The sequence below is a fragment of the Lutjanus erythropterus genome, chromosome 15 (genome assembly GCF_056507025.1).
Source record: "Lutjanus erythropterus isolate fLutEry1 chromosome 15, fLutEry1.hap2, whole genome shotgun sequence".
Lineage (NCBI taxonomy): Eukaryota > Metazoa > Chordata > Actinopteri > Lutjaniformes > Lutjanidae > Lutjanus > Lutjanus erythropterus.
The window spans coordinates 32,142,616-32,275,452 of record NC_139331.1 but is presented as its reverse complement, the minus strand read 5'-3'; the positions used below and the strand labels follow the sequence as shown (position 1 = coordinate 32,275,452).

Sequence of the window (132,837 nt, the reverse complement as noted above, 5' to 3'; positions counted from 1 at the left end):
ACAGCAGCTGGCTGATAGCAGCGGCTTGTTTACACAGTGATAAGTACTTTTTGAAGTATTTACATTGGGCTTATTTAAATCCTTAGACCACATTAGAGACCCACAAATAGACCCAAAATCAGGATCAAGAGCCAGACCATGTTTGCATATCTATATGATGGTTGTGGATGTATCTGAAGATGTAGACCAGCAGAGATGCTTATGAAAGAAAGCAGTTCAGTCATATTCAACTTGCCATCTCTCTGCAGTAGATGCGAAATCAAAATCTTAAAAAAAGAAGCTGTTAATCTGATCTAGAAGTGATTTTAATGACACAGAGCACTTTATATTAAACTCTGGATCAAAATCTCTCTCCATCTTGGTGAAGATTTTCTTACTGAAGTTTTAACTCTGTCACCTGTTAACCAGTCTAAGCAGAAGACGCAGTTTAAGTCTGATATAATGTTTGAAACACGCAGTTTCAGGCCTTCAACTTGTTGCACGCAGCAGAAATCTTTAATGATAAATCAGTGGGAGAAGTGGAGATTTCAGCCTGCAGAGCTGCACGTCGCCTGCTTCAACACAGACACCCATGAGTTGTTTATATTAACATGGAAATATTCCTACCTGTTGTTCCAGACGCACAAAGTTGTCGGTGTGACGTCGTCACGTGTTGGTGAAGAGTTGAATAAAAAAGTTTTCAGACTCTTATGAGCTGCAAGAAAGCTGAGCGCCGAGTAAGTTCACCCCCAGTCTGACAGCGTTCATATATCAGACTCTGATGTCGCGTTCAGACCAGCTGCGAGCAGGAAAATAAACCTGTCAAACCAGAGAGAACGAGAACAACAACATCCGGTCAGGACCTTCACAATAAAATCATCCTGCGCCTGCTGAGTTTGGACTCTCAAAAAACAACCGGAAAAACAAAAGAAAGCATCTAATCAGTTCAGTGGTGGAAGAACTACTCAGGTCTTTTACTGAGTAAGAATAGTAATACGATAGTATAGTTTTTTGCATGTGCTCTTAAATAAAAGTACAGAAGTATTGGAATCAAAATAAAGCAGAGGAGTATAACTAAGCACATTTACACAAGTACTGTACTCAAGTACATTTTTAAGCTTGAGTATTTCCATTTTTATCTCACTTAAAACTTCTAAATCACTACAATTTATAACCCAATATTGTAGTTTTTACTCCACTAAATTTATTTGACAACATTAGTTCCGACTAACTTTGCATATTCAGATTATTAATATAAATACAGACCTAAAGCAATGAATAAATTATTATGCATTATTATGGATTACACTACATGATAGTATAATAATAGTTGATATTAGTCACTATCACTATCACTAATTATAATCCAATGAACAAATCAAATGAACGTGCACGCGCAGCTGCACTTGAAGAATAGCCAGTAGGAACGCCCGGTCTCTGAGATGACCTGTGATTGGTTTAAATCTGAAAACAGAGGATTTATTATGCAATTATGATTCTGATTGATCCCGAACACAGCTTTAACGCTGCTTGTTTTATATACCGTTGTTTCAGTCGATTTCATCCCCATTTCCATTTTCTTCTGTAAAGCATGTTGTAATTTCTGTTTTGAAAAATGCTACAGCTGTATAGGGTTTGCATGCGTACTAAATGTCTTTGTTCTAGTGTGTTGAAGAGGGAGACGTTGTTTAAATGTGGGAAAACCACACTGCATGATAGGGCAACATTTCTACAGTTAAACCTGTGAGACAACATGCTCTGCACAGTTATAGACTCAAAATGTCCATAGTGTGTATATTTCTATATATGATGATCCATGATTAGCTTCTTCTAAGGTGCACATAAAACACTGGTAATGTAAAACACTACACAACAATAATTAGGAGATATTTTGGAGAAATGTTTAGAAAAAGGCAGCTCTTTTTACTTGTCAACTATGTGCTTTTATTTTGAAGGAAATCGTCTGTTGTATTATTATGTGAACTTGACGCTCCTGTGGGAAAACTGACGTCAGAGTAAAGCCACACCTTCCTGCTCAGCGTGTTATCACAGCACCAGTCACTGTCAATCAAATCCTAATTGGGGCCATTTATTCAATTTTCGTGTTCCCACTCAGTTAAGGTCAGACAGGAGCAGAGGCTGCTCGGGCTGTTCTTATAAAACACATAATGAATATAAATGTGAATATTTTCCCATCTGATTATTTGAGTCACATCTACTGAATACTACTACTCTACTGAGTTTTGGAAGCTGCAGATATTGTCACATTTAGATAACTGACAAAAAAAAATTAAAAAGAAAAAGTTTCAAAGTTTCAAAAATAACTAAAATGATCAACAGAACTTGAAGAAATAACTATTTTAATGTTATGTCAAAGATGTCTGTGTGTGTTGTGTTGCAGAGATATCTACCCAAGTAACCGACAAGTATTTTTGGTGTCGAGGATGAAGCCGTTTAATTCAGCTCCCAGTTAAATCAGCTAATAGGATGGCTAGTAGCTACACGGCTAACTGACATAAAGAGCTAATGGCCGCTTCAGCTAGCAGCAGTTAGAAGTCACTCCAGTGAAACGCTGCTCCTTATTTGTAAATTCAACAGCAATTCTTACACACTGCACCTTTAATCTGGACTACTTTTGTCTTTTAAAACACCACAGATCATTAAATGTAAGAAAAATAACAGGCGCATACATTCATTAGTAGCTTCAGAAGTACTATGACTACTGTCAACCCTTTCAAACCTTTATCATCACTTTTAACACAAACGAAAGTGTGTGTGTGTTAGTATCCCTGTGCATATGTGTGTTTAAATGGTTCATTTTGGATAAAGTCTGTCAGATAAACTGATTCTAAAATATGACACAGTGGAGCAACAAACCATTAGTCACTGAGCAAAACAACGAGTTAATGAAGGGTCAGAGCGCTTCATTAATCACCTCCTATTCCAGATGCTATAACACTTCTAATGTATTCGGTTTCCTGGAGATTTGATGTATTGCAGGCAGCTGAGAAATAAAAAGGTGCATCCCTTCCTCAGATCACACCAGGTGAGATAAATCTGGGGACAAATGCAGCCCATTAAATGTAATTTCCATTTTCATTTCAGAACATCCTGTAGCTGCACAGCATTCTCATTTATGTGGACTATTGTTGTTGGAGAATCTCTTCTGACTGCAGAGAAAAGCTCTTCATCTTTCATCTTTGGCTCTTAGAAGCTGATGTCCACTTTCTGGAGCTGAATTAAATCATATTTGAAGAACTATTCATTTTTGGTAATACGATTGTCTTAGTTATAATTTTACTCAAATCTAAATCTGTTGTTTCTTCCATGCAGCAGTGGTAGTGTTGGTGCTCACCGGGCTTTGCAGAGCTCTGGACCAGTTCAGTGTTAAAAGCAGCCAGACCGAAGCCTGACCTCTGCTTTCCACTGAGCTCATTAGCAAAGAGTCCAGAGAGGAAATTGCTTATTGCAGCCAAAGCAGCAAACAGGCTGCAAAGTGATGCGGAAAACAAACAATGCCGCACATGCATTATTATTTCAAGATGGGGTGATGAAGAGGCAAATTGTCCAGTAAACAGTGTTGCATAATCAGGCCTCTACTGGAGGCTACGTCCAGCTAAACTGCTTCCATCATCATAAATATTATCAAGCAAATTAGAGCTTGATTTAACTGCTCACACTTAACAATTTATTTATGCTTTCTTTTGTTTTTAGAGACATTATAAAGAGGCTCTTGCTCCTCAGTGTGTTGTTTTTATCCAGAAATATTGGTGGATTTATTATGATGCTATAGATATGAAAAAGAAATATTGAATTATGTTGCCATTCTAACTCATTGTACCTTAAAACGGCTCCTAAAGCACTTTAAAAATATGCAACTCAGTTGCATAGTACTTACTTACTTGCATACTACTTACTTACTTACTTACAGATAAATGTCAGTGATTTCATTTAAATCGCATTAAAAACATACTTTTATCAGAGAGCCTTTTCTGATTTTACCTGAGTTTTAACTGTTTTGAACTATTTTTATGTCTTAAAATGTTTTTATTTTCCTATTTCCCATTTTACACTTAATTATTTTATCTGTGTTTTCAAAACCTGATGACTTTCTTAATTATTATTATTATTATTAAATGTTTCAGATTCAGATTTTAGTCACATCCACACATTATCCAGTATTATATTAAAATATAAAGCTCCACCTTGAACAGATGTTAAGTCAGATTAAGTGCATTATGCTTAATTCTCTTCTCTTTAAGAAAAAAATAAGAATGCAGAACTTTTATTTTGTGATATTAATAGTTTTACTTCAGAGAAAAAAAAAAAGTTTTGAGAACTTCTTCTACCATTACCAATTCCAACACTACCAGTTTGCAAATCTGTGAAAAGTAAAGTAAGACTGTGTTTGTCTGAGGCCCCAAAACAACTAAATCCACCTCTGTGAAAATGCACCGTGTCGAACAAATCTGTTGAGTGAATTTTTTTGTAGCTCTGCAAAGCAAATGTGTTAATATTTTAAATCATGCTTTGTTTATGTCTAAGTTTACTGCCACCAACTGTCAATCAACAGAATAGCATGAAATCATTAGCAAGATATCTGTGACTCCACCTGTTCTCTCATGCACAATACAAACTAAACGAGGACTGATTTATGAAAGAACTCCTCCAGAACACTACTAGAGATCAAAACTCTACAGAGTCCCTTAATAAATTACTGTAAATCAACCAATCACAGCAACAAAAGCACCTAATTAAAGTCCCCATCCACCCAAAATTATGTTTGTCTTCTCGTTCCTCTAGTTGGATGTTTGAGCTTCACTGTGCAGAATGATGTTTGTGCAGATGTTGACACAGGAAGGCCGATTTCACCTTAATTTGCCGAAAGTTATAAGCTTCTCTGTGCTCATTGAAAATCAGGTTTGAAGGGGCGGACCTACACGCATGATTTGTGACATCACAACTAGTTTGGAAGTCAACCCTGGTCCAATTTGCAACTTGTGTAATTGAGATGGAGAAGCTTGAAGCTGCCAGTGCACACTGAGTGGACTATACTTTTTTTTGCAGAAATAAATGTCTTGAGGGGAAGTAACCTGAACTTCAACATCCACGTGTGTACATGAGGAGTTCTCTACCTGAGAATTTGTGTTTGATACGTTTGATAAACATTGTCTCTGCAAGTCAGTGTACCATCTCACCTCTACATCATCAAGTCAGTTATGTTTTGCTGATTATTCACGCTGCTAATTTTAGTGCTTCTACTGTTTATGTAATGGGCCCCTGCAAGCTGTGATGCCACAATAACGTACATGTGCACACTCATCAGTGCTGCAGATCAGATGCCCAAGGCTTAGAGGGAAAAAAAAACATGGAGGAAGAGCAGAACTGCTCTCTGTTGCAATTAGAGAAGTAATACAGAACATAATGCACCATTTATGAGCTCAAGTACCTGGAATACTTCACCAGATTCAATTCCCCCTCTACACCTGCTCTCAGGGGGCAGAAGGACTGGCTATGTGTGTCTGAAAGAGCTTTTTTCACCCTTGTAATTTTCTCTGAAAAAAAAAAAAAAAAGCTCTTCCCAGTCACCACCGCCACACCTGGAGAGATAATCATTGAGAATTACGATGCGCTCATTTCTCACCTCTTAAAATCCAATTTCAGTGATTACATTTTGTGTCTGCGCAGCCTTCAGAGGCTCATTTGACATCGGCTGGTAATGGACTACAGTCTTCATATTCTGGCCAAACCTCTGTGAGTGCACTGCAGGTTGCGAGGTGCAAATTGTGCCAGAAGATGTGAGTATGGCTTCTCCCGTCTTTCTGTCATTTGGTTTATGGGGTCCTGAAGAGCGATGTGCCCTTAAAATTGGGCTTTTAACCCTCAATTGTAATGACGGCACATAACGAATGAACATTACAGAGATTTGGACCCAGTGGTTTCATAACCTCACCACTTCATCGCTGTGGCTCAAAAGCAGCTGTCAGCAGAAATGATTTTGGGATCCAAGGTGTATTATTTCTACTCAGATATTCCTTCAATATGGGCTGCCAGATGTTTCTAGAGGAAAAAATAAAAATTTCTGAGGTAAAAATACTCTTTAAATATGCAGGATACCTAAGTGCTAATTAGTTTTCTTAATCTGGGTGACACTTTGTGCACAAAGTCAGTCAATTAATGGAATTTGGGATCCTAATATAATTTTGCATCTAACAATAAGATACAACAGATGTTGCTTTTGGCTCTTGGCCCACGATTAAGTTTAAGCTTTAGCCCTCCAAGTGAAAAATTTCGGGCCTCCCTGATTTAGTGGGTTTATTTGCCGAGTCAGTGGCTCAAGAACTAACCTCACTCTACTCATCGATCAGAGCAGAAATCCTCAGTTTGTGCCCAACAAACAAAAGAGCAGTTATAGACTTATATATCATCCCAGCTCTCTGGGTTTTCTCTCATTCCCGTCAGTTCCCATAGGAGAAGGGATGGACGATAACACTGTCACTTCATCAGTATTGACCGATAAAGGCTTCAAAATGAAATATTAGTGTCGGCCTGAAACGAAAATTTCAGACGATAAGATGATGCTTTAATTATGTGCATGTGGTGCAAGTATGTCTGCAGTGTGGAGGTTTTGTGTGTGTGTGTGTCCACAATGTATAGCAAAGTTGCTATTTGCAATGATTGCTCAGAGGGCGATCAACCTAATCATTAAAGCAAATTTGTGAAAAACAAAGAGGAACAACTGCAGGCCTAATTTTTATTTTTGCAATTTTCACTTGCTTTAACATAACATTGCAAAAAACCCTAAAACACTGCAACATGCATTGCAATTTTTTTAAAAGTCTGCAGTGAAATCAGGCATTTTAAGCTGCAAAACCCCTGGAAGGACCAATAAGAGTTTATACCTGGTGGATCACACAACTTGAATTATTAGACTGTGTGGTAAAACACCGGTCAGCCACTTTAAAAACGAGCAGGTTCAGGTCATCCTTTCGAATTTTGATGATGGAGAGAAACTACAGCTCCACAATAAACAGAGCATGGTGCACTGCACATGCACACTTACATGATTGCAGGAGGCATGTAAGAAACACAGTGCTGATGTGCATGGCATTATTTGGGAGGACAGTTTTTTGTAAGAGTGATTTTAGTCCGGAAACAGCTGGCACAGAGAAAGGAGAAGTCCTCTGTTCCTCGGGAGAGATGGATCCATCAATAAGAGGAACACAGAAGGGTCAAAATTCATAACTCCAAAGAGCTGCCCTCCATGTCAATGCCAGCTACATTTGTTTATCGCCAAGATGTTACATAAGCGTTGTTATAGTTTCTACAGCTGCTAAAAGTCCAAGGACTGATCCAGTATGAAACTTCAGGTCAACTGAACCCAAACATCCCAAGTGAAGTTTCACAGCATCTCCACAAACAACCTGTTCATAACGGTTCATAAACAAATATGTCAATCGTTGTTTACCCAAAGTCGAGCATCAAAACAAGGAATCAAAACTGCCTGACCTCCAGCGTCCAGCCAAGGTCAGCGGCTCATGTTGACCTCTGAAGGCACGGGACAGGGCACGCGTCACATGCTGGCAGCTTTGTAGAAGTGAGAGTGGGAAGTTGTTGCTCTTACTGTGGCATCCTGGCACACGAGGTGACACTGAGGGCACTGTTTTGCATTTTGGGCAGCTGTTTTCGCACACTGACCCGTGTGGGAACTGTCTGTTTGCTGCAGTCTGATCGTCGCAGGGATGAGTCAGGGCACGGATTGATTCAGCGGGTTTTAGATCCGGGGACGTTGTGTGAGCAGAGGGTTATAAATGCTGCTCATCTCACCTTTACCTCCGCAAAGTTTACTTCTGTTTGAAAACTTTGCAAACTAAAACTAAAGTTTTATTTGAAACATGAAATTGCTGCAAGTCAACTACAAAAGGAAATCTAGCAACCTTTGGTTCCAAATGTGTAAAAAATATTGTAAAACAGTCCGTGCAAATATAGTAAAAACTGCACAGTAGGGAAAAAGACACAAAAATGCAAAGTCCTGTTCTAAATCATCTGTTGTTCCCTTTCGGTCGGTACACTCGGTACAACACGAGAGTATGAGGATTGCGTCCTCGCGACACCAACCTGAAGAAATTTATCAACACGCCTGTCAAAGCCAATGAGACTGTAGCAGGCAGGGGAAGCCCCGCCTTCCCCTCGGAGAATAAAATGCCCTGCTCAGCCTCAATCTTTTTGCACTTCACCTCGCAAACCTGATGTGGAACTCCTGCTAGCAACTCAGCTGTCCTCCAGGAGGTGAGCTAGCTCCCTACCCAGGGCGTCGTTAGCAAGGTTTGTTTTCTGCCATGGTTTAGCTTGCTAACTGGCCGTGCTCTTAACCGCTTAGCCACGCTAACTAATACGCGCCGCCGTAAATACGATCAACTATGATTTTAAAAGTAACTAAGTAGATTACATCTTGTAATGCATACAAGTAAAAGTACAGACGTGAAAAGCTGCTCATAAAAGTACCAAAAAAACTACCCCCAAAACTACTTAATCACAATAATTTGAGTATTTGTAATTAGTGACTTCCAAAGCAGACAGATGTGCTAATTGTGTTTACATGTTTGAAAATGTGACTACAGATTGAAAAAGGAAAACAAAAAGGACAAGAAGAATTAAACTGTAGCTGAAATGATTTAAACTATTCACTAAATTTAAAAGTTATGGGATCATATCTTTGAGTTTGTAGCTTTGTGCAGGTTTTATTAGATTACATGCAGCCTTGATCTTCGTCCAATTTATCATCTTTTAATTAAATCACTTCTAAAAACTTTTATTAAAAGATTTTTATTTATTTGTTGGCCTTTATTCATCTATACTCTGTATATTGCCTGTAATTTATTGAGCTGCTTTTATCCCAGTGGCCAGAAGTCTTTTATCAAACCAGTTTTATTGTTCTACTTCCTTTTGATTGAGGGTGAAGCCACTGGAAATCTGCCACCTTATCCACTTTTAAAGAATGAGATAGAGGTATTCAGTAAGATGTCAAATTATGAACGGCTAACTTAGAGGGCGGCTGGGAGGAAGGATCTATCTGATGAAGTGTGGGGTCCATTTCTTACCCAGGTATAAAGGTTAGATATACTCACCTGAGCATGATCTGCAATTGAATGACGAGGGGTTGATGTTTGTGACATTCTGGTTTCCTACGGTTTCCTAGTAATCTAATACTCTAGTAATATACGTACCTTACAACTAGTCTGTTCTAAATGCAGGGATTGAGTATAGGGAGGAGAGCAAGTGACGAGCAGCTTTACAAGTTTCTGCCTGGAAGAAAACCACCCGTCTTTTGACCACGATGTGTTGATGTCGGAGCAAAACCCACAACAAGAGGAAGCTTACAGCGACAATCCCTGAACACATCTGGCCACACTTTTTATACCAAAATCCAAAAAATGTAACAGCTACATTAAGTTCTTGCTGTGCCTCTTGGAAAAAAAAAAAAAAGAAATATCCACTTTTAGAAACTCTTCTAAACACCACGTGCACGTTAAAGTAAGTCGCACATGCTGTAAGTGTAAATGCAGTTAGCTAGCTAATGTTAGCTTTGTAAAAAACTGTTAGTCTGTGCTAAACATCTGGAGAATTTTTAGGTCAGGACATCTCTGCACTACATTTCTTCATTAAAACTGTGTTTTTTCAAATGTTTTTCCGTTATACATATTTAAAAAATGCAGGGTTCTGCTGTTTGGATATTGCATTTGGCCTTTTTGCAATTTCAATAATGTTGCAATAAACTGTGCAACCCCCTCAACAGACAAATACTGTTGATACTGACAAATAAAAAGGTATGATGACGGTGATTCTTTAGCATTAAAAACAAAAAACTCCTCCTTCCATGAGGTTTTGACAAGCACCTATTTTCAAGATGACTGGACACATCTGTGAGAAATAACAGACAAAGATCCTCAACAAAAGCAGCTTCTTTCACTATTTTTTTTTTAAATGTGCCACAGTGCAGTGGCCAAATAAAGAGAAGAAAACATGTCAGTTAAACAGGAACTGTGTAGTTACTGTCTAACTGATGTGACAGTAGACATTTTTGTATTAACACGAGTATTTAAGGATCAGCTCTACTATTATACGGCAGTAGTCACAATGGCATCCAGCCGTGACGATAGTTTTTACACTTCAAGTGGAAAACAGAAAACCTTTCAACTCTCTGATTGATCAAAACCACTTAAGAAATAAGAGATAAGAAAGAAGCAGGTTCACTGAAGAGATAAATTGAAATTGCCACAGTTGCATATTGAATTTGGGCGCAGGCAGAAGAAATACTGGTGTGCGCTGCATCTTAATAACACAGAGAGATCGGGGTAAAGAGGGGAGTAATGTTAGAAGAAAATATTTGGAGAAAACTGATTTTTTTGGGAAAGATCAAGCCTGGCGACAGACTTTTGCACTGTGAATATATGTTTGTATATATATATATATATATATATATACACTTACATATATATGTGAACACACACGCATAGATAGGACTTAAAAAGGACTAAAACAAAGTAAAATCGAATATAAAAATAAGATAAATGGATTAAGAAAGATTAAACACTGAAAATTACAGAACAGCTACAACAAGACGATTAAATACTCACAAATGTAATTTACTGCAATAAATTGCTGTTTAGGTTTAAGTTTGTATGTTGTTGTCGTTGTTATTGTTATTTTTTATATAAAGTGTGATGTTTGCTTGTCACTGAAAACACAAACGTGAAATAGTTCCCACTTCAGATTTGGAGTGGACTGATTTTTCCATTTCCACGGCCGATTTTCCAAATATGTCGAGTTCTACAGTTTCTGTACAATTAGACTAAAAAAATCCCCCAAAATCTACTTTTGAACCAGGCGTCTGGAGCAGACTGTGTGACTGGACTGCAGGATGCTCCGGTGGCGAGATATAACACAGGAACAGAAGATGAAAATGACAAAGAAAGTTAATAACAGGGGAAGAAAGGTGAGAAAGTGAAGACGGAAAAGGTTGAAGAGTGTGTGTGAGAGACTGTAGGTGTGTATGTGCGTGATAAAGATAGACAGAACACAGAGAAAGATTGTGAAGTGTGTGTGTGTGTGTGTGTGTGTGTGTGTGTGTGTGTGTGTGTGTGTGTGTGTGTGTGTGTGTGTGTGTGAGTCCCTTAGATATTTTGCTGCTGGTTTCCTGTAACAGGCTGAAGAGGTTATTTATTACTGGAGAGCGCCGTGCCTGGCATTCTCTCTCGGTACACGTTGTGATATGGGAGTGATGCCGCTCTTCTGAAAAGCAATTAAAACCATCTGGGATCAAAAAAAATAAATAGCTAGCAACCCCAGAGCCCACGTCATTACTCAACTTTGATTTTAGAAAGGTGTTTTTTTTGTAGGTTGTTTTTACTCCGTATGTCGTGTGCAGAAAATGAAAATGTTCATTTTGTGTACATTTTTGTCCTTGCTTGTTCAAATTAGATCCACCCAGTCGTCCCTCAAGTGGAGCCACATCTGTCCATCTTCTTCTCTCCATTTCAAATTAAAAAGATCATTTCATTTAAGGGGGTAATTCAGATTTTTCTGAAGTGGGTTGTATGAGGTACTGTGTGTTACCTATAATAGCTGGTTGTCAGCATGTCCTCACTTTGGAGAAGCAGCAGGAGTACAGGTGTAGGACGCTAAGCAATGCACTGCTGCAAACAGCGTCAGCAACAAAATATATTTTAGCCGCCTAAAAAAACCAAACAAATCAATATCAGTTTAAGTGTATGTTATATTTAGAATATTTACCTTGCAATCAGACAGCCTTTTCTGATCAACTTTATAAGAAAAACACGGGAGGTGCTCGTCTGCCACTGCCTCACTGTGAGGGCTGCACTATAAAGGAAGCTCAACTCTAGAGATGTTCCTGGCGACTAATTTTCCCGTCGATTAAAACGAAAAATTTTATTTAAAATAGTCGACCAGTCTAACAGTAACAAAACACTCAGAAAGCGGTTAGAATTTAGTAGAATTTATTAATTGATCATGTGAAATACTATCTGAAAAAATACTTTTGAAGCTGTTAATCACAGTCTGCACTTGCCAAATCGTACTTTACATGCCACTGAAATGTGCGCCACTTTGCACCATGCAATGCAAAAATTACACATTGACCTACAAAACATAACAGCTCACTAAATACTTCAAATTTTCAGACTGACGAGGATCACAGCGTCTGCAGGTAAATGAGCTGACGTTAGCTGCCAGCCTGCCACACTGTGTGGCTAATGTTAGCAGTGCTAACAGCGGCAACAGCTGCTCGGCTTGCAGGTTAACGTCTGTGTCTGTGCTGAACGTGGTCACATGTTGCTCCAGTCCAGTTTATTCCGACACTCTACATTCAACATTATTTCCATTTTTTTTAGATTAAAACACTGCCAAACCGTGCTGGTTTTACAAGCTGTCATCTGTCTGACTTTGCTGATATAAACATCCATGGTTGCCTGGGCGATCAGTGAGTACAGTGAGGAGGGCTGCCGTCTGATGCACAACATCATAGAGGCAATGATTAACTGATATTGTGCATGAATGAAATATTGATAAATAGTTTAGCTGACTAGTAATTCCGGTGCAGTGAGGGTGGCAACGTTTAGTCGACTAATTGTGCACATCCGTGGTCCACAGCAGTATATCGCTTAGCTTCCTACACCGGTACTCCTGCTGACTACGGATAAATACCTCCTACAATCAGAATAACCACGTCTGCTTGGTTCAAATCAGATTCACATGAGTCAGCATTAATTTTCCTCCATCACAGCAGCCGTCCCGAGAATCCATAAAATCAAGCGATTGTGTTTCCTCTGAGCAAAGCTAAAAGCCATTTAATGGTTTGATCGAGTTTCGCTTTGCGAATGAATCACGGCGTCCCAACTGTTGAGCAGGAGTGGGAAACGAGGTGGGTTTATGTGAGTTGTTGCTCCTGGACTGATTCACGGGCCGCAGTTTAGTCTCTCGTGTCATACTCGGGTTAACACGGGAGACGGGTCAGCGGGTTCAGACGTGGACTTTATATTATTAACTTGTTCTATTCTGTTCAGTGTCCTGTTGATACAGGGTGTGCAGTCTGGCCGTTGGTGCACGTTGAACAGAGGTCTGACTCAGACTGACTTTGAATAACTTATTGCCAGACCAACAAAGCTGTCACAAACTCAAACTCAGGCTGAGGACAAAAAAAAAATCCACTATCACATATTCAGCCAAAAACAGTAAAATAGAGCTAATGATTTGTGGAGCCCAAATCTCCTGAGTGCAACATTAAGATTGGCTGAGACGGGATGAGACAACCTAACTCTTCTCAAAGTGCACGTTTGTGTGCACACTGTCTGAACTGGACGTGTGTGTTTCAACAGTGTGCATGTTGGGGCTTTAGGAGACTTGGATTATGCCAGACGAGACATTTTATGGTTTTCACTTGTTTCTTTGTGTTTTTTTTCCCCCTCAGTTGTTTGTTTCTCAGTCACCTTTCAATTCAAGTGTTTGGGAGATTCTGCAGCGCAATTTTTCTGCATATTTATTTGTTTACTTCATATCCATATTGATTTATTTATTTATTTATCTTTTTTGTATAATTAATGTATAAACTGCCCCTGAAGCCAGAAAAAAAATCTCAGTTATCTAACAGACTTGCAGAACTCCTTGAAGTCAGCTTCAATCTAATTTTATGCGGTGATTTTAATACAGTTACATGAGAAAATGACAATAGCTGTCCATTTTTGTTATTGCATTTCTATGTTTTTATAGGTGTTTTTTTTTTATAGGCTTTGTGTAGCAGAACGGTTCTATAAGTACCGGGGTTGAGTACTTTGTCCACCGCTGCTTAACAGTAAGAAAAGAGCAGGTCCTTCAAAGTTTGAGTTTACTTGCCAAGTCCCATGTAAAAACTATCCTGCATAACTTGTAAACTTGTTGGATATTTGTACTCGGACGTGCAGTAGATGTTTTCATGTAGAATGACAGTGCCCCCTAGTGGTCAGTTTGCCCAGTTGCACTAAACCTGAAATACAAAACAATGAAGAATTCCCAGTTAAACTGTCTGATAATTACACAACCACTATCACAAGTTACAAACTGCACTTGTTACTAAAAACATTTTGAGGACAATTTTGAAAGGAATAGATCATTACAGTCTTTTAAAGGCATATTGGATGTACCTCTGCAAATATTTCTATGTTAAAACTAACAAGTGTTCCTTACTTGCATGTACCTTACAAATTCAAAACCTCTTTGTAGTAGGTTATGTCAAAATAAACATAACCAGGTTGAAACTTTTCAAGCTTTGATGCAGAGACCAGAGTGTTAATATGGTTGTTCAGTGCTGAAAAGACAAAAACTTGACCACAGTGGATCTCTCTGCACTTCATTTTGTCTTATTTCACCACTAAAACGTTAAGGAGAGAAAACTGCTGCTTCATCAGCTCTCTGGAGGAAAAAAAAAAACTCCTGATCTCCTGATGTTAAATACTTTTTTGCCAGTTAAGCATCATTTTAAGGAAAACTTAGACACTCAATGATCAAAGCTTCCTCTGAAGAATTCTGTGATCAAATTATTTATTTCATATGTGTATTTTAAAAAAAGCTGTTAAACAGATCAGTAAATGTAGTTTTTCTGTCCACGTGGTGAGCAGACATCTATATTGTCTTTCAAGGCTCACACACACACACACACACACACACACACACACACACACACACACACACACACACACACACACACACACACACACACACACACACACACACACACACACACACACACTAGATGCTGATACAAAGAGAGGAGTTCAGTGAACTGTAAAAACACTAATGGGATCCCTGACAATCTAATTAACTAATGAGGCTGATGGAGGTGACTGCTCTCTGTCACCAGACACCCACACTCCTCCTCTGCCTCCACATCATCCTCCTCCCCCTCTCTGGACGCTCTTCCTCTCACATCTGCCGCTGCTCCCTGCAACAACAATCCTCTACTATTCTGTTTGAAACATTTTAATTTGTTTTAATGTTTTTATACAGTTTGATGTAAGGTACTTTTAATGGCATTAAATGTATTAAATGTGTAATAAATTATTTTTTTCAATATGATTATTATTGATGCATGCAAAAGTGGATTTTTGGAAGTTTTATTTTTGTTATGTTTGGGGGTTTTCTTTTTTTGCCCTCCGATTTATTTGCAGAGAGATTATCTCTGTAAATTCTGTTTTTTCAATAATCTACTGATTTTCTGTTGAATCAGTAGGAAGTGTCTGAACTGTTTCCGGTCATTAATGCACCAGAACGATCAGGATGTTAAATACTGACATTTTGGGTCAGTAAAGCATCTCAAGCTTGGCAAAGTAATGGGAAAAATAAGGAAATGCAGGCTGAGGGCAGAGTCTCTGCATATACAGCCGCCACCACACACTTCTAGTTAGTCATGATTGAAAAGGATGATGGTTATATGAGTCTTAACATTGTTTTTTTTTTTTTCTTTCTTTTAGGAAAATGGTGCATATTGTGCCATTAATAATCATCTAAATAGTAAAGAAATGTCAGAATGTCAGAAAACAGTGGAAACTGCCCAGATCCCAGAGCCCAAATTTATCTTGTTTAGATTTGTCTTTAAATTACTGATTTTACCAGAAATTTAAAGACAAACCCAAATCTTTTAATTTGTAATGATACAAAATGGAAAAAAAAAACAAAAAAGTCCTCAGATTTTAGCAGCAGCATCAAAGAGAATATCTTAAATGAATTAAATCACCAGTGTTTCCTCCATCCTTGTCCTCAGAGCTCACTGCTGCTCTGAGGACAAGGATGGAGGAAACACTGAATCACTGATGTTAATTAAGTCAACTTGTGCTGCAGCTGCTGAGTCGTGTCACTACTGACTGATCTGTTGACAATTTCATCGACGTTTACTTCTTTATTTATGCTTTGGTCTTTTCATTGCTGATAAAAAAAAATAAAGACAGCAGAGGCTGCTGTCTTGTGGTTGACTCTGTGCTCTCACTAGTTTTTAGTTTTAGCCATTTGGTCTTTGCTAACTTCTTCAAAATTGTGCACGTTCAGTGGGGTCATGGCTTTAAAGTGTCTGATTAAGTTTTCGTGGTTGTTCCTCCACAGCTTATTTTGCCTTTACGGTTAGTACAAATTGTGAACTTTGTGTCATCCTCCTCCACGCCGTGATGTTAGCTGCTCCTGTCGCTGTGTGCACGATGTGAACCATCAGGTGACACATGCATGTAAATTTGACTGGCGCAGAATTGGATATATCTGACACTGATCATGGCTGATGAAACTGAAAAACAACTGATTCCAGTCACTGGACGTTTGATCGGTACATCTTTTCCCACAATCCAAGGTGACAAATGTCTTGTTTTGCCCAATCATCAGTCTAAAATCCAAAGATATTCAGTTTATATTGATATTAAACAGAGAAAAGCAGCAAATCCTCACATCGGAGAAGCTGAAACCAGAGAATGTATGACAAATGTTTAGTAATAATAAAAAATAATATCAATAGCTGCCGATTTTCTACTAAACGGCTAATCAATTCATTACCTTTACAAGTAACAAACAATCTAAATGGACCTCTGATGATAATAGTCCTCATCATTTAAACATTACAAACACACCAACAGGTTTGGATCCATTCACTGAAAAAGATCCATCAGATTTCTGTCTTTCAGCACTTGACCAGCTGGTAAATAAATCTCCTGCTCTGATCTGTTTGTTTTGCCATTTTTACCACCTGCCCGTTCTGATTACAGCCTGCACTCGGTGGGACGACGTGTTTGGTCTGTGTGAGCCTGAGTGCGTGTTACACCCCTCTGAGGATTAAACTGCAGGTGGACAAGTTAAGTGAAACCTAATTAAATTTTTCTTTTGTTCAGTAAATGAGATTAAAATCGTTCAGAGGGTGTTGTCTATTTTTAATTGCTATGAAAAGTATGAGAAAGAGCCAAAGAAAGAAATATCTGCAAAATTTCTAGTTGACGCTCAAACATTCCTCCACATGACTACTGAAAAGTCTGCAGCTGATTGGCTAACGTCACCACTGGTTAACAGTTAACCTCTCTTCATGCTTGATTTCACGGTTAGTGCAACAATACCTGAAAAGCAGTAAGGAGGTCAGAAATGTGTGATTGTTGAGTCGCTGCTGTGGCTGTGGCCGCCACAGAAACATCACTGTTACATTGTGTTGAGGTGTCACTGACTGACTGCAGCCGCTGATTTATGGCCGAGCCACAAAAAGGCGTCCTTTGTGTCCCAGTATAAAAGCCAGGAATGTTGGACGCTCCATTAATTAGGCCGTTTGTTGTGTTTCTGCATGGGGATGCTGGTAATTATTAAGCAACTAAATAACTACACACACACACAAAGATGCAAATACGTGGTGTCATGCGTTCTTGATTTAGATTTTTTTGGTAGACGGCATATTTTTTCTTAGAGGAAGTGATGAGATTGGATTGACGATTGCTTTCAAAAACCGCACTTTGAAAATATTCCATCACAAGTAAAAGTCCTGCAATCAAAATCATATTTAAGTTCAGAGGTATTATTGGAAAACGCTACTTATTTAGGCTGATTTACTGGCAGAAAATGGCAGAAATGGAACATAATATTCAGACGGATATTTTAATGAGAGATGTGCTAATCCACTTTTTTTCAGTTCTGATCAGATTCCAATAATTTGGCTTTGAATTTCGCGATATCGTCCAATGCCAATACCAGCATTCTAGTATTGTTTTTTTGTTTGTTTTGTTTTGTTTTATTTTTTTGTATTGGTAAGAGTACATGAGGCCTAAAATGTGCTTCAGTCTAGTGGTGAAAAGTTCTTTGTCAGGTGATATTGATGCACATCCAGGCAGAGTTTGGCAAACTGGAAAAGCTTGTGCAGTTTGTGTAATGTAACTTGTTTAACGGTGTCCTTCAGCCATTGTGGGGCGCTGCAGGATTGTGGCTTGTGACATTCACATGTGCAGCTGATGGCTGAGAGACGGCTGGCAATTTCCTAACTTCCCATGACGCATTGCTGAGGGTTTAAGCTTGCTATGTTACGCTCCAAAATGCAAATGTTTCAAGTTTTTGTTAATTGTCATGACCTTAGAATGCGCCGTTCACATCTACAGAGGATTACATACTTTATAAATGATAAATAAATGCAGAATTAAAGGCTCGTGATTTTGCTTTCAGCTGCAAAACAATATACACATTTTAAATTCTTTATAAAAAGTGTATTGTAGATATAAATCTTAAATATGCTAAATTTCTCATGACCCAGTCTCTGGGAATGACTGCTCATGCATATGTGAAAGTATTTATTATTAGATTCTTTATCAATACTGGCATGTAAACAGCATTTCATTGTTGACATTGCCCTAATTTTAGATACTTCAAACATTGTTGGGAAGTATAATCTCTAATATTATGTCATATTTTATTATCTGATGCAATGTTTTGTGTATGAAATCTTAATCTGTAAATTAACTAGTAACTACGGCTGTGAAATAAAGCAGTGGACTGAAGTGCAATATTTCTCTCATATGTGATACACAGTGGAGTGTGTCACAGATGTTGCACGATAATAGAGCAGCAACATTTATGCAATTAATTTTTTAGGAGAAAAAGTGAAAATGATCTAATTTCAGCTTCAGAAAGGTTTCTGTCAAACCGAAGCAAAAGGCAGCTGTAGCTTCTTTATGTCGGTGAAAAAGCTGTGCAGAGGAGAGTTGTGAGGACCATTTTCAAACAGTAGAGGTCAGTGTAAGCATGTGTAGTTACAACATATTCTGTGCTTGTACTGCAGATGAAATCTAATGCCTCCTAACACACACACACACACACACACACACACACACACACACACACACACACACACACACACACACACACTCTCTCTGTATGTTACACACACATACACTTCCATCAGTACCATGGCTGTATGTTGACAGTGCTCTCTATACTCACATTAGTGTTGTGTCTACACAGCAGTCTCCTCCTCTGTCTGATGATTAGCAGCGGCAGAAATACTGACCTGACCTCTCTGCCTTCATCTGCTTTGTGCTGGACACAATCTTGGCACGACCTGCATTGAATAATGAACACATAATACATCCAGTAAAGTGCTTGTTTTTGCCACTGACGGGCTCAGATTGTTATTCTAAGTGTCTGACAACATTATGGAAAGGATCCCTACAGACAGAAAGAGCTTTTTGTTAAAGGGTAAGATCCTTTATATCACTTTCTTCAAAGCCACCAGACTCCATTTAAAGAAATAAAGGTTGCTGTTGTACCACTGCCTCGATCAGATTTGTCTGTGTTATTGTTTAAGTTTGGTGTTTTAATGTGTGAAGTGATGCCCATAGTGTGACTCACCAGATGCACACTGCTGGTATAAATCTGCCACTGGTCGCTTGTTTCAAGCTGTACTGGCGAATTAGCGCCTGGGACACTAAGCTGTTACCTTTTCTTTTGCAGTGATGTAGTCATTTTAGTGCCAAAGTTCACTTCCCAATGTAACACTGAAACAAGTTCCCCTTCGACACTATTTTGCAGCAGCTCTGTCGCTGCATCCTGGGATTAGCACCGCCCAAGACAACTATGATTGCTTTAAAGAAATGCAAACAAGGCAGGGAGTTTTTCACTCTCGAGTAGAATGTGTTGAATTTGATGCAGGCAGCGAATGGAAGCCAGCGGAGTGATCTGAACAGCGGGGTGACACGTGCTGTTCGTGCCACCGCATTCCAGATCATCCGTAGAGGTTTGAACGTGCATTTGGGGAGGCCTGCTGGTAAGAAGCTGCAGTAGCCAATGCATGAGAGCCTGTACCAGAAGTTGTGCTGCGTGCTCAGATAGGCAGGGTCCGATCTTCCTGATGTTGTGCAGGGAAAGTAATCGAAGCTGCGTGGGCCTTGAAGGTTAGCTGGTCATCGATCATGACGCCCAAGTTTCAGGCAGACCTTGTAGGTGTGATCTGGGTGGATTCAAGTTGGACACTGATTTCATGTCGTATAGAAGGACTGGCTGGGATGATAAGGAGCTCAGCCTTGGTGAGGTTAAGTTGTAGGTGTTGTTCTTTCATCCATGATATAAGCTAGGCCTGATGAGATGTGAGCACAGACTGTGTGGTCTATTTACTTAGAATTACAGAACAACCAGTATGATTATTTATATCTACTTCAATCAACTGATTTGGTGATTAAACCTGCATCAATTCCTTCCTATCCACTGTTATCTCTTTAATATGATCTAGAGAATCCAACAGCTAAGATGCCTCTTTAAGGGCATTTTCTGCATTTGTTAAGGAGCAATATCAAAGCAAACTCATTAGGTCTCGCACCAAGTACATAAGATTACATTAATTTCTCCTCTGCATCCCAAATCACAGATATTATCATATTCTAAAGTGTTATCCCAGGCCACAGTTTAAAAATAAACCCACTCCCCATGAGAGAGAAACCTTCCTTCATGCCTCCTCTTCTCTTTATTTTCTCCTCTGTGTGTGTGTGTGTGTGTGTGTGTGTGTGTGTGTGTGTGTGTGTGTGTGTGTGTGTGTGTGTGTGTGTGCGCGTGTGTGTGTGTGTGTGTGTGTGTGTGTGTGTGGTAGAAATCCTTCCCTCCCTCCTTTGGCTGTAAACTTACTGACCCTCTTTGCTGCAGCGGTAGTGCTCATCTCTGCATTGACTCCCTCTGTGGAGAAAATCAATAAGCAAGGGTCAAAACAGCCACTGAAGGAAGGAGTATTGGTAACACTATAAAACCATCAGCACAAGATTTATTGAGGATGTAACTGTGGTCTCAGCGTAAAGTATTAGGCTTGGTGTGATTTTACTGGTGTCTACGTTCATACGTACACTGTAGCATGTCTTCTTTACATGCATGAACAAAATGATAACAAAAATCACTATTTTAAAATACTGAAAACTGATTAAAACGTGCGTCTGGAGTGAATCTGAACACACACACTCACTCACAGATGCTTGACACACACACAGGAAACCTCTGATAGGCCTAATGTGAAGACATCAGCCTTTCCCCTTTCCACACATGCCTCTCACCTCTCAGCACTCTCAGCCATCATCACGAACGTGCCGCCGCGGAGTATCTTTGGCTCCGCGCCTGCTGGTGTCCGGGCAGTGCTCAGGGTCCTTATCAGGTGTCAGATGTAGGTTTGGTGTCAGTGAAGTCCGGTCCGTTTCCCATCACGCGCTGCTTGTTGAGCTGTATTACATGGACCAAATAACAAAATGAAAGTATGCTGTTTTTCGCCAGGGTGAATACAAAACATAGCTGAGTTTCTATCACTTTCTTTTGCCTTTTATCCTGTTGTATATATGTGCAAATTAAGGAGGAAAAGGACAGATTATGTACAGCAAAGATAAATAGTGGAGACCAATTATACTCCCTTAAAAAACTCATGATCACATCTACTACATGCTCAGCATCGAAACTGGCAACTGCTGGCCCCTCGAGGCTCTGGCTTCCATCATCAGCTCCAGAAAAAAACAAAGTGTTTAATTGTTTTGTACCACTTGCCCAAACTAAGCCAAAAAAGGACAAAGAGTGGAGCGTGGGTGGAGCTGAGGCGGTTGAATGAAGCAGCTACCTGGCGGCTAGTCATCTGAGATGGTTCTCACCCGTCACTCAAAGCACAGCACAACGCAGATGTTCTGAAGAGGGAAATTAGCTACAGAGATCGGGCTGTAAACATGTTTATTTCTGCTGTAAAGTTGTACATTTTGGAGCCAGCCTCAAGTGGTCACTCACAGAACTGCAGTTTTTGGCATTTCCGCATTGACTTCATTGACTTTTCAGGCCCCCAGGTTGTGAGGTAAAGCTCAGATTAACTGACACTCTGTTAGGTATAAACCACTACCAAAGAGCGGGGAGGGTTAACCCTCACCCTCTCTCTGCATGGGTCTGGGTATAGTCGCCAACTGTTGTTCAATCTCACACGAGTTTTTCTAAATTATTGGGTCTGGTGCTCACATGTAAAATGGTTGCATATGGAACCATTTTGGTCTCAGTCTGAAGCCCTGAATTCCTATAAAGATAAATAATATAAGCTGTATGACTGCTTATTTTGGGAGTCAGGGTATCCAATCACACAATATAGCTCTGATGTGTCTTGTCCGATGAGTGAGTGAGTAAATTGTAAGATAGTGATTTGACAGAAGGTCTCGTACTTGACCAACTAATCAAGACAACAGTAAATTCATGGCTTTTGAGAGGAAGTTACTTCAAACTTCAAAATCCCTGCCTTCATCTAACAGAAAAAACATAAAAACCCCTCACAGCATCTACACTCTGAACCAGATCTTCCAAATCTTAATCCCCAAACCAAAAAAAAATGAAGAATCATTTTCAGTGAGACCGATGCTAATGTAGGTTAGCTGAAAATATCCCACCCTGAACTGTCTGCAGGGTTTGGAAAGTCCCGCAGCACCACCGTGGGAATATGGGACATGAAAGCTTGTGTCTCAACACTAGGATAAGTGAATGATCCCGTTCAAATGCATCGTGTCTCCATGACATTATTGGCAATTAGCTGCTGATAAGTGGGCAGGAAAAGCTGCAGACAGTGTGTGAATGTGACCAGTGAGCAAGGATGCATCATAGTGGTCTCGACAGCGTTGCTGTTGCACGCTAACTTTGGTTTGGGAGGTGATTCTGTATAAATATCCTCTGATTTGGTCAACTAAAGGTCAAGTCAAGTCAATAAGTCAATATTTAGTCAATATAAATCAATATTTTCATAGAAATATTTCCATAGTATATGGCTACTGTTGTACAATGAAATACCATAATGCAACATATATCATAACCAGTCAGAAACAACTTGTGATTACGAGGACAGCCCATTTTTCCAAGGGCCCAACAGTCCAATGTCCTGTGATGTCGGGATAAATCATGAGAGCTGGGATGCATTCCTGTCACCCGAGTCACTAGATGGGTTAGGGAGAGAAACTGGGACAGTATATTTAACAGGATTTTTCAGACTACTTGGGTGTTGGGATAATGGGCTTTAGGTCCAAAGGAACATTCTTTTAGACCACTGCGACTTGAGAAATGTGGGCCGTAGAAACCGTTGCATGACACCAAAAGGACAAAGGCACAAGATTTTTAAGAGTTACAGGACCCCAAAATTCATCAACGAACAACCCAATGAAGAGGATGTCACAAAGCTGAGTTTCAAATTAAATTCAGTCTCAAATAAATATATAATTAGCCTGATGAGTTATTCCTGCATGCAATCTGGTTTTTACATTGTCTGAACTGGTCACACTGATTGATTTATGCAGCAAAAACACAAAACATATCAGTGATTGTTTCAAACCAGCTAAAACCTGCAACATTTTGTGCCGTCTGTCACTCTTTTAAATAGCTCAAAGGGACAACATGAGCAAATTTCTTTTTAGTGCTAAAAGATTGTGTGTCTTCTTCTCTGGGTGCATCTCAAATGTACACAACGACACTCTGGGACATAAAAATATATCACACATGAAATCAGATGCAGGGCCGTGCAGCGAACGTAAAAGGTTACATCCTGTGAAAGCAGGAGCCGACTGATTTTTGACGCAGATTACGTTCTTTAAATTGATAAAAACAACGAGCTAAAACTCTGATAAAACTGGAGAATAACCAGAGGACTGTCCGCCATATGACGGGAGAAGCTCAAATGCATTAAACGTATCTGAGACATCTGTGGGGTTTGTCTAAATGTCGCCGTCAATCAGCTCAGCTAAAGATGGAGCAATCATCTGATAGATCCGCGCACAGATCGGAGAGATAAATGCAACATACAGTGCAGTGCGTTGCCATTACTGTGACTTCAATGTACAGATGAAAAGAAAAGATATACGGGTTTGAAACTGTGCAGAAAACTGCCTGAGGAGGGCAACAGAGCCCAAACAGCCTCAAGGTTAAACCCAGATTTTACCCCTGTTGTATAAAAGCAGTATTGTTGAGTATGTAATGATTTATTTGGATCAATGACAACTTTCTGTTTCTCATGAGTGGAATCTGATTACAGCTGAATGCATCATGTCTGATGGGGAAATGGAATGAATGGGTCTATGAATAACCTTTGAATCACTTCCCCTGAGGATCTGTCAAGGAGTTTTAACCCCGTGTGTCTGACAGTACACAGATGATGGGGTTAGACGTCACGCAGAGACGTTTTTCTGTGATGACTGGAACTGATTTTTGAATTTTAGGATTCAGAACTTGACTAAATAATAATAATAATAATAATAATAATAATAATAACCTCTGGATGAACAAGTCCTTAAATTCTTTTCTTAAATGTACTACAAGGAGTTCTTAACTGGTTATAAAGCAACTCAATTCAGTACTGATGGTTCTATATGACCTTCATAAGTAAACAGGCCCAATGTTGAGAAGACTGGCTATTTCTATAGATTTATTTTTAATGTCTGCCACTGGGTCAGATTCAGATAAAAGAATTTTACGGCCTGCAGACCAGAAGAAACCATGTTTGCATTTAACCAGGCAAAGAGATTTTGTTTGATAATTCTAATTTTGATCATGTGGTTATTTTGTGGTGGAAACACCAACGGTTTTATCCACAGTGGCCTCAAAAATCAACACAATATTAAAGTTCCTCGCAGTGGGTTTAAAGGGATAGTTCACCTACTCGCCCTGATGCCGATTGAAGGTTGGGTTTATTTTGTTTGTCCGCAAAACACCGCTGGAGTTTCACAGGAAAACAGCGCTGCAGAATCTCCCAAACAATGTAAGTGAATAGTGACCAGTTTTCAAAAAATCCAAGTGTCCTAAAGCGGTGTGATGGTGTGCACGGCATGTTGGGACTTTACGAGACTAGGTCTAGTTTTTTAGTTATGTTATAATCCGTTCACACATTGGCAAAACAAAGTAGTTAATAAAAAGTTAACTTCTTTACACAGCGCCTTTAAAAAAAAAAACAAAATCTCAAAAGTGAAAATTCCCATTATGACCCATTTCTGAGGTTTATATCAATATGTATCTTGTCATATTGTATTATCCTTGCAATTCATCACATTTAAAAAAATGACAACGTTTCAAAGGGACAAAGGGAAAAAACACCCTGAAAAACTTAAACGTTGATTAAAAAACACTTAACAAACATGTGATGTGTCACCCTGACATCACATTGTCATTTCCGATGACTGGCAGCTTTTAAAGGGTTTAAAAGTCAGGTTTGGGTTCAGGGATTGTTTGAAAAATATGCCTCCGTCTATATAAACTCCAGTAAACACACACACTTCTTTCAGGCCGAGAATCTTGATCATCCGGAGGAATTTTCTCCCTCCCTTTGATGTTTCTCCCAGCGTGACTATTTATACAGCCACCACTTGTTGTCTGGAAAGTGCGAGCCTCTGCCTCTGCTGCCGTAGATCCCCGCTGTACACAGGCATATAAACACGGCCCGGGCTCACAACGCTGCCCTCCTTATCGACAGGAACCCAAAGTTCCTCCAGTGGAAATGTCTTTGTTCCCCTTCGGCTGCCACACAATGAGCGCGACTCTCTGGAGTCGGCTGAAGGCACTGCAAGCGAAGGCCTTCACTCATTCCACACATAGCACAGCGAAGGCACTGACCTTGGCAAGAAGCTGTTAACAATGTTCTGCACCGAACACGCATGTACAGTCACCTTGGTACACAAAAACACACTCCTGTTTGCAGCAAAGCACGTATCAGTGGTGGCATGTAGCTTAAAAACAAAGTGAGTGGAGTAAAAAGACGAATTACTGAACTGAACACAGGTACATTTTCTATATTCTGTACCCTTTTGTCACCATATCATATTACATATAAGGCTTCAATTAAAGCTTATTTTCATCATTGATTAATATATGAAGTATTTCCTCAAATAATCAATTGGTCCTTTTTGTCTATAAAATATCAGAAAATAATAAAAATGCATCACAGTTTCCGGGAACCTCAGTTGAAGTCTCTAAATTCCTTGTTTTATCAGACGAATAGTCTAAATAATAAAGATTTTGATCTTTTCTAAATCACCTCCTTTGTTTAACCTGCATTCATGTCATCATCTGAGTCTGTTTATTGTTTACGTTGAAAATATTGTTCCTATTTTTAATATTTCCGTTTTTTTTATTGGTCCTATTGTTTTTAGATTTCCTCTTGATTAAATGGTTCATATTTTTATATTTCCTCTGTTTATATAGGTTGTTTACTAATTATTTTCGCTGCTGTAACACAACAAATTTCCCCATTGTGGGACTAATAAAGGATTATCTTATCTTCTCTTGGAAAGAGGAAGTGTCCCTGAAAAGTAGTACATTCACTGGAGAAATATGCTTATATATATTCTGATATGCAAGTTTTCTTGTTGTTGAGCCAAAGTGGTTGCAATCAGGTTTATAGCTTTATATATATGTATATTGACCCTTATTTGGAAGTTGCTGTGTTCTGCCTCTGCATAGTTTACCAAAAAATATTGGGTCATACCAAAGCAAAAGGCAGCAACTTCCATTTTTATCTTATCACTTTAGCTTTAAAGAGCAGCATAATGACAAAATCAAATCCTTAGTCTGATAATGATATGAAATGAAATCGCACGCTTTACTATTATACTTTCCATTACTGTTATTATCATTATTTATTTACAACATTTATCATTATATTATTGTACGCTTGTGATGTCCCAAGTAACTTTTAAAATCAAATTATTTCAATGGTTTGAGGATGTTTCTGAGCATTCAAAGCTAGTGATATTTATATTCTAATAAAATAAAATTGGAATTTCAAATATAAAAGGCAATATGCTGCAACAGAAAAAATACTAAATACCATCAAACCTTTTCCGATAAAATATGACACTAATTGTTTAATTTTAATGCAGTGCATATTCACACTTGGGATCACAGTCACTGTAAGAGACATAATTTGTGTTTAGCCTGTGTAGCCTGGTTGAGCTTGCACTTCATTTGGTTGTCATCACTTCCCGTAATTTGCACAGAGGTGTGGTTTTCTCGTTATTTACCTATTTACCATTTGATGGCGGGATTCAGACAAAGAGGGTGAGGGTGAGCAGGGCGCCGATATTTTATGTCGACCTTTATGTTTGTTTGTTAATCCTTTTGTTCAATAAACAGTATAAAACGCACCTGGACTTTAGCATGAATTTTTTACAAATGCATCATAGTTACAAGTTTACTTGGCCTCTCAGTGGCTCTTAAATGTCCCAATAATAACAAAAAAGAAGTTGTAGGGCAGTGTAGCCCTCAATCTATCCACAATATTATATCTATTATATATATCAATGTCATCCATCCATCCATCCATCCTCAGGGCACCGTTTCCTCTGCAGTATGGCATAACGAAACATTTGCTCTGACATGTTTGACCCTCTGCCAGATACAAGGTGGCGTTACTGCAAGACAGATTGAGCAGCTCAGGCTGTGATGACTGTATAAACTCCTATATGCAGTACCAGAACAGAGGCAGACAAACTCTCTCTCTCACACACACACACACACACACACACACACACACACACACACACACACACACACACACACACACACAGGTTTTCCCTAATGAGTTGCTGCACGGCAGCAGTCAGATGGAGCTCCACAGAGGACGAAATCCTGTTACAGCTGGCTTTTCATGATGCCTTTAACCGCATTACACTCCCCTCTCAAGTCGAGATCCAATTTCCCTATCAAACAAGGTAGCACACACAGCCACACTGTGACAGGGCCGCCTGCCTTTAATGTCGTAAATAACCAAGTATGTTTTTCTTCTCTCGGTGCCTCCAGTGGCCGAGCTTTGTGGGTAGATGGGAACAGGAACTCAGTCAGACGGATAGACAGACAGACAGACAGACGGGGCAGGGGAGGGGAGGACAGTGGGCGAGCGGATAACTCACTTGACTCTGGTGGATATTTGCGTGTGTGTGAAGTCCTCATAATGACAGAAAGACACGGGAAATCCTCCTGAGTAAGGACACTTTGTCTGTCCTCACCTGGTCAATTAGCTTGTTTAGGATTAGGACTTAGGAGTTATGTGATATAATAAGAATGTGGATTACATATAAATTAAGTTAAAGGTGAAGGCTTGTAATGAAGGAGTTTAAGGAGGATTTTCTTGTTTCTGCTTCTACACATCTAACTAAATGATTAGCTGGAATCAGGAATATTAATATGAGCTACAATAAAATTAAAACCTATAGATGAATCCGGTGGTGCTGCGGTGGCACGTCGTCTCCGTCACTCTCAGTGTCTGCAGGTTGGGTCTAGAAGGGAACCCCAAATCTGCAAGATTTTTCTAGACAAAATGTTCAACTCTGGCAAAATCTTGCGGATCCAGGGTTCCCTTCTAGACACCATGTCTGCTGCAACTTGCTAATAGTGACAGCACGGATAATCGGAGTGACAGCGGCCCTCAGTAAGCGGTGAAGAACTTAGACAAGAACTTATGATGGTAGAGGGCTTCCAATTTCCCACATGGCCGCTGTCAAAAGATCATTATAAACTGTGGTGAGCTTCTTTTAATATTAATGGAGGACTGTTTAACATGATGGGTCTCCAACTGTGGCCTTGACTGACACTGAACTTTACTGCAGAACAGACAGACCAAACTGCATCTTCAGCCGTGGTTTTTTCCTGGTCAAAGCAGAATTGCATGCAGTGTTGCTGCCATTCTCTTGTGTTGTCAACTTTATAGAGGATGCAGCCAACTTTTTTGAATAAAATTAGGTCTATTAATAACAAGTGTACAGCAGAAAGCTTGAATGAGCCAACAGAGGCGATGAATTCTACAATTAAAAAGGTTAGCGGAAGTAAAATCTACCCAACTATCTCCCTGAGAACAATGTTCATCATACAAATTCGACATAATGAACTTCAGAACAGCACAATCAGCTTTAATGATCTTTAAGGGAACGTGGGTCCACAGCGGGTCACATTTCCCCTCCCCCCCCCCAAACAAGTCCCAGCAGCAGAGAAACCGTCTGCTGCTGCAGCATCAGCCACATGTTCGTCTGCAGGATAAAAGGCCTTCCTTATTAAGTCAGCTGTCACATCAGGCACCTTGCCAAGCGACGCATCCATCCACTCGCTATTCCCAGCTGTGCCCTTATTGCTCAGTGCCAACGAGTCCTATCATGACCTCACACGACCTCGACTTAGAGATATTCTCCACAATCAGACCGACACCAATGCTGCAAATCGAGACTAATCAAATAAAACAAATGCTTTCTGCAAACCAAACTGAATGTACCATGGATCCAAGGATCATCAGCCTTAAAGAAAGCAATCAGTTATCTTTACGTGGGATTCCCTCTGTAACTTTCAATTATCCTTTCATTTGGGCATTGTAATTGAATTGATTAAGGATGAAGTTGACCTCTGATCAGTTATCTGAGGTCACGTCTGTCAAGCGTCAAGTTGAAAGAATTGATTGAAGTATTGAACGGGTTTCTGATGAGATTGATTTTTTTCTTCCGGAGAGTGTCGCTTTCACCACTTTCCATCGACACAGAGAGGAGAAACATTTAAACATCCATCAGTCTTCCACGGCTGGTTACTGAAGAACTCGGTGAGATCAGGATTTGCTGGTTTCAGTTCATAACAGATTCCAGAATTGTCTTCTTCTGATTATTTTATTGCCAGTTTGTTTGGCCTGCATGCACCATAGCCAATATTTAACATTTGGGGAGGGAAAGTAAAGTTTGTCTTCTGTCCTAAGTCAGCAAAAACACCAAACATTCCCCAGTTTCAGCCTCTCCGATGTGATGTTTTAGGGATTATTTTCATTATTGATTAATCTGTCGATTGTCGTTTTTGTCTGCTAAATGTCAGAAAAAAGGGGAAAGTGCTATAATTTCATGCGGAGTCCAAGGTGACAAACTTTTTTTTTTTGTCTGATGGAAATAATCATTAGTTCAAAGCCATGCTTTAACTCTTGACCCTGTGCAGCTGAACTGAATTATTGAACTGTCTCTACTAAAAAAGAAATGCCCTTAAGCAAGGCATCGAGCCCCTACACGCTAAAGTTGATCTTCTTACTTGTTGCTCAATGACTGAGTTAAACTGTTTTTATGTGAAGAAAGCCACAAAACACTTCACTTGATTGTGAAACTGAACCTCGGTAAATTTCAGTATGTTTAATGAGCCGAATCACTTTCTATTTGGCGCAACAATTCGTGGCTCAAGGCAACATATTTCTGTGACATGACCAAACCAATCGAGGAATGTGTGATATTATGAAACCGCTCAGTCATTATGTCCTTACTCTTTATGGATCCAGTGAGTCAAGCATGAGTCACACAGTGGGCGTGCCTGTGTGAAATTACTCTTTTAATGGCTTAAATCTACAATAGATGGTTCTCCTGTTCCTCTTCAGAATACTTGTGCTTTTCCATTACCAAAACCTGAACCACGCCAACATTCACACTACGATGGACGTTCCGGTCCAGGTCCATTTACTCTCTTCACCAGTAAAGTAAGAGTAGACATCTTGACCAAATACGTCAAAGGGATAGTTCACCCAAACATGAAAAGTCGGTCATTATCTACTCACCCTGAAGCCGACTGAAGGTCAGGTTTAATTTTTTAGTCCACAAAACTTTGCTCGAGTTTCACAGGAAAACAGTGTTGCAGAATTTCCCAAACAATGGAAGTGACCAGTTTTCAAACTTAAAAAAACAACAGAATAAAAACTTAATAAACAACAACGAATATAAAACACTTAGAGCTGCAACAATTAATTCATTCATTATTAATTGACTATTAAATTAATTTCCATGAATTTGGTAATGGATTTATAAACCAATTAATCAGATCAATTGAGTCAAAAATGTCCAAACTCTGATTTGAGCTTCTTAAATGTGAATATTTTCTGGTTTCTTTACTCCTCTCTGACAGTAAACTGAATATATTTGAGTTGCAAGTTACATTACTTTACAACAATATCTACAATATTACTCGATTAAAAGTAAAAGTACTGCTGTTAGAAATATACTTGCATAAAAGTATTCATCTCAAAATTAAAGTATTAGTTACTTTTTTAACCACCGATATCACAGTCAGCTCTCCAAACTAAGGCTGCCAACTGTGTGTTTTCCTGAACCAGTAGTTGAAAAGGCTAATAATCAATTAATCAATAATAATTTATAAGATACAAAACACATTTATTTCCTGATTTTCTTTTTCTTTTAAAGAAACAAGGTCAAACAAGGTGCAAATTGCTGCCATGACTATTGATTAAATATCCATGAATATAACATCCTTACTCCAAACAGGTGCTGCCACAGCATTTTGTTTAGTTTTTTGTTTGTATGTCTTTGTTTTCATTGGCCTGTTTGTGATCAGATCACCTGATTGGCCACTAAAATTCAGCCGAAATGTTTGGATATTAATTCAAATTGTGCTCAGGACTCAACTACGATTTTAAAAGTAATGTAAAAGTAATACGTTGTTAAGTACGAGTAAAAGTACAGACTTGAAAATCTACTCATAAAGTACCCAAAAAAACTTAATTAGAATACTTTGAGTATTTGTAATTAGTTACTTCTGCCCCTGCCAAAACCTTTTCAGAGACATAACAAACCCACCATCTTGCTTCTTGCTTAATCTAATTATGTTCTCAGTTACTGTCAACTGTCCACTTATATAACTTACAGTTCATGTCAATTGCACAACAAGATGCTGCAAGTTTCAAACACCGTTTTTTCAGGGAATTTCAGTGTTGCTGTTTGTGTTTGTTTCCATGGAACTTAACAGTCAGCAGTATTGTTAGATAACAAAGGCAAGTTAACTGATTTTACCAAGCCAAAACATAAACACTACCAAACACAGCCAAAACATCGAACCAGACACAACCAGACTTGAACCAAACACACCCTCAAAGACTGACAGAGGCCAGTTTGACAAACAGATCCCCTGTACCAAGGTGATTTACAGCTGCTCTGATCAGGACTCTGACTCTGGGGATGACGAAGACGTGGCGGGTGTAGGAGAGGTAGAAAGGTAGGTCGGACATCAGTCATTGCCCACCTCTGGAGGCCTGGATCGGCAAGAAAACAACCTTTGTATTGATGGACTGAGGGCAGACTGGACACTACCGTGACTCACAATCACATCTTGAGGTACAAAATGGTATTACAAGACAGGAAGGGCTTCAGCTAGCTAGTTAGCATACTAACTTCAATAGATAACTCTAACACAATACATAGCTCTCTTTGACATAATGCAAAACTGTTATTTCTTCCCATTTTGTAGAAAGTGAAACACAGACGTTGATGCCAGTGCTGTCCTCGGGGTGTCAGTGTATTTCTGCACATATTCATTAGCCTTTAATTTTCTTGTAGCGTGCATACTGTAATTCCCTTCATGGTAGCTTCTGAGGGTGTTTTACACTCTCTGATGTCACTCAGGCTGAGAGGTGCAAATTGACCTTGCATATCGGTGCACAGGGTGTTGGGTTGCACTGCACACTGTCACTTGAGCATGTACAAACAGACATGCATGGGATATGTGGAGGCAAACTTAAGACGGAAAACTGCATGATGAAATCTCATAAAAGCACAGTCTCAAGCACACCATCTTTCCATCTGTCTCTTCATGTAAACAACAGCCTGTATGTGCGTGTATTCGATATATTCAGGATACATGACAGGTGTATATGAGCTCATGCTTTCCTTTCTCAAGCGGCTTCTAAAGGCCAGATTCTCACCAGAGATATCCAATAAGCGCACACACGTTGGCATCATGAATGTGTGTGCAAGAGTGTGTGTGCGCCAAGTGCTCCTGGGTGAGGTAGGGAGGTAGATGGAAATTCACAGTTTGTTTACCTTCCTCTGACCTTTGACTTTTCCTTCTGCCCTGCAGAATCCAACGTGGGTTTTGAATGACTTCCACGGCTGTGATCTGCCCATGTTACAGCAGGGAGGCAGAACAGGACAGTCCATTTAGGATGACATTTGTAGCATCAGGTTAATTGTGATTATTTGGTATAATTACTCTAAAGAGGTGAAAAGATTTGTAGTCTCTACTAAACACCAGTTAAGGTCTCATATAAACAAAATAAGAATGAACTAGATTCAATCGGCACCCAAACTTATTGCCTTGGGGAGCCAAAACTGAAACGTAATGGTGGGTGGCAAATGCCTTTTGTATTGTATCTTCAAGCTTTAAAATAATACTATGATCCCAAGTCCCTATGATAAGGGATCATATATTACATTAGTTACAGTTACAGACGCTCTCCACCTTCCTATAGTCATATTTTGAGGTTACTGCATTTGCCAAAAAGGAAATAAACTCACAATAAACAAAGTTATCTTATTTAATTTTTTCAAATATCTATTGCTATTGCAAATTCTGTTGGCCACAATAATTGTGTAGTTAAAATTGTGAATGCCTCAGGCCAGAGATGTAGTTGCTGTTTGACCATCCGTTCGCACAGACAACTGGCTGCGTAGTGAAGCGAACATCTCACGACCCCGCCGCTTGTCTACGCGTGTTACTGCAAAACACCACCAGAGGGCACAACAGAGAACTCAGACCATAAACCACCCCTGAAAACAAAAGAAAGAAGAAGAGGAGTTCTGTTTTTCCATCATCTTCCGCCGTGCACATACATCGCCGTCTCGTTTCCATTTATTTTGAAAATTTTAGGTTGTCTCGGAGCTACTTCTACATCTGTCAGCATCTCTCCACCTGAGTCTTGCAGCAAAACACACCGTTATGAAATAAACTGATCTGAGTCACATATGAGCCAAAACACTGGATTTGGGCCACTCGTGCCTGCAGTATGAACGCAGCCTTTGTGTAGCTAACAAGTGCACAAATCATTTAAGTTTCCTCTCAACACATTTGTTTATTTAGACTCACACATACACACACAGACACTGAACAGTTGTCCCAGAAAAGCTGCTGTGGCACTGTAAGACCCCCCCCCCCATCCCAACACCCCCTCTGCCAAGTTGATGCCCCCCCACCTCTTGGTGCAGAGGGTACGTGTGGAGGGTTACTGCAGTGGCAAAGCAGACCTGCAGCGCCAGCCAACACACACACACACAGACACAGTCGGTACACTGTGGCTCGTTTCCCTGCCTCAGTCAGCCGTCAGTGCCAGCTGCAGCCCTCTGTCCACCAGCACGTGCCAGCTCGATGTCCCATAAGGACCATGTTTGGTTTGTGACTGTTTGTGTGTGTGTGCTTGTGTGTGTGTGTGTGTGTGTGTGTGTGTGTATGTGTTTAAAGGGACGGAGGGCTTAGCCTAAAATCCTGTCACCCAGCTGCCTCCACTGTCAGATGGTCCCAAAGACCCACATCAACAGATGTACAGAGCAGAGACAGAGAGCAGGAACACACACACACACACACACACACACACACACACAAAAATACCATCTCACAGTCAGTCAGTCGGTCTGCTGCAGTCTGTGTGCACAGACGCTGCATGTGTGCATGAAAGAAACTGCAACCTTCCCTGCTTTAACACAGCACAAATAATAAAGCAGTCGCCTCCTCTACATTTCTACTGTTTCCATTGCTTGCGAAGGCTTTCGGCCATTTTGAGCTCGGTGTAGTAGTACTACGTGTTTACAAATGCAGCGTACTGAGATGTCCTTGGCTGTTGTAAGGAGCCACTTTTGGAATCTGGTGTCAGTTTACTGATGCAGTCTGGGACTGGAGGGGTGGGGGGGGGCGGGGGGCACAAAGGCAACTTGGCATCACATCAGACATCTACTTTGTACTTGAACAATGGCAATAAATAAACTGCTTAATGATTAGACATAAAAGAGGAATTAAAACAATCTCATAGCCAAAGTGTTTACCAGACATTACATTGCTGATGGTATAAACAATGAAAATAGGTAAAGGTCAAGTCAAAAAAGTTTTTCCTTATTCAAATCACAAGTTTCAGGATAGAGTGTGCTGCATGCTGTACAGACACAGACTGCAAAGTATTTCAAGGCAGATTTCTTCAATGATTTTTAGGCCATGGACCCCTTAGTTGATAAAAAGAGAGCAGAGACCCCCACTACACATACTGTACTACTTATTCTTAGCTGCTAAGTCAGTTGGGATATCAATACAGCTAACTGGCCAATATATTTAAATAATAAGTAGCTTACTAGTTTGCTGTACATGTGCAATGAACATTCCTGGATAGCCTTTTGTCAAATTTGTGTAAATTAAATGTTTTGGAGGCTTTTTTTTTTTTTTAATGAAAATGCCCATTTCAAAATTATCAAACTATAATTTGGAGGACACTGGTTAATTTAAGAAATGAAGAGAAATTAATTGATTCAAGGCACATTTTACATTATATATCAGACTTTTTAGTCTTTGGGCTTGAGGAAAGATTTCAATTATTTTGAAGTCAGAAGGCTGAAGTCGAGGTGAAGTCGACTTGAGTCCAGGTCAGAGTCGAGTCCACACCTCTGGCTTTAGCATTAAAAGGCAAATCCACTGATTTTAACACATTAAATTCTGTTTAAGGCCCTGAGTCACTTCAGTCAGCGTCAGTCAGAGCTGAAGAGTTAAAGAGAAGTGAGCTTACCTTCCTGCTCGAGGCTACGTTAGCCGCTACTAGCATAACACACCTGAATCTCCGAGTGAACTGCTCAAGGGCAAGTTGCATTGTGGATAATGTAGGCAGCCGGTGTTGACAAGGAAGAAGAATGTGTGGGTGAAAAAACGGACAACAGGTGCGTTCGAGATGAGCCACGCCTGCGCAGAATTGATCAATCGCCGCACAATGCATGCCGGTTAGATTTGTGTCCGACTTGATCCCGACTTACTCTGACGTCATGCACACGTGGGCAACGGTAAGCTCACGAGATCGAGGCGGCCGCAGTTTGTAGAGCCAGGCGCCGCAGCTGATCTCCACCTGCAAGCCCTGGCTGTCACCTGATAGATGAGCTGACAGGCTCTGATTGGCTCTTAATTTTGACAAGAAACACCACGTGTTGTATATAATATACATTTTCTGTGTAACTGTAATATTTAACACTGGATATATTAGTCTTATGTTGTGCAATGAAGTTTTAATCTGTCAGCAAGCAGATATTTTGTGTCTGATAATAATAAAGGCTATATATATATATATGATTCATCAAAAGAACAGTCTCCAGGCGAGGTGCAGTTCATCTCGAACATACCTAATAAAGTTCTTTTTTTTTAATATGGGACCATGCAGATAAAAGAACAAATGTTCCACGTAACAGAAACTTCAAATCACGAATACACTTTATTTCTTCAGCTATGAACGTGGTCTGCAAACTTCAGGTAACCTACAGGTGAACTAACAGGATGTTAGCGTCTCTTCCGTTTCCTGTTCTCTGAAGTCTGCTGGAAACTGTCCGACTTGACTGCAGCTTTTTGTCTCCGCCTCCTGCTGCGGCCGCCTGATCTCGCCTAGTCTCCAGGCGAGGCGCAGATCATCTCGAACATACCTAATATTTCACGCATTGCTGCATTGATTTTTATCTTTTCTTCTTGTTTTATCCATCGTGCGTCTGTCAATGTTATATGGGAGTCTGATGCCAAATTGGTGAAGTATTCTAACTTTGAGTACCTAGCTTATATAATGAAAAAACAGCCCCAGACCACAAGTACACAAAATTTTAGTCATTAAGTTTCAGAATAATTGCAGCATATCTGGTTTGGTGGTGTGATGATCTGATCAGTTACGTCATGTTGAGAACAGACCAGTAAAAGCTGGACGTTCGATTTTATCACTGCTAACAGTCAGGGACTGGGCCTCCATCCTATCTGAGAGTTGGCGCATGATAACGATGGAAGCATCAAAAAGACTTGAAGCATTTATTCTGAAAGAAATATAATATTCTGATCCCTAAGGAGATAATATCCACCATATAATCCATCAAATGATGCTTGGACTACAGGACCAAACCCTTCTTAAAGTGAATTTACAGTCCAGTCATCCATAGATTAATATATCCATGAACATTATCAGCTGCTTTCCCCTCTCCCTCTGACTCCATCACTTCCACAAAGCTGTGTAAGTCGATCCGGCCTTTCCGACAAGGGAAGGTCCTATTAGCGCCAGCCAGGGGCACCCGTGGGAGTCAGGAGGAAAATGTCCCACCCCACCACCACTCCGCCCGGCATCATAACATTACTCATGAAACATTCACATCTTTATGTGGCGAGGATGATCACGCCAGGCTCCCATTGGCGGATGCTGGATCGGCCCAGAGCAGGAGAGGAGGTTCTATTGGTGTGGTGGGAGCGAGAGCGATGGCACGACGGCGGAGAGGCTGGTGAGGTTATTGGATCGATCGATCCAAGCCGTCCTCAGCCCACACAGACGAGGGCAAGGGCAAGGACTGCAGGGTTTCACAGGATTGTTATTCTTGTGCAAAAGGCAACAGTTAAAGGGTGAGTGTGAATCTTGAGTCGATTTAATGTGTAAAAACATTTAAGTTCAAGATAATTAACACATTTGCTACTGAGCAGAGCTAAACTGAGCTAATTTTTGTCCACTTGGCGCCATCAGGAGACAGATTTGATTTGTTGAAATCTGTCTTTAAGATTTCTGCCACTGCACCACTATCATGGAGCTTTATTTTTGGTATTAAAGGACCAGCGTGTAGGATTTAGTGGCATGTAGTGGGGAAGATGAAGAGAACCTGTGGTGGCCACGAAAAACATGAAAGGCCACAGAACCAGTGTTTGGTTTGTCTATTCTAGGCTACTGTAGAAACATGGTGGTGCAACATGTCAGCTTTCATAGAAGAAGAAATACATAGACATGTATAAAATCAAAGTAAACACCAGGGCTGAGATTTTTTAGTCAAATAATTTTTGATCGTCAAATATGAATATTTGTTTGTTTTTTTTTACAATACACCACACTGTGTTCCTACATGAGTGTCTTTCATCAGTAAGACTCGTGTTTTAACAGCTTTCGTCATCATTTGTGACGTGAAAACATCTGATTTTTACACAGACAGTAAAGTATGCGTCCTTCTGTAGTGCAGTTATAAAGTCAGCGCACCACAGAGCATCTCACCCCAAGCTGCAGCCACTGTCCAGTGTCACATGCCCTGGACGCTCCTTCACGCCGTGGATTCAGGATTCAGGATGTGAGTTTTATTTTGTTACTGTAAAGTTTGAATGACGCCGACTATGATGATGCTTTACAAAGGTGAGTTTGGCAAGAGCAATAAAGCAGCAGTTTCTGGTTAAACAAAACTTATTTTACTCTTTTAAATGGTCTCTCATGGTTGTGATCCTTTCTATCATTGTTTTCAGACACTTGGCTAAAACAAGCACTAGCAAACAAGCAGGAATCACCTGCCCTGCACGCTTCGCCGGTGCGCCCTGGTCAAGCGGCTGACAGCGCATCACCTGCACTGCTTTTCTATTATTGTTCCATCACAGATTTGTGGTTTGAGTTGATTTAGAGACTTAGTTTGTAAAGTTTACAGCCTGTCATGCTGTTGCATTGCTCTGTGTACAGTGACACTTGTAACTCGTTTCACCTTCTCATCAGTTAAACACCAGCGCATGTTGTCATGAGGATTCCTAATAGTGCGCTAGCTAATATAAAAACATATTCCCTTCATCGTCAGTCCTCGTCAAAATGTTCTCCCTGTACATTTTTGTAAGCTACTGTCTGTTTTGTCCTGTAACTGTACAGCACAGTGACTGACTAAGGAAAAAAAATATGAATGTTGGACTGGAAAAATCTCAGTCAACTGACGGGTCTCCGACAAATGATTTTAATCTTCGACTAACAGAGGACAGCCATGGAAAACAGCACGTTGAAACTGATGAAAATATATCAATCTGGGCAAATTAACATCTTAATATCATCTCAATTCAATTTGGCATCCTACATATGTAGTGCAGAAGCTACATCCAGTCATGGAGAATAAAAACAGTGACAGTCGTCCTACTATAAAGGTAACTAGCATAACGTTAGCTTAGCCAAGTATCAGTAACAGTTTTTGACTACAGAGGAATTCAGAGTTATGTGTAGCCAAGTAACTGTAAAATCACTTATTTAAATGTCTTAGTTTGTATATTAGAGTGCCATATTAATTTTAAGGAGACCGTCATCATAAAAAGTTGGGAGAACTAATTTTGTTTGTTGATCTTGTGTCTTCCCCTCAAAGTTTTCCCATAGGTTTATGTCAATTATTTGTTGTGGTAAAATAAGCACAAACAGACAAAACAAATTAACTACATTCTGTCCGCCTGTTTTGGTGTGTCGAGGTCCAACCTCATAGTCCAGATGCTTGAATCTTATTGGACAGTAATGTTTGAGCAGTGATGGGGCTTTTCTAGTGTCGTGTACTGCAAACCAAATATTACAAGCATGATCCAGATGTGTCAAAACTGCTTTAATAAATAACTGGGATGATTATTTAGAACAATGAAACATCCACTAAAATAATGGAAACCTTTTCACTTTGTATAAAATTAACTTATGTCCCTTGTAGAATAAAATGTATACAATATGCATATTCAGCTTGTAACACCAGCAGTGATGCATCTTTAATTCTTTATTTTGCTGTGTCCCATTTACAGAAAATACGATGGCGTTTTGAGACAATGAACATGATATGAAAAGGGGTCATTTTGAACTGAGTTGGTAACTTAAAAAAACAAAACAAAAAAAAAAACACATCTGCATGGCAGCAAAAACATCTGCAAATATTGTTCCCTTCATTAAAGCCTTTAAACCAAACATGAAGCTAATGCATGATTTCCACATTTGACCCGCTGACATCCACATTCATGACACTCAAAAGAGCCATGGTGGACTGTTCTTTTTCCTTTCTTTTTTTTTTCAAATCCTCCATCGTGTGTTTTATTCCAGAAATCTCCATGGTAGCAAAGTGAGACGAGGAGAGCACTTTACTCAGGCGAATAAAACACGCCACTATACACCACACAATGTTTTAAAGAGTTACTTTCCTTAATAGTGAAAACAAACCAACAACATAAAAAGATGACCATTGATTACACAAATAATGCATTACTCATTTTACATTAAGGCACCTGAAACAAAAGGGTTTGTGACGGGTTTAGAAATGGTTTGAGAACTTTTTAAGGCTATAATGTTGGCAGGTTTGCAACACCGCCGGACAAAAGCTACTTTTTTTTTTTAAATTAACCAAATCCTGATTAAACAACCAAAAAGAGGAATATCGTTAATAGAAAGCAAGTTAAAAATGAGTCAAACTGAAAGTAAGAACTGGATCACACAAACTGGAAGTAGCTCTGCTTTTTACCGGCAGAAAATCAGGAGCAAGTTACAGCATTACTGATTGAGGCGTGGCGCAACTTTCTGTCTATAAAGAGCAGTGTGGAAGCTCTTTTATGCGTGATTTGAAACAGTGATATTTCCCCTCTTAATATGACCATGTTAAAAAGGTTTCTAATCTGTTTTGCAGAGCAACCGACCCTTAAGTCCCAGCGTCCCAGTAACAGTTGACCTAGTTTGATCAAGTCTGGTGCACGACAGAACTTTGGTCAACTTCTCCCTTTTCTGTTTCCTGTCTTTAGATATGTGCTCGATTTGTATACGTTGAAAAGAAAACCAAAATTTGAAGATAATTAAAAGATGTTCCTGGGGGACCAGGAAAATGCTAATTAACTAGTTGACTAAGCTACACCAATCATTAGCTAACTAGTTACAACTGATAGCTGTTTGCAAAATGCTAGCTAACTAGCTAGCTAGCTAATCTACATCAGTCGTTAGCTAGTTAGGTAGATCTCATAGCCAATTGTAGCAAAATACTCACCAGCTAATCTACACAAATTGTTAGCTAGATAGTTAGCCACTGTTTTGCTAACATTAGCTAACTTGACACTACTTCTTTGTTATTCTTAAAGACATCAGGTCAGATTTGCCATGAAATCAGATGAAACAAGCCTGTGTTTACCAGGGGTAGTACATTAGCCAGTTAAAATTAAGCCTGAGGAGATTTTCATTTAAATAATTTTATTTTTGATGTTATATTTTCTTGTTAGTACGGTGGTAACCATTTTTTATCCACAGTGGCATCCAAAAAATATTAAAAATATTAAAGTTTCTTATAGTAGCTTTAAGATGTGACTATATTTTGTTGCTTTTGCCCCAGAAGCATATTTCAACCATCTTCAAACTGTGGTTTTGTTTTCAGGATCTTCGAGCCTAAAACATAACATATCTAAGTAACTAAAAAGCACAAAAGCCATAGTGACAACCATTGATGTGACAGTTTGTCACAAAAAAAAAAAAAAAACATGCATCGTCATGACAAACCATATATAAACCCTTCAGAAATTCCTTCATAGGTGGTACCTCATTGTAAAGATTCTTAACTGTGGGACTTTGGATATGAAGTGGTATAAAACGTGCCTATTTCAACTGGCATAAATAAAAGGAATGGCATTGTAAAAAAAATAAAAATAATATTAAATCATAATAATAATAACAATAATAATAATAATAATAAAAATGTGTGACTTGTCTTTAAGTTACTTATTTCAAATATACACAGCGACTCCTTTAGTATTTACACATATGTACAGAGTATTCATTTCTGTTTTGATCAAATACCTTGAATGGCGTTGCTGTGAAATTGAACTCTTTAAATGTACATTTATATCCCTTTGAGATTTGAGAACAAACTGGGCAGCGCGACTTGGAGCCTCGACACGGCTCGTAGAAAGGCACTTGCTACCAACTCAAATACTGCAAAAAATCCTCAAACAGAGCTTTCAGCCAAGACAACTGAGAGACAGAAGAAAAAAAAATGGAAGGCCACATAGTAGGCACTGGGGTTTCTGTCCCCTCTCCCCTCCAGGCCAAGTGTTTTGGTAAGGCTGGCGCATGACGGCCACAGGTGGATTGGTGGGCAAAGCTGGAAAGAGACAGAGCAGAGGGAGGGTTTCCTCTGTTACTGTGGCTGCAACAGTCCATTTCCCTCAAAACTCTTCCTTTACTGTCCCTTTAATTTGTACCCCCCCCCCCCCTACAGAAACTGAACAGGAGCCCGCCGACAATTTAACAAAATCATAATCATCTGTAAACAAAAAAAAAAACAAAACATCTTTATACAGGTTGTTTTTTTTCTCCTCTTCGATGATTCATCGTTTCTTTAATGGTTCAATTCCATAAACAAAAACTGCAGAGCGCTTCTTTTGCCTCCTGAATTGTTACATTTCAGCTCCTTTTTGTACATAATTAAAGAAAATTAAGTGAACAGAAGCAAAAAAGGATGTTCACTGTGCTTGAGCCTCCTGAATCAAAAATAATTTCAGGTGACAGTGACAAAAACATGAAAACAAAGCAAAGAACGGCTTATGAAAACACAAAGCCTCTTTTTCTTCCCAAAAGTAGTCCAAAAATAAGAATAGTCGCTGCCTTGCAGCGTCTCTCGCTTCCATATTGCGAGTCCTTTGTTTAAATTTCTTATACACAATGGTCTCTGAGGTCTTTCTGACCAGTCAAGGCGGCACTGACATTTTTCCAGCGGTTGTCTTTGGGGCTGTAGCCTGGGGTCCGGTGGGGTGCTTTGAGGGGTGAACTGGAGCTGTGCAGGGTGCAGATCACTCCCCCACTGGACTGCACTGCAGTCTTAGAGTACTTACTAACCGGCTGCTTTCCCGCCTCCGCTCCGCCACACTCCTCCTCGAGCTCAAGCTCGCCTTCCGTCTCCTCCTCCTCATCCTCCTCCCCCTCACACGTCCGATAGGAGGGGCCCATGAGCTTTTTGCGCTCCTGCTCGGCCTCCCAGTTGCTTTCCTTTAGCTGCTGCTGCTGCGGCTGCTGACGTCCCACGACGAGCCGAAGCGGCTCCCACTGGTTGTTCACGTTGTCGTCGGCGGCTGATCGTACGCTCCTCTCGCGCTCTTTTCTCCGTTTGCGCGTCCACCAAACACATACGATGATGCAGAAGAGGCAGAGCATGCAGAACACCACACATAGAAGAGGCACCAGGTAATCTGTCGACATCAAAACGTACAAGGGAGGAAATGGAGGACAAGGACGGAGAAATCAGTGCAAGTAGTTTAAAGTCACTAATGAGAACCAAATAGGGCTCATAACAAACCCTTATGGGACACCTTTGTTAATTATTACTCACCCACTGAGGGGGACATGACCTGCGTTTCCACTTTGACCTCAATGACTGCCAGCATGATGGTGCTGTTGTGCCGCTTGGACAAGGAGCCCACTATGGCGCTGGCTGTCCCCTGGATCAGACTGTGGTCTGGTAGATCCTCTGGATGGAAAGACTGACAACCAAACCAGAGAAGAGGGAAGAAATGAGACAAAACAGCTGGAAAAAGCATTAAGTTGTTTCACAATATGTGAGGTATTTTCACCATCATGTATCACTTTAGCTGCTAAAGTGTTCATGTTTTGGAAAAAAGTGAAAAATATAAAGTTCAGTCAGATCAAAACCGTTCTCATGTCTGTACATTATGTATGCTAGCTGTATGCTGGACAGTGATTGGATTAGCTTAGCATAAAGACTAGAAACAGGGTAACAGCTACGTTGTCTCGGTCCAAAGTGGCTTTACAGGTGGCTACATGCCATCACTATGTCTTGGCAAACAGAAGCCAGGAACCTCTTGCTACCAAGAAATAGCTAAAGCATCAAATTTCCCATAAGACCACTTACAAACAGGATACAAGCTAGCTGTTTCCCTCTGCCTCCAGTCTTTATGCTAAGCTAATAGCCACCTGGCTCCAGCTCCATACTAGAACTACTCCTTTTAACTACTGCACAACCTTTCTGCACTTTTCTGTTGCTCTTCCTGCATACAGTGATGTCACAGTGATGTCACAGTGATGGTGTTCAGGAAGAACTGTTTTAGCTTTGATTTCTAGTCTCTGCCTCTGGGTAGTCAGAGGATATGTTAGACGATCATTTTTATCATCTAATGCTGTGTTTTCGGCAACAAAGTAATAGCTTGGGCGGTGATACACGGCAGAAGCTTGTGTGCAATGCATCCTGGTACATGTAGGCACTGTTGGCTTGACTCCACACATATATAGCTCGCATTGAGGTATTTATTGCTTCAATTGACTACAGTTGGCATCAACACGTGCAAGACATCCACACGAAAAGTGCAGAATTTTCCTAACTTTGACCCTTACTTCAATCGAACTGACTGATTCACATTTAATGCAACATGATGCATGAGCAACTGCAGGATTAACTGTTCTGTGGCCAAAGAGCAGCACTGGTTGTTCTGGTCCCGGCCAAGTAAAACTGTGCCGGCCAAACTGGACATCAGAGCGAATGACCCCCCCCCCCCCCCCCCAACGCTGTGCTTCACAGCCAAAACGGGATACTTTTAATAATGTTTCAGTGAGACTGTACACAGCAAGAGTAGGCCGGACACTGTGAGCCAAGAGCAGGATGACTTCCAAATTCAAATTCACTTACTAAGGCCACCTCTACCGCGTCCTGATTTGTATGAGAGAGGTCACAGAGCAGGAGAAGGGCGTGGTCTCTTGCCAAGCTTCGGGTGTCAGGAAGATACCTCAGCTCATAGCAGATGTTCTCCACCGTTGTTCCCTGCACACACACACACACACACACACACACACACTGATCAGCAACAACACAAAAACCACGACTTGAAAATGTGCAACAAAAAAGTCTATGTGATGAGATGACTCACTGGTGGTACTTTGTCTCTGTTGAAAACAAGTGTTATGCGGCCACAGCTGTTGTCCAAATGCCCGCTGTTCGGCTGGCACTTGGTGGTTAGTTGCGGAGTCGAGCGTCCAGCCATGGAGCAAACCCCCCACTCGTGGCAGGGGGGAGAGAAGCAGGTGAGGTAGCTGTGCTCCAGACACTCTTGTCCGGCCGGGCAGGACTGCTGTCTCTGGTCCTGGCCTGCTGACTGGAGCCGACAGGGACGACGTCCACACAGCACCTGGTGTCACAGGGACAACATGTTCATCTACATAATCCCACTAAATGTTTATATTGGTATTACCCTGCAGGTTTCTCTATTTTGACCGCTGACAAATGTTGGCCATCATCTCATTTAGGGCTGCAGATATTATCTATGCTTTATCAAGGGCGCAGATCTCATTACAACTTAGGGGGGAGACAGCGGTGAAATTCAGCTCTGGACTCTCCACCAAACCAAACTCCATTCTAAAAGCAGGTGTTTTATGGTGAGAACACATTTTTTTAAAGTAAAAACTTTATTTACACAACATCTATCACTCTCTCCTGATTGACTTTGATCTACAGGTACAATCGGCACATGTCATTTAATCAGTAACATTATTAACTAACCAGTGACAGAGTGTTTGCCACAGACCCACTCCTACTGACTTGGCCAGCACTTTTACAGCGCTTGTTTTCATCCCATGAAAGGAAAGTGATTAATGTGGTTCATATAACTGAGCAGGAAATAGACATAAAGAAAACCTGCAAAAAAGTGTTGTGTTCATATCAGTGGGAACAACTTCTTATTTTTCAGAAGTTAGTGGGGACTATTAGAATATTTCTTGATTAATTCTTTGATAGTTTCTGCTGTAAAGTGTCTGACATCTTCCCAAAACCCAAATTGATTTTTTTGTTCAAGCAAACCATTCCATGTTTGGTATTCTTACTTTAAAAATTACTCAAACAATGTTTCAAAGTTCAAATTTCACAATGTGTCAAAGTTAAATAGTTACTGATTAATTTTCTGTCAAACTGAATAATTAAGTTGTTTCAGTTCTGATCTCATTAACTACTGTCACGGCCTAATTTTAACATTTTCTAGCATAAGTGTTTGTGATATTTAGTGGTTAACTGATTGATTGATTGATTGATTGGCATATTTTAGACAATAAAATGAGCAAAACAACAAAAAAAAGGAAATTAACATATGCTACCACTCCGAAAACTAATCTAAGCAACTTTTTTGATTATTTATCACAGCTCAGTCAATTTATGTGTTTGTTTGTGCTCTCTAACTCTATGGTAACAGTAGCTGGATGTCCTCTGTCTGAACACTCGCTCAGAGTCTTTGTTTGTCAGTGAAGAGTAGCAGATATTTGCTGGCACTGTTCTCAGATGGGGCTGTGTTACCTTTGTACAATCCACTCTGCCATTAATGCAACGGCAGCTGTTACACTCTTCCTCCCAGCGGCTGCTGTGAGGAAACTGCAGCCCAGCATAGTGGCAAGTCTTCCCAATACCTATGACTGCAGAGAGACAGAAAGAGAGAGACATGTTGGACTTGTGTCACAGGACGTCTGCAGTACTGAGTGACTAAATTAATGAATGAATCAAGGATGGCAGTTGAAAGTTGGACTACAAAAACCACAAGATGGAGTGAATTAAAGTGCGATTGTGACTTGAGTAGAGATGCATTTACACTCTTGGCATCGGGTTCCTGTTCTACCAAGCGGACAGATGCAGCGGAAACCGTTGATCTCGTCCACACAGGTGGCACCGTAGGCACAGGGTGAAGACTGGCACTCGTTTATGTCTGTGAAGGGAAGAGAATCATCAAATATAAGTTAAAAACTAGAGCCTGGATCACATTTTTTAAGTTTTATAGGAAAGTAAAGTCCTTGTTACTCCAGAGAGTGGCATAGCAATTTGTGAAATTATGTGATTCTAGATGCTTGTAGGAAACACTTGTTGGACTGGTTAGTAAACTATTTCAGCTGGCTAGCAAACTGCTAACATGGTAACTAGCTGGAACATGCCAGTGCTAGTTAGTCACAATTGTTCTCTTTCGCTTTCTATATTTTCCGTACTGGACTTTTCACTTGTACGAGCTCGCTAACCGACAGTGAGCTTGTAAGCCTGACTGCTAACAGGATAAAAAATTCACAAAGATAAATTTACGGGACTTTTTACAAGTAGGAGCTTTCTAACTGACAGTTAGCTTGGTAGCCTGGTCCCTAATGGTCTAAGTAAGTTCACAAAGATAAAAGTGATGGACTTTTCACTTGTAGGAGCTTGATAACAGACAGCTAGCTCACTAGCATGGTTGCTAACAGGATAATAAGTTGCAAACATTAATTAAATCAACTTCTGCCTTATAAATGTCTGCAAACAATTGGTCTTATGTGAAACAGTTTATGTTTCATCAAAAGAGGTCAGTATGGACTCAAACTCTCTGAAAGGCAACAATATCAAGCAAGCTTGGTATTGGTCAACAGTGCAAATTTGCATGTCACCAAAGTCAAACTTGACATAAAAAACAGACAACCACTGACAGCGAGTTCACTAATTACAATGGCCATGTTTCCATTTAAATGCATCACAAATTTTAACCAATTTTTGAGTAAATCTGCAAAAGAAAATGTGGATGAATGCTTGTTTATACATTTAATTTCGTAAGTGGGTAAACTGTGCACGTTTGACTACCAACACATCTGCTTATGGAGCAGCTCTTTGAGTGACACAGATCAATCGTGGCTTCCCACCAAAATCACTGGGAACTCCGGCTCCCATTGTCATCCAGATCCCACATGAGCACAGTCTGGATGAGAATCCCCAAATTCAAGCCTGACAGAAAAGGTGAACGCTATCCGGCCGAAACAAAAGAGCGGAGAAGAAGAATTTCAGGGTCACTGGGTAATTTGTCTTCCGTGTGTGTTTGTGTGACTGTGTGAGTATGGAGGAGGGACGACCTCTGACCCCTGAGGCGTTAAGGGACCGAGAAAAAGGGAGAGGGCGGCATCCCGGTCTTACATTTAGGTGTCAATATGTCCTCGCCCCCCCATTCCTCGCTCCATCTATCCACCCTCTTAATCATACTGCGTTGCGGTGGCTATTTTAGGGTTTTGAAGAATCAGGATCTTTATTTAAAATGCATCATAAAGTGTTACTCACTGATTCGGCAGTCTGGTCCGGCGAAACCGGGAGCGCACTCACACCGAAACCAGTTGACTCCGTCCACACAGATCCCGCCGTTGTAACTGAGAGCGAAATAAAAAAAAAGATTATAAAAGGCGATACAAGAGCCACATCCTTTCCAGCTGCAACAAAGCACATCGTTTGTGTGTGTGTGTGTGTGTGTGTGTGTGTGTGGTGGTGGTGGAGGTGGTAGTGGGGGGGGTCACAAGGCTCAATTCAACTCATCAATACAAGCCTCCATCTTTCAGATGCTAATTGCCGTGTCCAGTCCCTCCCCTCCCCTCCTCTCATCATGCCTCTCCTCCATTCGTCCTCAAAGCCCCCCCCCCCCCACCAGGTCGCACGGGAAGAATGGACACGTATGCCCTCCCTCCCACGCCACTCCACCCCCCACCTGCATTCACCACGGGGTAGGTGGGACTCTTGTCCTCCTTTTCCCCCCCAAGAAAAAAAAAAAAAAAAACCCTCTCTCCCCACCTTTCTCCAGCCTATTCAATATCCGAGCCCCCCTCCTCTGAGAGATGCCCCCTTTGAGGCTTGATTTAAGGACAACTTCACCCCTCCGGCCTGCGAGGTCTGTGTGAAGTGTGGAGACGAGGGAGGCAAGAGGACGGGGATGAAAGGAGGGAGGAGAGGTTTGGCTACAGGAGTGTGTGAGGCAGGAAACAACGCTACATACCATGGATGAGGGTTGCAGTCGTTTATATCTGTTGAAGAGAACAAAAAAAGAGATAATTAGTGTGAAGGTGCCATATTTGTGCCATTTCCCATTGTCTTCATAAAATGTAAAGGTATTTAGGACAATTGATTAAATATTTAGTTTTAAGTAATTGAGTTCAGATCAATTTAAAGTGGATGGCTGTCCTCGCACTTGCAGTTTGGAGAAGCAGAGAAGGACGCCAGCACAGACACTGAACAATGTACTGCTGTGGACAGGGTCAGCAACAAAAGGCGCTCTATTTATCTAGAATATTTTCAGCACTCTACCTCTCCGTCAGACAGCCTTTTCTGACAGGAAACCACCCATCATGTCAGCCAAACATCACACCCTCCAAACCAACCAAACTCCACAGACAAAATCAGTCATTTTACCTCACATACTATGCGAGTAGCTGGTTTACTGCTCCCTCGTTTGTTTAGTTTGTTTCTGTCATTGAGCGACTTCTGTGTTTTAAAAGGTTAGTTTGGATTCACCGAAGTCGCAAAATAACACAAAGTGACTAACAGGGCGAGGCGGCAGTAGACCAGCAACTCCCATGTTCTGCTGGGTAAAATTACTGATTTCGCCTGTGGAGTTTGGTTGGTTTGGAGAGGGAGATATTTAACTTTCATAACTGTGGTTTCCCATCAGAAAATGCTGTCTGACTGCAAATTAAAATATTCTAAATATCAAGCGACATCTACTGTAGCTAACACACTATTGACAATTACCTCATACAACCCCACCCCTTCTACATGTCTTCCAACAACTTCCAGTTGTTGCATCACAGAGAAGACCCCTGGTCCCATTGAATACCTCTGTCACAATCTGCTTGTGTTACTTGGAATACTGTGGAATTTAAAGCCTTTAGGTCTTGGTGCTTGGTCAGTTACATGCAAAGTTACACAGAGAAACTAACTTTGGTCACAGGTGAGGCCTTCCCAGCCTTCTTTGCAGATGCAGGTGAAGGCGTCTCCTCCTCCCACACAGGTTCCACCGTTGGAACAAGGACTGGAGGCGCATGTGCTGTTTTTGGCTGTGGAGACGGAGAAAGTATTAATCAAAGATCACAGGGGCGCACCAGATTGTTAAACAACCTACAGCATCAACAGCATACTTGCACAGTGAATCAAATATAATAGTGGTTTTGCAAGAAAACATGCAACTACCTGACCTGCCCTTAGCTAACCTGAAGTTTTGACTCTAATTGAGGCATTTTAAACCATGCCTGAGGACTCTGAAATCAGTCTGAATCTGCAAAATTGTGAAAACACAATGCTGTCGGTAACATAGAGCTTGTGAACATTAGTCAATAGTCTGGATTTAGTCTTATAGGTAGAAACTGCATGACAGTCTTCATCACCTACTTAGGATCATGATGGATTTGCTGGTTTAACAAACATATTTTATATATGGTGCAGTGAATACTGGTGGAAAGCCGTTAATAAGAGCTGATTTAATATCCAGTTTGGTATCCTTTAATATACCAGTTGTATTATTCTGCCTTTCAATGCAGTTTTAGCATCTATTAGCCTAAATTAGCCTGAAACGCAGCTCGCATGTCAAAATCAAAAAGGTCAGTTTCAGCCAGTTGAAGAAACAGCTGATCAATCAGAGCGTCTTCCTACACTGTTAACTAGCTACTTCGCTGCTTTATGGAAAATACCAGCAAGAAAAAGTCAAAAAGCACAGATGGGATTGATGCAGCTTTACAGGTTGTTGCAAGTCGACAACCACAAACTTTTGTGTCGAATTAAAAAAAGACGCCAACGTGATTGTTCTGTCATGTGGTTTTAATTTACCAGTGGTTAAAGGTGCAATAAGAGATTTTAGACAAAGACGGTTGATTGTTGAGTCTTATCCCCAAGTAGCAAAATACCCGCGACTGGCTAGAGTTAGATGTTCTAAAGCCTGAAAACAGAACCAAGAGGAGGTAAAGAAGTCTGGTTTTCTCTCGAACCACTTGAATTACATCGTGCTTAAAGGTAATTATGGAACCGTTGCCCAATGACACCAAAATAAACCAACTATCCCAGCTTTAAAGCAAAACAAAACGAGCCTGCCAGCAAGATATGAACATGAACACAACATGGGGCTGCATTAAGGAATAAAAATGAATATTTGATTATTTGTGGATGTCTTTCTACCACAAATGATGTAACTTTAAAGATACAGAATAATATCTGAAGTGTTTTACAAGCTGCACCCTGCAAAGTAAAACTTTAGACACCACCCTGAAGCCTCACCTGTGCTGCATGTGTTTCCTCCCCAGCCAGGTGGGCAGGCACAGCGGAAGGCGTCCCCGTGGTCGTAGCAGGTGCCTCCATTACTGCAGGTGGTGGCGTCACACTGGCTCTCGCCTGGCCCGGGAGTACAAAGAAACTCTGAGGTCACAATCTTCATACCACTATTCATAGCATCAGTAAAAAGGATCATTCTTGTGATCCAATATACTCTCAGTGTCGACAGCGTGTAAAAGACGTGCGGCACGGTGCAGTTGAGGCGACAGCGAGCTCTGAACATAAACACACACATTAACACACAGTCGACATAACTCACGGGAATGGCAGGTCTTGCCCTTCCAGTTGTCGGCACACTCGCAGTAGAAGTCGTTCACCAGGTCGACGCAGCGTCCGCCGTTCTTACACGGGTTGTGTCTGCACTCGTTGACATCTGGGGAAGATTTACGTGAGGTGATCTTTACCAAAACTGTGTTTGAGTCGGCGGAAAGAAGTGTAGAACGGAGCAGGCAGAAACTCCGAGACAAATAACCAATCAAGAATAATTATGTCAGAGGCGAGGGACTCACTGAGGTCGCAGAGTCGACCCTCCCAGCCGTCAGGACAGAAGCACTGAAAGGAGTTCACGCCGTCAATGCAGGTCCCTCCATTTCCACACGGGTTGTTGATGCAGTCGTTGATATCTGGAAGTAAAGTACAATTGGATAGACAAAAACTTTTCAGCAGGCCTTCATGCAGCATCTTAGATTTTTAACAGTTTACTTTAACCCTACCTATTTGGCATTTATAAGCTGCTCATAAGGACTTCATGAACATTTGTAAAGGTCTATAACTATGATTATAGTTATGTTATATAGTGCATGTGTAAATTCTACAAATTTGATATTGTTTTCGACATGTAATTAACATGTTTCATGTTTATTACATTCAGAAAACATTTAAAAATGGCTATATTTGCTTAATAACATTATGTGTTATATATAGAGATGTGTCACTATATAGAATATGGAAATATTGTGATTAAAAATGTCACGTTAACTGTGACATTGTGTAACTGTGTAATTATTTTGTTTTTAATGATCTAAATCGTCTTTATTTTATATGTTCTACTGCTACTGACTTTATTTCATTAAAAATGGAAAGCCAGACACTTTAGATTAAAAGGGAAAAAACATATTTTTATAAAAACAAAAAATGCTGTACACAGACGTGTAATAGTTGGAATAGTTGTTTTGCGCTGATTAAAATATCAATAATAATAAAATGCAATATTTTTCAATATATTTGAAGTAGACAATCTCAGTTTAGATCATTCAAAATCTCTTTTGGAGGAAAAAGAAAAAGATTAAAATAAGTGAATAAATTAGTTTCACTTTTTGTTTCTGTTGTGGGTCTGATGTTAAACAGAAGTTTAAAGTCGTGTCTCCACGTACTTTCGTGACAGTAGATGCCGCTGAAACCTGGATCACACGCGCAGGTGAAGTTGCCGGCCGGCTGGCTGATGCAGCGTCCTCGTGGGCCGCAGACGTTGGAGGAGACGTGCCGCACTCCGGCTGAGTCGTTGGTTGCTATGGCAACAGTGCAGCTGTCAATAACTGCAGGAAGAGAGAAAAAAAAACAAGAATAAAGTCAAAGTCCTTATTTGATAGGCTTGTTTGACGTCGATGCAGGGCAGCGATGAAACGGTGCTGAACAGTCACCTTGACACGGGGTGGTGTTGCAGTTCTCCTTGAGCCGCTCGCACGTCTTCCCCTCGTAGCCTTCGGGACAGGCGCAGTAGAAGTCCTGGTCCATGCTGTGGCACTTTGCCTCATTCTCACAAGGGTTTGGATCACAAGCGTCCGAGGGGGACCAGCTGGGGATCTGAGGACATCAGGAGAAGAGGAAAATATAAATAAAAAAATATATATACATATAAAACTGCAAACATATTGTTTTGGAGTCTCACTGCTCTCAGCACTTGTGTCATTTTAAGCACAAACAAACCCCCCAAAAACCAACTGACCGCCACCTGTCCAGCACCAAACATGCAGACAGACAGATCCAGCAACGAGCCCATGAAACGAACGGAGTTAACTGCTAAAGAGCCAGATATTTCCTTCAGGAGCTGGTGGAGACCAAAACCGAGCTAAAATAAAATTTGTAAATGTTCGACATGAGGCCAGAAATGCCAGTGTTACTCCATGTTTAAAATATGTTTAAATGGGCAGTTTGTTTGCTAACATGTTCACCGAGACAACTTTAGTCAGTGAGAATTAAGACTGAAAATGCAATACATACTGTAGTCTAGAGTCTCAAATTGTTTTCTCATGTAGATTAGCTGTATTGTCCCCAGCAGAGTTTATTTACTTATTTATATTTCTATCAATCACCAGAAAAAATTTCCCCATTCTTCCCTATTCACCACCCCTCCACCCAAAAAAAGACATAAAACAAAAAAAAAACTGAGATATGAAGTGAAAATCAAGGTTTGAACCAAACCACGGATTTTAAGAATCGTTACACTCGTCAGTGTAGCTTGTTGAGCTGCCAAAAGTAGTTTAAATCTAATTTGACATTCAAAACATTTCACAAATTCACATCTGAAAGATATCCAGAACTACCACACTCCTCCACGAGTGATTACAACTGCAAACGTCTGCTGCGAACGAGCAGCTCCACTGGATCAGACGGGGGTACGGTGCCTTGACAAAGGACACTTGGACAGAAGTTGCAAGCGAGATGATTTCCAGGCGAACTGAGCTGATCTTGGACACAAGCCTGCTTCTGTGACTTGTAGACCACTGCTTCCGTGCTAACTCAAATTCCTAAACATCATCATCGGCTCAATAAAATAATTAGCTGGTGATAATTAAAAAAAAAAGAATCCAAATGAGCTGTGGAGAAAGAAGATCTTTAGTCTGCGCAGGTGAGCCGCTTAGCTCGGCTCAGACCGCCGCTGTTCAGAACAAATCGAAAGTAAGCGGACGAGCGAAGTAAGCCTCGGAAACTTCCCCTAAGCTCATCAAGGGAATCCACGCTTTTGGTTTTACATCTCTGCCCTGCTTAATCTTTCAAGATTATTCTGAGACAGAAGCCTGGCAGCAGAAAGAGAGCAAGAGAGACAGAGAGAAACCGAGCATGCTGGAGAAAGACAGACCCATTACGAGGGCGCATGTTGACTCTGGTCCAACATCATGCAGAGACACAGAGAATATAATAAAGATAAATCATCCACCATACCACCGTGACACAGAAACAACCCAAAACGAGGCAACGTCTTTTTGCCATTTCTACACGCTGCAACACAGAGGTCGGAGTGAAAATCTCTCAGTTTGTGTAAACAGAAGCCTACTGTGCATAAACTCTGGGTTGCGCCCCTTCGCCATTTAAGGTGCTGAACAAGAGAGTCAGAGCGGGGCAACAGGGTGGGTGAAGTCTGTGGTCACACACAGTTTATTTTACCCCTAAGTGTCAAGGCCAGAGACATTTTTTTTTCTTCTCTATTTGCATGTGTGTGGTCAGGGGATCGTGTCTGAGGGCAAGAGCGGCTATAAATCTTCCGCACATTAATGCAACTGTTTGGTCTGTTCACAGCACGAGAGACATTCCTCACTGTAGCAGACAGGTTGAGAATTTATTTGAACCACAAGGCAACGTCACATACAACTCTAATGTTAAAAAAGTTGTGAATAAAAACAGCAATGTTGTCACGGTACTGGAATTTTTAATAATTTTTAAAACAATTTTGCAACACTGAAATATTGAATTTTCAATACCCTTTTTGATACCACAACATTATGTTTAAGATTTTCATTAAAATATAAATATAACAAGGCTATAACATGACAACAGATATAGAAAATGAGATGAGTGACGGTCAGAAGACAGCACTGTAAGTAAGTGAGAGGAGGCGGGACTATGTGAGCACTGCTACGGTGTGTACTTCAGAAAACCACTGAGATGGACTGATGCAAAGTGGAAAAGTGTGCTGTGGTCCGATAAGTCCACAGACTGTTTTCAGAGATCATGGACATCACGTCCTCCGCACTAAAGAAGAAAAGGACCAGACTGTTACCAGCAGCAACTTCAAAAGCCGGGTGTGTTGGTGCCCATGGCACATCTGTGAAGGCCCCATTAAAGCTGAAAGGTACATACAGGTTTTGGAGCAACTGCTGCTGCCACCCCCCCCCCCCCGATGCCATCCAGATGACGTCTTTTTCAGAGACGTGCCCACTTATTTCAGCGAGACGATGCCAAGACACATTCTGCACGTGTTCCAACAGCGTGGTTATGTTGTAAAAGAGCTCAGGTACTGGACTGACATGCCCGCAGTCCCGTTGAAAAAGTGTGGCGCATTATGAAGAGCAAAACACGACCGCAGAGACTCAGGACTGTTGAGCACTCGTTGAGATATTTTAGTCAGGACCAAAGCGGTGGACCCACTGAACAACCAGGCAACAGTGTCATCCACAGAGCCAGTGTGGCTAAAATTACAGATCAAATCTTTTTTTGGGTTGAGTCTCCAAATAAATTATATGTGGGGCACAAACTTTATAAACTGGTGTTGGATGATAAAGAGAAGCATGTCACCTACTAAGAGAGTAAATGTGGCTCTTTTTTTTTTCCCCCGCTGGGATTCAAGTTGTCCTTGTTTCTTCTGAAGACTTCACTGAGATCAGGAATGGGCAAAGTCACCATTACACAATCAAACCTTCCTGGACTCGAGCGATGATACTAATCAGAGAAATATGATGCTGAAGGTGTTGTAGTTTTGGCACCGCAGGGCAGGAATGTACACCGTGCCATAGCAGGCATTAGAGCTCTGTAGTATGCGGGCAGAAATCCAGCGTCACCTCATTCAGAGAGGCTCGTATTTATAGTAGAGATGCTAAAACAGGATTGGCTCCTGACCAGCAATGTCCTCCATTCAGGGCCCAAGAGATGCAGCGAGGTGTCGGTTTCCTCACTGCTAACCTACATTAGCTTCAAACATACACTTTAAGTAGCAGCAAGGACATGGATATGTAATAATAAAATAAAAAAAATAATAATAAAATGACCAACTACAACAGAAATTTGCAGTGAAACCTCAGTTTGGCTTATCGGGCTGATGACACAGATCATAGCAATAACTTGGCACGCTGCAATGAACAGTTGGCTTTGGTCGCTATGTTGTAATGAATACTGCAGTTTGTGTATCTGCACAGCATTACGAGTCACTCTGCGTATACTATCCAAAATAAAAATGGATGCCGTGTAAGTATTAATATGCTTTTCACCCCATCGTCACCGTGGCTTGCAGAGTGTTTCGACAACATTTTCTTTAGATCTCATGATGTTATTAGCATGTCTTGACACGGCTAGGAAAATTCCGGCACTCCGACGGCCGGCTCAGGATCTTTATGGATTGCAGTAAAAGGGAACATCCGCTATTGCAGTGCACCATCTTCAATATTTATCCATCTCCATGACTGTCTGATTCCCCAGGCATGTGCAGGATGTTTTTTTAGCATCATGAGAGCTGCTCCACTGACTGCTTGTCCAGGCACTATGGACGAAAACTAGCCTTTGGGCTAATTGTAATGTTTATTAATGTGCACTGTCCCTGAGAAATAAATAAATAAATACATAAATAACTGTTTGCTACTTCCAATAAAGAAAAAAATAACCCAAGAAAGGTATGTTCTTACGGCTATTTTCCTTATTAAACAGAAAAATACAACCGATCACCCTCTGAATCCAAATTTCTCTCTTGCCAACTCATCGTAAAACACACTTCCTCAAACTTGACAGAAACAAAATAAAAGTCACCAAAATCGTCTTGGTCGGTCTTTCCACCGTTCTAACAATCACCAAATGTTTGGCTGAAATAAATCCTTAATACACAGTTTTAGATGTGAAAATATTTGTTTTACTTTCACTTTTCTTCGGCTCAGTGGGTGTGTCCCGTCCCTGAGGCACAGCTCATGATCGTTCTTCACAGGCAAACCAGAAGAGCCAATATATTCCCAACACTGCTTTGTATATGAATGTGGAAATGTTTTTATAATGATCTGATCTCACAAATGCACTCTGACTCGTGAACAGGTGACATTTAACATACTGAAACAAGCAATTTATGACAATTTTTTCCTGTTAAAAATCCAAGACGGAGGCCTCAAATGAGTAAATCTTACAGAAAAAAGTAAGAGAAGTTTAGGAGAAGAAAAGGAAAATGTTCTTGCAAAAGGTTGTAAGGTTGTGTGCTTATCTAACAGCAGGTCACAGAAAGTTGTTTGTAGATCTCCATCAAGAAAGATGCATCTTCTCTGGCACTTTTTGCTAAACTTTGTGGCCTAAACATACAGACTAAGAAGAATGATAACATAATGATAATGATGTGAGCTTCTGCACTGATGAGCCATGCTCTTCTGTAAATAGTGGTGATGCACATTCCAGCAAAACTGAATTGATAAAATGGAAAACGAAATGGATATTGATGACAAGTTGCTGCAGAGAAAAAAGAAAGCCAGGATATGAGTTCACGAAATCCTTCAAAGACGAGAAAAGTTAGGAGAATCTCACAATTTTCTCTGAGATCTGTCGTCTTTTGAAGACAAATTTTATTCTTAGTTGTGTATGAGTCAGTTAAATGCTATCCTGGCGATCGTCAAAGGATCAAACAACCTTCAGAGACCCCTTCAAATAATGTTTTCTAAATGTGTATCTGCAGCCTAAAATTAAGTTACACATAAGCGTTGTACACCAAAATATTTTATAGGTTTTGTTTGGCTGCCAGTGTTTCTATCTTTCATCAAAATGCTCTGAAAGGCTGGCAACAATGACATCATTCACAACCACTAATGTCATTATAGTTATGGTGTGGATGATTTTTACAACAATTTATTTATAGTCGTCTCGTTCTTGGTGTTCACGGCCCTTGAAGTTGCTAAAACATGAAATGCATCACTACTTGAGTCCAAAGGCCGTAAACACGCGTATAAACTGTCACTGCATCCACAATAATCCGGCGCTGTGACCAGTGGAACGTGAGACTCACCTCACACAGCTGTCCGGCGAACTCCGGCGGGCACTGACACACAAAGCTGTCCAGCACTGCGTGACACTGGCCGCCGTTCTGGCATGGCCGGCCATCGCACTTATTCCTCTGGATCTCACAGTGAGCGCCCACAAAACCTGGAGCACACTGGCAGTGGTAACCCCTCGGGCCCTCCTGAAGACGACGCAAAAGAGAAATGAAGAGTCAAAGGGCAACAACGGATGTTCTGGTTCATGTTGGTGCAGCAGCTGAACGAAGTGGAACACAGACAGAAGTAAAACAGTCATACCTTGCATGTTGCTCCATTCTTGCACTGACCATGGCAGCCTTTGACATCTGAAGAGGAAGAAGACGTGATTTAACATCATGAAGAACATTAAAGGGATAGTTCGGATAATTTGAAGTAGCATTTTATGAGGTACTCCTCCACAGTCAGTGCATTACCTACAGTAGTATTTTAGCCACAAAGAAAAGGCTCAACTAAAAATAAAAAAAAAAAAAACAGAAAGAAAGTTATATATATATTTTATATTTAGAATATTTTCACCACTTTACCTTGCCGTCAGACAGGCTTTTCTGATTGGAAAGCCACCAGACTCCATTTGGAAAACTATTAATTTTGCCTTGAGGAACACAAGAGTTGCTGGTCTACTGCTGCCTCAATCTGTTCATTTGTTTTTGTTATTCTGTGGTTTCGGTGTTTTAGAAGGTTAATCTGGATTCACCAAAGTCACACAAAGCGACCGATCGAGGCAGCCGTAGACCAGCAGCTCCTGTGTTCTGGGAGGTAAAATTACTGGTTTTGCCAATGGAGTTTGGTTGAGCGAGAGAGATCGGTATTTGACAATTATAACAATGGTTTCCCACTTGAAAAGGCTGTCTGACAGCAAGGTTAAGCGGTGAAATGTTCCTAAACTGGTAATGATGTTTTTAGGTGGTACCCCTCTCTGCTACTGACTATGGATACGTACCTCGCACCTCAAATAATCCAAACTATCCCTTTGAGTAGTTTCCACATTCTTGGGCCATTTATCACGTTCTGCATTATCAGGTACAATCTATAATGTGGGACGTGCGCAGATTAAGACAAAGTTTGGAAAAGAAACAACTAGTGAAGCCAAGAGCGTCAGATAGACCTTGTATAGGTTGTAACATGCAAGTTCAGTCATGGTGGCAGAGCTGTAGCTTCAGTTTGCCAAGACGAGTTACCACATGTGGGGAAAAGTGAGTGATGCACCTAGACACCTATGTTGCGTGTCTTGGAAGTGAGAGGAGGCGTTGGTAAGTAGCCAGAAGAAGAGGAGGAGGAGGAGGAGGAGGAGGACGCCAGTGGAGGGACAGTTATCGAAAAGTGACTTTTAAGGAAGGAAATACTGACTGATGTCACAATTTTGTCCGGACCATCCCCGAAAACAGCTGCAGTGATATCCGCCAATCAAATTTTTGCAAGAGCTAGCGTGCACACAGGGGTTTCCTGCACACTCATTTGCATCTGTGAAGGCAGGATGTAGAAGGAGACCGAGTTCGTCAATTGAGACAAAGCAAGAGAAAGAAAAGAGACCAGAAATCCATTTATCATCCTCTGAAGCCCCGCTGACACAGAACTGGCACCATCGCTACTGCAGAATCAAATGTTGTAGCCAATGTTTGAGCAGCCAAAAACTAAATAAACATTTAAAATTACAGCTGCACAATTAATCAAACAATTATCTAAATTGCATTATGGCAAAGAAGGCGTAGTTTTTGATGAAGGAAGATGTGTTACAAGACAGCGTTATAATGAAGGACTGTGGTGCTGCAGAGTTGCCCTGGCTCACAAACACTTTTTTCCAGATGTAACAAAACATGTTTATTTGGTACAGACATCATCATGATTTAAATATTTTTTCATCGAAAATAAAAACTGATGCAAAAATGATCTTTCTCACTAATCATAAATCATATAGCAATTACTACATCTATCGAAATGCTTTTTTTCCAGCTTTATTTAAAATATATGAATCTTTTTTGGAACATGATAAATTAATTCACATGCTGCACTAAAAACCAGTGAAATATTTTGGCTAAATGTGTCAGAATTAACCTAATCAGGTCTGTGCACTACAAAGTAAAAGCCTCTGTTGCTTCAATTTTGTTTATCATGTAATAATCTGTCTCTTGTCCCCAGACTTTATGGTATTGTAATACTAAATTGCTGCACTAATCCTTTAAGTCATTTTCAACTTTTTTTTAAAATACAGAATGATTCAAATGATCCCCACTTTGCTATTATTGTAATTTTGAGCTTAACAAGACTTCGAAGTCAAAGGGTCACAGCTCTGTATTTGCTGGACCGCATTTGTGCACAAGGAGCAAGAGCGCATCCTCGCAAGGATGGAGGGAGGAAATTTTGAGAATAATTAAGCACCATGGAGAAGAGATTGTTGTCTAGTGGCCCGCGGGCCTCGTCCGGCCCACCAAAGCTTCTCATCCAGCCTGCAGAACGGCCACTGATAAACATACATGCAATAACTGCTGGTGTAAACCGACCATTTCCTATTGATGCAGCTTTGCATTAAAAGCATTTAACTGTGAAACATGAGTCGAATTTTATTTTGAAGTGGTCAGGAAATGCAGTGCGTTTACTCCTGTTCATGCAAATGAACTCCTGGTCATCAAAAACGAGAAACAAATAATAATGGATCATTTTTTTGGTATTATTATTTGAAAGTCTGGCCCAACAGTATCTGCTTTAAAAAAAATTCTGGCCCAGTCTTTTGCCTCTTTCTCGGTGCAGGCAAAGCAACATCTCCTTCCTCTCCTCAAAAAAGAAAAAAACAAAAACAAAAACGCAGCATTTGAAAACTGATTTGGACATCGATGGTAACCACAGAAGCTTTGAAACATTCAGTCAGTTGATTCACTTATACACAGTATTTCCTGCTGTCCACACCAGATGGAAACCGAATTTCTTTGTGACCAAATATTAACCAAAACACCCCCAAATATTATTGTTGTCAGGTCCTGAGTGTAAAACTTGATCAAAAGTCCTTCTATAAACTTTCACTGAGAGAACCAACCATTGAAGATGGACATTTTATCTGTTTTGGTTGAAAACGGTTACAGTTTCACCACCTCAAAGACATCAAAAGTGTTACAACAAAGAAAAGCACCGCTGCTCAAATATTCAAAAGAGAGGGAGGGGAGGCAGTCTGCAGGGAGTCCTGCTGTGCTCCCTCACACACACACCTGTCTTCTCTCTGAAACCCTAAACTCCACACACACACACACACACACACACACACACACACACACACAATTGCCAGGTAAGACAGGAGGCCAGTGGCTGCCTGTAAGCTGAGATGTGAGCCGGTAAGATGACACTGAACTCTTGGGATCTCTTTCCTACCTTCACCCCCTCCCCTACACACACTTCCACACACACACTAACTTTGTTTACCGGTCGTAATCCATTTCCTGGCTTCACGCCGGTCACGTCCGCTCCTCGGGACGGGAGCGATATAGAAACGAATGCCACCGCCAGCGACAAACAAACAGCCGGATATAGACACACTAGTAGCTCATAAAGTCATTGAGAAAAAGGGGCCGTGCAGCTGCCAGCTCGTCCGGGATATTGACAGCTTGTACTCTGGCCACGGGGCTCGGGTTGCTGGTTGCCAATTTTAATCCAAAAACACGGTTATCCTGAGCAGCGAGCAACGCTGTGCGTGTGTCTCGGAGGCCATTTATTTGTTTTAGGAACAAACAGGAAAGAAAACACATCTTGTCCCTGTAGAAATGAGGAGCCGTTTGCCAAAAACACAGAAATCCTGAACACGGGAAATCCTATTTTTTTTTCTAAAACAACCTCTGATGATACTGTAGGAACAAATACAAAGTGAAAAGTTGCGTGCGTGGGTGTAGTTGCTGAAAATTTGAATCTCACCGATCTGACAGGTCTTTCCCTCCCACTGCGGAGGGCACACGCACTCGAAGCCGTCCTCCAGGTCGATGCAGGTCCCACCCCGAGCGCACGGACTGGAGGCACACTCGTCCACATCTGAGAAAACACACACACTTCATCTAACTCTCTGTTTATTTCTAACTGCATGCGAAAGAAGTGCTGGACTTTATTTAGACTTGGGGCATTAAAGGAATAGTTCGGATTTTCTGAAGCGCGGTTGTGTGAGGTAACTGGTCAGTATATTAAACGACACTAGATGCAGAAGCAGAGAGGAGTACCAGCACAGACGCTAAGCAGTGTACTGCTGTGGACAGGATCAGCAAAAAGTATTGTACCCACCTTAAAAAAAGGCCCACTTAAGAAAATCAATATCAGTTTAAGTGTGCACTATATTTAGATTATTTTCATTGATTCACTTTGCTGTCAGACAGCTTTTTCTGATGTGACTGCTCCTTAAATCGCTCTCTTCCTCCCACCAAACTCCACTGACAAAAACAGTCATTTTACTTTGCAGAACACAAGGGTTGCTGGCCTACTGCTGTCACAACTGGTTAGTTAGTTTGTGTTATTGTGTGACTTTGGTGAATCCAAACCAACCCTCTGAAACACCAAAAAACATGTAATGACACAAACAGACTAAAAGATCGAGACAGCAGAAGACCATTCCTCACAGAACAACTCCTGTGTTCTGTGACGTATAATGAGTTATTTTGCCAATGGAGTTTGGTTGGTTTGGAGGGAGCAATGTTTGTCTTGTGTAACGGTTTCCAATCAGAAAAGTTTGTCTGACAGCAAGGTAAAGCGTTGAAAATATTCTAAATATAGCGTACACTTTTTTTTATTGCAGACTCTGTCCACAGCAGCACATTTCTTAGCTTCTCCAACTGGGGGCGTGTCGACTGCCGTCTATTGTAGGTAATATGTTGACTACTGTTAACTACTAAGGTTGCAAATTCTGTGCCTTTTCCCTAACAGACTGAATATGCTAACAGCTGATTAATAAATTAATCACTAATATATATAAGATACAAAATGCATGTTTTTTCCTCATTTTCACTTGTTTCTCTTTTCTGGTTTTTCTGACATTTGAAGTTTAAGTTGAAGTTTCTTTATTAAAACATGGTTCCACAAGACAAAACAATGTCAGATGAGGTGCAACTGCAGCCATTTCTAGGCTACTATAATTATCAATAGATACATTTTTGACCGGCTAACGTCTAAATGGTGATTAATAATTAACCAGTAACATCCCTAATAAGTTCCTCCTACTACCACACTTCAAATTATTCGAACTATCCCTTTAATAAGATGACGAATGGCTTGTTTAGAGTTGTGTTAAGAGGGTCTTGGTTCATAAGAAGAATGTTTACTTTTTAATTAATCGATTCCCTCTCCGCATAAAGCTTTACAGACACTGAGTGCGTTTGATTGATAAGTATCACAAAAAAAGTTTTCATAGAAGAGAGAAACAATTATGTAATGCCGACAGAAGAGAAGAAGAAGAAGACGTGATGTGTGGAGATGATTGAAAGTATTGCAAAGACTCACTGTTGGCACAGGTTGGCCCCTCCCAGCCTGGCGGACACTGGCACTCGAAGCCTGTGGGAACCTCGTGGCATGTACCACCGTTGGCACAGGGACTGGAAACACAGGCGTGCTCGGCTGATGGAGGGAGAGGGATGTTGCAGGTGAGCAATTTTCTTCAGTCTTTTCCAAAACATTATATAAGGCATCTTACGTCATATTTTTCCAATATATATTGTAGGTATGTTTTTATATCGGACATGTTTTGATAATTTTCTGTTCAGCCAACAAATGTATTGAGTTCACAATCGTATATGGCGAAGAAAAGCAGCAAATGTTCAGATTTGAATCAAATATTTGGAATTTTTGCTTGATAAAAGACGATTCATCGATTATTTTTGTCATTTGACTACATTCATTTCAGTTCTGACAGAGAAAAATTAAAAGGAAATACTGAACGTGATAGAACAAAAACAAAAACAGTAAATGAGGGGGTTTTTTTTCTCACCGATGTGACAGGTCTTGCCGGAGTATCCTTGTGGACAGGCGCAGTAGTACTCGTCTGGTTCGGTGTTCATGCAGGTTCCTCCGTTGACACAAGGCTGGTGGCGACCGCAGTAATTCAGATCTGCAGGCGGACAAACATTTAGAGACACAAAGACATAAGTATTTCACCTATATGTTGACATGAATTCATCCATCCTGACTCTGATCTGTGCCTCCATCTACTCCTACATCTCTGCATCATGATGATAAATATACAGCTTCGACTTCCTGCACAAACACTGAACTGATCCTCGTACAAATTCAACTGTGAAGTGCTCAAAGTTGCAGACACTACAGTGGTCAGGTTTCCATTCAAACGTAGCACAAATTATCACAATTTATAGAAAATCAGCTACAGAAAATGCTAATTAATGTATGTTTCCATCCACTACCACTAAGAGCGCCAGTCAAACTTGAAACGAATGACTGACGTGGAAAACATGATAGAATTATGACATTTATGTTCAGGGTTCAGATTGTTCTTTGCTCTTTTTGTTCTTGTTATTTTTGTGTTTGTGCATCAAAAACTGCAAGACAAAAACTCATCTGTGCCAAAATTTTGCAATTTTTGCAACCAGCTTGGACCCCATAAAAACCTCATGTTATTTCATGAATTATAATCTCATCACTCACATGAGAGCAATCAACGCTGTGGTGTATCATCAAAACAACACGTCATTATTTTTATGTAATTCAATAAACCTAATTGACTCAAACAGCAAGCAAAGGCCGTCTACTGAAGAATGAAGTCATGTCCTAATTCAGTGTTTTCAACGAGGCAAACTGTAGTTTGATCAAGCAATTTCTCAGCTGAAAACCTGTGCATGCAAAATATAAATGGCAATATCAGAATTTGTTCAGACGGTGAAGAGTAAGTCCTGTAATCCGAGACCAAAACTGATGAATCAACGCGGCTGTTTCGCTGTATGGGCATCAGCGTTCACAGGCGTAAGTAACAAAGGATAACTCCTCTATAAACGTATCCAAACCCTTTGGAACAAACTGTCAGTGTCAGTCACATCTGCGCGTTCAGACTTTGTTAAATGTGAGACTGAGCTCTCTGCTTTGTTTCACCATCTTATCCTGTCGGTGCCGGAGTCCCCAGGAAGCTTGTAGGGATCTTCACTCAGTACAGAGCACCAGCTGTCAGCTTTGACAGGAAGCACAGAGTGTTTTCTCAGCCACTCTGCTGCTCTGCATCATGATGAGACTTTACAGTATTTACAGGACATAGTCAAGCACTTTAAGTTGCAGCTATCATTCAGTAACAGACTCCTGTGTGTGCAGAATTTGTTGTGCATTACGTTTGATGTACACGTCCATGCAGGGAATAAACTAAACCCTATTTGATCCCTGCACACCGTCCTGTAAGGCTAAAGGCCAGGTCACCCTAAAGACTGGTAAATAAAAGAGCAGGGATCTGTCTCCACCGGGGATCTTAGGACCCATTCTCATCCCCCGAAGAGCCCTCAGTGACGAAGGGATGCGGGAGGATCGAGTGTCTCTGCTGCCGCTCAGATCTCACAGGCAGTAAAACTATCCAGCTGCTGTTCTCCAGGCAGCGTGCAGAGAACTCAGACCTCATGTGAAGGTACGATGCTAATTCTTAAAAAAAATAAAAAGTTTATTTTTCATGATATTATGATAATTTGACACTAAAATATACACATTAACAGTTTAAATGCTGGTTATTGTGTTGTGTTAATGCTGCATTCAAGACAACTCGTAAATTTCCAACCTCCCACTCAAAACACTATGATGGAACGCCACTCAAAGCTGGAGATCCTTCTTGCGAACTCGGGGCAAATCAATCTACCCCGAGTTCATGAAGAAGTCAGCAACAGCAGCAGCATACGGAAGCCTAAAATAATACACGCCATCACATAATAAAACCTGTTCTGCATGTCGTAACATACTGCCAAAGTTATTAAGTGCGTTGAGCATCATTTTTCATGCATCATTTTTCCTCTGTGTTGTTCCTGTGAGGAGGCTGCTCAGCTGAGGGTTTAACTGAGTGTATACTTGCCAATAAAACAGAACCGTTTTGTCATGTTTAGCCATGACTTTTTAGGTATTATGCACCTGGAACGCTTTGAGGGTAGAAGTAGAAAATTTTGACCTCCAACGTTGCATGAAATGCAGTTTAAGTCCGGTTTTCACAGCAATATAATGCCTAAAATATGCTAAAATCACCTTTAGTTCTGTAACTAACTTATTTTCATTGTCAATTATAATTTTCTCTATTAATTGTTTAATTGACTCCTGAAAGACAGAAGACAAAGTGAACATGAATTCATCATCAGATACAAAGGTGGAGCATTTCCTGTTGTATGGCACTTTCCTGCTGTTGCTCTATTAACAACCAACACGCCGGACCAAATAAAGGCGTTTAATATAATTTAACTCCTTTTTTAATCTGCCTAAGCGTTGCCTTAAGAAGGATTTGTTTGCTTTCATAACTGTTTAGTGGTTTGATTTATAAAATGTCCAAAAATTGAGGACATTTAAACTTGGATTCCTCAGTAAACAGGACCTCTCTTCAGTCCTCTACAGTGAAACGCTCGTATTTCTTAGCCTACCGAAGGTGTTTGGCCCCGTTTCCCCTCCTGAGACGTGGTGCAGAAACTACCACTCGTCTTCTCTCATCACTACAAGGCAGCTTTTTTTTTTTTTGACAGTACTTTTGCTGATTGTGTTTTTGCATTCTTTATTTAGCAAATTCTGTATCTGGTGATTTATTCATATTCTAGCCAAACAGTGAGTCCACATATTTCAATATATGGCATTACAGGGCATTTTCAGATATTTTATTTTATGTGTCTGCAACATAGGACATATCTGGACACAGCGCACTATAAGGCAAATACTGGCTTAGTGCTTGACTTGATATAGAGCATATCCATCTCCAGACATGAGTTCCATGCACGTTCCATGCCATGCAAATCCCAGCTTTTGTGCAAACTAGTTAAATTGGTCAGTGCCACAAATTAGCTTAAATCTGATTGGTGACCTACAGGTGCAGAATCTTTTACATGTCACAACTTCTTGTGTTTTAAATGTTTCTAAATCCTCAAACCTTCTGATTATTTCCTGGCTTATGGGAAAATTAAGACTTTTAGACCCCGTGAAGCTGCGGGGACTCAAGCCAGAAAAAAGCTAATGATAGAGCATCTATTTATTATATATAATTATATAATTTATTACTGTTGCAGGCCTTGTTCAGTTGCAGCTCCTGAAACACAGGCAACTGTTGCGTGAGGGGACGTGCAGGATGTCAGCGGGACTCTAAATAAATAAAAACTTTTTCTTACCTTTATCACACAGCAGACCACCCCAGTTCCTCTCGCAGTTGCACTGCCACGGGATCTTGCAGGTCCCGTGAATACATCCAGGATAAAGCTCACATTCATCACAGAATTGGCCCCGCCAGCCGTAGCTACACCTGTGAAACACAGATGCCAAAACATGAGCATAAATCACTTAGGTCATCTAATCCCCTCTTTCACTGGCTGTTAAGTTTATTTATGTGTAATTCCTCTTGCACAACCATCCTCTAAAACACTACATAACAGATGAGTGTAAATGCGATGATCAAGACAGTCACGCCATCATTAATGTGTTCATATTTCTGGAAAAGAAATAGGAAATGTTGAAATGCATCAGAGTTTGTTTCAAGCTCCTGCAACTTGCCACACTCCAGCGACTTCCTGTGGCTTTGACTAAAAGGAATTTACGACGACTCTCATTTTAATATTTGAAGTTTCTCAGACTTTAAAAATGAGTAGTCTATTCACTGAACAAAAAAAAGAAATTCTGTCACTGGCTAATCTCCACCATGGATGCCAAATCCAAAAGCTGACAGGCAGAACCACTTTTGGTCTAAAAAGAAGGAAAAAAATCTATCTATAATTAAAGTGCCTGACCCCTGCTCTAACATGACCGTGTTGTGATAATAAAGGTATTTTAATCATTTTAAAAGAAGGTACCATGGAGTTTTTTGTGATTTTTAGACATATCCAAAGATCACCCCAAATAAACTGGGTTTGAGTCCATGAAGCGCTCCTACACGGACACTTCTTTCGTGGAAAAACATTTATTAGGACATCCGTAGGAGGGTCCTGGAAGAAGATATTCATTAGGCCTTGATTCAGGATTCAAACGAGTGAGCTGCTCGAGGTGAAAAGGGACAAAGACGGTCTACAGTGACAGAAGCGAGCCCTCAGACACAACCTGCCCAACAGTGGAAACACCTAATACTGTATCTGCTCCTGCGTCAACCTATCCCACGGCCTCCGGCCAACTAATCTTAGTGGAGGGTGACATTCCAGGGCAGGAGGGGTTAAGAATACTTCCAGCGTCTCCCGTGCTCAGGGTTAGAGTCTGGGGCTGAGGGCTACGAGGGTGGTTCTGAGAAAGATAGCGTCTGGAGACTACTGTGTGTGTGTGTGTATACAGCGTATGTGTGCACACGCCTGCAGCTTCATGACAGCGCTCGGCTATTCCAAGGCTGCGGTGTCGTCGAGCCAGCTGTCTTGTCAATTGACGGCTATTTTGAGTCTCCTGCAGACGGCACCGCTGTCTCTGAGAGAGACGAGGCCTTCGAGAATCTCTGCCATTCTCAGGCTGAGTGGGGGGGGGGGGTGAAGGGGCATCGGGGAATACTTGGCATGCTTCCTCCACTGTATATGATTAGCTGCAGAGGGTCTGACAGCAATGTAGCAACAACACTAACAGAACTTTGGCAGGGAGACACGCTTACTGCTTCTTAAGCTCGAAGGTATCAAAAGAGGCATTATGTGGTTTAATTCTTGGCCATATTGATATCACGATTAGTCATCAACCCCTCGCGGGCGTAGGCGTGATGCTGGATTCCAACATGTTGGAATGTCAAAGCAAAGCGCTCAGAGTGCTGGATAACGTGTTACATTGCTTACACAAGTGATTCTTGGGACACGGCAAGCCTTTGACAAAATATGTCAGAACAAGCCTAATGTGTGCTAATAAAAAGCCTCAATGCAGCAGCGTTAACAACAGGCACGTACCCGGCTTTTGTGTTTTCTTAAAAGCCCGTGGCGAGCGGGGCAAAGCCCATAAAACTGTGATGAAATAAAGGCAATGAAAGGAGACGGCGAGGGATTTAATGCCAGCTCTCTGTGACCCGAGGCTTCATTAAATTCATGCCACTGCAGGAAGATTCTCCACTGCTGCTCCTCTATTCATGTCACTTTTCCTGTTGACTGCGACTTGACATTTCACAAGAAGAAAAGGTGCTTCCCTCTGTTGTCTGTCTGCAGCCTGCTGATCCAGGCAGACACAAAAAAATGTGAAGCAGCTTCCTAAAACTGGTCATCCCCTGTTATTCGTCCTCGGCTCCGAGCCAGACCCTTTTTCCTAATAACGGGAGGCGAGTGTCTCTTTCCATCTGGCAGGTGGGAGGGAGGCAGAGAGGTTTTTTTTTGTTTTTTTTTTTTTTTTTTACAAATGACGACGGGATGTTTCACATCCTGGAAATGTGGACCTACAGGGCCATTCTACGTCACTTTATCTAACTGTCATTTCCACTTTGGGAAATGTACATAACACAGTGGGATATTAATTTCCTTTCCTGCCCCCTGCCCTTCAAGGAGGACTGCAATGCGGATGGGGAGGGGATATGACAATTCCCAGCACGTTTACGGTGGTCAAATTCGCACACACCGACGACCGCCTTTCTTTGGTCCGAGCCACAGAGGGCTGATGAGACGCTTGGTATTCTGTGGAGGATTTCAGGTGGCTAAAAATACAGGGAGGCAGGCGCGGCGTTGCCCTTTTCTTCAGAGTCGAGGTGGAGATGCCCACAAGGGAGGAAAAGGGCTGACACAAAAAAAGAAAACAACAGGCTACGACACGTGAAGGCATCTTAGATCCATCATTCTCCTGTCTTTCACACGTTTAGCTCGACTTCTGGTCTAATTCTGAAGTCCAGTGCGACTGCTCTTGCCTTTTTCAGTTGTCACAGAGACCACCTTTCTACTACAAACACACCAAAACAAATGACAGCAACAATATGACGGATCTTAGTTTGGATTTTTTGTTGTAAGGCTGTATGAGGTACTTCGCCATATCCTGTAGGTAAAATCGGCTCAGCCCTAGTTTGGAGAGGAAGCGAGAGTATAAATAATATATATCTATATTTAGATTATTTCCATGGCTTTACCTTGTCGTCAGACAGCCTTTTCCCCACAGGAAATGAAAGTTACGTAGCTTTTTTAAGCGCTCTCTTCCCACCACCAAACTCCACTGACAAAAACAGCAATTTTACTTGGCAGAACGCAGAGCTGCTGGTCTACTGCTGTCTTGCTCGGTTAGTTTATCCGTGTTATTGTGTGACTTTAGTGAATCCGAAACAACCTTTTGAAACACCAAAGTCACGCTACAGCACAGACAAACTAACGGGTTGAGGCAGCGGTGGACCAGCAACTCCCGTGTTCTGTCAGGACTTTTTCCAATGGAGTTTGGTTGGTGTGGAGACGGTGATATTTGGCTTTTATAGGCAGTGTCCTATCAAAAAAGGCTGTCTGACGGCAAAGTGGTGAAAATATTCTAAAGCACATAGCATACACCGATACTGATTTTTTATTAAGTGGACTTTTTTTTTAGGTGGCTAAAATACTTTTAGCTGCTGCCCCTGTCCACATCAGTGTTTTGCTTAGCTTCTCTTAACTGAGGGCGTTTCGACCACCATCTACTGTAGGTAATACACTGAGTTTGGATAAGTACCTCATACACCCCCACTTCAAAAACTACAAACTATCCCTTTAACAGCGCATCAAAAGAAATAAAGATATTCATGTTAATCTTACTTGCATTCCCCTGGGACAGAGCAGCTGCCATGTAACAGGTTGCAGCCTTGCTTGCAGATCGCTGAGGAAAAACAAGAAGAGAGAGAGAGAAACAATTTAAAAATGTTAATGTTAAAACCCACCGGGACACGAGCATCATTACATTTCTTCCCATAAAAACACATCATTCTTCAAGAAAGGGGGTCAGACAGAAGCGGGGTATAAGAAGGGAGGCAGCGACATGGAAAGGTGGGAGGAGGAGGAGAAGCTCGTTTGTTTGCCGTCTTTCTAACAAGTGCAACAAGACGTGAGAATTCATGGCACCCTGAGCAGGGCTGGAGGGGGGGCGGGGGGGGTGTGGCGAGGACGGGACAACTTTATGGCCTGCATGTACAACACTACCCCCCTCTTAAAAACAACCCAGCCCCTCTCCTCTCCCCTGCTCTTTTCAACCTTCGTCTTCTAAGGTCAGTTGGGTGATTTATTGAGGCCCCCCCACTCTCTCCAACACCACCCACAAGCACGACCCCGACGGCGCTGCTGCTGCACTTTAACATCAGCAGGCCGCTCACGGTGCAGCTCCACCGACTCCGGAGTGAACTCAAGTCATGTTACCTTTACTCGTGCCGTTGTGCATTCTCATGTAGAGCTGCAGCACTTAATCAATTAATCAATTATTAATCGACTATTTTGAATCATTTTTTAATGAAAGAAATTTCCAAATTCTCTGATGCCAGCTTCTCAAATGTTCAAATTTTCCAATTTATTTTTGGCTTCAACTGCCAAAGACACAGAGCAAGTCACTCAGTTTCTCACCCCATGATGTTTCTGTTGTTCTGTCATATGTCTGGTGCAACTGAACTACACTCCTGTTCACTGATTGGCTGTTTACATGTCACTCGTAGGACACTGCATCATGAATAAACGTCACAGGCTTGTGCTTTCATGGCAGTTTGTGTTTTTAATTGAAACTACTGAACGATGTTCCTCTTGTTACTGACAAAGCATCCATCGCCGATACATATTAGGGCTGCAACTAACAATTATTTTGATCATTGATTAATCTGTCGACGATTTTCTCGATCAATCAATTAGTTGTTTGGCACATGAAACATCAGAAAATGGAGAAAAATGTTAACCAGTGTTTCTCAAACCCTAAGATGATGACTTCTTTTGTCCACAACCCAACAATATTCACTTTACAGTCACAGATGACTAAAGAAACCAGAAACTATTCACATTTAAGAACCTGAGATCAGAGAATTTGGACATTTTTTCTTTAAAAAAGAAAAAAAAAGCACTAACACATATCACTTCTGTTTTATTTCCCCAAGCCTAATTTCAACACTCAGATACTAAACCTGAGATGACGTCAAATAAATACTTTGCGTCAGATTCTATGTTTCAGTTTTAATAATCTGAACTCTTTCCACATTACAGAGTTGAAAAATAGGGCAGCAACTAATCATCATTTTAATTGGATAGTCTACTGATTAGCTTTAGCGATTAATTGTCTAATTTTGTCTTTAAATGAAACGAGAAACAAAAACACAAAAGCAGCACATTTTCCCATTTGAGAAGCTAGAATCAGCAAAGGTTTGACTTGATAAATGTTAGTTAGTAAAATTCTTGATTATTGACTAGTCATTTAGCAGAATCATGTGAGAGAAGCCAAGATTTTGTTTTTATACCAAAAGTAAAAACCGAAAGAAACCCCCTGGTTTGTTATCATGCACCACAAACAGGAAAACTTGAGAACGTCTGAGCTGTTTGACATCTCTGTTTGAGAAACGATAACCTAAATGAAAACATGATTAACGGAGTACAGAAATAGCTGCTGATTAATTTCCTTCCCAGAAAAGAAGGTCACCGTCTGGTCAGAGTTAATGTCTTTTTGTGATGCTCGGTGAATTGTGGGACGGTCTTGGCAGACTCAATATGAACCAAGATAACATCAAACTGTCTCATGACGGTGACTGAGGGCATCAAGTCTGGTGCATCTGCCAGCTCACCTGTCCTGCAGTCTGGTCCCATCCAGCCGTCCAGGCACACCTGCGCCCCCGAAGGCTCGCAGCGATAGTGGCCGAAGTAGTCGTCACGAGGAACGCACAGCTTGTTGCACTTGTTGCTGTAGTAGTTCTCGTCGCAGCGCACCCGGATACGATAGACGAGGCGAGCCACCGGCCCGTCGTGCAGGATGGTCTGCCAGGGGTCGCCGGGGTTTATCATGCCGGTATGAATGCTGCGCTCTATCAGGAGCTCCTCCTCGTCTGAAACAAAAACGAAAAGAGCACAAATCAGCCGAGTCAAATTGTGAATATTTTGTTCTGATTCAACAACAGAAACCCATGGATGAACATTTAAATGATCACATCCTCCCCTTAAAAATCAGTTCATTGTTGATCTATAACTTTACTGTTTTGGTTCTGAGAAGCTGCAGCCTTTATTCACTGACAAACTGTAACTAAACTGTATATTTACTGCCAGACTGACAAATCCAGTGCTCACTTTTTCCTCTGCTTTCATCATCAGTCTCTGCTGCTCACTCTGTCTTATTCAACCACACACACAAAGGCTTCTTTTACTAATATAACAAAAGACCGGAAGCGAGGAGATCTTGATAGGCCTGCAACTGACCATGCCATGGTTTTGACAGTGGCATTTAAAAATGCCAGGTTAATGCAGGATATCCTGTGCTGCATGACTAATGATTTAGCGTCGGCTCAGCATGCTAGGAACCTTGCTCGAGGTGATAACCAAAAAAGTATCTGTCAAACTAGCAGCTATGGTGTCGTTTTGAGCTGCTGCAGGATGCTGTCTTTAGTAAAACAAGGTCCATAATTATAATAATCCACTGTACCTGAACCTGCTCAGCATCAAACAGCAGACAGACACTATTAGTTAACAGCTGGTTTCAATAATTAAAATCAAAGACAGAACTGCTGATTCTCCAGGCAGTTTTTTTCCTCTCTACCTCCGCCTACTTGCGGCGTTCAACACATGAAGAAAAAAACAACACTTCAAAGACAAAATCATGTAGCTTACCATCCATTATATACAGTATATTTGGTTTAGATATTTGAAAATGTAAACAGGAGTTGTCAGGGCACAAAACCAACGATCTGCTGATCAAATACACACTGATTGTCTAACAACAGGTAGCTGTCAGCACAAAAAATGTTTGAAATAAAACTGAAATCCAAATCGAAACAGAGATTTGGAGAATTACATTTGCCATAAAGTGTCGGAAAACAAGACTCTAAATGAAACTAATGTCGCTCCCAAACTGCTGGAGGTGTAACAAGCTGGTCATATCAGTTTAAAATGTGTTGATACGTCAATGCTGTGTTCACACTGCAGGTTTAATGAGTATAACTTTTATTTGGGCTGTCATCTACTTCCTAAATTGATCAGGATCTGCATTGGTTAGCAGAAAATCATAATCTGTTCTAAAAAAGTGACACTCTTCCCTAAAGGTCGAAAACAGTTACGCAGAACCGGTGCATTTAGTAAGAAGATAAAAAAAATGTGTTATTTTAAAATCGGGAAATGATGTGGAATTTCCTTTATTCCGACGTAAAGTCACTCCCTCACTAGTTGAAGCAGCGCCTTTTTATTCAGCAGACAAACGCTTTGATATCATATTGTGTGAGAGTGTGTGTGTGTGTGTGCGTGTGTGTATGTGTGTGTGTGTGTGTGTGTGTGTGTGTGTGTGTGTGTGTGTGTGTGTGCAAAGTACCCACTGAATTTTAAGTATGCAATTGAAATTCATTGTCTGCAAATTGATCCATTTTCTGGTGACGGCACACATCATCAGTGCCTCTGAGCTCTCTGTATGTGCACTGTCATGTCGGGAGGTCGCTACCATTTAGCCTCCAACACACCAACCTCACACACACACACACACACACGCGCATGCTGAATATGTTTGCCTCTGTCTGGCTCGCTGCAGCGCCAGCCTCCAGAAAGAAAGCAATCTTTATCACAGTGGGATCGAAGCTGGCAAACAATCTCTATGGAAATAAGGGGTCTGCGATTTCCTCTGCTCCACGGCTGCAATGCACCATGGACATTTTGAAGTGAGCAAGCAGGGAACACACACACACACACACACACACACACACACACACACACACACACACACACACACACACACACACACACCTTCCTCTGCTGGGGACTGACACAATGTCAGACAGAATTAAGCAACAATAACAGAAATAACCCCCGGTAGTTGCCAGATAGAGAACAATGGGCTCCGGGCCCAAGCCGGGCTCTGCTACCTCAGTGTCTAAACACTGAGCCCGGCCGCCCAGTCCACTCCACTTCCTGCTCGATAAACACAAGGAAAACAGCCGGCTGCCTTTCCTGAGGACACGGGGGGGAGGAGGGAAGAGAGGCACACTGGAGGACGTGATGCTGGAGGAGAGGAATCTCACTGACAGACCAGCACACTGATGGACTCTTACGTAGGACCAGACATGATGAGGCTGCTGCTGACTCAGGCCGAAGAACAAGTTCCACTGTCCTACAGATATACTGTGCACTGTATTTTTATCTCACAAGCCTCTTTTTGCGCACACAAGATCGACCCAAGGGCCAAATTTTTTAGTCAATTCTCTCCTTACACTGAGTTAACCATGAGGGGCTGTGACCACCAGAATAATTTTCCTCAGGTGAACACGGCAGGTGAGTTGCAGATAGTTTGTGTGGACTGAGGGCTACTTGCTTGTAACTACCAACAGCTCCATAATTTCCTTCTAAAGCTTGTCTTTTTTGAGGATATCCTTATAAAGAAGGGTGATACATGCTGCTAGCTGGAGAGGAAACAGAAATGTCGAAGACGTCAGCGTTGATTTTTGAAAATCGGTTGGAGGGACACAAGAGCACAGTTTTTCAAACAAGCGACGAATCGTTCAGCCTCATCATTCACTGATGCACAGAGCCAGTCAGGATGGGAAAAACTGAAACAATCCGATGTTTGCTTGCTTGCTTGCTTGCTTGCTTGCTTGCTTGCTTGTTCACGTTGCTTCCAGCGAGGAAACGGTGTCCTCAGCCGTGATTGGAGAGACAATAGAGAGAGGATCAAACACATTTTTCAAAACTGGTCAACAAAACTGCTGCACAGGCAACAGTAACAAAAAAAAACATGTCCATCATACATAACAGACATGCATTACAAGTAGGGCTGCACAATACGGTAAAAAAGTCATATTGCAATTATTTTGACTGAAATTGTGATTGCAATATGTGATGCAGTTGGTGGGAATGATCATTTTTGCATCACAATTTTCATTTTTGCTGGAAAGAAACTATGAAAATTGTGATGTGACATTTGTTGGGGGTCTTTTCTGATTTAAATTTGTAGGTCGGAGCCTCTCTGCTTCCTTATAATACTGTTTTGTCACATTTTCCTTCATCAAAACACTGCACAGTTCTGTGATTTGAATTGCTTGGCCAATATTTGGAATAACTGCGCAGCCCTGATTACAAGAATGTCTGCCTAGAGGGCCATGAAACCGACTGATCCAACTCCATGTCTAGCAACACCTTCTGTCCAATAGATTAGGATTGATCACTCTGGATATGGTCAGACTGCTACACTGTCATCAGTTAAATGTTCACTTCCCTGTCAGACTTTGACTGTTCTAATGTAGAAGATGTCGACAGTAAAACAGCTCTTACCTTAAGTAACATTTGAGACAAGATGCAGCAGGATCTGAGCACACAGACTCCTGTTTTGTCTGAGTTTGACAGAAGGAAACTGGTGATCATCCATTTTTCAGGGCTAATAACTAACTAAAAAACACATCAGCGTAACTATGAAATAAAATGCCGTGATAGTCTGTTGATAATGTGATCACAGACCTCTGCAGGCCTGAGCAATGGAGAAAAACCTACAAGATCCTCACTTGAGTTCTTACTACACCTGTACTACCAAAACCACTCTCCAGAACACCCAAAATAGCTCCAAGCTGACTTTTTTTCTCTCCAGATACCAATTCTGAGAGCGACGCTTTTGGATCTGCCAATACCGATTCCCAAGCGAGTCCAGTGGTGTCTTTTCACTGCATAGATATCTGTGTATGAATGCAGAATCTGTAGGCAAGGAACAAGATTTTGCGATCAGAAGCGTTCTAGTTTCCATTTGTTTTCTGAGTAATAATAAACTTCTCAAACTGATTTACAGCAAACAAATTACATGCACCAAGTGCTTCACATACAAGAGACAGAACACAATGTCATAACTAATGTAAAATAAGAGTAGTATTGACTGGTCACGCTTAACAGGATTTGACTGAATGCAGGTAAACAGTTCATGCGGAGAGGAAAAGAGGTAAAGTGCTGGCCGAAGCACAATGAAGAGTTGGCTTTTATATGCAGGTATCTGTTTGGTGATACTGGTTTTCTTTTAGTTCTGCAAACCAAGATGACATTTTAGGGCCGACAGTCACGCTTGGACGACAAACTCGACATCAAGTTAAATCAAAGTTAGGTTTGAAGAAGGTATAAACTGAAACAGATGCTAAAAATTAAAAACAAAAGACACTTTTGTTTTTACGTGTCTTTGAATCAAATTTGTCTTTGATCATGATCTGTGAAATCAAGTGAAACGGTGGTGTGGTGATGCATGTGCCATGACATTTACATATTGAAAATTAGCATAATGAGCGTGACCTGGCCGGCCCACCTGCCAGGCGAGAGGCTACAATGATCCCTGCTGCATCTCGCTGGGACCTAACAGAGCGGACTCCTTGTGATCTTCCACAGAGGTTGAAAGGGGCATTTGTTCCACACGTTTGTGTTTCCTGAACCCGTGACATTAAGGTTGAAGTCAGCTGATGTCTGTGATCTCACGGCAGGGTCGGTTCAGCTTTCAAGCAGAATCCAGCATGAATGAATCAAACCTGCATTTTGAAAAGGAACAGCTTCCTTGCTCTTATTTTGGAGAAATTAAAGAATTTGTTTCTTAAGTCTTGTATACTTGCACCAGGAACATCTATTTTGCTGCTTTAAAGCCATTTGGCTGAGACTTGAGTGCGAGCAGCTGGCAGAAAATCAATTGGACGGTTTCTCAAACAACATTTCAGCCTTACATCCATCAGAACTAATTACTGTAAATGTACACAATTACTGGAGACCCACATGCAGAAACAGAAAACACAGTCTAATCAAAGCGCTGTGATGTCAAACTCTATTTCTTCTCCATTGTCTGCATCTACGAGTGGAAGTGCGTTTGATGTTATGGACAAAACAGGATGCGATGACCTCATATAAATAAAGAGCGAGTTTAGACGAGAGTGGACAGTATGGATATATGAAAGCATTCATGTCCACGCTTGCATGCACGGTTATGTATTAGAGAGTGGTGAAAAATGCCACCGTCTCCACAGATCAAAGCTCGCGTCCACACATGCAGACGGTATAGTCCTCAATGGGTCCTCTTCCTCCCAGACTGGGCTACTGCTCAGACGGGAAAAAGGGGGTTGTACAGGAGTCCACCCAGCGGACATAACTGAAGGAAAACAGGATACAGCTGGTCAGAACTGACGGCCGGAGCCAACATAGCTGAGAAGAACCGAGGCTTAGATTCTATACGAAGCGTCTTGGTGGGGGCTGTAATGTACAGGACAACGTGTTTTCAACCTGCTGTCTATGGCGTTGAAGCAGGAATTCAATCAAGCTTGACACATGAATACACAAAACACATAAATTCATTTAAATATGTTAACAGGAACACTTTGAGTAGAGTTCAACTTAATATTTCTACTGATCGATTAATCTGCAGACTGTTACTGGTGCACAGCGTTGTGCAATATTCTTGGTGTGCAAGGATCTGTGTGTGTGTGTGTGTGTTAATTCTGCGGCTATGTCGCCTGTGTTTTCCCAAAATGTCCAAGACAAAGCTCTCCTAAATGAGACAATGAAAGCTAATCTAATCTGATCTAATCTGGATTATTTGTTTGGTACGTGAAAAGTAAGAAAATAATGAAAAATATCCCTCAGAATTTTTCAAGCTCACATAAAAACTGTTTTGTCTGACCAACAGTTAAAAATCCAAAAAATTGTATTTATGTTTACTTCTGTATAAACCAGCACATATTCACATTTTAGAGGCAGCGATCAGCGAATTTTTGCCATATTTACAAAATTAAAAAAGATGATCAAAACTATTATTGATTGGTTTTCTGTTAATTGACTTATTAATGGATCAAATGATTAATTAAAACTGAAAGTGACCATCATATTTACAAGACATCTTTCCTGCAAAAAAGTCCTCATGCATTGACATACATCCTTCAAAACTGCTAACATCAGTTATCAACATCACCTCCATCACTAACAGTGTGGAAGCCGTGGCATTGAGACGTGTGTGAAGTTCAGACTTACTGTTGCGCGTTCCATTGTCCCAGTCCCAGGCCTCCACGAGAACCGTGTACGTCCGCTGGAGGGAAAGGAAAAAGGGAAATAAGTCAGGTGAAATCTGGACAAAAATCGCATCGCTCGCATTCACGTTTTCCAAGAGTTTGCTCAGTTCTGTGCAGGTAAACCTAAATGAGTGATCACACTGGCTGATTTCATCTGACTAACAGACGTCTGCAGCATCAGTGACTCAGCCACCAGCGACGTAGGATGAACTGCTGTAATCATAAGGAGCTGCAGGGCAGTGCTGGTACTTACTGTATCTTAGCAGCACCAAACAACACAAGGAAACACAATCAACCCTCCTTAAGAATCAAAAACCAGTGCAACTCCAGTGCCTGATGTCTCAAGTTGCCTATAGAGTGAATGCATGTTAGGATGATGTCATCACTGTAAACTGTTGCATACAGTATACACAGGTTTGTTTTAAATGCAGGTAAACCTGCTAGAAAAAGGTGATTGGTTCCTTTTCCATTGTCAGTAAACAAGTTGCCAAAAAGCAGGGTCAGTAAACAGCTGCATGGAGGCCACTACTTGACTCTCTCATTTAAACACCTCACCGACTAATCTGGAACGATGTTTGAGTGCTGCTTGAACAGAGACGGATTTAATTTGTGGCACAGATGACGAAGAGTCAAAGGAGTTTACCAACTGAGGCAACAGGCCTTCATGGCATTGTGCTGGAAAAGGGGATGGAGTCATGTTTCTCTAAGTGTAGATCAGAGCTGGAGCCGATAAATGTTTGGGCAAGAATGTGGTGATATGATACGGAGGAGTTATGATTCAATATATTACGATACTTTAAAGTATAGTGATATTTTGCAGGGTATTTTTTTTAAATCTTCTTTTAGGAAAATTGTCAGGTTCAATGCATTCTTATGCGATCAGAACAGTGGGATCTACAACTGTATTCATCATTCAATATCCAACATTACAGCACCACTTTTCTTTTTCCTCTTCCTGTCTCAGTTTACATTGTTAGGTTGAAAAATTAAAGAGTCAAACGGCTGAAGACAGATTACAACACTTCCATAAATCTTTGCATGTAAACTATTCATTAAAAATCACAATACAGTCTGAGACTCGATAAAGTATCACAAAAAATATACTGCGATACTCAAGTGTATTAATATCTTCTTACACCCCTAATAAATAACCTGCGACAAGAACGGACTCATTTGACCCACAAATGAATGCAGACTGTACCTTTAAACACTGAGGACAAAAGCCAGATATAAATGGTTTTTTTTGTCCGGTATAAAAGGGGATTTACATTCCAAAAATTTCCACTTCACGCGACTTGAGCTCGACAATGCTGGAGAAACTCAAATTTCATTTGTGCATTTCTCCGGCCCATGTGTGCGACAGAACAGATGCCATTTACAAGACAAAGGCAACCTAAGAATGTAACAACGTGTCAGTCAGCAATGTTTTTTATCATACACTAAAATTTTCCACATCTCATATAATCATTGCCGATGACTACATGCTTGATGCATTGTCTGCTCGGTTACAAAAAAAAGGAACATTTGACAATGGGCCTTTGTTATTTTGTTCCCAAATTCAGACTCACTGAGAAGTAAACTTTCATAATCACAATGAGTTCATCATATAGAGTGATGTAATGTGGATGAACATTTTTCTTCGACAAGCACACACACACACACACACACACACACACACACACACACACACACAAATATACGATCCTAAATCGATTTCATTGCTACTACAGAGTCTCATATGCAGCTTTGGCTGCGCTGCCTGGAGGTGCTCTTGAGTTACGCTGCCAGCGAAACCCAATGATTCAGAGATAAGGGAGCGAGAAACGTTAAGGGAAGAAGCCAAGAGAAAGCTGCAGGACTGAGATGTGGGCAGGGAGCAGCGACATGCCCGGGCTGTACCAGCTCTCCTCTGGCTCAGACTGACTGTATGAACCTGCATGCACCCCTGCGGGCTCATCGGTGAAGCTCCGCAGCTGCGATACAAAAATCCCGGCAACAAAAGGCACGAAGCCACAGCACTGAGACGTGTCACGGAGTTCAACCGAGGAAAAGGGCACAGGCTCATAGAGATAGCCGTGATGGTGAAGGTGCAAGTGAACTGAAGAGGTTTCAACACGAAGAGGAGGCAACCATTTACAGAAGCACATGAACGTTCAGGATTTCATTCTGCTGAATCACAGCACCGAATGATTTCACAGTGTAGCTCGTTCCTCTGAGGTGTTGGTACTCACTGGCACATGGCTGCTGTCTCTGTTATCCTGTTAGTCTCATCTGGCTGTGAGACTACTGTTGATTTGCAATTAAAATGAGTCAGTTACTGTAATCGAATAGCTATTTTTTTTAATTCGTTGGCTAGGTTTGAAGGCTGGGTGATACAGCCAAAAAAAAAAATACAACCTCAATATTTTTTTCATGCAAAATGCAGGGAAACTGAAACATGACAGAAAAATCAGGTTTTAAGATTATTATATATATTAACACATATTCTTCTTCCATCTTTCTAAAGGATGCAATCACCCAATTCAATTCCAGAGTCAGCGAGTCACGTCAGCAGCAGTGGGTGTGCAACCAGGTGCACTATTCACATCACATTGCACATTTGCTGTCTTGAGTCCCACAGTCCTGTAGCCAATTAATATTCAACTTCGAATCATCGCTGGGCTTTTCACACCGCACTTAGCCCAAGACTGTTGATCCCAGGCTAAAAGAGCTTTCACACCGGCACTATCCTGGCACATTCCAAAGTGGGCTAACTTCGACTTTAGCCCGGGGCTTGCTGGCCCTGCTCCGGAGCAGTTTGCAGGGTTAGCCTCTGAAAACTGACTTAACACAGGGCTAAAAGCTGCCAGGGCTAAAAGATCAATGGAACAGTCAATGGAACATTGCTAACCCAGGATTAAGCTAAGCTAAGGATAGCCCTGGGCTAAGAATATACAGCCCTCTTGTGCACAACTCAATATCCATGCTGTAGACATTTTACACATCGTGCTAAAACAAATGTTCAAATTATGTTGCTGTGTTGCCGCGTCCTACCTAGTTTATCAATAAACCTACTATTAGGGATGGGTATCAAGAACCGGTTCCAGATTGTCCAGTCTCTTGGAATCATAGGCCTCCAGGATTAACAATTCCTTTTATCAATGCCAGAATGTTGATCTCAGTTATGCATTACAAAAAAATGACATCAAACTTATGCATCTACGCTGCTGAAAACAAGGACAAATCACGGTGGAGAGCCTTTTTTGTGCTGTTTCTTGACTGTGTTCTGACAAGACAACAATCATGTTGAAGCTGTGTGAGCCTTCTTGTCCGCACACAAAGTTTATCAGGAGTCAATGAAGAAACTGATAAAGAAAAAGACCCATGAGCAGAATTGATAATATCATTTGTACCCACAGAATCTTAACAATTCCCATCCTTACTAATATCAATCTCTTTATTGTTCCATGTTCCTATCAACATGTTAACAAATACTTAATCTTGCTGTGAGCTGGATGAGAAAATCGATACCACTCATGTCTTTAAGCCAAATATGAAGCCAGAAGGTGAATACTTAAGCTTAGCTTAATGACTGGAGGCAAAAGGAAACCGCTAGCTTAGCTCTGTAAATAAAAAATTAAATTAAAAATCCACCTGCCAGCACATCTACAGCTCACTAATTTAAATGTTATCTTATACTTGTTTAATCTGTGTAAACACCACAAGTTGTGGTTTCACAGGAGGTTGAATGTGGGACTTTTTCGTGACGTGAAGCACGGCGTCTCTGCTGGTTGCCTGGCAACCTCATGATAACAAAACCACAACTTTTGAAAGCAAAAGATGAACCGTTTACATTCATCTGTTAATCATATTAAGCCACTGAATGTTAGCAGTTGGATAAATCTGATGCGTTAACAAGGCGGTGCACCTGACGACACGCTGCGATTGGCTACAGTAGATCATGTTTGTCAATCCCAGACATGATAGTTTATCTTCTGAAAACACACCACTGAAACCCAACCCTTTCCTCTTTGTCAGTACATAGAACAAAGTAATACATGTAAAGAAATGCAGGTGGTCTTCCTCCATGTTTTCAGGATAAAATAAAACCTCAGTCTGCAGGTACGATGTCCATTAAGAAGGTCACTTTGCCGCTTTTAGCAGAGCGAGACGAACTCTGCCTGGCTTTGTCCTTGGTGGTCAGACAGTGAGGTAAATCAGCAGCTAAGTGGATTATCTTGTTTTACACCAAGTTGTGCTTTACAGATGACCCGCATATCAGTAGTGCTGCATTGATAAATGCGTTTGGCCCTGCGCTCAAATGATCAGTTGATTAATCAGTTAGTGGATCAGGAGAAAATGAATCGACAACAGGGGTGATAATCGATTAGCGCTTTGAGACGTTTATCAAGCAAAAATGCCTAAGAGTATTTTTCAAAATCATTATCAAATGTGATGTGTTGTTTTTTCTTTCTAGATTTTTTTTTTTTTTAATTGGATGTGTTTGGTTTTGGACTGCTGGTTGTTGTTGCCTTGAGCTCTGGTAAAATGGGAATTATATTTTTCAATAATTTCTGGCTTATTGTGGACTAAATGATTCATAAAAGTCACCATCAAACCTCATACAACAATCTGTCACAGCAATATTGGTCTAAATCAGTTTCACCATGTATATTGTCCAATATGCGCCAATATTAAAACTTGTAGTTACTTTTAATTATTAAATATAACAGAAAAAGTTTACTTAGTGCCCAGATGTCATTTTGGACAATAAATCTCCTTTTTTTTTACTGTTTTGTTTATTGATCTAACTAAAACATCCTGCCTCCTTTACATATTTTTGCCACCAGTGTTTGATAACCACATTCGAGGAAAGTAACTATTACATTTTGTCACAACTCAGGCACACATTAGGAACACAAAAGCGTGCCAACTGTAAAATTCTTTGCAATGATGTAGCAAAAATCTGAGCATTCTGCACAGCTGACACCGGTCTGAGTAAACATGAGGACACACACACACCCTCACACCACACACACACACACACACACACACACACACACACACACACAGATGGAAACTAACCGAGCTAACCAGCATCACAGGAGTAATCTAGCTGGTGTGCTGCAGGGCACACTGCTAGGCAACCAGCTGACCTAAATAACAGTCATTACGTCACCACCAGTGACAGTTGTAGTAGCCACAGTGTGACTGCTGCTGTGACCTCTACTGTAATGTCACTGACAGGACGTTGGCCTGGGGAGGGGGGGGTTACCAGTAAAAAATAATAATAATAGAAACGGCATAAGGTAAGTATTTGAGGGACTTGTGGTTGCTTGAATGAAGCAGGAAAGAGAAATCACAGGGAGGGGGATTGGAAAATGTGTGTGTGTGTCAGTCTGTGTTGTTGATCTGGGGGACCAACAAGCTGGTAGGCTGGTTGCTGCTGGGCTGTGGGATTAAGTAGGCTTGTCTGGCTGTGGGTGGTGGCGGGAGGAAGGGGAGGGGAGTGTTATTGTGGGCGATCACGGGTGACAAGAGAAGGGGACGGAAGATGAAGGGATAGGGGTGAGCTAAAGGGCTCGGGTCACAGTTTGGACACGAGGGGGGTGGGGGGGGGTACAGCTGTGTGAGACTGTAGCTACCAGTAAGACATGACGAGAGGCCGGAACGAAGCAGGGGTAGGGGGCCGCGGCCAGAGGAGGAGAGGAGTGGGTCTGGCCGTTTTGGCGAATGGGCGACGCCCGTGCTGCTGTTGCCGGAAGCTCCGCCAACCCGTCCAACCTCAGACGCACAACAGATGCGGCCTCAAAGATGGATTATTTGACATGAACGTGGATCATCCCACGACATGTAGCTCGGCTTCTGACCTTTCCACCCATCGCCCCTCCCCCCCACCACACAAGGGTGGGCTAGCTGCCCCAGTCTGAGCATGTGGGTGGGTGTGTGCATATGCCAACGCATACAAGAAGAGCCATGAGTGGCAGTGCATGCATTAGTGGCAGGAGATGATGACGAGGATGTTGCAATGATGCCTGCAAGTGTTGCATTGTGATCTCAGTCTTTTTGGTTTTCCTAAAATCTAAGCTAGCTTGCAGGTAGAGCTGCAACAATTGATCAATTAATTGCAAGAAAATTAGTTGTCAACTATTTTGAGAATCAATTAAAGCAAGCAAGCAAAAATGTCAAACATTTGTCACTTATGATGTTAAGTAATCAGGTTTTGGGTTGTTGGTTGGACAAAAAAAGCAATTTGAAGACGTCCCTCTAGATGCTTAGAAATGTTCATGAGAATTTTTCAATTTTTTTATAGTTTATGGACTAAACAAAACTCTTAAAATAATCAGTTTCAGCCCTACTTGCATGCCTATATGACGTAAACGTCTGGGCAAATAGTTCCCTGAGTCAGTGTGTGTTTGGGGTTCAGCAAAGCCACACGGACTAGTCTGGTTTCCCACAGACCATCCCAGTCTGTGATTAGCTGGATTAAGTGACAGCTGCCCAAATGGTTGGAACAAGATAGATGGATGGGCAGGGGGATAAAGGGGAGGAGTGGGGGAGGGAAGGGGGAAAGGCTACTGAACAAAGACCCTTGTCCCAACACCATAACTCACCCCCATCCCAATCAAAACCATTGTCCATGAAGAGACACAGTCAGCACGAGGACAATTAGTGTCAGCATGTGTGCTACTGAGCCCGGGCAGGACAGTTGCATCATGGGCGAAGTCAAAAAAAAAAAAAAAAAAGGCTGCCAGTGGTTCTTGCATGAGGCCTAATCTTATATCCAACTCTAATTTCATTAACCTGCTCTTTTTGTTCAACTCCGAACACGTCAGCTACATTTGACAGTGTGAAATACTTCATCCGAGACCATGAAAGATCCTCTGTCAGTCAAATCTCCAAAAACCCCATTCAGCCCTTCCCCTGATGGATTAGAGGATTTAGTCAGAGAAATCCTAGTTTTCAAGTCAAGAAAGGGGGGCATGGTGAAAAAAAAAAAAAAATTGGATGTTTATGTGTCACATACTCAACATGTGTACAACGTGAATCTGTGTTGTCTCGAACTGATGGAATTAATGCTCAAGTGCCATCTTTGCTTTGCAAGGCACAAATAAACCAGGTGCTTCACAGGGACGTGGCACTGACATGATGCTTCCTGATCATCGTGGTGGAAATATGGACCAAATTTTACTGTATGCAGATGTATCTTTTATCTTAAAATGCGACGCACCGGCGACTTAAATGAACAATTAGACATGACCTGTTTGCTGTGACTTGTTCTCCGTCAGTCACATTTATGATTATGCAGACTTGCTCAGATTTAATTAATTTGGTCCATTTTTGTGCTTCTTCCATGGATAAGTTGGCTATATCGTTTCTTTTATGGACTGCAAATCTGCATGGCGTCTTTTATTTTGAAGACTGACCACATTCGCTCTGCTGTTTTTGTCTTACTTCCTGTCTGCTCAATCTGCTCTGTGCAGCTTGACGTGACATCCATCAAAAACAGACTCTGTGCATATTTGAATCCGAGCAGAGCGGAGAGCTGCTTCTGGGATGCGCAGCATTGTTGCTCGTAGAATGGCCGCCATCAGCTCTGGCGGATGTGGAGCAGCCTGAACGTGACGCAGCCGTGCCTAGTGGAACCCTTGCCATGCACCTAAAGCAGTGCATGGATGTAATGCTAGGAGGCAGAGTGGTTCTGTTAGCTGACTCTTCCTGGACTGAGAGCTCCCAGTGAACACCGCCACACTGGGACCAAAATGGCCTCCAAGACCATAGAAGGCATGCTTGATGACAGGGAAGAGGCTAGAGTACCATGGTGGTTTTCTGGCTGGGTTTGGCTCCTAACATCCCAGGGCTGAGTCGCGGCAAAGCAAGGTAGGTTACTATAGCAACAAGAAAACTAAGTAAAGTAAAATCTTTCGTCAGTAAACTTGGTTGATGACCTTGGTACTGTATTCCCCCGACAGTCTCCGTCTGTCTTCATCGGGAGGCTGCTGAGCCTGGTTCTGTTGCAGCAGCTAACAGCTCGTAGATACAGTTAGCTACTTTAGCAACAATGCTGTGTCATGATTGAGAAAGTGTTTCATTGGATGCAACTTAGAGTGTAGGGTGAGTCATCATTTTAACCGTTTTCCAGGAAAAGAAACTAAAATACCACTGAAAATACCCAACAATATCTACAATTCTCTTTTGTCATTGCTGGGCCAGACACTGGTATTTAGGGGATGTACAGCACAAAACAAATGTGATTAGAAACACTTATTAAATATCAGTTTTGACTTGGGGTGACTCACCATGCATGCTTACTTCTGCACAGGAAAGTTCAACATGGACTGAAACATACATTTTGCACTCTATGCATCGATGCACATTTTGCATTTTCCGTACAGCCTTGCAATGAATGAAATACAAATATTTAAAATGAGGACTCAAGTTTGAACCTTCCTGTGTGGGTCCTCTTTGGTGCATCAAATCTCATTATCTAAATTAATTCAGGCAGGGGTCATCTGGGTCACCATAAAAGGCCATTTTGGTGAAGGCAAAGGACGTGGTGGCGATGTCTGGGGAGAGCCACAGGTGTGGTTTCCCACGTCAGATGAAGGGTGAATGAGTAAGCAATAGGCAGCCATCGAAATGAAAGAAAAAAAGGGGAAAAAAAAGGACAGGGAACAGAGAGAGGTGGTGGCAGCGGGAAGTGGAAGCCGGGGCAGGCTGGGGTCACTAAGCATGGGATCTGCACGCTTCTTTTTCAAAAGAAGGGGTCAGCCCTCTGCATGTGGGGCGATGTGTGTTTTTGCATTCAAAGAATACCAAGAATGTGAGATCCAGGTCTGGCGTGTAATCCCATGCAAGATCCCAGTCTGCCAACAATTCAGTATCAATGGAGGGGTGCGTCTGCTTTGTGGACGTGAGGATTGATTGACTCATTCCTGCCTCTTGGGGGAACCTCAAATGTTGATTCAGCGTTGAGAATTATTCCTCGGTGCTGTTTTTGATGCCTTTCATGCAATAACCATGACGCTCATTTCTGTGTTCTCCCTCTAAAAACACAGTCCGTAACCTTGAGCTATTTCTGTTCCCACGTCATTGAGAGGTGACCTGAATGTCCACCTCCCTGTTCCCAGCTCCTCCACGGGGAGTTCCACCGACATCTCCTGATTTATTGCCTTCTGATGGGACATGAGGTCATCACGATTCATCCCGTGGCCAGTAATCGCTGCGTGTAATCTTCATTAATCTGTGATGTCAATCCCAGCTTTTGGTTCCACCAGGGCTGAGTCTACGCTATTCCAGAAAGGGCATCGAGCTGCGCCATCTCCTCTGAACAGAGGAGCAGTGGGTACAGCAGCATGTGATGCATTTTCTACCTTCTTCAGATACCGTTCTTTGGAATCACTGGTAAAAATACGGATGAATAACAGCTGCACTCGGTCATTCTAAATGGGCATTAATGGATAATAGCTGTCTCAATATATGAGGAAAGATGGTCCCATAAAATTATGTTAATCAACTCTGAGATATTCAGCCACATCTTTTATTCTAATTAGTCGTTAAGACTAACTGGAAGCAAAAAATTATGGTATCATTAATTCATAATGACACAGAGGGTCATTAATGCATGACACCGAACAGGCTGACACCCTCTGAGAGCAGCGGCAACCAGAGAGGTTTCCGAGGGGAGAGGAGCTCGCAGGGGCACGTTTTGGGGGTCGGACGAGCAGATTCTTCCGATCGAGGGTACGAAAGTAGAAAAGCTAGACGTGCTCGGCTCGGAGGTTGGACTCAAATGCAAGTCTGTTCTTGGTCGAGCTCCTCAATCTGTTCAGAGGCAAAGATCAAAGACCTCCGGTGGCAAAATCCTTTCAAATGTTGTGATGATGTTGGCAGGCGGAGAAGTACAGGCTGGAAGGTTTTTGACCCTTTTTGACATCCGTACTCTGCTTGCACCAGACAAACAAGCAATGCCAGAGTCTGCCAGAGTAGTTGTGGTCACTGTGTTTTGTTGGGGGGTAGTGAAACATAGGTCTGAATCGCCACAAAATGACTGGAGTTCACACATAAAATTGTGAAATAATATTGCACTGTGGTGGATCAATAGTTTTTTGTTTTTTTTTCCTGGACACATACAGATTATCAGTAATCAATGAAACTGATAGCCGATATTTGGATATATATATTTAACAATACTTCGTTAAAATGCATTTAAGCATATTTTTCATTAGGCTACTATTTGTGAAGTGTAACCAACCAGATGGGAGGAAGTGAGAGAGATGGCTGCATCAGAACCAGTGTAGTACATTTTAAAAGTAATTACTCTCATCAGCAATCAGATTAGAAAAACACTGATTCCCATCATCGTAAAAACGCAGAATATGAGATGTAATAATCAGCCAGGCTGATAATTGGTTGACCCTTAATATTACATCTTTGGGCTTGAGTTCCACCACAGAATCACAGAAAAAACTAAGACCCATCCAAACAGCTAGCACCATATGACAGATGCAACCTGAGTGTCCCCATTAACACGTCTCACATCAACCCGCCAGCATCTCTCACTCGATGCCCTTGTGGGGAGACAGCCTTTGCACATAATTTAACAGTTATTCTGTTCATTACTTTCCTGTAACCATTAAGGCTTTAAAATGTCAGAAAAGAAGAGATAATCAAATCGATTATTTTGAAATAAGACCGTACATCCCGGGCTTTTATCCTGGTACAAAGTAAATGTGAAACAAGAGAAAAGCAAATCCTCACATTTCAAAGACGTGAACATCTGAATATTTACAAGGTTTTTGCTTGATTGAATGACAATTTTTTAACAAAAACCAGCAACGGTCTCAGTTACTGTATGTGTTCAATTAAACCTCATCCCACTCACAGCCGGGGTCTTCACCACACGCCGCAGCGTCAAACCTCAATCAAAACATTATGCAAGCAAGCAAACTTTTACATCTTCAACCCGAGAGATCAAGTGTGCAAAACCGGTATCAATATCAGTTTCTTTTTCTTTAGTTTGAATGAAACCATGGAGACAAACACCACTGACTCAAGACAATATCCATTTACGCTACTACAGCTACATGTGTGGTTGAGAAAGCAGGTTACAGACTGTATAACAGTCATATCTCTGCTGGGTAGAGAGGTGGGGGGCCGACACAAGTCACTTGCCAGAGTCGTGTGCCAAGAGATGTCGCACTGAAGGCAAGGCATTTGGCTGGCTGGTGTATACCGGCTGTGCACACACACGCACGGCCCATTGAGCATGCTGCTACTATGCCAACAGGGTCATTACCCATGCACTTCCAATACAACAAACCCCTCCCCTCCTGGCGCTAATTAACCAGCATGATCCAAGAGTATGCAACACGTAAAACAAACACCGACACATGCACATTTGCATTAGAAAAGCTAAATTGCTACACATGAAACCACAGATATGTCAGAGCAGACATCTAGTAATTTACTGTTAAAAGACTTATTCAACAGCAAACTGAAGGCTGCACAGTGGAAAGAGATGGAGAGTGATACTGCCAAGACAGAAGCAGGGTTGATTCGTGTTTTAATAAACAATTCGCTGAAATTGTTGCATGCTTAAAAATTGATGTTTCCATGCCTTAATCAAGGACAGATTCTCTTCTATCAAAACTAACCTCTAACAGTCTTTTCAACTGTTCATTTAAACCGTCTGAGTCTTAAGGATCATTTCTGCCGTCTGACAACATACTTCAATGCAACTTTTACGCTGGCATGGATGTTGAGCAATCGACTTGAGGGCGCCACTTAGAGTCAAAAGTTTCTTACAACATGGCGACACTGGAGAGGGTTGCAGTAACGTACCTCTTGAGAGAGAGGCAGCGGTGATCTGTGAGGCCATTAAACACATCGTGACACATGGGCACAGACTTCTTTCTATTAACTAACATCAATTCCAATATTTTCTGATTTTTTAAACTTCTTGATTGTGCCCTGTGGTCGTGTCTCGCTTTAACTATTGGCTGCACTGCTACAAATCCATGAAAATGTCTTGTGAAGTTGGAAGTTTCCAGTTATACTGTGTATAAATAAATTAACAAAATGTTCACTTTGTTGGCCAGTTGTTGTTGTTAGCATTTAGTAGCAGGCTTAAAAATGGACAATATGTAAGCTCTGCCTCTAGGGGTCTCTCTTACATTAAAACAATAAGAAAAGACATAGTTTGTGAGGTAGTGTGGGATCATGGGAGTTGCTGTCTTCACTTTAAAACAAGTACAACAGCTGATGAAAATCTAGCCGATTTGCCTCATGCAGAAATCATGTTGATGGACGAGGTGATATTAAAGTTTTGTTGATGTTTTACATAACCTGTGCCGACTTCTTTCCTCCCTTTATGATGGATCCCATGTTTTCCCAGAAGTTATAGCAACTAGCTAGCAACGGCTTGTAAAGAATGCACTGTTACTTTAACTAAATAAGATTTCTCTGTGTTTGAATATTGTTGGAAACATTCCTGATGCAAGACATGTCTAGGAATTTTAGACATTTTAATGCAGAAACGTTGCACAATGTAGCTTTAAATTAATATCAAACATGCAACGACTAGGTAAATCTTTAGTCAGAGGAGGCCCTGATCAAAACATTTATTCTCATCTTAATGATTCTAGGCTGACAACAATTGTGCAACAGTGCCTTTTAGACTCACTGTCATGTGTGCCAAGAAACACACGACAACTTTCAAACAATCAGGTTAAAGTTCAATTCTCGAGTATATTAGTCCGTTACTTCCTCAGGCGTTAATTTGCCTTAAGAGCCACTACATCAATAAACATGCTTGAGAAACATTAACAGGCTAATTCCTGATCCAAAGCAACAGGGCGCCTGACTGGAGAGCAATACAGCACCGCCTCCAGCCGAGCGCCATTATCATTTCAAACAGGTTCAGCAGTACAGTGACAATTTAACTGCCCATGTAATGACATGCTTTAATTACCCCCACAAGGAGCCTCTAGCACCTGCACACCATTCATTTAACAAGAGGCAGGGGACACAGTGGGCCACAGCAACATGCATCCACAGTGAATTCAAGCACACAAATCAATGCAGAGAGTTAACGGAAACGTAGACACGCAGAGGCACACGACTCGCACATCCGTTAATAGTTGTACAACAGCACCTGAGCAGCCTGCGTCATGCAGCACTCTGAGTTATTTATTGGAGGCTAAAACGATTCAGTGGCATCTCGCGGTGAGGTTGTAGGTTGCAACCAACTGAATACACCTCGCATCACCCTCCCCTTCCAAGCGCGAGGACAAACTGCGGCTGCAAAACTCAAGAGAAAAATGAAAGGACGTGTCTGGATCCGGTCTTTGGTTTGTGTGTTTTGAACTACTGCAGAAACATGGTGGCTCAACCTGGCAACCTCTGTGGAAGAGCACATCTGTAGATAGAAACGGCTCATTCTAAGGTCACAAAAACATGATTTTTATTTTCATGTGATTATACACGAATGAAAACATACTTATGAGTTTTATATGGAGTTGCAAAAGAAAATGCCAACTACTCTGATAATCAATTTATTGTTTCAGTTATTTTTCAAGCAAAAATGTCAAACAGTGGCTGGTTCCAGCTTCTTAAACGTGGGGATTTGCTGCTTTTCTTTCTCATTTATGTCAGTAAATGACGAGTCTTTGGACTGCTGGTTGGACATCGAAGCAAGCGAGTGAGGCATATTAATTAATAATGAAAATAATTTAGTCGCAGCCCTAATGCTTTATTCCATTTCTGCCATATTCTTGTAAACCTTACACACTGGACCTTTAAATTCTTTTTTGGACCCAAATGCGAATAACTATTGGATTCTGAATTACAACAAACTTCTCAGCCTCCCTTTCCTTTCCATTTTAATATTCTCAATTAATCACTTAATTGTTGTTTAATTAATAAAATATCAGAAAATAGTGAAAAATGTCTCAGTTTTTCCTGAAAGCCCAAAGCTGACATCCTCAAATGTCTTTATTTACTGTCACAGAGGAGTAAAGAAACCAAAAAATATTCTGGTATTCTGAATTTTAACTTTTTTTCTTAAAAAATTACCAAAATATCAAATTATCAAAATATTTGGTGATTGATTTAATAATCAATTGACAGGCTGTTTATCTTTCCAGCTGTACTTCATACCCTCTTCCAGCATTTTTACTAGGTCAGATAATATGAACAAATTATGCTAAAGAAATACTAAAAGTGGCATAAACTCATGCACTGTTTGCAAATTTAACAGGAATCTGTGCTATCGAGCCATTTTCTGTTGTGCTGTAAGGATGATGCTTCTTTCAGTCTTCTCAGTTCTTGTGAACAGAATCACGATAAACGAGGTGAAGATTCATCGACGTTAACGAGCCAAATCTCAATCTGCGGTTTCTCGAGACCCCAACTGTGGAGCCAGCGGTGATTCAGCTGTGCTGCTACACTGATGGAGTCAATGAAAAGACTTCACATCAACGAGACGGTGCAACTTCATCAACAGCTGAGAGAGAGAGAGAGAGAGAGAGCGAGAGAGCGACACAAACCTTACAGCTGTAATACAGTTTACATCGTCAGTGACCTCTGCACCAAGGCAGCAAGAATTCATAACACAAATAAGGATTTTGTTCCTATTGGTAGTGATGAAACACTGATGAAATAAAAATCTAAAATTTTAGGGTTGTGTCAGTTTTCACGGTGATCGAAAGTGCTCTTTTAAGAGATCCTATCACAGATAAAAAAAAAAAAAAAACTTCCAGTGTTGTGACAACACTGCAGTGGAGTTTCCCCATCACATGAGTTCAGCCCCATGAGATGTTACTCAGGCCAGCGTGCTCATGAATGCACCCACGGGAGCACCTGCACGATCATAACAAAAGAACTCGTGCGGTCCCCTTAAAGCCACAGATCGCACGCAGCTTCCGGTTGTTTTTCTCAGTAGGTGTGAAAGCAGGAGCATGTTCCCCCTATTTTTATTTGATCGTCTCATTGTCTGCAGAGGACGGAGTACTATAAACATTTAGAGTCACTTTCAAAAGCATCAATAATCTAAACCACTACAGCCTATAATTTAGTCTAATTATGAAAAAAAAGTGACAGGTGCACTTTCACTTGTCTGCCCACCTTTACAAGGATCCTGTTGAAGGTGCAGTTCGTTTCTATAGGAAGTGTTTCCATGACAGCCCCTGACTGATTTGAATACTGGTTTACAGGTTCACAAAGGATGAGGCCATTTGACATGACGGACTCTTCACAGTGGTTTGCTCAAACTGAGGTTTGCAGTGAGGCGTCAACCTGAAGAGTATTTTCATACACTGTGACCACAGGATGAGTCTCAGCCACTCTGCTTTTGAATAACTTAGTGGTTAGCATGCAAACAGAGGAAAGAGACATGATGAATGCAAACAGTTCATGATGAATCCACTTATATTTAACAATCATCATGCTGTAATATGACCACGTTGTCCAGCAGCACCATCATCATGACAATCAGCAAACGAGATGCAAAGAAATCCAGGTTCTGCAAAGGTCGACTTGGTGCGCAACTAAGTTTAGGACAGCTGTTGATACGAGTGAACTTCTGCATAAAGTTTGGACTGGCAGCTTTGCGAGTTATCTAGGTAAGGAGGACAGGACCAGAGGGAAACTGGTGCATTTTGGCACAGGCAGAAATATGCCCAAAATTAGTAGAAAGTCACTGAAACAGCCAATACATGCAGCATCACAGAAAGCCTCAATCATCCGAGTAAGAAGTCAGAAAGGATTTAGAGTCAACTTTAATTTTAGTTAACACCGAAGATGTTCCATGAGTCATTTCCACAACATAACAACTTTCTCCAAATAAACAAGTTTGAACAGATTCTTCTTCACACTCAGGTATGTGCAACATTAAAGGGATAGTTCAGATTTTTCTTTGAAATGGGGTACTTAGTCAGTGTTTTACCTACAGTAGATGGTGGTCGGCCCCTAATTTGGAGAAGCAGAGAGGAGTACCAGCTCTGAAGATAAGCAACGTACTGCTGTTGACATGGTCAGCAATAAAACGTATTTTAACCACCTAAATATTAAGGGTGTCACAATTTCAATATCAAACCGAAAAGTGATCGAAATGAGCGAAACAGAACTGAAACCAAAGGCAGAATTGTGAGAGTTGTATCACCCCTACTGAATAAAAGAATAAATAACAACATCAGTTTAAAATAACGCTATATTTGGAGTATTTTCACTGTTTTATCTTGCTGTCAGACAACTTTTTCCAGTGGGTAACCACAGCTATATAAGCGAAATATCACACTCTCACTCACTCACACTCTGAGTCATTTTACCTTAAAGAACACAGGAGTTGCTGATCTGCCACTGCCTCAGTCTGTTAGTTTGTACGTGTGTCTTCACTGAATCCAAACTAAACTTTAGAAAGACTGAAGTCGCACTATAACACAAATAAACTAACAGACTGAGGCAGCAACACCAGCAACTCCTGTATTCTGTGAGGTAAAATTACTGATTTTGCCAATGGAGTGATCAAGTGAGTGAGTGAGCGATATTTAGCTTATAGAACGGTGGTTTCCCTTAGCATACATTTAAACTCTTGCCTTTTTTTTAGGTGGCTGAAATGCATTTTGTTGCTGAACCCGTCCACAGCTTCCTGCACCAGTCTTCCTGCTGCTTCTCCAAACTGGGAACGTGCTCTGACTACCTCATACGCCAGCACTTGAAATAATCCCAACTATCCCTTTAACGACAGTTGACATGGAAAATTCTCAGAGCAAGTAAAGAAAAATTTCATACGCAAACAGCTGATTTTAAACGACTGTCCTTGTTTGAACTCGGGGCTGAACAACATTAACGGGCAAAGCACAAACCATAAACATCATCATCTCCCCGAGGCTCCGGGAAGGAAAACCACCTTTTAATTTACCCTCGGAGTACTCATTTGTACAAGCTGTACCTTCTGTGAAATCACAGAATGAACACAAACAAAAGCGTTCTCAGAGGAAATCCCCTCCTCCCCGATACCACAACACAGATCCATTTAATATTAAGAATGTAGCCAGAGTCAGATGGTCAGATGGAGTTCAGCGCACACGGGTTTCCACAGGGCAGCTGTCCAGATCACACAGTCAATACTACACTGCATCTTTGTTGATGAGCAACGCAGCAACACAGATGTCTGTCAGACTCAGAAATCTTACGTGCTGTTGCCTGTCATCAGAGTTTACTAGACACAGAATGAGCAGTGTCTGAGGGGGGAAGGCATTGCTGGGAAGAGACATCAGGGCACGGGGTTAAAGTGATAGTGGAGGTGAAGGAGTCAGAAGAGAGCCGCTGGCTGTGCACGCTGATGAACACGAGCAAGAACAAACTCACAGCTTTACTTTTTATTATTGATGCTGGCACAAAAGAGCATAACACACAATCGTGGATGGATCTTCGCAGGAAGTTAAACACAGTGTTGTCTGACTCACCAGATGCACACTGCCGGTACAAGTCCTGCCACTGATCGCTTGCTTAAAGCGGCATCGCGGCTTCTGCTATCTACGTTTCCAGGAAACAAGAACAACCAACTTACACACTGAAAACCACAAATTAGCGCCTGGTACGCTAATGGTACTAACGTAAACAAGCTAACAGCTGTTACCTCCTGACGTGCAAATGTTTCCCCTCAACACCATTCTGCAGCAGCGCCGTCGCTGCATCCTGGGCTCAGCCCCGCCCAAGACGTTTGTGATTGGTTGAAGGAAGTGCAAACAGGTCAGGGAGTCTTTTCCCTTATAGCAGAATGTGCATGTATGGAATTTTTTTTATAAAAAAGACGAAATAAAATGCCTCTGAGTCATTAAATGATAGCAGCATGAACATTTGTCGGATGTGGTGAGTGATATCCTGCATGTTTGTACAAAGTCTGTGTAGGTTTGTTAAGAGATTTAAAAAAACAAAATGTCATCAAGAGCACTCAAACTAATACACAATAAATAATCCCAATATGGCAGCATCCAATTAAAAAAGTAATTTTACTGACTTGACTTGTTAGTGTAAGCTAACGTTTAAAAAAATATGCATTTTATGCCAAATGCCCAATGTTTTATGCCTACTGACTATTGACTAGGGATGCCAGGGGAACTGATGCTTCGCTACCAAGTCAGTGCCAGTTAGGGAGATTGCCCACCAGCACAGAAGAACAACAACGGCGACAGCTCCGCCTCGATTCGTTGAATCAGTAAACAGGTCATCTATGGAAATATTTTATGTTCAAGGCAGATGATCAGGTATTAATAATAAATTTGCAAAACCATGATATTAATTCAGGTATTGTGAATCATGGAATTTCCCTGGTATCAGTATCAACTACTAAATTTCTGGTATTGCGACATCGGCACTACTGTGTACTGTGTACATGCAGGTTTCATGCAGTCTTTGTGACCAAAGCTTCAAGTGGGACGAGACGTTAAAATCATCCAGTTAGTGATACGTCTGGAATATGAATTCTAACACTAAACACATCATACAGGGACCATTAAGGACCCAAAATCGCCTCTTTGCAGCTCGCAGAGACCCTATAAAACTTGCTCACCCTAACCTTTCACTGAACTGAAACTTCTTTTTGGTGAGATTAATGGAGAGCTTTTAATATAAAGCAGCTGCATGACACACAGCAAAAACACAAGGGTTACTGAATGTATGCATATGTATATGTTGCTGTGCTTGAATGCTGTTAAAAATAAGCTAAAGAAAACTTGAACTTGTACAGAAAGCCCTCTTTGCAGCATGTACAAAGACAATGTGGTGAACCTGTACACTGACATCTTTGTGTGTGCGCAATTACAACCATGACATCCAAAAATCAGACCCTAAAAACCACCTTTTACAAAAAGGGTGCTCTTAAAAAAAAAAGCTGTTATTTCTGCCTGACCTGCTAATTGCATAATCAATACGGAGCCGAGCTGAATCACAGGTGAGACTCGTCTAAGTGGCTTTCCACGCTGCAGCCCTGGGACCAGAAGAGGAAGGATGGGGGAGGGAGCCACAGAAAGGGAAGATAATTGTTTACTAGAGGCCTATGTAGCCGTCTCCTAGCAACAGCTCTGACAAGCTCCGCATCAGGTGTGGCTAACCATGGCAGCCTGCGCTAGCCTTTGGTTCTGTGAGAGTGTGTGTGTGTGTCTGTGCACCTTAAATATAGCTAACTGAGGTCTCAGGCAGAGAGGGAGGGGGAAAGACATTCAGTACAAGCACAGAGCCAAAGCCTCTGTCCTACATCTAAGTCATATTAAGCACAACAGTGTGTCTTTAAGCGTCCCAGTCCTGATTTTTTCCCCTCACATGGGACTAAGATCTTGTTTTCTCATCGGCTTGAACTCCAACTGTTTGTGTGGAAGACAACAGGAAACAAGGAAAAAGGAAAACGAGGAGAGCTGGTTTGTATTTATCTACGAGAACAAGCTGAAAACTACATTCAGACTGCAGGAACAAGTGGCCCAAATCTGATTGTTTTTTCCACTTGCATGTGACTTTGAACAGTGTGAAGAGCACAAGTCATAAGGAATCTTTTCTATTCTGATTCTGTTTGTGATCATGTGTGGTCCCTTTTTCAAATGATTTATGTGACTTTTACGTCACCCTCTTGCCTGACGTGTCTCGTTGCAAGACTCCTGTGTAGTTAAAAGTGGCCCTGGACAGCCTGAAATTATTCATGAAATCTGTTTCTGTGAATTCACGTCACAATCCCACCACTCCGGTCTACAACCAGCATCAACACCACCTCTGTACAGAAGCAGCAGCCGTCGCTCCACAACAAGCCACAATTAAAAAATTGGTTATCCTTCTTTTTGTTATCATCGTCTCGCAAATTTGCTGGCTTCCACTGTTCACTGGCTCATAAATGAAACTGCAAAAGCAGACTTCAGCAGCCCCCATATTTACTTTAGTAAAATAATGAGCACATTAAAAAAATAACGTGAACAGCCAAACAAACAAATAATCTGATGTGACGACTACATCAGAATTGAGCACTAATGCTTGCAGTATGAATACAGCCACAGTTGTGATGTTCTTTTGTTACTGTTTGCAGGTTTTGCACAGAATATGGGTTAAATAGTAGTATAGCTATGAGGAGGAATCGCAAACAAGAAAAAATTTATATGAACACAGAGCTGTATACTGACGTTGCGCAGTTTTGCAGAATTTGTGGTACAATATAAAATGTTACGTCACGCATCATTTTCCCTCCTCTGTATTGTTTATGCACGCAGGGTGTATTCCTGAGGGTTCACTTGTGTGTGCACTTGCCAATGAAATTTGTCACGGTCAGCCATATTTTTTTGCCTTTGGCACCTGGAACGTTTTGAGGTTCGCAAGTTTGAATTTTCTACAGGGAAATTCGGACATCTGACGTCGTCTCAAATGCAGCGTAAGTATGACGCTGGTGCCACTAGAACATTTTTGGGGTTGAAGCTGCGGCCATTTTGCTTCCCGATACCCAAACCTGAAGTTTGACTCAGGTTGAAGAACACTACTGGGAAATGGCAGGGGCTAATAAATTACACAATATTGGATTGCTGCAAAGACTCTCCAATACCAGAAGCATTTCCAATACTGTTAAGAGTATCAGGACAACCTTAATGCAAACAAATTTTGTGGTAGAATAACTGAAAATGTTCACATTTCCTGACATTCAAACAATTCGCAAGAAACCAAGACTTTCTTGTATTTGTAAATTATAGAAAGACAAAGTTGAAGAGCCCCATTTCAGAGAGAGAGAGAGAGAGAAGTTTCTTTACTCCTTTATGACATTAAACTGAATATTTTTGGGTTGGTGATACATTTGAGGACGTCATCCTGAGCTTCGGGAAACACCGATGGACATTTTTCACCACTATCTGACATGGAACAACACCAGACAGGGTATGACAGAAACACCGTGCGCATTTAAGGTACACAAGGCCAGAGCAGGGAGCCAAAACCACTAAAATAGTTTGGGTTTGTTCCAAGAACAACAGTCTTCAGCAGGTCGGTGCAGATAAACACGTCGTTTAAATGTCAATGACATCGTCTCTCACTTTTTGAGATCAGCCTCTTGAGACCGACGGCGCGCAGAGGGAGAGTATGAGCAACAGACCAAACAAACCAACACACACACTTCATCCCTTGATCATAGACACACTCCAGAGACTGGGTGTTATTTTAACAGGGGGCTTAAACTGTCTCGACTGTCTCGTGAAATAACAAAACAAGAAATTCTAATGAAATATTCCACCGCTCAAAGAATTAAGCTTCCTGATGAGGATGGTGGCTGCAGGTCTGACTGCATGCATCTATTTACTAGCCGAGGAGGTCTGATACATATCCGAGTTCAGAGCAGATACAGTTACAGGCAGGCTCGCGTCAAACGGACGTCCGGCTGATGTAGCTGAGAGGAAGGGAGGGAGGGAGAGAGGGAGAGAGGGAGAGGCAGAGAAATTTCACCGGCAATTTCATTAGTGATCAAATGGAAGTAAGACGCATCTCTCTCTCCCTCCTGCTCTCTCTCCTGAAGTGCTCACACAGCACGACTAAATGGAAACTCAATCAGGCCAAACGAGGCCTTAACTTGGTCAGCTGACCGCCGAACCACGCGAATGTTAATTCCATAGAGGGACAGTATGGTCCACATACTACTGACACCGTCTGATAACATGCATCTGAACGTGGTTTCTTAAAAAAGCAGTTTGGGAAGAAAGACACTTTTTTTTTCCTTTAAGAACATTGGGCTGCATTTGCCAAGATTTTTTTCTTAGTTTTTTCTTAAATTTGGTCTTAAAGATTCTAAGAAAACTCCAAGTCACATTCATGAAGGTTCTTAACCTGCAAAATTCTTCACATCTGCGTTCTTATAATGATAAATGCATTGCCCTCGTATGTGACAAATATTCGTAATTAGCACACTGATGCCCATATAAGGGCATGAGACTGTCTTCAGATCTTTTTTGGTCATGTGTTTCTTTACTAAGATTATTTGTAAGATATAAATAATCAGAAAGTAAAGTCAAATCAATTAATTATTTATTTTAAAAGATCATAATGCTTTCTAAAACGTTGTAAATTATTAAAAACATATTATAAATGCTAAAAATATTTTTTCATTTAAACCCAATAATGTTATACGACTGTGGAATTGAAGAAAACACGATAACCAATTATTTTGCACAAACATGTCGGCACTTGAATGTGCTTAATGTGCTCTTGAGTGTTCTTACATTTTTGTCTAAGAACAAATCCCACATAAGAAAACATTGGTGAATGCAAGAATCCTCAAAAAAAACACTGAGTAAGTGGGTTTTAAGAGGAAATGTCCTTTTAAGAACAGTTGGTGAATGAGGCCCGTTGATAACAGGCTCATCTTTTGTGTGTTTGCTACAGAGCAGGAGCCAGGAGGTGGTTAACTTAGCTTAGCCTAAGCGTGCTAATTAGTACATTAGTTACAGTTTGAGGTCAGAGTTTTGTGCTGTCAGTATTTCTTGAAGAGCAAACAGCAACTCCTGGTACAGTGATGTTGCTAGGCAACTGATGTAAACAGTTCCAACACTTTCCTCCTTCTGAAACCACAACTCGCCGTTTTTATTTCTGTTTATGTAGAGATTGAACAACAAGATTCATAGATAGTAATCTGTCAGCTTTCGAGGTGCTGGTCGGATGATTTTTAGTTATGCTACTGATGATTAGCACGGATTTAGTCACGCTAATGCAAATTAACATGTTAGATTGTGTTTTTTTTATTCCTTATTTACACAAATACAAACTTAAAAACAAAGGTTTACGGTTTTGGGAAGAATTATTATTTCTCGTACAAACTAACAGCAGTCACACTGATATTGCTGTTTGTCAGTTGCACCATTTTTAAAAACACAACTTGTTTTTATATTTCTGTGCAGACACTGAACAATCAAGACACACACATACATGCTTTAAGGCTTATTTTTATATCCATGCTAATGATGATTAGCATAAAACTATTCTGCATATATGTTTTTTTTATTTATTTTATTTTAAATACACAAAGAGAAATATAAAAACATCAGTTTTTCATTTTGGGGAGAATTATATGCCGTCAGTGTTTCTTGTTGAACAAACAGAAACTGCAGACAGTCCTGTTGTCACGGTGATGTTGCCAAGCAACCGGCAGAACAGTTCCACCACTCACATCCCTCTAAAACCACAACTTTTTAAATATATTTCAGTTTATGTAGAGATTAAATCAACAACATACTTCAAGAGTAATGTGTGAGCTTGGGTGTGAACTTATGTTTTATCTATGCTGATGCTGATTAGCACAATAGAGCTTGTTTGCTTAGTTTGTAGCTTCACACACCAAAAAAAGCAAAACCAACTAGCAAACCAACTGACTTTCATTGTCACTTTGTCTGGCAATTATTTTCTCAATTAATTGATTATTTGTTTGGTTTATAAAATGTCAGAAAATGGTGGAAAAAGTGTCTCCCAAAGCCTACGATGACGTCTTCAAACGTCTTTGGTCCACAACCCAAACAGATTCAGTTTACTGTCAATGAGGAGAGGAGAATCTGGAAATAAAATCACATTTAAGAAGCTCAAATCAGAGAAGTTTGACTATTTCCTTAAAAATAACACAAATTATATTAATATCGAAATATTATTATTATAAAGACAACAGGTGAATATACTAGATAGTAATTTGTTAGCTTTAAAGGTTCTGGTAGGCCTGTTTTGTCGCTAATAGTAATTAGCATAGATTTAGCTTTGCTAGATAATCAGAGCATAAGATCCTGTTTGTTTAATCTGCAGATACAAACAGAAATGTAAAAACAATTTGTGGTTTTTAGGAGAAAATACAGTTTATTTGATCAGACAGTAACTATCAGCAGCCTTGTTATCAGTGATGTTGCCAGGCAACCAGTGGGACTGCGGTCAACAACAAAACCACTGTTGTTTTTACTGATGTTCATCTAAGAGATTGAACCAAAAAGATACATACAAATATCATAATTTATAAACTTTTGAGGTGCTGATGCTTGAAACTAATGACATTCCCATCAGCCTCGGCTCGACTCCTCCAGTGCTCATAAGCAAATATAAGTATGCTAACATGCTAAACTAAGAAGATGAACATGATTAACATACCTGCTAAATATCCCTTTATTATTATTATTAAACAACGCTATGCCTGGATGCATGGACGTAGACTCTTTTGAAGGACCTTTGCTTTATTTAGAGACACACAGGCTACCTGTTTTCTCTTCGTTTCCGGCCCTTCTGCTAAATTAGGCTAACCGCATCCTGGCTCCAGCTCTGCACAGACATGACAATAGTAGTCATGTTCTCACGTCACGCTCGGAAAGAAAGGAAATGAGCTTTATTTCCCAAAATGGGACATAAGCACTATTAATAAGTAGTCAGACAAAAGCATGGGGACATGTTTAAAGATCAAAAATGCAAAATAGTAAATACTCAATAAGGTCCATTATTTAAACTGCTTTCACTGCTAAATAAATTACCTCAGCTTCAAAACGCCATCGCAATGACAACCTAACAAAAGACCAAAGATCCCACAAGAAGAGAAAGCAGAAGCAGCGTGCATTTATTGTAAAACTCAAACCTGCGGGGAAACACTGAGTGTGGGCTGAGCTCAGAGGTGGCAGCAGCATCAGTAGTTACTCTCTTTACTGGCATGCCGGCAAGACAAGCTGGAGCTGGAGAATCACTGGAGGACTTCCAAAGAATGGATAAGCATCATGCAATCTGAGTAAAATCAGCCATTAGCGACTGCATCACAGTGGTGTGATGATGACTGGGCCGAGGAGAGATGAGGAAGAGGAAGAGGCTTCCCAGGTCCTTTCTCAGAAACGCAGGATGAGTTTCATTCTCAGAGCTGCTCTGCACTGCACTGGAAGATGAAAAGTGCTCTTTGAGGATTGGCTGAAGTGCCAATTCAGAAAATTAAACAGCATCAAAGGGCATTGTCATGACTCAGGATTTCAAGGTCAATTTAAAAACCACTGCTTTGTAGCAAAAATATTCAATATAATGAATCAATCTAAAAGTCTTACAGGCACACAGATTGTCTAAATATGTGATTGTGGATAGCAGGGCTGCACAGTTAATTGCAATACCATCAAAATGTAATATGGCCAAGTGTAATATCCAAATCACAGAACCAGAATCAAATTGCAATTTTTTGCAAATGGAAAAATGTGGGGGGGAAAAAAGCATTATAATGATGTACTGTACTGCTGCAGAAATACCCTGACCTAAAAATCTCATTTAAAGAAAATGTATTTCTTTCGTATAGACTCGAACAAATATCACATCATCACAATTTTAAGTATTCTTTCACTAAAAGTGAAAATTGTGACGCAAAAATTATCATTTCTACTAATCGTATTGCATATCACAATCACAGTCAGTGAGTTTTTTACCATGTCATGCAGCCCTATTTTATAGCCACTTAAAAAAGGTTGTATGTGTTCACTATATTCAGAATATTTTCACAGCTTTACCTTCACATCAGACAGACTTTTCAGACAGGAAACCACTGTTACACAATATATATCACTCTCTCCAAACCAACCAAACTCCATAGTGGAAATCAGTGATTTTACCCCGCAGAACACAGGAGTTGCAGGTCTACCGCTGCCTCGATCCATTTGTTTGTGTTATTGTGTGACTTTGGTGAATCCAAACTAACCCTTTAAACAACCAAAGTCACACAATAACACAAACAAACGAACAGATCGAGGCAGCGGTAGAGCAGCAAGCCCTGTGTTCTGAGAGGTAAAACTGCTGTTTTGCCAAAGGAGTCAGAGACCAATATTTGCTTAGCTTCCTACACCCATACTTCCATTACTTCCCCAAATCGGAGGCACGCCAACCAACAACGAATAGCTGTAAGCACCTCATACTTCAAAAAATCCCAACTATCCCTTTTTATCTGGTTGGTTCTGTGAGAGAGATGGCTGGCTTATATAAAGACAACTTCCTGTCAGAAAGAGGCTGTCTGATGGCAAAGTAAAGCTGTGAAAATATTCTAAATATAGTGTACACTTAAACTGATGTGCCGACTCTGTCCACAGCAGTGAATCCGGGATAAAACAATACACTGATCTGGATCGACAATGATCCAATATGACTGAATCAAAAAGAAGATATCGATCTATATTATCATCTTTAAGATGTGCCCTTATTTTGAAATTCCCACAGCATGTCTGTGCCATTAATGTCTGGTCTGGTCACTTTCCAAAGAATCTGTATAATGTCATATCATGATGAAGCGTCTAATTTACACCCCTACAGCACATTAGTCATCTTCCAACACTGGTACTCCTCTACGCTTACAGCCCGACTTCAACTAAACCTGACATTTAAAGAGTCAGAAAAGATCTAATATTTCAGAATCTGAAAACTAAAGCAAAACAAATCTTTCGTTTCCGCGCTGTTTCAGATGCTGGGTAATGACAGAAGAGTCCAGCCTTCATTTGGTTTCCATGGGACATAAAATGGGCAGTTGGCCAGATGACACAGCCAATAGTACACTGCATCTTTGTTTCTTCTGCGAGGAAAGCGACAACGCCACAGCGAGTGACCCCCGCAGGCTTGTTGTGACATCTGGCACTGGAATAGTGCACCGTTATCAGCCCGGGCCACTTAACAGAAAGACAACACACCAGAATAACCCTCTTCACCTCTGCCACGAGGTGTCAGTCAGCGAGTCAAATAAAGAGACTACGGGCGGTTCGTGATGAATGTGACGCTTTATATATGTGCAGCTTCGAGATAAATCCAGAAAATTGGTTATACAAGGTGGTAAATGTTGCCCCCAACCCCTGCTTCCCACCTGGTGGGCTAAACAACAGCCTCCCTCATCAGATGTATGGCCTTTACTGTGTGAAATCACACCTTTGCCATTTTCCCCTCAGGCATAAAAACGTTAGTAAAGGTGGCAGTTAATTCACTAAAGGCGGATTTCTTCTGCTATAAGCTGCTGTGGGAAACCCTGACATCATTAAATACACAAAGAAGAACCCCGGATCAAACATGTCATGCTTTCAACACAAAAGACCTGCAAAAACACCCGAAGCTTTCAGGAGAACAGGACCACTACCACACCTGGACCTGGAAATCAAGTTTTATCACATTTTAACAGAATTTAATTGTCAAAATATTGCTGATTTATACTAATATACCTATTTTCTTTGAATAATCAATAAATGATTTGGGTATTTGGAGAAAAAACCCCATCACAGGTTCCCAAAGAGGCAAAAGAGCTTTGTCTGACAGTTTACTATCAACAAAGAAAATATTCACATCTGAGAGGCAGTAACCACTGGGTTTTTTTGGCGAAAAATATTACATTAATGTTCTGTTGACCATCTTATTTTGAGCTGCATGTAGTCATCATTTCATTATCAGTTATTATGCTGGTTATTTTCTTGACTAATTGAGCATTTAGTCTATAAAAAGGTCAGAAAATGGTCAAAAATGTGAAATTCCTCCCAGTGAAAATTTCCTTTAACCCAACAAGATGTCTTCAGATGCCTTGTTTTGTCCAACAAACAGTCCAAAACCCGAAAGTGTTCAGTTTACTATCACACAACAGCAATTACTTCATTTTGAGTTATTCTGTTTATTATTTTCTTGATTAACTGAGCCTTTGGTCTTAACAAAAAATGGTCAGAAATTGGTGAAAAAATTCAGTTTCTCACAACCGAAATGCCCTAAAACACAACATGGTTTCTTCAGATGTCTTATTATGTGCACACAACAGTCCAAAACCCAAAAATATTCAGTTTACTATCACATAATATAAAGAAAAGCAGCTTAAGAGCCAGAACTAGAAAATAAAGAGAATTTTTCCATCAAAAATTACTTCTCACGATTCAAATAGCTGCGTGTGACTCATTTCTGTCCGTCAACTATCCATCATTTCAGCGAGAGCTGCAACTATTAGTTGGCCAATCGATCAGTCGACAGAAAAATAACTACAGTGATAATCAATGAATCGTCACAGTAGCCTAATTTTCATTCAGAAAATACTGTTTTCTGCCTCTCGAATATGGGAGATTCCTGCTTTTCTCTGCTTTATATCACATTAAACAGAATATTCTGGGGTTTGGGAAAGAGAAAACAAGACTTTTAAGAAATTTGGATGGACATTTTTCACTATAATCTGTTTTTGAGAGACCAACTGATTAATCTAGAAAATAATCTGCACAATAACTTGAAAATAAATATTATTTGCAGCCCGAACTTCAGCTCTCCTTAAAAAAAAAAAACGCTACAACACCAACCACTACATGCAAAATCAAAGTTACAACATGAAACAACCTATAAGATTAATGTCTAAAAACAGAGCTGCGTTATCTTGAGGTCATAAAAAATTAGACATAAAAGTCTCTTCAATCCATCAGCTATCACTCATCGGCAGTCAGACGAGCTTAATTGCCCTGGAGGGGCCACCAGGGGCCACCTGGCACCCACAGCAGGAGAGGGAGAAGCTGTGGGGTGCAGACAAGGGGAAAGAGAGGCGTTGAAACCCAGCCGGCAGTACGCGCCGAACCAGTGCCCGGAGGCGCCGCTCACCTCAGCTGAACACATATTTCACTCTCACAGCATAATGTCGCCCATTCATCATTATAATAGAGAATTAATTGGAGCATCCATCCAACACATGCAACCAGGCTGCACCTATTGGTAGGGCGCATGCCATTCTCATGCATCACACCAACTTCATTTTGCCTTGCATCAAAGTGAAAGTTTAAAAGCGTGTTAAAACTTATTTCTACATTAAATCAGCTTTTACTTTCTCGTTTTTCCCCCACAGTCATCCAGCAGATCTGGCAGCTGTGAGCGACGTGGCCCAGTCCTCAAAGTTGGAGCCTTAATAAATCAAATTCCACTTGACGGATTGTATTATAATGAAATTGCCCTCAACAACCTTGTGAATCAGCAAAAAGCACATCCTTAAGAAAACAGCTTTACTATAACCGTTTCTCCATACGTTTCCCCCTCCAGGGTCTACATATCAAAGCACCCCCCCCCCCAGTCTAATTACCCTATCACGGCCTTGGCAGGTGCAGGCTGGTGGATTTGGAACAAAGCCAACCCTCGTATATCAGGACAACTTTAAAAGATGACCCAGATGACACTGCGGACCACTGTAGCTGCAATCTGAGCCTTGTGAAGCATGCAATCATTTAGCTGCTATGTGTGTCGATTCTCATAAGGACAGGATGCTACTAAGAACCCCTCATCTCTGCAGAGGCAGACACACGTGACCCCAAAAACTCCGTCCAAATCGCTGATGATTCACGGTAAATCTGACATCAATGTGACTCATTAAGATGACATTTGTTTGGATAAAATTTCAACTTCTGTCCTTCAAGCCTTCCACTGTAGAGCTGCAGAGTTTTCTGCACAGGAGACGGTTACAGTTAGAGCTACAAACATCAGTCAGTTAATCAATAAGTGGCTCAAAAGAAAATAATCAGTGACCACTTTGACAATGGATTTAAGACTGTCAGACAAAGCAAGACTTGCTGATTATTTTCATGAGAAATCCATTAATCATTTAGTCCATAAAATGCAAAAAAAAAGTTAAAAGTGCTCATCGCAAGTGCAAATTGTTTTGTTTGTCCAACAAACAGTCCAAAACCCATCTACTGTCATAAATGACAAAGAAAAACAGCAAACGAAACCAGCAAAGGTGGAAAAATGTCAAAATAGTACTAACTGTCTTTCGACCGACTAAATCAATTAAACAACTAATAATTGCAACTCTACAATAAGTAATTTTTCAAGCAAAAATTTTGACGTGTTGGACTCTTACATGTGAGAATTTGTTAATTTTTTGGTCTTACATGGTAGTAAAGTTAATTTTTTTGCTTATTTTGGAAATCAACAAAATAATTAGCTTACATATTGTGGTGTTTTCTACCGTTTTCTGATGTTTTAGAGACCAAACAATTATTGGTACTTGCTAAAATTACCAGCAGATTAACTGATAATGATGATAGTTGTTTGCAACGACAGAATACCCTCAGGCATGTGTTCACAGACATCTAAAAATTAACATTAAATTGCTCAAATTCTAAACAGGTTTTGGTGTTATGCTCTCTCCAGATAGCAGAAGGTGTGGCAAGAGTGAAGAAATCACACTTGCTGGTCAATTAATCATGTAAGCAATTTTTCAAGCAACAATGCCAAATATTTGATGGTTCCACCTTCTCAAATTCTTACATGATAGCAAATCTAATTATTTTGGCTTTGGACCATTGGTCGGAGAAACCAAACATAACATTTGATAGCAAGGGTGTTGGGTATTTTCCACCGTTTTCTGATGTTTTATAGACAAAATGATCATTTGACAAAATAATCAGCAGACAGACTGATCATGAAAGTAGCCATTACTTTATTCTGAACTTTAAATCCAGATCAGTCCTGCTGTAAGCTATTTGCCGCATGCAGAATGGAAGAGTGGCTTCAGACCATTCATAAATGGTTTTATGATCTGTTCCTTCAGGCTTGTGTTTACAGACATCAAAAAGTTAATATTAAATTGTCCAAACTCTAAATGGGGTTTGGTGATATTCTTTCTTTCAAGCCTTCCACTGTGCAGTTGCAGTGTTTTGTGCAGAGGAGGATGGTGCACAGTGTACCGTCATGTACTGGATATATGCAGAATGAAAGAGTGGCACCAAGTCATTGATAAATGGTTTCATGGTGCGTTCCCTCAGGCATGTGTCCACATAGATCAGAAAATGACCATTAAATTGCGCAGATTCTTAATGGAGTTTTGTGTTCTTCTTTCTTACAAGCCTTCCACTGTAGGGTTGTACAGTTTTCTGCACATGAAGATGGGTATATTGTACTGTGATGTACTGGGTGTTTGCAGAATGAAAGTGAGGCTCCAAACCATTCATAAATGGTGTTATGATCTGTTCCCTCTGGCGTGTGTCCACATAGATCAAAAAATTAGACTTAAATTCTAAATGGAGGTCTGTGTCGTGCCTTCTCTGGATAAGAAAATGCCAGGAAACACTCTAGAAAGAAATCACACTCATCGGTTGATTTTTTCATGCAAAAATGCCAAAAAAAAAAGTTGATGGTTCCAGCTTCTCAAATGTGAGAATTTGCCACCGTCCATGGTCTTATGATAAAAATTCTACTTATTTACTGGGTTTTGGACTGTGGACTTACGACTGGGACAAAGTGTGGGGTAGTGTTCTAATGTTTTATGGACCAAAAGACTAATTGGAGAGTCATTCATGACTGGTTTTATGATGCATTCCTGCAGGCATGTGTTCACAGACATCACAAAAGTAAAACCACCCAAATTCTAAATGAGGTTCTGGTTTATTCTTTCATTCAAGCCTTCCACTGTAGAGTTTTTGTGCACAGAAGGATGGGTGTTGTGCTGTGATGTGTTGAATACATGCAGAATGAAAGTGTGGCTCCAGACCATTCATAAATGGTTTTATGACGCGTTCCCTCAGGCGTGTGTTCACGTGCACCAAATAATTAACCTTAAATTGCCCGAATTGTAAATGGAGTTCGGTGTTGCGCGCTCTCTCCAGCCAATAAACACTCCTTTAGCCTTAACTGGAGCAAAAAAGAAAAAAAAGAAATCACACTCACCGGCCATGCGAACTGGAAGGGGATCGATATCTTGCCGGCATCGTCGATTTTATTCTGGTTATTCTTTGCGCTCTTAAAAGAAAACATATTTCCACCGAGAACTTGCGTAGATCCAGCTCCGAACGTGCAGGTGCCGGTGGTGGTGACCTCCATCTGGTACTCCTTCAGGCAGATCTTGAAGTAAGTGTCGCACTCGTCTCGGGTGCAGCGCAGGTCCTGGGAGCTCCTGGAGCCGTCGCAGCACTCCCCGTCCGCCAGCTCGCCGTTTACATTCTCCACGGAGATCAGCTGCAGCTCGAAATAGCCGGTTGACTGGGACACCTAGAAACAACATGTTAAAAAAGACCAAAATTAAATATAGTAGGGCCTGGATTAAAGAGGGCTGGGGCGCGTAAAAGAAAGGGGAGGGGGGGGGGGCAAGTGGCCAAGACTTAAACGACTGGGCGAATTATTCCGAAATAATTAGTTGCATCACGAATGGAGCACGTGAACAGCCGTACAGTTTTAACATGCCGGGGGGTTTCAGACAATCAGGTTACTCAAATGAACCGCCGCAGCAGCCAATTGATGCAATGCAACTTACAACTTCTTCTCGCTTCGGGCCTTAATTCTGCTCCAAAAAAAAAAAAATTAAATTAAAATTAACCCACAAATCTCACAGCGTGATCAGCGGCTTGTAACCAAAATGGAGAGTAGCCCGTATCAATTCCTTCAATCTTGTCATGGTGACATGATCACATGCTCCACAACTGACGGCTACGTAATTCAATTATCGATTAATGTGATGCGAATATGCACTGCCGCCGGAGAGCAAATATCCATCTGCCCACGCCCACCAACTTTTGACATTGCTTAATTTTAAACATTTATTTTATTTATGCGCGGCGGGATTTTGATATTTATTTGAGGAATAAAACAAGAGGAGCTTTCTTCTTACCTCCGTCCATAACGTCAACAGCAGCAGGCACACTATTGGGAAGCAATTCCTAATCCTGGTGCGATTCCACATGCCTCCGATTAATTAGAGTGACATAGGAGGAGAGAAGCGATAAGAAAAGACAAACAGCCGCGGAGCCGGCGACTAGTTCCTCCTCTCCTGACATGCAAGAATAAAAATCTTCACATGCGCGTTCGTCCAGATTTCACCGAGGCATTACAAGCGTGTGTGTGTGTCCGTGTGTGTCCGTGTGTGTGTGTGTGTGTGAGAGCAGGCGGCGGATTGCAGCGCAGCACTGATGGTCCATGTACAGGAGTGTCCCTCCGTCAAATCTCTCCACACAGCAACTGAGATGTTTCGTAGCCACAGCCTGAGGAGAGGATGTCTGCTTTGATTGGCAGCTCCGCAAACCACTTACAAATTGGCCTGCGGGCAGTCTCTGAGCCAACCGGATTAAGGGGCGGACAATAGTATAATAACCCCCACCACCTCCACCCATCTCCTCCTCCTCCTCCTCCTCCTCCTTCTGCTGCTGCTGCTGCTGCTCCTCTTCTTCCTCCCAAAACTTGCTTCACTACAAACCGCAATACAACATGCGAACAAAGCAGGGGTCGACTTTAATTAAAAAAATATCTCTGTGATTAATTATTTTTGAATTTAACTACCTATAAAGTGTAATTAAAAACATTCAAATTTAATTTGTCACTAGGGTTGAAAATGCTAAAAATCTATTCATTATTAATAATCGATAAGATTTCATTTTTCCTTCCCCCTCCCTCATTTTAAGTTTAAGTTTAATTTTTCAACCAACGCCTCCACAGACAAAGCACTCAATCCGTGCCATTTCTAGACTATTGATTAATTACCAATGAATGAAATTCTTAACATCAATTAATGGATTAATGATTAATCACTAACATCCCTCTCATTTGCCACCAGAAGTTTCAAAAATAGCCCTGCACGTAGATTAAACCGCTGACTGACGTGATTTCATTATAATGTGATTATAGCTTACATAAAATTAACATTTTACTGTTTTATTTTGAAATCTGCATCCAAATTGGAATTTTCTGGTATTTTCCCTCTTAATCTAGTCGTTTTAATTCACATGGTGCATAAAAGCAACATTTATTTTGTGCTTATTTGATCGATTTTTTCATCATCTTGCAAAACATGTTTCCGTTCATGTGTTCCTTCAGTATGAAAGTAAAACTGCCCTTAGAACACATCACTTCTTCTGTAACCAGAAACCAAGCAGCTCTCCTCACTTCAACCCCAACACGTTGCAGCAGTTTAGAGCGCCCTCTACTGTCTGCATCAGTCACCATTGAACCTGACTCTAAATCAGGCAATATAGGGAAATAAAATATGCATAAAAACATATAATGATTATGTATGTCACTATTTCACTTGTTCACATAATTTCTTAGATACTAAATACATCTTGATATGGAAAATGTGAAGTTATTTGCTACTCTTGGTGCAAAATATTTGCTTTTTTTTTTCAGTCAAGTTTGTCAAGCAACACCACAGAGTAAATTACTGGATTTAAAATGTCATTTAAAGAAAAGTACACAAGTATTACAATAATCTTTATGTACTCATAATGCAGAATGTCCCATTTTAGTATAATTATATTAATAATTAGGGATGCATTTATGTGAAGGCATCAAAAACACTGCAGCTGCAAAAGGTGAAACTAACTTCAAATTCTTCAGAAAATGGGTAAATTAATCTCTGGTAATGTATCATAATTTATTAGTTGGTTTATAATTTGTATTAGTAATCTGAGTCTGCAAAGTAACTAACTGTGTAGTGGAGTAAAAGTATAAAGTAGCAGAAAATAAAAAAAATAGTAGCGGTACCTCAAAATTGTACTTAAGTACAGTACTTAAGTAAGTAAATGTACAACCTTCTAGATGCATCTTCAACAAAGCTCAAGTGCATTTCTTCCTTTTATCTGACCCCAATACTGTCAATACAAACACATACTGTACATATACAGGTGGAAACATTTATACTAGCACCAGTTTAGGATATTTGCGTCACCTGACAGGTGATCTGATCCTTGTCCTTGACAGATGGCCACTGGTTACTCTGTTGCACCCATTTAAAGGACCATACCAGTGTTTTTGCATCTTTAATCTTTAAAGTGAAAATCATTTCCAACAGAATTTCTTTCCTTCTTTTCCTGCCTCTAAAATTAAACTGGCCTCCTTTCTTTCTTTCTTGTTCTCTTCTTGTTATTAAAGTTGCAGCAACATTCGTGTTAATGCACCAAATGTTGCACAAACTAAAGTTGGAAATATAGACCTAAATAACATGCGTATAATCTGACAAAAATAAATTGGGATGATTATCTATCTGGCTGAAGGACACTAGTGTGTAGGATTTACTGGCATGTAGCTTTAATCTTGCAAACTGTAAACACCTTGTCTCATCCTCTCCTTCAAGATGTGTAGGAAAACCACGAAACTCATGAAAAAAAAAAACACAAAAGGCCATATCTAGATTCAGTGTTTGGTTTATCTGTTCTGGGACATGGCATGGTAAAGCAGACTACTTGTAGTTTGTAGTTTATTGGCTGAAACATACAAGAACACAGAGAGCAGTTGTGTTTTTCTTAGTATTCACATTTGACATCCTCAAAGGCTTGGATGGACGACTTACCTTATTTCATCCTTGTATTTAAGCATTAATTTACACACATATTCATTACTTCCTCAGCAGAAGTCTGACTCCCCAAGAGAACCAAAATATTTTGTCCTTCATGGTCTAAATATTCCCTGACTGTGACCCCATTTTTAAATCGACACGTCTAAGCAGCAGTGTGGTTCTTTACCATCGTAATGAAAAAACAGAAGCTACATCAAAAACTCCTGTGACCTGTATCCATATATTATCCACTTTTACAAAACAATACGATCAGTGAAGCTTTTATTATCCGCACGAGCAGGAAGTTTTGCAGCTCATGTGTGAGTCACAGGCACCATGTCAGTGTTGAAGTCGCCTCGCTCCGTTTCTGACGAGGAAACCAAGAAAGAGAGAAGCTGCCAATCAAAGTGTGTGTGTGACAGCACCCTCCTCTCTCACCCTCCATGTCTCTGTCTCCCTCTCGTCAGTCGACTGCCAGCCCGTCAGATAGGCCTTAGAGGAGGCAGCCGATAGCCCGAGCCGCCGCAGCCGCTTTGACTGGAACATTTCACACGCTGTCACAAGTACATGTGAGTGCCTTAAGTTGGATCACACCTAGTAAAGGGCCTCAGGTGGTGAAGGAACTGTGTGTGTTTGTGTGTATATTTTGTGTGCTTCTGTATTGTGGGGTTTTAACCATGGTAGCAGCGTGGCTCTCGGGGTGACAATATAAGTCGGTCGGGTCGTCCACTACTTTTGTTCACACTGAAATATTTCAATAACTGCTGCTTGACATTTCGTACAGACACAAAGTCCCAGAAGATGAATCCTTCTGACTTTGATAATCCTCTAACTTTTCTTCCTGCACCACCATGAGGCTCAAATTTTTTCATTTTGAGTAAAATGTCTCGACAGCTTTTTATCTATCTCTGTAAGTACTTTGGTTTATGGTCAAATACCTGCAAAACCAATGACATTTCCACCCACCTCAGTTTTACTTTTCGTGTAGTGCCAATTACCAAATGTTAGCACCTACTTTACCCACTAAACTGTAGGTTTTTTTTATACATATATGCAATTCACTGTACAAATAGATTTAACAGGAAATTGGAGCAATCTTTTTACCGACTGCCCAAATCAAAAACAAATGAGAAGCAAATGGGTCGCTGCAATTCGCAGAAACAAAGTCACTGAAATGTGGATTTGCAGTAGCCATTTTGTGTCAGGTGTGTTGAAGTTATATACTGTATTGACTATTATTACTTATAAATTAAATGTTTAGCATCTTTCATCTATATTCTGTGCAACAATTGCACATTGCATCACATCACGAATCCTCAACACTGCATGCAAACATGACAAAAATGTCAGAAAATAAAAATATCTGTAAAAACTTGTCCACATACAACCAGCCTGCAAAGTCTCATGTCCTCAGTCTTTTTGAGACTTGCTTCTACACTCTACCTGTCTGTTTAGCTAGCTATCTCGCCGCACTCCCTTCTGTTTTGCTCAACTAAAAGTATTCTTGTTTAGCCTCACTAAATGCCCCAGTCCTATACGTTTAGCATTTGTCTAACAACTCACCTACTTAGCACGCAAGGCTAGCAAGGCTGGTGTAGCTAGGGAGGACAAATACTTTCCAGACTGTGAGACAGATGCACAAGATGCTTGCCTGGTTTGTCTGTTGGATCCGAAAGCTGCATCACTAGCCCGGACTCCTGTGCGCAGTGTTGACCCCTCCAGAGGACAATGCCGGAGACACATGTGGCGCTCCTGTCCAAGGTGCTAGGAAGCACCACCGCCTCTGAAGACCCTCCGCTGTCTGTGTTTGTGTCTGTGTTAGCACGCTAGCCAACACATTAACATGTTAGCATTGTAATTGTGATCATGTTAGCATGCTCATGTTAGCATTTAGCACTAAATTCAGCCTTATAAAGATGCTAGCCCAGTTTTAGACTCTTAATCAGATATATTTTTAAAAATTTCATGCCCATAATAATCAGAGAATTCAGCGCTTACTCCAGAACTGTTTTCATGTCAGGGTGAAAATTCCTCTGTAAAAGCATTTAGACCTTAATGAGTCACTAATATGAGCCTCGCTATTGAAACCGTGACTAATGACATTTGTCAAGCGTCCCTTTAAGCCCGAGTGATTCACCAGAGGAACCTGGATACATTTTGCCTTTAGGCTAAATACAAAAAAATTACTTGCAAATCTAAGCAACAAAAGGAAAAAAAATGCAAAATAAGAACAAAAGATCTTGATTTTTCTGTTTTATGAAGCTGTGTTTCATCACATTAGGCATGAATAATGTCTAATATGTCTTAATATTAGCTCAATGTAGCTCCAAACTGAAGCGTCTCCTGAATACTAACACCTACCAAAGGGCCTCGGGTGGTGTGTGCCTACCTTGTCTTCCTGTTTGCATACATGTGTGTGAGGCTCAGGGAGAGGAGTGTGTGTGTGTGTGTGTGTGTGTGTGTGTGTGTGTGTGTGTGTGTGTGTGTGTGTGTGTGTGTGCAGGAGGAGAGGGGATTATGAGTAGGAGCGCTGTGGGGGGTTTGCCAGCCTCCAGGGGGGAGGTGAAGTGGATTTCTTCTCTCATCCATTTTTCATGGCTTTTCTCCTTTCAGATCTCCAGTCTCTGTACATACGGCTGACGGGTCGATTCTCTTTTATCTTTAAGCATCTTTTGGGGACTCAATGTGTGTGTCTGGTGGCGTTTGGCGGGGGTTGGGGGGGTGTTGATGATGGCGGCATGGGTCAAGGTTGAGACGTGCTGTTTTTCAGCAAGCTTTAATGACTATCTAAACACACTGGCTGCTGAGATTATGCTCATTTGCTGATGTCTTCAGTGTTTTAATTGTGGTAGGTAGCTTCAGTATTTTCTCTAATGGTTAAGTCAAAGGATATACTGAATTTTAAGTATTTAGTGAGGATTATGTGGCTCTGTATGTTGCAGATGGATGCAAGGATGTGACGTAGGATCTCACAGGAATATTATGGAGGTCAGTCCACATGGACCGAAGATAAACAGTGCTGTTTAATGGCACTTCATTCCCCTTGTGAATTAATTCAAACACATATGTCTTTTAAAAGTGGCTTTGAATAATTAATGACCTCAGTTTGTGACCTCTATGGTTCACCTTCATTGACCGAACTTGTTTCCTGGCCTCCGCCCTTCCCCTTGAGCTACAAAAGCCTTTATCTGGCGTAGTAGAGAGGAAGTTATTGAGTGCAAAGCTCCAACAGAAATTTCTAATGATAAGCACGATGCAAAATGATGAAATAACTAGAAGGGCGCTTTAGTGCAGACCACTGCCGAGGCCAAACACGAGGTGCTCTGTCTCACAATGTTTGCAAAAGTGAAAATAATTTGTGTATCTGCACTGTGATTTGGATCCACTCCAGAATTTTATGGGCTCTTCCTCGGCCCATGCTACATCCTTCCAGTAAGTTTCATGAAAACAGGGTGAGTAGTTTTTCCGCAATCTTACAGACAAACAAACAAACAGTACAGCCATTTTTTTGGTGCTGAACTTTAAAGTCTTTTTAGCTTTCATAGATTATATCCAGACCAAGGTGGATACATCTGAAAATGACATATAATTGTGAAAATGATAACATCCACCTAATTTTCAGGCAATTTTTGAAAAGCTACAACATCCAATTTCTTCTAATATCCATTTGGACTGGTGGGGAACAAAGTTTTGCATGATGGTCATCATCTGTAGTTGGAGAGGTGCTACACCAGGTTAACCTGACACACTGGATGATTTGTTATAGAATCAAGAAGCGTCTGGAAAGTTGTTCTTAGAAATTGTTTGGAAAGGGGCAGGCAGTTTCAAAAACACTTGGCAGGTGAACCATCTGTCTACTTTGTCTAACAAGGGATAACTTCAACCGATCAGATCAACGCCTCCATGGAAGCCTCTCGCTGTCGTCACGTCCAAAACCTCGCCCACAGCTGCCAGTAGTCCCTCCCAGAATGCTGATTGGCTGCGCCATGTTTGCTACAGATACAAATGGATAACTTGAAGCCTGGATTCATGGACAATCTCATGATCTTGCAAATCCAGCTGCCTCACAAAGTTAACACTTGGTCTCACCCCCACTAAAGTTGGGTTCTCTGTATTTTTAAGGGTAGTGACCAAATTACGTTGGTAGTACTGAGCAATGTTACTCCTACAGCTTGTTCAAGCCACGGTGAGTCGGGGTGATGGTGAACTGGTTTAAAGTATGGTTACATTTTCAAAACTCAAAGATTTTCAAAGCCATCCATCCATCCATCCATTACAGCAAGACTTTCCAGCTCCTGTTGGGGGATCCAGAGGCGTTCCCAGGCCACATGAGATGCGTAAGCCCTCCAGCAGGTTCTGGATCTACCCAAGGGTCTCTTCTCAGTGGGACATGCCAGGAAAACCTCCGAAGGGACACATTCAGTAGGCCTAATCAGATGCTTGAACCACTTCAGTTAGCTCCGTTCAACACTTCTACTCCGAGCTCCCTCTGGATGTCCAAGCTCCTCACCCTCTCTGAGGCTAAGGCCAGACACCCTGCGAAGGAAACTCATTTTATCCGCGATGTCATCATCATTGTCACTACCTCAGGACCACAGGTGAGGATCGAAATGTAGAACAACTACTGAAATGAAATAAAAGCTTTGCCTTCTAGCTAGACACTCACTGCAATATTGTGAATTCTGAAAGCTGGCGAGGGCAACACGTCTAACTAAACACAAAATATATCTAAAAGCTAAAGAGCCATCATTGATATCCTGAAAGCTAAGTCCCCCAGTAGCAGCCGCAGCTAGCATTAGCACTACCGCAGCAGGTGCCTAAGTGAAGCATTGAGGCATTTATCAACATGTTAAGGTGCATTTTTAACGAGCATTAGCTTACATTTAGTATGAAATCAATACTGTATGAATTGCATACTGTTTACTGGGAAATATTACAGCATGCAAGCACCGCGGTAGTAACAACAACAACAAAACAGGAAGGATATCACATTTGCTTCTTCTGAGACAAACAACAGTGTTGCCTTGGTGACAGACTAACAGACTGGAGGCTATAAAGACGGGCGGTGTGTAAAATGCTTTTAATAAATAACAAATAGGTATAAATAATAATGAAACTGAATTGTGAAATGAATTTTTACAACTGGAACTACATTTTTATTATTACAAAGGGAGTAAAATAAAAACTGAAGATACCATTGGGTATTGGTACTGAATTCCAGGTACTGGTTCTGAATTTCAGGTACTGGTATGGTTCAGATATGAAGAATACCCAACCCTATCTCCACTGATAAACACTTAGTTTGCTTTATCTTAATTATTTTGTATTTTTCATACCAGAATGCCATGCATAAGTGAAATTTGAGAATGTGGACTGACCTGAAATGGCCTGAACTCGTCCTGTTAGATGTTTCAAAAGGACGAGGCAAGGAAAGACTGTTGAGTGTCAGAAATTATTGAGCAGCCGATCCGAAGCTGACCTCATCTGTCATCATTAAGGCGCATTTATAGGCCATATGTCTTTGTCTTGCTGACAAGGTTGATGTATGGCTCAATGAAGTTTCTCAAATCAAAAATCAGATTATGTTGCATCATAGATCTATACAGGTTAATTTATGGTTACTGCAGTGTGTGCGGTGTGTTCACGGCAGGACCGTTCTCTACGCAGAGGTAAAGTGTGTTATGGTAAATGCAATGCAGCAGCCACTAGCCAATCATAGACTCAGAACTGACAGCGTCATTTGCAGAATTTCATATTTTGACCAGAAGGCTAAGCTCTCTAAACACCGCAGTAACCATAAATTACACTTAAAAATGACATCTGCAAGTAGTAGTTTTAAAATGGTAATCCATCCTTTATTATTTTGAGTCACTGACACGAGCAAGTCACTGAATTCTCCGGGGATCATCTGTCAAACTTGGCATCTGGTACTGTGACATATTTTTACTTTAATGAAGACAGAAGTTTGAGATTCTGGAAGTGGCTCCGACCAAGTTCACGGTGCTGGCATGTTTATTTTTTTCTGGTATTTTCTGTCTTTGATTGTTGACAGTGTAGAGCGAAAGGGATCATGAGGACAGGAAGTCGAATCGGTGGCCAGAGTTGAACCGAGGACGTCAACAGTTAACCGTCTCCAGCACAGATCAAGATACTAGACATCATAAATAGTGTATATCAAAGCAAACATTCATTACGTGTTGTAGCTACAGATTTAGTTGTGTTTATGAGCTGTAGAAAGAATGGGGAAACAACAGTACACAAAGTAACCACGCTGGCAGAGGAATGAAGGAATGCAGCTCTGTCGGCGTATCGCCAGGCAAAACCCACAACACTGTGTGGCGGTTATGCTAGTGTTGAGGAGTACACCTTTAAAACTGTAGCTGACTTATAATGAGAAACTAAGAAAATACAGACGGAGGGCGAGGGCAGGTACAGACACTACCACACATTTCTAGAGGGTCAGAATCTGCAGATTTATTTTGCAGTTTTCAGTCGTGATCCAGAATGAAAGTCTGCAGAATGTTGTTTTTGCTTGTAATATGACGTACAGCAATAATAGATTGTTGAAACAAAGATTGTATTTAGCAAAAACAGGCACAGAATACATTAAAACAAGCTAAAATGACCTCAAGCAAGTCGATTTTAGTAGACCAACAGTTCAAAGTGGCCACTAAAATACTAATACTAATACTGAAAAGGTTTGATGTGGAGCAGAAAGAGTGCAAAAAATTAATTAATATGTGAAACCATTAATCATTTATCTCCTAACAATTACCACTTCACGAACAAACACATTAATGAATAATTGGTAATGTGCTTGATAGCATTCTGAATTTTACAAGCAGCATCTCTATTCATATTTTATACAAGTCTATATATATATATATTTAACAAACTGTATACTGGAAAGCAGTAAGGCCTTTACCCTGTAAAAACAAATCATATATGATTTTTATTCATCTTTATTTAACATTTTAACACCGTGTAATAGTGCAGCTGATTGAATTTTAAATGACATATTTGACCATTCACACAGCAGAATTCTATACATTCTTTTGTTTGTGTGATTTTTAGGAAAAATCCTGCATAGTGTTCCTTTAAAGCACAAAACACAAAGCAGAATTTTCATGAAATACAGCGCAGCGAGCTGTGCGACAGCAAAAACATGCTAATTGCTAATTAACCTCGATCTGAGTAGAATTACAGTTGTGGCCTCGGTTGAACTTCTAAGTAACCAATTAAGAAGTAGAAAGCTAACTAGCACGGTCGCCTAGCAACAGTTCCTCATTACCAAAATTACTTTAACACCGAACACGTTTGCATACTTGACTTTCAACATCAGAATGCAACCTTATGAATTCCTTTATGAAGACATTTCTTTTCATCAGTTGTTAAGATTTTACCTGCCTTCTTTTACCAAATATTAACTTAAGTCATCTAGTTTTGTTTCAGGGTTTTTTTTTCCCAAGGTTGACTGAGGTATCAAGTGTGTGGAAAGGCCATTTCCGCTGTGATAAGATGAGACCTGCAGTCCCCACTGACACCGAGGTGCACCTCTCTCCAACCCTCATGTTCTGCTCTGCTGATAGTACTGTATGTATTTGTGTTTCCTCATGCGGCGCGCTCAGATTTCATCCAGCACATGTCGGCAGTCTGTGAGACATGTCGCCGTTCAGAGGAGGAGAGACGAAAGTGACCGACATTTTCCAAAGAAACTGGAAATGCATTGTTGGGTGTCAATGACGCCGGGCGAACGGGGAAGCAACACATGCATTTGAGAATGATTTACGATGGAAAAAACACCGTTACAATGATAACCAGTTGAGCGAGTTAACGCCACTTTACACTGCATGTCTCGCTTTTCCTGTCCGTGCTTTAGAACTGATGTTTTTTTTTTTGTTTTGTTTTTTTATGACAGTCGTCATTTAACCTTTTAGATATTTGACACATGAACAGCTGATCAGTCAGGACAAACTTTTATTATATATGTTTTATATGACGGCCTGGAAACACTAAACACTGTTTAATGTTTAATGTTTATATTCTGGTTCTAAAAATGATCAGATCCAGAAGATGAGGAGGAAAAACCGGGGACAGATGCATCCTGAACTCTTAGAAATAAAGGTGCTAACTAGAACAATAAGGAGCTGTTCTGCTTGCCCCCATACGAAGACCCTTTTTGGTTCCTGGTGGAGCTTGGGACCCTTTCAGAGTGTTCTACCTAGAACTTATTATAAAGGGCTATACGAAGAATTATCTGCAAAAGTTTTCACCCAGGCTTCATCTAGAACAGACCCAGGGTGTTCTACCTAAAACCCTTCTTTATTCCAAGTGTTTTATCTAGAACTAAACCTTTCACCCAATAACCCTTTTATACTCCAAGAGTTTTATCTAGAACCCACCCAGGGGGTTCTACTGAGAACCCTTATATATTATGGTGAAAAGAAGCCTTTCTTCTTTGGATGAGAGGGTTTCTTCGTGGCCTTACAAAGAATCCCTGAAGAACGTTTTCTTCAAAAAGTGAAGCAAATGGTTCTGGAGCCCTTATTTCCCTTAAGAACCTAAATTATTGTTCCGTTTGTTTCCTCTCCTCTGCTGAGATGAGATATGACGCTCAGATTAGCTAAAAACTGACAGTCCTTCCATAAATCACTGATTAAAAGACACGATTAAAGAGGATATGTGGTTTGTTGTTCGGGTTTCTTTCCTCGTCAGTGTTGACGTGGCAGAAAAATCTTCCCCATTTGGCTCCTTCCACATATGGAGACACGTAAGAGGAGACTCGTTCTAAATCCTCCAGTCCACCCCAGCATGCACAGCCCAGGACATCGTAAATATACGCCACTGATAAGACCCACACGGACTCACAGCGCTGCAGAAAAAAGAGCGGCAAAAACCTTTATGACCAGCCTGATATTAGCCCTTCAAAGCAGAAACAGGTTGTGAGGATCCACCTGGTTCCTATCGAGGATTGTTTATCAGTTTGAAGCAGACTCCTCCTCTGCTCCTCCTCAAAGCACGATGCCACGTTAATCCAAGGTTACGACCCGACCGCTCAGGAGCTGAGGGCAGAAGAGCCGCACATCTTGTAGTGATTTCAACGTAGATAGATGATGGATTACTTGATCTGAACAGGGGATTCAATTATTATATCTGCTAATGTTTAAGGCAGTGGCTTCACGAGGAGGTAGAAGGATAAAAATGAAGGGTCTGACATTATTAGCAAGACTGGAAATAAGACAGTTCCTCCAGAAGATGTGTAAACATCACACATGTACGTCTCAATGAACTGACTGAATGTTTTATTTATTTTTTTTTAAATATCATTATTACTATTTTATTTTTATATTTTTCTCTTTCATCACAGGTGAAAAGAATATATATAACTTTAACCTGTAATTTCCTGTCAAAATGGCTGCTGTGAAAAAAGTCTATTTGAAGGACGTGTTGCAGGTTCATAGCAAAAAGGTTAGCGACCACTGGTTAAAAGAGACTTTATTTAGCTTGTTCTGACTACAACTACGCCAAAATAAAAGTTTGTACTCCAGTGAAACTGAGAAGTAACCAAGAGTATAACAATTAGAAAGTCAGACTGCATGAACACTGCTAAAAGACAGTAGATTTGTCAAGATAAAGGTTAAAAAGCACACCTCCTTCCAGTGTGTGTAGGAGCACATTAGCATACAGATGGGGAGTGTGTCAGAGTGCTGGAATCATCCGACTGCAGCGGTGGATCTTGTCTTTCCTTCACAGGTCAGGTTTTTAGCTCTCACCTGTGAATAGACTGCATTCAGAGAGAGAGAGAAAGAGAGAGAGAGGGGTAATCCATCTGCTGTGGTGACACACACACACACACACACACACATCCAGATGGTCTCTGGAGAGCAGAGACGTCCCATGTGTCCAGTTACAACTTGAAAGCAACAGGGTGGTGGGGATTCAAGCGCCCATCCCCACCACCTTTTTACAGATGGATGGACGGCGGCAGAACGGCGGTTCATACACTCAGTTTCTGTAAAAATAAATATACTTTCCAGCCCATTAGAAGGATCTATCTAAGATTAGCCGTCATCTCTCTATTTTCTACATATCCACAAGTTTGTGTTGCAGTGGCAAACCGTGCGGCAAAATAGAAAAAAGTTGCTCGTGACGTGTGTTTGTAGTGTGTAGAGGCCATATATGAAAACCTAGTAAATGGCAGCAAACTCCACACAATGACAGCAGAATAAATTATGTTTTTTCTAGATTTTTCTGTACTTAAACTTATATTAAACAGTAGATAATTGCCATTGTTTGGATAACTTATAATTAAGTTTGTGTTTGATATTAAAAGCTGTAATAATCTATACACAGTTGCATGCAGTTAGCCACCTAGCAACAGCGTCGGTCTCGACTGCTTCACCTGTAGCGAGATATCTGACCTTCAGGAAAACCTAAGGGGATTATTTTTGGTCCCAGTGACTAAAAATCAAAATGTAAATGATTAATTCACCTGTAACTTTCTAAATAAGCACAGGCTGTGGCCCTCTCTTCTGGTGATGAAGTCCTAACCAACGAGTGAGCCAGCTCTAACCTTTTTCTGCCCAGAGACAACAACAACAAAAATCTGATTGGATAACTCTATTTTGCTGTTTTCAGGACAGTGACCCTTTAATTTCTGAAGCAAAGTTAATAGAAAATGACGTTTAAATTAGAATTATAAGAGAATAGCCTAATAATTAAATGATAATATATTTAAATAGAACATTTGAAATACTGATGGAGCTTCTCTGAAGGCCTAGGAGCTCCTCAGGGTTCCCCTCTGGTCATACAGCCCCACAGGGCAAGTTTATGTCTTAGAACCACCTGGCAGAGAAGCAGAAACCAGGTGAGGATACAACAGTACAACTTCTCTTTCAGTCTTAATGTTGTCAAGGTCAGAAGCTGTAAAGGAAAATGAAATAAAAACATATTAAATATCTAGACTGATGCTTCTTATATACTGCATGAATGACATTACCAGAGAAGCATGTTGTCAAATCAGGCTTGACACAATTTAGTGATAAAGACTGTTAAGCAGCTGATTGATGAGCAGATTGCTGAAGAATTTTAAGTGGATGACTTCTATGTCTCTACAAAAAAAGAAAATATTCCTACTGTTTCCTGTCACTCCTCCACTTACGCACCTCTGCCGAATCCCCTCAGATAAAATCAGCGCAGCAGCTTTTATTTTCTCTTCGGCTAAATGTGAGAACCCTGTTTTCATTTCTGGGAAACGTATCACGGTGCCCATCGAGATCAGATCTGCAGAATTTACATGTGCTCTGGCTTCTTCTCTGGAGGGATTCTTTGCATAAATGTGTCGTCCCATTTCCTGATCTAGTTCTGTCTCATCAGGATGTGTTTGTTCAAAACAGACGATGTATATCACAGGGCTAAATAAAGACCGCTGACAGATTCATGAAAGCGGGAGGGAAGTTCTGTGAATCTCTTCTTTCAGTTTCCTCTGGAAGTGAAGTGAACTGTTTCACCAAGTCATGCTAAAATAAAGTTTTGTACTTTTATGTATAAACAGTGTACAAATTCAATAAATAACAAAAATATTAACCAACACATTTCTCATTCAATTACACAATATTACATGAGGAATAATGTACAGTGAACAGGTCATTACTGTGAAATAAATCCTGACAGGGAGCGGTTTATTTCACAATAATAACTTGCTCACTCTACATTATCCTGTTTAATTACACGGTTACTTTTTAAAAAAAAAATGATGCTAAATACTGATCTCAAAATTATTTAATTTCTCCTCTCAAGTCTATAATCAACATAGCAACAGTCTGATCTTCAGTAATGACAGACATTGGAATGCTGTAATTGACCAATCAGAATTAAGTATCTCACAAGGCAATTTGTCACAAACCATTGATTGTTTATGTTGCTTATGCTTGTTGTATCATTGGCCTTATACTTCCAAAGGCTAAAAGGCTTTTTAAAGGTTACATCCCTGGAAACCACTGTGCAAAAACTTACCCTGGTTTAGTATTTCATAATAATGAGGAATGAGGAAACAAATCGACACTTTAAACCAGAGGATATTCCAGCCCCTTCTCATTCCCAACTCATCAAACACCAACGGTTGGATGGATGGATGGATCAGACTAATGTTGTTTTTGTTTTGATTCTGCAGCGCTGTTCTCCTGTGAAACTCCAGCAGTGTTTTGTGAACTAAAGAACTAAACCTGACTTTTCAGTCAAGGCACATGAGGGCATGAGGGTGAGTAGTAGTGTAATATACAGACTCTACCAGTAGTTTCTTTTAGCGTAACATAACTTTCCTGTTAGTGTTCCTAATATCTGACTGCTTTTCAAATCATTCCTATAAGAAATAGCTTTCAGAGAATAGGAAGCTCAATACCAGTCTCATGTCTGTGCATATAATATGGAGCTAGAGGCAGGAAGTGATTAGCCTAGCTTAGTATACAGACTGGTAGCAGGAGGAAACAACTGGCCTAGCTCTGTCAAAAGTCCAAAATCCACAAACTAGCACCTCTAACCAAATTAACACATATCTTGTTTGTTTAATTTGTACACAAGCCAAAATATTTGTGGTTTTCATGACACCAGACAAGCAACAGTTTACGTTCCTGCCCAGAAACTGAAATATGCAGCATCCCCGCTGGTTGCCTGGCAACCTCGCTGTCGCAACGACTCCAGGAAGTCAGGGCAGCCAGCTGTTGTTTGTCAAGAAATATTTGCAGAACATAACTTCCACTATCTTTTTACATTTCTATTTGTGTACGCATTAGTAAGTTTTAGAGGCTAGCTGTTTCCCTTTGACTCCAGTGTTTATGCTAAGCTAGGCTAATCGCTTTTGGGTTCAGGCTTAATGACAGTGGCATCAATCTACTCACCTAATTCTAAAGAAAGTGAGTGAAAAAGTACTTTTCCCAAAACTTACTGGCAGAAAGTAATTTCACTAGGTTTGCACAATAATTATTGGGGGTTGATGAATTATCCTCCAAAATTTGCCAGCAAATTAAAAGCTTTAACAAACCGTCAAAGAGAAACTGCTCCAAAGTATATAAAAATCCACATTGTGTTTCCCTGAGTTTCACTACATTTTTCAATCCTAATTTAATTTTACAGCTGATTATTATATTACTATTATAGTGACATTAACAACACACACACACACACACACACACACACACACACACACACACACACACACACACACACACACACACACACACATACACACACACATACACACACACTCTCAGAAATGTGAGATTCTCCCTGGAAAAAGCTTTTTAAGTGAACAATTACAGACAAAAACTGACATTTTGGGCATCAAACCCATTTTATTTCAACTTAATGCAGTTTAATCCAACACAGTTAGTGCACATGCAAAGTATCATATTTAAATATATACTGTATGTTTGTACCAAGTGTCATGTTTTAAAAGTTAAATATTTCAACATTTAGGTAATAAATTAACAAATTGAAACATTACTGAAAACACTGCCCACAATGATTATACACTTTTAATAAAGCAGAAAATACATGATAAATTCATAAAATTGCGATCGTTGGTGTTTGTACTTTTTTTTTCCAGAAAATATTTTTTTAAAAACAAAAATTCAGTCTAAGACATCAGAAAGAAAAAAAACCACAAGAGGACAAATTTCTTCATGTCTTTACCATGAAAAAAAAAATCCTAATACTTCTTTCACTTAAAGGTATTATGTGTAGGATTTTCACTAAATAATACACCACCGAACAGAATAACATGTGCTACACATTAAAGTCACTATGAACTGCTTAATAGCAGCAATTCTGATTATCTTCCCCCTTTTGCTTCTGAATATTCAGCTGCCGGTCTGCCAATAAAGAAGCAAAAGCGACCGACTTCGTCCAGAATCAAAAGTCTCTCTTCCAGGACTCGTGATAAAACCAGGAATCACTGAACGTTTAATGAAACAGATGAATATTGAGCCGATCACCAGAGGTAACGTCTCAACTGTCACATCCGTGGTCCGAGTTATAATTTAACAGTTAATACAACTTCAATTAGAGAATACTACACATAGCACCTTTAAAAACATGTTCATGATAAACTGTTGCTCAGCTCATGATGATTGAAAATACAGTAAGAAACGGTGCACAAACCACTAACAGAAGAAAAAAACAAAACAAACAAACAAAAAAGCAATCACAGTTGAAGAAGCAACTACAGCATAGCCATGGGGGTACGTCTATAAAAGAATTAAGTATTCTGTCCCAGAGAACCACTGAGTTTTGACATTTTCTGACACGTTGCTGAGAATTTGATATGTCAGTGTCTTAGAAGCAAGCAAACGGACACAAAATATTTTCATTATGTGCCTGAGTGATGGAGGTAGAAATGTCCAATGCCGGGTTTAATAATTGTTAATATCCAGCAAAGGCAAGAATGAATTATACAACCATTCACTTACCTCAAATATCTGTGTTATATTTAATAGAAGTAGCATATGGCTTTACAGTGGCACAGTCTGCAACCTCACTCTGGACTGTCAAGGGTGCATTTACTTTTGTCGTGGGGGGGGGGGGCGGTTAGGCTTGTCGCAGCGGGAGACTTTAAGGAGTAGTTCAACATTTTGGGCAATTATTCGCTTTTTTGCGTAAAGCTAAGTTAGCTAGCTGCTGGCTGTAGCTCTGTATTTACTGCACAAACACAATTAAGGCTGCAACTAATGATTATTTTCATTGTCAGTTAATCTGTTAATCATTTTCTCAATAAATAGATCAGTTGTTTGGTCTAAAAAAAGTCAGAATATCATGACAAGTACAGATCCGTGTTTTGCAAAGCCCAAAATGACGTCTCAAATGTCTTGTTTTGTCCATAACCAAAAGATGTTTAATTTACTCTAATAGAAGACTAAAGAAATCAGAAAATTTAACATTTAAGCAGCTGGAATCAGAGAATTTAGGCTTTTCTTTATTATCATTATTAAAACAGATTAATATATTATCAAAATGGTGAGCAATTAATTAAATACTGGACAGCTAATTGATTAATTGTTGCAGCTCTGGAGTTAATATTAAACTCTTCCTTCAAGTCTTCCGAGAAAACAGCCGATCACCAGTGTTGCTGACTTTTACATGGCTTCCTTTAGAATAAACTCAACACTATGAGACTGCAAAGTTTGGCTTTAAACTCAAATTTTAGCATTTAAGACAGAAAAACGCACAAGATTGAAACAAAACAAGATTATAAAAACATAACCGTGACATCTGAGTAGCTTATAAAACTAATAAAAAGTGGCTGAGTATAAAATAGACGTTAGAGTTTTGACTTCGCAGGCTGACGAAAACTAAAACACAGGCCTCACATAAATTTAAGTGAACTTCATACAGTATACTGAACCGCCTATAGAGACGCCGGCTGAACCAGCTGAACCTGAAGTGCTCGTGTTTCTTTTGGCAGCCGAATTCTCTGCAACAATCGAGCTGAGATCACAACATCGTCAGACGTTAGACTCGATCCCTCCCACTTACAGCTGCCACGTATTTTTATAATGTCACTTTTGTTTTCAGTGTGTAAATCATTAAGGCTCCTCTGTGCCTTCGGTGATGTTCGCTAATTGCACTCGGCTCTCAGATAATAGTCGGAGGGAAGGTGTGGAGGAATAAGTACCGGTGCTGGCTGCCCACAGTGACAAGCCCGTGGAAAAGGCAAAGAAAAGCCTTGTGTTTTTGCGATAACTTTCTTCAAAAAGAAAGAAAAAAACTCAGCCAAACTAGAAGTCAGAGGTCAGCTCTCCACATTTGACAGGCACATAAAGTTACAGACTGGCCTTTAAAGTTTAAATGGCTTAGTTTGTCACATTTTACATCAAGCCAAATCAGTTTTTTTAAATGATTATGGCTAACCCCTTTAAAATGTGGGCTACAATTAATTTTTAATGGGTTTAATTCCAAGACAAAAAGTGACCGTTGTTTTTCTTTCATACACTGGGTTCATCTTGTACTGGACAGGAGTAAGACAATGGAAAACTGTGAGCACCACTGGAAATCTTTCTGTGAGATTCTCCATCAAACAAAGTGTCGAGATCCACTCAGACTGTATTCAGCTGAAGACAAAGAAAAGATTGTCACATGGAAGAAGATGGAGAAAACGAGGTTTGCATGAGGATAAGGTGCAGAATAAATAACTTTCTGTACGCTAAAAAAAAACATTTAAAGTTATTATAATGGCTGGTTATCATGATGAGAAAAAAATATAGTTTAAAGAAGCAATATGTAAGAATTGCAAGATTATTGGCCACCTGTTGAATTACTCCAAACAAATAGGCGGCAGCATATCACCAGAGTAAGTTTTATTTGTGTTTTATGATGAGTTAACGAGGCAATTAATCCATTCTTAGTTTGATAAAAGAGTGAAACTTGAATGCAGAAGGTGTACAGTTGTATTTTTCTGCTTGTTAAGGTAAAAGTTAAATATGTATTAGACTATAAAAGCTGAGATAGCTTGTGTAAAGCTGCAAACTCGCCACTTGCACACATCAAACGACGGCCTCTTGAAGCGCAAGTGCTATTTTGAGCTAGCTGGTTAGCATGCTAAATTTAAATATCAATCTAAATCTAAATCTAAATACCTCTGCAACACAAGACATAGACATCTTTGAGGAAAGGTTGATTTTCTCACATTCTGTTGCTAATTTGTTATTTTTTAATGTTTAAAATGAAAATTTTTACATATTGCTCCTTTAAAAGTTACTGTTGTAGATTTATGCTACAGTACATAACTCATGGAACTAAAACATAACACCAAAAAGCGGTCCAGTGTTCATTTCATGGTTTTTCCAAAGGTGCTTTTCACATTTTTCCAAAGTATCCTGACATTAAACTTGTTAAAAGCAGACACATCCTGTGCTTTATACCAATAACACAAAGATAATCTGATTTTGAATGTTTATTAATCGGGTTTGATTGCTCCTTTGAGAGAACATGAATCTTTTTTTTGTTTGTTTCTTTTTCCAACAAAATAAAAATAATTCAAGCAGTTCCAGCAAACTATACAATCCTACATCAAGGAATGATCTCTGATGGACAGAAGGACAAAGAAGCTCAATGACTGGTCGTAAGAGGGAGATGAATATGGCTTAAAGGTTCTGCATATATTCCTACACAGTCTGGGTGGAAGGTACCTTCCAAAAATTTTACTCGGCGTGTGTTTAAACTCTCGACTTTGTTTTTGTGCAGATAAGAACGACGCGTTTTGAGCTTGTGTGGCACCGGATAAAAACCACGCTGAGGTGCCTGAAAACGATGCTCAGTCCTCCTCTAAGAGAACTGCTGTGAGATTCAGAAGAAACAAGGACATAAACCTGATGAAACGGGGACAAAAAAAAGACACACAGTTGAATGGGTAAAATAAGACAAATGTTGACATTTGATTGTCAGTTATTCCTCTGGCTCAAAATGCCACGAAGAACAAAAATAAATCCTGGACCGATGCTCGTATTCACCTGGAGTATTTCTTCATTTTCACACCAGAGTGCAGACAAATACGTCAACAGGAAGTTGCATTATGGAGACTAGAATTTGTTTTTGTTTAATAAGACGGATTATTGATAACATCTCAAGTCCAACTTTTTATTTACTTTGCACTTAAAACTCTTACAAATAACTCATACAGCACCTCATCATTTTATTTTGCAGTCAAGGGTATATTTTGCCATATATATATTGTCCAGCTTCTAAACTCTGCAGGTGCATCAAGAAGGGTTGAACTCTCACTCATTCATGGCTGAAGATCTGCAGTGTACTTCTCTGTGTAAAATGAGATGTGCTATCTGTTTTACGTGAGTAGTAATTTTCTAAAAACAGCATTGTCTTTGCTTCAAAACTTGCATATTTTTTAACAAAACTATAAGGTGGGGGGTATTTCTTATTTTCCACATGTTCATAAATGAAGTACCAGCCCTTTTTGAAAGAAGAAAAATACTAACATAGTGAGAAGAGTAAGAACTTTGTTGCCTTTAAGCTGCAAGTGATTTGGAAATATAATAATAACATGCTGGTCATCATCACATCCAGAGATCCACCCTGAGTGTGACGAACTGTTTGAGTGTTTGGACCTGAGATTTTGGCTGTTGAGATTCATAGGTTTGTGTGTTAATGATCGTCCAAAATTCACCGCACAGAACCTCTGAAATGAACTATGATCAAAGGCAATGTTTTGGATGGTTTAAGTCAGTTTAAATATGCTCTTAAACCTGCATTGATGTGTTCAAAATGCAACTTTCGCATGCCAGGTATCAAACTCTCTGCAAGATTTAGCCTTAATGCAGTGTCCTCACCACAGATGCTCCTGTCCGTCTTTATCTCAGAAGAAAATATGCAACGATGAGAAAAATTCTTCGGTGAAAACTAAATTAAAATTCCTCACATGTCAAAGTGATTTCAGGTTATTCACTGACAAACAGTAACCCGCTGAAGGATTGTGCTTGAGAACGACACACTTTAAACTGAAACGAGGCCCTCGGTGCAGTGGTGGGTGTATGCTTCTTTTTTTTTCTG

The 132,837-nt window shown here is 40.7% G+C and overlaps 1 protein-coding gene across 1 annotated transcript; it reads right to left on the bottom strand.

Moving 5' to 3' along the window:
* Window positions 1-41,978: 41,978 nt before the first annotated feature.
* Window positions 41,979-111,884, bottom strand: jag2b (jagged canonical Notch ligand 2b). The gene is made up of 26 exons (XM_084738279.1): window positions 111,628-111,884; window positions 110,691-111,011; window positions 79,030-79,084; window positions 72,651-72,908; window positions 70,660-70,720; window positions 67,129-67,259; window positions 63,780-63,899; window positions 63,296-63,409; window positions 61,730-61,843; window positions 59,183-59,296; window positions 58,094-58,140; window positions 57,805-57,978; window positions 52,484-52,646; window positions 52,217-52,378; window positions 51,353-51,466; window positions 51,103-51,216; window positions 50,790-50,903; window positions 49,463-49,579; window positions 48,523-48,550; window positions 47,820-47,905; window positions 46,348-46,461; window positions 46,059-46,174; window positions 44,647-44,904; window positions 44,409-44,540; window positions 43,098-43,248; window positions 41,979-42,957 (listed from the first exon to the last, which is right to left on the bottom strand). Exons 1-26 carry the CDS (start codon window positions 111,697-111,699, stop codon window positions 42,425-42,427), a joined length of 3,783 nt encoding a protein of 1,260 aa, XP_084594405.1. The 5' UTR covers window positions 111,700-111,884; the 3' UTR covers window positions 41,979-42,424.
* Window positions 111,885-132,837: the final 20,953 nt, after the last annotated feature.

Bases quoted from the DNA above. Each gene is read 5' to 3' on its own strand.
- jag2b (XM_084738279.1), bottom strand. From the start codon at position 111,699: ATGTGGAATCGCACCAGGATTAGGAATTGCTTCCCAATAGTGTGCCTG. The intron at 63,410-63,779 runs GTGAGAAAAAAA...TCCCTCCATCAG, and splicing joins CGGCAAGACCTGTCACATCG to CCGAGCACGCCTGTGTTTCC. The intron at 51,467-52,216 runs GTACGTGGAGAC...CTTTACTTCCAG, and splicing joins CGGCATCTACTGTCACGAAA to ATATCAACGACTGCATCAAC.